Consider the following 144,179-nt stretch of genomic DNA (forward strand, 5'->3'; position numbering starts at 1 on the left):
TGAAAACAAAATGAATATTCAGCCCACTTGAAGATCCAGCCTTCAACCAACATTTCATGAATTGGGCTGGACAGGACTGGACTATCTGTTGGTGATTTAGATTGTAACTTTCTCGGAGAAGGAACTGCTTTGTACAGCACCAAGCACAATACTCAATCAATAGTCATCTGGAAGAGGGCAACTTTTTGACCCGGTACACCAAGAAGTGGTTAAACTAACTTCACCTTTGCAAAATCCTTAAGGAATGTGGTATCTTTGCTGCTTTTCCCTAATGATTTCACCCAACCTTGAACTTTTGTAGTAGCAATGTATATGCTGTGTCTATCTAGCTCTAGTATCAGGGGGTAGCTGTGTTAGTCTGTATCCACAAAAACAACAAGGAGTCCAGTGGCACCTTAAAGACTAACAGATTTATTTGAGCATAAGCTTTCATGGGTAAAAACCTCACTTCTCCATGCATCTGAAGAAGTGAGGTTTTTACCCACAAAAGCTTATGCTCAAATAAATCTGTTAGTCTTTAAGGTGCCATCGGACTCCTTGTTGTTTTTATCTAGCTCTATTTATTTGTCACTCTATTCCTGAGCATTCACCATAACAACATGAAAGGTGTAAGTAACAGTAGACTGAGAGTGTTGTGTAATGTGTCACATGCTAAATATATATACACACCACTGCACTCTCCTGAAGTCTATTTGTGTACAGCAGTACACTTTAATTGAGTGTAATATGTTGTTGCAAGGGTTGGAGATGTGAGAACCCATAATACACAGCTCTAATTCTAATGTCTTCTCTGCATGGACCATTACTTCCTCCAGTCAGAATGGCCTCTCCTTTGTATCGGGATGGAACAATGAATGTTAAGAGCTGTGGGAGTTTGATGCTTTTGCAAATCACTTGGCAATTCAACATGGATATTTCACTAAACATCTCATAACTTCTGGACTGAGCCCTTTGACTATACTTACTGATTCAACAGAATCCGCAGCATGCTGCTGCAAATATTTATCATGTACACTAATCCACACAGCCAGTTATAGTAGCCAAAGCCATGGATGGAAACAAAGGGGAGAAAATTGGAAATACTGTAGTGTCAAAGTTAAAGCAATACAAGGATTAACAGGGTTTTCTCTTCTGAAAAATATAATTAACATTTTTTCTGTGCAATATGATTACTCCCTGTTTGTATCCTTTCTTGAGCACTAATATTGGAATCCTGTATACTTCTAATTAATTGTGTCTTATTAAAATACACGAGGTCTCAGTTTAAGCTTCTTGCTTTACATGCCTCAGAGCAAATCTATGAATGGAGCGATAGAATCGTTAGCTACTCCAGATGGCTAAGTGCTGGTGTCCTGTCCCACTGCACCTGAGGTAGCCCAGGGAGGCAACCTGCCCCTCAGCAGACTGGTCCTTTAGATTCCTGGATGAGTAGGGGGAGCCATTTATGGGGTGCAATTTGTTCTTCCTGGGTAAGACCAGACTGCAGACTTATGTCTCCACTTCCTGTCTGACCTTGTGGGGGTTCCATATGAAGCTGGTTGGAACATTTTCAGCGAAATTAAATTTCATTTAAATATGCTCTTTTGCCAAGACATACATGTTTTGATTAAGTTTTCACTGGAAAAGTGCTTTGTGGTCTCTCATCACTTCTGACCAAAGAGAGAGAGAGAGCAAGAAAAAAAACTCTCCCATGTTCTAATAGCCTAGAGGTCAGGTGATTGGCCTGATTCAGAGTGATCTGGGATGAAAAACTGCCCCTCTTAAGGTAGAGCAGCGCCTTGAACCTTGTTCTCCTCAACTGACACCCTGGCCCCACAAACTACCAGGTTTTGATTTGAAAATAGACATTACGACGCAATTTCATTCTTTTTGTAAAAATGTTCAAAAGGTTTTGTTTTCATTCCAATGCAGAACACAACACTCAAAAACTGCCACAAAACTGAATTGTCTTCCTTCAGCCTGCTTTACTTCTACACACTCTGGGGGTGTAAACATGAAGTCAGTGCCTTCCTCAATTCACGGGGTCTTCAGTTCTGTGTGGCCTTTACAGAGGCTAGGAGGGAAAGCTCCTTGTACCTTCCTTCCCATGGCACACCACAATCCGTAGTTATGGCATTCTCGATGGGCATTATGTATTTGAAGATTTACCAGGGCCTGATCCCGAAGACTGTATTTTTGTGTGTCTAACCTCCATTTAGCTTCATGGGAAAGTAATTACATAGCATGCAGCTCAGGATGGTATGGAAATGTGTAATTGCAAACTAAGGTCTCTGCTTTGGCTTTGAGAATAAGGTCCATGCTGCGGGGGAGGCAAATATGTGCAGATGCAACATCATTCTGCCTCCAGAAAACAAGGCAGCTAGAATGTTCCGGGGGGCTTGAGGGCCTGGGGGGAGCATGCTTAAAAGCAGCAACAATACTTATCTCTTTCAAGTGTAGCTTGTGCCTCCCACAACCAACCCCCAGCTGCCATGGAGTGAGCAGTGGCCAGGCCCTCCCAGGCCCCATTTTCAGTGTGAAGTGGCCCTGACTTCCCTTGGGTTATTTATCTCTGTTTCCAGCCTGAGGCAGGAGTCGCATGAGCGTTATATTCTTGATGAACACATCTGATAGTCTGATTTAAGAGAAGAACAGTTTTTACGGACAATATTTATATTGTAGAAATAATTCTACCCCATCATTTTAAACTTTCTGAGTAGGTAGATATTTTGTATCCCCCCTATTGAGACATTACTCTGCTGATAGGCTTGATTGCCTTTTTGATCTAAGTTGCACTTGAGAGGGGATGTCCTCTGCTATGTTCCTTCAATAGCACAGTTGGTCAAAAAAAGTTGTGAAACATTTCAGAGCATTCAAATTGGACCTATTGTGAGTAGGTTTTAAATTATTTTATAAATTAAAAAATAAACTTTTCAATGATACATTTGATGGTTTCAGCTGTAGGCAAAATAATCAAATTATCCCCTTTTTTAAAACTAAGTGACAGCAATTAAGGGGAAAAGCAAAAGTAAATAAGCTTTTCTTTCTGGGTAATCCATAGATTAAGGTTGTGTTTTTGTTTTAATTGTGACTATAGTTAAGGCATATTTTATAAACAGAATATAAATGACAGCAAGTAGTTTAAAAGGCTAACCACGTGTACTTTGGGAAATTGCAGTTCTTGTGTCTTGCATTTTGAGAGATTTTTAAATTGATTTTTACTTAATGTGTGTTTAGTATGACAGTTTACAGAATTACTTGGATTACACTCACTCTAGGAATTAAACAACCACTTTACTCTTGCTAATCCATTTGATTAGCTGAACAGTAAAGGGATGTGGGATATAACTGAGCAAAGATAAGAATTGTGTGCAATTTCTACCTTTCGCCTGCTATTTTTAACTGGCTACCAGCCTGGAGGATCAGCCGGAGACAATGTTTGATAATAGTGGCTAGTTTGCATATTTTTAGTGTTTCCGTACCCCACTCACATCAAGGCATAGTTTCCACCTGTGTGGAGATCATTTCAGGATTATCCATTCTGAACAATTTGGACATCTTAACTCCGTTCACACTGCATGCAATATTACCATGACTAAATTGTTGATACAGAAGATACTCTTTATTGTTTATGGTCTGTTTTTGTATGTGCATATTTGTCAGATGTTTATTCATTTAAATAATACTTTGTACACAATATTGAAATAATCTATTACATTTATGGTGCACATCTTAAAACAGTTCTTATTTACACTGATCACAGAAGGACAGAAGAATGAGGACAAATACTTTACATTCACCAACTTTATCAACATTTTTAACATAGTTAACCAGCGCACCTATCACACGTACACCCATATTTATAAGAAATGTAGTTGTTTCTGGTTACATACGTATGTAGCTATGTCCTTGTTTTTTTGAAAAATGAAATTGAAATGTTGTTTCTTTCCAGACATCGAAAGGTGTTAATGTATGATTTACAGAAATGAAATGGTTGGAAAAGGTATCTGCAGATCGTACAAACTCATGGAAGTAGATGTGAAAGTTTAGTGGCATTTTTCAAACATTTGAGGCCGCTGGGATACTTTGGAGAAGGTTCAATTACTGGTAAATTGTCAACTCCTATGACATTTTTTTTGGCAATTAAATAGTATTTCTTGACTTGAATATGGATCTATATTAGACACTAGTTTATTTTATTTAAAGTACAGTTCTCCGTAACAAAACAAAATTACAGGCAAAAAATATGCTCTCACTGGTTCTTCAGAATATAGACTACAAATGCATGACTTCCTTTTATGAAATTAAGGCAGTTTTGGAGAATATTGTTCTACAGTGCACGTTAGCTGTAGCAAACAATGCTTTATTCTCCTTTATCACATTTACATTTATAATCAAAAGGCCAACATACTGTAGAACTAGACTGGCTGATTACATAGACCAGGGGTGGCCAGCCTGGGAAGGAGCCAGAATTTACCAATGTACATTGCCAAAAGAGCCACAGTAATACGTCAGCAGCCCCCCATCAGCTTCTCCCCCACTGGCAGCCCTGCCGAGCAGCGCCTCCCCCTCCCTCCTCTCACCTCCCGATCAGTTGTTTCGTGGTGTGCAGGAGGCTCTGGGGGGGGAGGGGGAGGAGCGAGGGCACTGTCAGCTCAGGGGAGGGGGGTGGGAAGGGGTGGAGTGGGGACAGGGCCTGTGGCAGAGCCAGGGATTGAGCAGTGAGCACCCCTTCCCCCGGCACGTTGGAAAGTTGGCGCCTGTAGCTCCAGCCCTGGAGTCGATGCCTGTACAAGGAGCCGCATATTAACTTCTGAAGAGCCCCATGTGGCCCCGGAGCCACAGGTTGGCCACCCCTGACATAGACTTATAAAGGAGAAACAGGTCCTACATGAAAACACAAAAGCTCAATTTCTCGCCTTACAATATACATTTACATTTTGTTAAAAATAAAAAAAAACAGGTAAAAATATTAAAATATTCATATACAGAGGTACCCTTATTTTAGATAAATTCTAATCACTGCTATAAAAAGGCATTACAAATTAAGTAAAACATTTGTGTAAACCAAGTAAATGCTCACTATAAAGCTTTCATTTGTAAGGCAAACCTTGATAAGTTACTTTTAAAATGCAGTATTTGGAAAAACTCCCTTAGTAAATAATATTTCCCCTAAGTGCACAAATGTTAAGCTCTCACAAATAGGCTCATAGAGAGGGTGCAACATAATAAATGATAAATGCAGGTCACCTGCAAATTTAACACTGTCTTGGCAGTGATCAAGAAACAACATGACACATTTAAACAGAGACAACTTAATGCTTAGTGATTTTCTGAGTTCACTGCATTTTTGCATGTTACCCTGTTAAAGAAATCTAGCAATCAAAGAACCATTTAAAGTTGCAGTAAAAGAGGAAAAGTAAGCACCTTTTTACAAAAGAAAACAAATATACAAGTGGCACAGTCTTGCAATCAGTACTTAAGCAAGAAGACAGCTGATCTCAATGTCAAAGCTGATGCTAAGAGAAATTTTACCTATGTGAAGACTGTAGGGTAGGGCTGAAAGACTTTAAAAATGTTTCACATAGTGGCTGATCCAAAACCTACTGAAGTACACAGGAATGCCTCCAATGAATTCATTGGGCTTTGAATCAGTCCTATTAAAATTACCTAGATTAGACACAGCATTTTTCTTCAGTAGATCTCAAAGCACTTTACAAAGGAGGTCAGTATAATTGAAAACATTCATTGTTCTACACTACATTTGGTCATTTAGTTCTCCTGAATTTCTCTGTCTGCTTCTCCCCTCTATATCAATTTCTTCAAATAATGATTGCTATGTGACTAAATAAGTTTGCTTTTGGTACTGGGGGTGGGGGAGTGGGGAACAAACAAACAAAAAAAATCCCCTTATTGTAAGTTGTCACTTAACTAAAACACATGGAAAATTCTTATGCAGGCTGACATTTTATTTACCTGTAGCCTAGTTCTATCCAGTAGCCCAAATGATAAATGTCTGATAGACATAGTTAAAGAATTCCAATGGAGAGCATCCAGAGGTGGTCTTCTGATTCTGATAGCATGCCCACATCCTCAGGGGATGAACAATGCAACTATGCAGAGTATCATCGAACCAAGGACATGGCCCTATGTTTACATGAACTTGCCACTCTTAGAAGTTTCAGTGTGCTTTGGTGAATAATTTGAAAATGACCTGAGTGCATAAAACCTACAGCTTCGGTCCCTAATGATCATACTCCACATGTTTGTACTGAAGATGCCTTTTCCTGCAAAAACTCCTAGGCATCAAAAGATGTACGCTGGGCTGTATAGTTATCCACCTTTGAAATGTTTTCTGGAGTGAATGAAATTTGGGGCAGAGGCTTAAAGATAAGCAGAGGGCATTCACATTTTTGGTCCTGCAAAAGGAACCACATCATCTTGACATGTACATGATCTGCAACAAGCAGTAAGTAGCACTCACGAGAGTGCAGCATGCAAGAACTGTTTTATTGCAGATCATGGTAACATAAGAAGTTACTAAAAAACTGCTACAGATTCTCTGTGTTGCTGCTTATCAACACAGTTAGTTACTGCTACTCCACCTCTTGTTGGTGTCACTACGTGATACTGTGTGATGAGGGGACTAAAGGGCACATTCTAGTCCATCAGATGCTAAGATGAGAAAAATCCATGTCAATATCCAAAAGTTGGATTCCTGGTGTAGAAGAGTGGTCCCATCTTAATGGCACTGAAAAACACCAGAGTGGACAGGATACTTGCAGATACAAGTATCCTGTTAGCTTCTTTGTCTCACCCAAAATTCTACCGATGTCTCCAATACTGCTGCCAAATGGCACTGCCCAGTTTTAAAATAGAGCTACACCACTTCTTTCACATAGTTTAGACAAACTTTTCACATCAGCAGAATTGATAAAGTGCCCTCTCTTTGCTAGTGTGACACAGAATATGTTTCTCTTCTGGAATATTTTGTCAGACAATAGATATTAGAATATTCCTCCTCACCAGTGATGTCCTTGGAAGTGAAAATGAATAATTTCTTTCAATTCTTATTCAATTTTTTCCCTTGTATTTGCCATAGTAATTTTTTCTGTTCAAGAAAATGAGTTTTGCTAGAAAATACTCACACTGAAATTATAGATAATATTCTTATGTCTAGTACACTGAAAAGTTGCTCAGTAATAATCTACCTTTATTAATGTTGACATCCACAAGTTTCCTGAATCACATCAACTTGGTTTAGTGCCAACGTAAAAAGCAAGTTGACAGCTTCTGTTCACAAAAGTTCGGAGGTTTAGATGAAGGAAGTGCCTGTTCTTGCTTCTCCTTTTATCCGGGTATTTTACCTTTTTCCCCGTTCACTTTCAGATCAATATACTGAACCAATTGTGATACAAAGATCAAAAGTCCTAGGTGGTCTACCCCAGTCATGTGACCTTCTTGCATTGTGAGTGGGAGAACCAGGTTCAGAAACATTTTTTGTCTAAATAATAATAATTAAAAAAAAACCAGCTATACATGGGGTTAGGTCCCCCTCAGAATAGGCCTTTCAGGGCATTGCAGAAACATGCTAATTGCATTTTTCATCAAAGCTAAAGAACATGTGCACACATGGTTGGTCTTATTGACTAACATTATCCCTACCTCAGCAAAACCTTGCCTCCCAAGAATATTGGTTAGGAAAAAACAAACCAGAACAACTCCTCATTGTAGTGCAGTGCAAAGCGCTGGGTTCCAACACCTAGATTGGAATTAAAAAATGTGACTGCAAAAATATATTGAGGACTCAATTCTCTAACACAGAAATCCCCGCCCCCCTCACATGGACTTTTTTAGATTCCTTTCAGGTAGAAGCTTTTCATTAGAATATGCTCATTTGCCAAACAAAGAGGAATAAAGTGTTGGGGGGAAGGGTCAAAGGACTAACTGAGGCTATGTCTACACTACCACGGTAAGTCGATCTACGCTACGCAACCCCAGCTACATACCTTAGGTTGAGTTACCGCGGGGTCTACACCACGGGGGGTCGCTGGGAGAAAATCTCCCTTCGATTTACCTTACTCTTCTCATCGGGAGCAGAGTACACAGATCAACTGGAGAACGATCTGCAGTTGATTTGGCAGGTCTTTATTAGACCTGCTAAATCGACCACTGGTGGATCGATCTCAGAGCGTTGATCTCCACTGTAGTGTAGACCTGCTTTGAGTTTAACTCTAGGGGTTTTTTTATTTGCCATAAATTAACTGCCAGGGAACCAGATTCTGCAACCACTTTGCACTGCTCTGCTGTTATAATCTGGTGCAGCCAATGCTTGGATACTCATCAATGCTTTGAGCAGGGGGTTGGATTAGATGACCTCCTGAGGTCTCTTCCAACCCTAATCTTCTAGGATTCTATGATTTCAGTCTAAGGGTGATCCTTTGACACAGAGCACAGGTACGTAGGAGCTTTTATACCATTCCTAGGCACCCTTTTTATTGCCAGTGTGGCAGAGAAAAGAGGGCAATGGCCTGGATGCCCAAGCACTGCACTGATCCTCTGCTTCAGATTCAGCTCCTTGGGGCTGTTAGCCACTGTTATTTAGAACAGCCCTCATGGTGTTGATGAAGCCCTTAATGCAGAGGGGCCAGCCCTGCAGAAGCAGCTCCAGGAGATGTAGGTCATTTTTACCCCCCTTCTTCTGAACAGAGTGTGTTCAAACAGCAATAACTTCATTCTACAGTCCCCAGTAGCTTGACTTCTAACTGAATAGCTGTCATAGGTTATAGTATGAGTAATGCTAATCAATACAGTGTGCAAAGACTTTTTCCTTTGGATGAAAATCTTCAAGGATTTTTATTATAAAATCTGCCTCTTCCTGTGTTGTGGCCAAGAGTCTAAAACAAAATCAATGATTTTGGGGGCCCAGTTTGAGACACTTTATCAGGTCCTAACTTAATTTTAAAATGTCTCGACCCAAATGAGACGGCAAAAAATCACTAGTCATGTCGGAAATTCTTGGTCTATGTTTCTGAGTTGATTCATTAAATCTATTCCCTGTGTTTAAGGAAATGTTTGATAAGACTTCAAGATATACAATAAGCCAACATTCAAAACACCCAGCAAAAACAAATGTAGTTTTTGTGCCTGTCTTATGCATTCCATCTGAACCCAAATTAATGTTAAATGAACAACTTTTTTGGATTATGAAAACTGTTTGAAAAATGAAATTGTTTTCTGCGTGCCATTTTTCTTATTAGGTTGTGGAAAAAATAAATTAAACTCACGTCTAAACAATAATGTAAGAAGGGAAATGTATATACTAGATGTTTGAATGTGGCTGTTTTATCGATGTTTCATCTTACTGCGGAAAAAGGTCAACAACAGGAAGCTTCCTCTGGGAAAATTACATACAACATGCATCACACGGGCAATTGCCGCACACGTACAATAAACGGCCAAGTGTTTCTCCCCCTTTACTTTATATTTATCCTAGATTTCCTGCATAATTGCTCACTATGGTAAAATACCTTTCAAGTGTTGCCAATGTGTATGCCCCAGGACATGACAGAAGGCAAGCTAGAGTGCTGCAGTGGTTCAAACAGAGGCCAAGCATTAAATCACACTGGTACTTTTGGATTACTGACTTTAACGGCTCACTATATTTCCATTAGAAATCTAGGTTTCAACCATGAAGTGGTGGAAAACTGCAGATATTTGGAAACCTCACAGCACTACTGCTGAGCTACAGTAAAAGAACATGAAGGAAAAGCAAGTTCTCTTCTTACCTGCTAGTTGGTTTTCTGTGGCTTGGTGAGACAGTGTGGATCATGGCTAGGTCGTAAATTTCAGTTAGAGCTGGGCAAATAATGGATTTTTTTGGTTGCTGGCAATTCCAAAAAATTGGAAAAAAAGAGTTTAGAGTCAAATGAAATGTTTAATTTCAACAAAGAGAAATGTTTCCTATTGATTTTGATCATTTTCAACCATTTTTTATTGTTTTTAAATAAAATTAAAAGAAATTTTGAAATGCAATGTAGTTTGGAACCAAAAAATTGAAATATTTTGTATCAAACAAGTCAGATTGAATTTCAGAATATTTCAGGGAAACAGTGATGAATTTGCAAAATGTTTGGGGGGTCATCAAATTTCTTACTTTCTCAGAAAAAAAGTTTTGTATGAAAAATTTTGCCCAGCTCTAATTTCAGTGGCAGTCAGGCCGGGAAGGACTACCTAGGCGCAGGAGACATGACACTGAGCCCCTTTCCTTGCTGGCCCCGAAACAAGACTTCCTGAAACAAGCCATAGAGCACACAAAAAAATAGGTGTGATTTTAACTTGGATTAGCTAACACATGTTAGGTAACTTGGGTTAAAATAGCAACAAAGACACAGCAAATTGGCTTGTAACTCATTTTAGCCGCTTGAGTTAAAGATTATATGGGAGGATGGGGTTGAAAAGTTGAGCTGCAGTACCTTCGCTGCTATTATAACCTTTGTTAGCTGATGCAGTCAAGCTAACCTGAGTTAAGAACTCACCTTTTTTGCAGAGTAGACATACAGTGACTTCCAAAGCTGTCAAATAAACCTGCTTAGCCCTACACTATGCTCCCTACAATAGTCACTTCACCCTGTCCCTCAGACCAAGGTGAGTGTCCGCACTGGCTCACCAATCTACAGAACTAGCAAGCACATCACAAGCACATTTTTAGGGAGAGAGAACGCTGTGTCTGGGGGTGCAAATGAGCAGGGCCTTGTCCAACACTTTCCTCTATCAGAAAATGGGTTACCAGGCCATCTCTTACTCTATTAGGGACTTTGTGTGTATGTTGGGGGGGGTATCTTCAGAGTTTGGGATCTGTGGGGGAAGATATGGGGGGGTCGGGGGGCTTCTAAAGAAAGTGAAGTGACAGAGGTTTGAGCTTGGAGCCATATGCCTCTTCTGAGGGAGTCTGTTTCTAGGAGGTATGAGGGGGAGGAATTTTTATTCTTCTGCAGGGGTTGCAAAGAGGTCCCTGGAATTACTGAGCTGTGACAAGGGATAGCGTAAGAGGGGCGTTCACTTTGCTAATCCTGAGATTTATGAGACTCTGCCTCTCCCTAAGTAAGCATGTAGTGGAGTTGGATGGACTCTTTCTCTCCAGTGTCCAGTGCCTCCTTACCAGAAATGGGTCTTAGGGACCGCTCTAAGGCATGGGGAGGGTCTGCTCTCTCAACAGGCATCTGTGTGTGGGGACAGAAATAGTGAGTTACTGCTTGGCTGGAGGTGTCAGACACACTGGTTCTGCTATGATGGGAGCCATTTAGCTGAGCCATCTCACAGAGGTTGTGAGCCTGCTTTGCCTGAGCAATCTTTCATAAAGGCTGTGGTTGAAGCCTAAAGAAGCTGACTCTATGTGAGGCATTTGCTACTTTCCCCAGTGAGACACAGGAACACACTGAGGAGATGGTACCTGAAAGGAGCAGGATATGGCACCAAATCTCTCTAATTCCTGACTGATGCTGCTTTGATGGACATATTGTCCATATTGCCTTACAAAGTACAGAGTGAGTCTTTAGCACATTGTTCACACAATCAGGCATGGCTTCCTTGAAAGTATTTTAATTACTCAGCAGGCCCTGCGGTCGCATCTAATAGCAACATACTTTTCTGTCATCCAGGGGATGTGATAAAGTGACTCATCTTGCTCCCTCATTTAATGGAGAATCAGGGAACAACATTTTACATCTCTGGGGCAGAGGAAGTGCCTTGTAATGATTGTGAGAGACTCCTTCTGGCTGACACTCTGAAATAAGGACCAATCATGCAAGCTTTACTATCCTGAGTTGTCCCATTAACAACAGAATTCCTCTGTCCCTCAGCTCCACCTATTATTTCTTGTCTTATACTTAGGCCTGGTCAATACTAAAAAGTTAGGTCAACCCAGTTATGTCACTCAGAGGTGTGAAAAATCCACCCCCCTGTGCAACATAGTTTAACTGACCTAACCCCCGGTGTAGACAGTGCTAGGACCTAGCTACCGCCTCGGGGAGGTACAGTACCTATGCCGAGGGGAGAACCCTCATGTCAGCATAGGGAATGTCTACACTGATGCAGTTGTGCCACTGTAACATTTCAAGTGTAGACGAGCCCTTAGATTGTAAGCTCTTTGGACAGGGACCATTTTCTTGTTCTGTGTTTGTACAGTGCCGAGCAGTGCTACCACAATACAAATCAATAATAATGTAATGAGTTATCACCCTAGCCTTGGGCATAGCCACCAGTGGAAACTACTCACAGTAGTAAGAACTACTACTAGGACAGTAGTAAGAACCCCGTGAGTATTTGCAGGGCCAGGCCCCTTACATGCTGGTTGGAGCAAGCGCCAACGTCCCTTAGGGCTAGTCTACACTGGCAGCATTTTCACGTGGCTTGTGTAGTCACAGCAGAGCGCTGGGAGTGAGCTCTCCCAGCGCTCTAAAAAAACCACCCAGCGCTGGGGCACTGTTTACACTGGCACTTTACAGCGCTGAAACTCACTGCGCTCAGGGGGGTGTTTTTTCACACACCCCGAGCGAGGAAGTTGCAGCGCTGTAAATTGCCAGTGCAGACAAGCCCTTAGATAGAAGAAGGGAAACCACACAGGCTTCAGAACGGCATGCTGGTGTGAGAGCATTCCATCTGCAGCCATTTCACTCTACACTGACAGATTTTCACAAATAAACTTTGCCTGCAAGTTTACCATTTATGGGCAGATCTAAAGGAATATGACGTGATGACACATGATGATTGGCACATTTAGCAGTCCCCTAGTATTTCTCAATTTGATAGCCATAACCGTTCTGAGAAGCTTTTGGGTGACCTCAGAACAGTGATTGTGCAAGCTATACCATTCTCAAAGTAAGATTTTATGTACAAAATAAGGTCCCCAGCATAATTTTAAGCAGCAACGTTGATTAGAGTGACTATATAATGACCATTTAAAAAAGAATCCTAAACTTCTTTTCCTCTTTATAGAAGATGTTGTTTGGACTCTTAGGTAATTACAGTACTTTAATTTTAACATTTTAAACTCCTTGATTTTTGTATATAAATTACAATAGCTGTCCTACCAGGTTACTGTCCATTAGCCTGGGTAAAAAGCTGACAATGCCCTTTGGGTTTAAAACACTGTGTTTTGAAGAAGAAAAAAACAAGACAATGACAATATTCTGTCACTTAGACACTGAAAATAGAAGAGAAGCTATTTTTAAGAACTGTTAAATATTTCTGGCTTTTCAATCACGCCTTGGGCATAAAGGATAAAGTAAAAAAGAGAAGTAGATATATTTCAATTCTATTAGAAACATTGGGGGTTGGAAGGAAGTCAATGGTTGTTAAATGGAGAAGGACAAAATCAATAGGGAAAACTTTTATTTTCAGACTTCCAGGATGGTATTATAAAAAATTAAGAATTAAAAAAAATATAAATAACCATTAAAATAGGAAACACTACATATATTTAAAAAAACATTAAGAAACTGAATTGAACATATAAAGGCAAAGAAATTCAGCATTAAGGCTCTAACTCCAGACTAGATTCAACTGAGAACCTGCTGTCTCTAAAATTTAGAATAGTTCTTGTAGTAAGTAATTCACAGTTACTGCAACCTAGTGATCACTGGGAAGATATGACTTTAAAACAGTGACCATACAGAACAGCACCCAATCACACTAAGATTGCTCTGTATTTTCTAGCTGGCATAAAGCTGCTTGAAATACACAAGGGAGGGAGTAGGCCTAGATAATTGAATTATGCCTAGAAGACCCCTCCATCCAAGATGTTGTACGCAACTCTTAAAATGCTCTGGCAGTTGAACCTAGAGGACATTTATAATAATAGTGCACTTGCACAAAGCCAACATTTGATATTTTGGTGCCACTGGATAGAGTGGCTTATTCTAAAAATCATTGTCTCTGTTCCTATATATTTATATATACTGTACATTCTTTGTCACACAATATAACAGAATGTAGAAGGAAAATCTGACTACTTGTAAATATTTTTGGTGCTTAACTCAACATCTGTAGAATATGGATCATGTGATAGATAAAGCCATTTTAATAGCTGACAAAAAGGAATATGTTTGCATTGTTAAGTACAGCGTATTGTTAAACTACTTTCTGTACTCAATAGCCACAACAATAGGAATTTAATTCCATCCCTGTGACTTTTCGGTGTGTATAGTTCAACTGCACAGAAAATGGCACAGACATATACAGCAAAGACAACCTTCTTCACCAAGAGAAGAGACTAATAACAAACCACTGAAAATGAAGCACTGAGTCTTCACTTCAGAAGGATGCAAAATTATATCCCAAAGGATAGTATTGAAAGAAAGCAAATGACATGAATGTGCACTTAAAGTCACTCTTGTCTCATAATTGAGATGCATCCATCTCTGTGTATATAGCTGGTCTCTAAACAATGAGGTGGCAGGAATTTTTAAAGGAATTATGTTTTTTATTTATTTCTCCAAGACAAGAGTTTCTTTAATTAATGCTGAATTTTCTGCTCCCTCCTCCACTTCTATCTCTATCAAAGCTCACAAATTTGGTCACTTACGGATTTTATGGCACTGAAAGATATAAGGAAATGGAAAACCAGTCTGTAAGTTCATTTGAAACCAAGTAATAGAAAGGAGGCATTGAAAACAGAGAGCAGAAGCTGTCTTCCCTCAGTAGATGAGCTCTGAGCCAGCCTGGTCCAAGCACAATCAAGAGAGCTTTGAACTTGACTTTTCGTTTATTCCCAGTTTAGTTTAATGTATTGGCTTTTTCCTCAACCTGTCAGTTGTCATATTGATAGCCAGTGTTGAAGCTGAAAGGAAACAGAAGCCATTATTTATTTGATAATATATTATTGATTTAAATGATAGTGATGAGAGTAAGTATGAATTAAAGGAGATGACAAATCTTGAATTACAGAAAAGCAGGAAAAATTTACTACCAGTATTATTTTCAAAAGGAATCCCAGTTTCTATTAACAACCAGTTTATCTGATACAGCGATCATTTAATAATCTGACAGTTTTAAAATGCACAACAATTGGACATTAGGGAAACCCCTAACTAAGATACTAGCTGCATCATAAGATAGGCACACTGCTTAATGTTTTGTTAAGATGCTTAAACGAGATTAACGTCCAACAATCATGATGGTTTTCTGCTACTGATGCTGGCTATTTGGAAACAGTAACTTAAGTCAATACACAGGCTTCAGTGATTGACACAGCATCCAAGAACTCCACTGGCAGAGCCTCGCTCCTGCTTTTTTCAAATTATGCCTTTCTACTTTTTGTATATTTTCCCAACCTCCATAATTTAAATCCAAAACTGCTGAAAAGAGATGTTCTACCGTTATGTATTTGGGTTCACGTGTTCAGAGTGGTGCAGAAATGTGTGCGTATAACCCATGTCTGCATGTTCATGAGCAGTAATTACAGCGAAAAGATGGAAACACACACATTTGAAAACTTGAGCCATAATCACTTACATCTGAGGCATTAAAATAGAAGGGAAGCTATCTATACTATATCCCTCTAAAATATATAGAAAGAATTCTCCTTCATATATAGCGAGGGTTTTGCCTATTCAATGTCTTGCTTTTGTTTCCAACTAAATACAAAGAGCCAAATTTTCACATTATTTTTCATGACCAACGTCTGAATCAGCAATGCAAGTTTTGAGCTATTGTACATAATTCTGAGTTACTTTTAACCATGAAGGCAAAAAACGATACAGTATGAATGTTGATAACAGTGCAGAATGGGCTATTTGTATCCTTTCTCACTTGTAGGAAAGCATTTTTCAACAGTCTCATTTTATTTGCTAAGTCGAAGGCATATTTGACATGGTTGCTTGAAGACCATCCATGCAAAACAAGGAACACATTCAACCTGTAAGCATATGGGGGAAACCTATTACATCTCAATATCGGGTTATCTCAGCATGACCATTTTGTAAGTGAGTTCTTGTCACAGGATATTTGCTTGTCTCTTTGTCATGACTGGTGGCACATATTTGGAGTTAGAGGTAGAAACCATCAATTATTTCAGATCCCTATGAAATAACTTCTGTGAGGGAAGAAGCATCTCATAATACTTTATTTTTAAAAAACTGCACGATAGTCTGGGATCGATCCTTGCCAAGATGTCCTTTGATGAGATCTCACCATGATCACATATGAACAAAAATGCTTGGAACTAGATCTGCTGTGCGATAACCTCATGGACTCTATAGGGTCATATTGTTAAAATGGTAAAAGATAGGTACCAAAAGTCCTACAAGGCCAATGCCCATGGCATTTTCCCACCCATAAAGCAACATACTGGCAAAAAGGCAGAAAGGAAACAAACCCACTTTCATTTGCCAATCAAGCTTGCTAAGGGTGCAAAGGATAAGGGAGCGGGCAGGGAGGTAGGGAAAAGGAATACACACCTTAAACTGCCTCACGTTCCCTTGTGCCACAAGATGGTGTTCGTTCTCAGGTGTGATGCAGTAAGCTAGTCTCTAAACAAGAGTGGAGGCACACAGGAAAGAAAGTTAGCCATGTTAGATCTGCAGATAGGGGATGCTATCCCTGGGTTTACAGGGAGATAGTGTGAGTTTTACACAAATCAGTGACTTAATTTTTCATATCATTGAGCCCAGAGAGGACCTAATCATTGAGAGACCAAAGTGTATTATAAATTTATAAGCTTCTTGATGGTAGTCCTAATCCTACAGCAACAGCAGAATGTTTATGCTAAATTTTAGCTGGTCCCCGCCAGCATGGGAAAAGGGTCCCAGGAGCTACTCGGCATCACAGCCCTTGAACTCCCTGAATGCAAGGATTGCTGGAGGCTAGTAACAATGCAAACAGGTGAAGAAAGGTGCATGGAAGGGTACCCCTCCATATTATCCACAAAGCCTAGGTTGCAGTGTCATTTGGGAGCACTCACAAATGTTGCTCTGGTATGCACTTCTATGGGCATTGTGCATGCCTCCAGGAGCATGCACTATTGTAGGTTCCCTCTATTGCAGCCCTTTTAGTTTTGGGTATTGCTAAGGTTTGTTTGTGAGCAAACCTGAGCTTGTCCTATAGTTTTGTGTCATCAGATTGTGCAAGCACGTGAAACTCAGTGGGCTAGAGTGAGGTTTTGTGTGTCGCTTGAAAGGGATTTGCAAACCCAAGAGAACTGAACAAAATAAAGGGTTTGCACAAACCCCAGTGAAATGAAAGCCAAAGGTTTTGCAGAACACTTATTGCACAGGATTGTAACCCTACAAACCAACAGGAGTAAAAGGCAGTGCAGGAATCAGATTGTAACTCAGAGGGCCTCAGCCAGGTTCCTGGCTCCTTGTTTGCACTGGTTCTGCTAATTAACCTGGTGTGTTGGGGGGTGGAGTCAAATCTTCATCTGCGCCCTGCCCACCCTCATCCATCTGAGCAGGAGAAGGAATAGCCGACCAGCAGTGCTCGCTGTCTTCTCTATGCTTGTACTGTAGGTAGCCTGCACAGTGGTATAAGAAGGATCCTACTCCTTCTTACTCCCCCATGCATGCAAGAAGGCTCACAGTTGAGCCTAGGACATTGTATCTCTTACCTTTCTCTTGTCCTAACATATTAGGAGACTATTTGAATTTGAAGCTCAGAAATAAAAGATTGAACTATATAATAATATGCCTGGCTACCTGACAACTCTATTTGCACAACAATTTAAAAGAGAATTAAATTCTACCTGAACTAAAGGGCCTGATCCAAAACCTTTTGAAGTCAATTGGCACCTTTCCATTGGCATCAGCAGACTTTGCATCAGACCCACAGTGCATTTTCTGCACTTGTTCTACACACAGATCTTCTGCTGAGGTCAATAGACCATCCGCATGCAAAACACGGGAAAAATATGAAGTGTTCATGTCATGTGCTGGGGAGAAAAAAGGAAAAACTGTTGCAATCGTTGGCTATCATCAATTGTTTCTAAGAAACCATAAAATGCTTCTTCGTGGCAGTCTGAATTTTGACAAACCAAGAGGCATCTTTTCAGATTATGGACAGATACTATGATTGGAATCCGACTGTTTGCAATAAACCAGATGGGATTCAAACTGTGCTTGCCTGAGTTTTAAAATACTGGACTATAAGGAAGATAAAACAATCGACATTACATTTCAATGTCTTCGGAGTACGTTTGGTATTTTTAAAGGGCTGAAAACAGATCTAAAGGTGGCTTTACTTTCTAAGCCCTATTTGTGGATTCCTTTGAAGCATGGATAAGAATTTCCAGTGACAGTGATGAGAAAATTAATATGATCAGTGAATCTTAAACTTGTGTCATTTTGAAATGGTAATTTGAGGCAAGTACAGAGCAGTGAAATTGTAACAAAAAATAATTAGATGTATTTTTTCACCATAGAAACCAGGTTCCTCTTAAGCAGAACAATAACACATTAGATTAACATTACACACAATAACAGTATGTTAAAAGAACATTTTTAAGGTAGCAAAGTCAAGCACTCAGAAGTTAGGAAATTAGGTCAGAATTAGGGTTACCTATGGAACCTTTCTTCAGCCCCTTTCTGTGTATGCATTTGATACTCTTTCCTTACATGACCACATACTAGTTTGCCACAGGATGCCTGCCTCAGTCAGTGCACAGGACGGATGGTGCTCAATTCATGAGCAGCTATTCAATATCCTGTTTTCTCCTCATTGTTCAGTGTGTTGCCTCATGCCTTATTTACTGCATGCGAGTCAAACCCTGCTCTGAAGATAGAACTATTAATTTCCACGTGGGCTTTTCTGTGGTGCTCATCATTACGATATTTTTATTCTATATCCAAACAACACAGGGAACTTTCACAAAAACGTGTGTGTGTGTGTGAGAGAGAGAGGGAGAGATCCTCCCCACCCCAGAATAGCCAAGATTTTAAGGGGTCTAGGATACTCACCTGTGATGTGGAAGACCGAGGTCAAGTCCCTACTCCAAATCAGGCAGACCAACAACATGCATGTCCCACATCCCAGCTTTCATCAAAAAATTCCCATTCAGCGCTGTCCCCTACACACCTTTCAACTTCTGTAACAAATGTAACAAGGGCCCTACAGATATCCTCTCCAGAACAGGTCCATCCTGGGAAGTTAATGAGGCAGGGGTCACGTGGAAAAAATATGTGATCATGTGATTTAAGACTGTAATGCATGTGCAAAAGAGGACAGGGCCGGATTAATGCAGTGGCTTTAGGGGCTGCAGCCCAGGGCCTCGGGCTAAGGATGTGGCCCACTGCTTCTTTTCATCCAGCCCATGGCAAATCTCTGTACTGTGGGCTGGACACAGGTCCTCGAGCCCCCTGCAACCCCTAGGCAAAGGGCATTCAGTGAATCTCTGCATGCTGCCCCCGTCCCCAGTGCCGGTTCCACAGCTCCAATTGGCCGGGTACCGCAGCCAATGGGAGCTGCGAGGGTGGCGCCTGTGGGCAGGGGCAGAGTGCCCTGTGTAGAGTGGCCTGGCCCCTCTGTGTAGGGGCTGGATATGTTGGCCACCTAGCGGGGCAGAGCAGAGTAGCACCAGGGCTGGCAGGGATCCTGCCTTAGCCCTGTTGCGCTGCCAACCAGGAGCTGCCCGAGGTAAGCACCTCCCAGCTGGAGCCTGCAACCCACACCCCCTCCTGCACCCCAACCCCCTGTCCTTACCCCAGAGCCCACCCCCCCATCTGGGGCTGCACCCCGTCCTGCACCCCAATCCCCTGCCCCAGCCCTGAGCCCACTCCAAACCCACAGGGGCCCCACAAAATCTAATAGCCCCGGGCCCACAGGAGAGTTAATCCAGCCCTGAAAGAGGGCCAAATTAGGATTTCAAAGGCAATCTTAATTCTGGCATTTTCTAACTTCTGAATGCTTGACTTTGCAACTCTGATATTCTTTTAATGTAGTTTGCCTGTAATTTCCTATAACATAAAACGATATAGGTCCTAAAAATACCTATAAAACAAAAACCAACATCCATCATATGATGTGATATATTTACACCTACAAGGTACATCAACAGGGTTGGAACATTTAGACCCACACACAGACCTCTGCTACTTGAACTAATGGAGTAACTGATAGCAGTAGTAGCTTGTCATCCTCTTTGTTGAACAACACTGGAGGGGGATGAGACAATTTGCCAGTGGGTTTCGCAGACATTTACTGACAGCAAAGGAATGGTGAGACATGGGAATCTTGGGTTCCGTTCAAGGCTGCAGAGGGGAGTTTGTCTAGTGGGCACAGCCTCTTCTGCGCATTTCCCCCAAAGCTTGAATTCCTTTTGTCCCATCCCCTCCAACCTGCCCCTGTCTCCTCATCTCAGTCTCAATCTCATTGCCCAGCAAATCCTAGTCTCACCCCTCTGGACTCTCCATACCAATCCCCTTGCCCAGTAATTCCCAGTGCTACCCCAAACACACACTTGCCAACATTAGGCAATGGCTCCTTGGTCTAGGGTATGATTCTTGCTTTGGGTGTGAAAGGGCCCGGGGTTCAAATCCCAGACAAACCTGCTGCAAAGGGGGGCGTGAGCCTTTCTATTGGGGGAGGTTTTAGGTCGGATATTAGGAAAAACTTTTTCACTAGGAGGGTGGTGAAGCACTGGAATGGGTTACCTAGGTAAGTGGTGGAATCTCCTTCCTGAGAGGTTTTTAAGGTCAGGCTTGACAGAGCCCTCGCTGGGATGATTTAGTTGGGGATTGGTTTTGCTTTGAGCAGGGGGTTGGACTAGATGACCTCCTGAGGTCCCTTCCAATCCTGATAGTCTATGATTCTATGTTTCCAATCCCCACATAATCTATTCCAATCTGCCTCCCAGGCTCCTCATCCAATCTCAGTGTCCCCCAGCCCCCACTCATTGTCCACTCTTTACTCACCTACTGGCTCTGGTATCTCCCCATTTCCCTCCCTAGCCACTCCCAATCTCCATCCCAAGCTAACTCCCATTCCCAGTTTCCCTTCCGTACCCCTCCTCAGTCTTGCACTACCCTCTTGTCCTTTTCCCAATCTACTCCCCTTTCCTCTTTCACAGGTCCTACTCTCGCCCCCCTGCATTCAAATCAGGCAGCTGCCTGGGCCCAGCATGGGGGGGTCATTGAGAGTCCAGGAGAGATGGTCTCCCTGCTTTCAGTTCAGGTGCCTGGCAGAGCCTGCAGGAGCCCAGAACTGCAATTGCAGGGAACAATATGCTCAATCCCAGGTTGGAGCATCCCAATGTGGACTGAATCTTTGGGGAATCTAGCTGCAAAAATCTAACAACTTGTCTACTTGAAAGTTAATTTGGATAAAGATATTAAAGCTTAATTGCTATTCCTGAATAGCTGCCCCTCAATAACTCTGTGTAGACAAGCCTTCAGAAGTCTTTACTAAGCACATGTGAAGGACAATTTTTCAAAGCTTATCACTTGCGCATTTCAGCAGATTTTCATAGCGATAGCCAAAGGCACATTCCTGACACAAAGTCTACCCCCTGCCAAATTCCAAGTCCCTGCTCCAAAGCATGGGGGCTCTTGGGCGATTCAAATTTCCCCCAGAATTTTTTAATAAGGGAAATAGAATGTATTTTTCACAACTTCATTTTTGGTAATGGCTCCTCTATTTTGGCTGAAGTTTTCCAAGATTATTCAGCCTGAGGTAGGCACCCAGCATGAAAACATTATAAGCAACTGAAAACAGGGTCTATTAATGGGAAGTGTCAAGCAACCTTCAAAACAGATGATGTCACCAGCTCCATCTATAAGACCCACCCTCCAACTTTTTTGTAATATCAACTATATCAACAATAAACATTTGGAACCATATTTTCAGATGAAAGGCCTAATCTCTTTTAATCACCTCATGAAGTGCCCAGATTTTCAGAGATGCACAGCACTCCTGTTGAGAATCATGGGCCAAATTGATGGCTAGGGAAAGCTACTGGAATGGGTCCACTCTTTATTCTGGATGCTGTATTTGAAGGCATGCATTTATATATGTTGCTACAGTTGAGAAAAATCTATTAATTCAACTTCAAAATGTGCATAAATCAAAAAAAATATGCTTTTATGAACTATAATGGGGCATTCTGGCAGACTAATTTCTGTCTAGAAACTGGAATAGGGTGTATTAAATCCAGCTTGTAATTCCAACCAGTTAGAAAGCTGGATCTGAAAGGTCACATAACGAGGAATGTGTCTAGGGAGCTAGAGAAGCAAACTGTTAGCTCAAATCCAGTACATTCATTTCATCATAACATTTCATGACATTTTATTAGCACTCCACTTACTTCTTTAAAGGTCCCACGCACGTTCAGAAATTTATAGATAATGTAGGCAGGCACAAGGATCATTGAAGACAATGCTATTCCCCAGCCAATGCGATTTGCCCAGAAAGGGAAGGTATAGTCATCATAGGTCAGAGGTTTGAAGTTTATAATACTGACTATCACCACAAACTAAGGAAGGAAAAATAGAAAGCACCACAATTTTAGTCCTTTGGAAAAACTCCAAGTGGAAAACAAGCCTCATCTGTTAGATCAGGCAGGATGCCCAGTGCAAAGGGGATACTTAGACCCGTGCAATAGGCCCTACCTTCAGCCTATTTACAATGTGTCCCTTTTAGATGACAGTGTGGAACCATTTAGGGCACTCACGAATGATATTAATGGTCAGAAAAATCCCAGAATTCCAGCCAGCCTATTTGTAGCTGCCCTGTGTACTAGTGAATATCACCGGCAGATGACATACTGCTGTGGAAGGGGGATTTCCTCCCCTACTTCTGAAGCAGATGGGGAGGCTGACTTGTTATTCTGTAGTTTAAACTAGAGTTAGAGATGGGGAAGTTCTTAAGGCTGAAGTCCTGGGTCCAGGACAGGACTACAGGCCGAGATTTTCAAAGGGTCCCTGAGGACTCCTCAAGATCCCTCTTTGTCCTTTTCCCCAGGGGTTCTAGTAATGCTTCATAAGGATGGAACTGTCCCAATATACCTTTCTCTGCTAGACTGAAGAGCCTGTTATTAAATATTTGTTCCCCTCATAGATACTTACAGACTGTAATCAAGTCACCCCTTAAGCTTCTCTTTGTTAAGATAAATAGATTAAGCTCTTTTAGTCTATCAGTATAAGGCAAGTTTCCTCATCATTCCTGTGGCTCTTCTCCGAACCCTCTCTAATTTATCAACATCTTTCTTAAAATTGTGGGCATCAGAACTGGGCATGCTATTCCAGCAGTAGTTGCACCACTGTCAAATATAGAGGTAAATAACCTTTCTGCTCCTACTTGAGATTCCTCTGTTTGTTCATCCAAGGATTGCATTAGCTCTTTTGGTCACAGTGTTGCATTGGGAGCTCTCGTACACCATGAGCCACAAATCTTTTTTGGATAGAATCCTCTATGCTATAAGTATGACCTACGTTCTTTATTTCTAGATGTATACCTTTACTCATATTAAAATGCATATTGTTTGTTTTCACCCAGTTTACCAAGTAATCCAGATCCCTCTGACTCAGTGACCTGTCCTCTTCATTATTTACCACTTCCCCCATTTTTTGTGTCATCTGCAAACTTTATCTGTGATGATTTTATATTTTCTGACCGGACATTGATAAAAATGTTAATCAACGCTGGGCCAAGAGCTAATCCCTGTGGGAACCCACTGGAAACACAACCACTCAGTAGTTCCCCATTTACAATTACATTGTGAGACCTATCAGTTAGCCAGTTTTTAATCCATTTACTGTGTGCCATGTTCAGTTCATATCATTAGAAAGGTTTCTCAAGTGTGTGTGTGTCCACCTGTCCCCAGAATAGCCATTAGCCCAGTGGTTACAGCATGGATGTGGGACCCCAGATTCAAGTCTCTGCTCCAAACCAGGCAGAGCAGGAACTTGAGCCTCCCACATCATGTGTGTGAGTGCTCTCACCACCAGGCTATTTGGTATTATTGACTAGACTCAGATTGGACTCTGTGTGTGTTGGTTTTATTTTGTGACAAAAATGGAAAGGTTTCTAGTTTCATCCTGATGCGGATATGGAGTGGGACAGTTTTTGAAAATATTTGTGGGTCAGGAAAACCATTGCTTGCATGCTCAAGGAAAAAAGCCTTGGTGGGTAAAAAAGCTCTTCTGACTAAAGATTTTTGGGACAGCTCAGCCAGATGTCCCACTCTCTCAATGTACAGCAGCACCTTCTATCCCACTTAAACAAATAAGATACTTGAGGGTATTTTTTTTCTTCTAGGTGCTGCTCCATGTTGAACATGAGCTACTGAAAATTGGAAAACTCAGCCACTCTTATGCCCATCAAAATGTATCTTCCTTGGATTGTGTGTCCTATTGAAAGAAGTTAGATTTGTAGTACAATGCAGGCTAGAAACATTTTGAATCACTTATTGATTCAGTATAATATGTTTAAGTTTTGTTAGAGATATTGTAGTACAATACTAATAGAATCAGTCACCAGAAATATCTTTAAATGTTGTATTTGTCAGAAGATAGATTGGATGACTATCAGTATGTGTATATCATATCAATGTGCAAAGTACATTGTTAATTTCTTTTTGTCCCCTGGGCTATTCCACCTTGGGCCGGGCAACCACTTCAGATTAAAATGTCCAGAGACTGGGGGCTTCTCTACACTTGAAGGGCTACAGAAGCACTTCAGTGTAGACACTACCTATGCTGACGGGAGGGGTTCTCCCATCAGCATAGGAAATCCAACTCCCCAAGAGTTGGTAGCTAGGTCAACAGAAGAATTCTTCCGTCACCTTAATGCTGTCTACATGGGGACTTAGGTCGGTTTAACTATGCCATTCAGGGTTGTGGATTTTTCACACCCCTACACAACGTAGTTAAGCCAAAGTAATTTTCTAGTGTAGACCAGGTCTCGAACGTCAAAAGCTACTGAGATAGCTTTTTCAAATCAGCAAGAATGCCAGCAATGCTATCTACTCACAAATGTTGGTTCATCTCGTGATTTTTTTTTTTTTTTTTTTTGGCTGGCATTCAATAGCTGTGAGAAATGTGGGCATAATGCTTCAACAAGACACTTCCTAATGCGAAGATAGATATGTGGATATCTAAAACTCCTAAGATAAATGTTTGGTCTAGTATCCTATGGAAATACCCGTTTATATTTAGGAACATAGGAATTGCTATACTAAATTAGAACAGGGAGCTTTCTAATCCATTATCCTGGACAGTGGTCAATACCAGATGCTTTTGAGGAAAGTGAATAACCTCTACACTAGGCAATTATGGGATAACCTTCCCCCAGGTAAAATTTTCTCTTAAAAACCATTTGTTAGAGGCCGGTTTATGTTGTGAAGCATGCAGGTTTAATCCCTTCCAAAATTATTTTCAAATTAAACATGTAACTATTCTAACTCATTATTTTTGGTATCCTTTTTTGACCAATTGTTTTTTGAATCCTGCAAAGTTCTTAGCCTTGTTGATCTCATGTGGCAATGAGTTCCACAGGGTAAGTTGTGTTAAAAACTATTTCCTTAATCAGCTTTGTATTTGTCATCTTATTCTTTCATTATAAGAGATGGCTAACAGAAGTCCTTGATCAACCTTCTCTGTGCCATTCATTATACTGTATAATTTATGCCTCCTCTTATTAATATCCTGTAAATTAAACAATCCCACTCTTTTCTCATTGTCTCTGAGCCCCCTCTAATTCTGCTACATCTTTTCAATTCAGATTTTCCCTCTGGTTTAAAACAAAAAAAAAGAAAGAAAAAAGCATTTCCATTGCTTTATTTTCACAATTTATAATGGATACAAAATATAGATTAAAAAATTGTATGGACTATGTTTTTCCCCTAATAAATCATGTTTACAGTGTCCATATAACCTTTTAAGACACCTGAAAAAAACCAGACTATTAGAATCAAGCTACTCAATGTTCTCTAAAATGGTGTAACCTCCCCACAGGTATTAGAAAGTATCTATATATAGTAGTTACACTCAGTCAATGATTGACAATATTGGACCTTAATTCTGGAAGTCTTCTAGGACTGTATGCATGGCTAGAGGATGCAGCATCCACTGATCCAGAAAGGTGCATATTTTCATGTTTACAGTAGACATTAAAACATATACTTTAGAGAGATTAGCAATTCTTTTTTAATTCGCTTTCCAATTATCTCCTGCCTCCACTGAAGTGGGTAGTTATCTAACCCTCACCATGCAGTTCATCACCAAGTAATTGAGAGAACAATTGGTAACATATTTATATCAGAATGAGCTTATTTGGAGAGACAGTGTCCATTATGATGCATCCCACATCCTACACACAGACATCTGTGAGCAATTGTGTGATTGAAAATAGAGCTGAGGTTATATCCCAAATACCCAAATTGACATGAAGCCTGGTAGCCAGGAAAACATCATAAGAACATCTTTCATTTACTTCCCTAGAGCTAGGTTCATGCTGTAAAATTGAATCCAGAACTTGGCTTTCCATTCTCAAAAGTTGGGTTGGAGGGAGTGTGGTACACAAGAAAGCCAGATCCAGCATTTTCATTCAAACTATTGTAGATTGGGATCTGAATCCAAACATTTGTGTGGATTTGGTTGCAGGATCTATCCCTGAGGGTCACAACTGATACTAAGTTTATATTTATAACTAGCATTTAGAGGGCTGCTAAAGGGTTTATTAAATGGTTAATCAATTGTTAGAGTTTAACAGGTCAACAGGTTGTTTATATAATAATGATTTATAACCATCTCTATATACCTTCTACTGATGTGGTTATAATTATCTTCAACACACAGTCTTCATGTCTGTAACATATTTATAACATCTTTTGATAATTTATTAACCTTCTATAGAACACCTACAAATGGAACATTAATATAAAGTACGACTGACTGACTTCAGTGTATGCTTCGTTGGCTCATTACTAATTGGATGCTATCAGATGCTAGGTATGCTATTAAAATGTTTTCCTTTTTAAAAATGTATCTGTGTATCCCATCATAAATAAGTCTTGATAAGAATGTCTTGTGTCATTAACTGTTTGATAGCTAATTTTGAACTTTGAGACAGTATCGGATCCAGATTTGATGTAGCTATTTGGCAGATCACTACTGCTTTAAATTTGAAATTGAAAGCATAAACTTTAATGCAACGGAAAATATCCTAGGTCACAGTGATGTCAAAATCTCCATATATTCACCATGACCTTTTGATCTACAAATAAACTGGAGTGAATGTATAAATACCCAATATAAAACTGCAGTCTTTAGTTTCGACTCTAACCTTTACATAAAACTACCAAATGCTACCTTCACATTTCAGGGAGAAAAAATCCTCAAATGTAATGAAACATCTGTTTATTTTCCTTAATACACGTCGGAAGGCTTACAAGCTATATTTAATGTGTCTCTTTCCTCTCTATGTCACACAGCTAACCATTTGGAGTAATTGCACCCTCCATATTCTAATACATTAGTCCACATTTGTGATCTTCATACCCTCCAAATAAAAAATACACTAATAACTGAATTATGTTCTATAGTACATATATAACAAATAGTTGTAAAAATTTTATATGTAGTCACAGTCTTGTGCATATTGTTGTGATTTTACTATTCAAAAACAAAGCACATACATAAATGGTAACGCCTCAAGAAGTTATGTGCTTAGTTGACACACATTTGTTTACTGATGGCTGAGTGAAATTTAGAACTGAATAACCCCTTCCTTCCCCCAAATATTTTGATTTGCCTAAAACGTTAGGTATAAACATCACCACTCCATGTTGAGTTATTTATTTTACATTTTGGGGCTGGCCCTGAATTGGCAGCATGTTATTTGTGTTGAGATTAAGTCGATTGGAAGACAGCATTTGTACATTTTGCTCTGAATGTTACAAACATGACAGTTTCAGTGGTATAATCATTAAATAGTTTCCCTTTGCACTGTGTGTATTACACTTTTGAACTTCATCAATGAAGTATCAATAGGAAACATATTGGATACTGCTTTTACCAGTTATGTTTCACATTTTGCACCAAGCATTTGCCTATCAAAAGCTAAACTCAGTTATAATCAGGGGTGTTACTCATCAAAAGATAAACACCGAAGCCCCAATAGCTATGAGAAAAACATTTCTCCCCTTGGACAAGTTATTGCAAAATTGTATTTCAGGGATTTTACATCTTCCATTGAGGCATCTGATATTGACTGTGGTTAGAAAGAGAATATTGGACTAGATGCTAGATGGACCCTGGTTTGATCCGGTATGGCAATTCCTATGTTTGGTTCCTTATGGAGGGCAATCTGCAATTCTGTATAACTGGCAACATCTGGAATCATGTACCTGATTACCCTATAGATTTCTTTGTGGGGAGGAAAAGGTTGTTCTTTTGGTTATTTTTTAAACCAATATGTTTGACATCTGCTGGGCATCAGTGAAGTCATAATGAGACATATTTATCCTTGAAGTGGAAGCACAGAACCACAGCCAGTGATGGGCAGAGGATTCAGAATACACAAAGTAGATTGGATTCAGTTTCCATCTGTAATCATATAATTCCTTCCAGACAGTACATGCAGGATTTTCTTTAATATCCAGTAACTGGGTATAGTTAGCGTTAGCTTTTTTTTGTTTTGTTTTGGTAACATCTCTGACCTCTTTGGTAACGTTAGTTTCAATCAGACTGATTAAGAGTAGCAATTTCACCTTTAAATGAAAGATATTGTGGTTAAAAATCAGGGAATGGGAGTCAGGAGATTTTGGTTCTCTTCCCGGCTTTATCACAGACATTCTCTGAGATCCAGGGGATGTGATATAAACACTCTCTGCCTCCATGTCTCTATCCGGATAACAAAGATAATATGTACTTGTGTCAAGGGTGTTGTGGGAGCCTTATATAGTTATGTGTAAAGAATATTGAGATCTTTGGATGGAAAGTGATGCATAATATGTACAAAGTATTATCTCAGCTAATGGTTTTATCAAAATTGGACAAAACTGGTGACATTTCTTCTATGAAGTTTCTCTCTCTGGTTTTCACTAATCATTTTGTGTAGTTTTTAGGTCCTCAGAATTGAACTTCTCTGAAACTGCAAATGCCCAAAACATAATACAGATCGGTTTGCATTTAACACTTACAAATTTGAAGCTGTCATTTTACATATTCAAAATTTTGTACAAAAGTATTAGGACAACTACCATCTTGGGCTTACAGAGAGGAGACAGGAAGGGGGAAAAGCCCCCATGGATACTCTTACCCTCATATCAAACAGGCTTCCAGAGGCACAACTGGTCAAAAGGAGGAGGAAATGTACCATGGTGTGATGAAGGCAGACCAAGTGCAGCACATGCCAAGGCCCCAGACCTCACTGAACACTAACAAATGCATAGTTGGAAACCAGCCTTGCTTACCTGTGTGTTAGCATCATCAGAATAGATATTAGATGTTAAGTTGATAAGAATGTGTTTAGTGTTAGACTTTATATAATGCTTGTAGGACGCTGCATTACTGATCCTCACTTATAACCTCTATAGCCCGTGGTATAAAGTTATATTGAGTGTTTGCATTGTAAACCTCTGTAATTGTGTAACTCACCGAACAGGAAAAGAAGCTTTAATTAAGGGAAAGTGCTCATCCTGAATACAATCAGATGGCCCACTGAAGGCAAATGAGGCATTGTGTAGCATCAAAGGACAGAGGCTGTGTTGACTGCATTCCTAACTCCCTCCAGGAAGGAGAGACCTATGCATGAACTCCACCCACCAGTTTTGGACTCTGGAGTAGAGGGGATAAAAACCCCTGACAAGGGGAAACTGAGGCTATGTCTACACCACATCATTGGCAGCAGCACAGCTGCACCAATGCAGCTGCGCAGGTCTAGCACTTCCGGTGAAGACGCTCTAAGCCGATCGGTGAAGAGCTTTCCCACGGCTTAATAACTCCTGCCTCCATGAGAGGTGGTAGCTCTCCTGCTGACATAGTGCTGTCTACGCAGGCACTTAGGTTGGTATAACTTATGTCGCTCAGGGGTGTGGATTATTCACACCCCTGAGTGACAAAGTATACCACAGTAATTTGTAGTTTACACACAGCCTGAATCTCTTTTATGCTGTCTGGATTCTGAGGGACAAGGATTCTTAAATATAAGTATTGAGATCCCCATGCTTGGTGTGGGGTAGCCTTGAAAGACACTGGTCAAAAGTGATTTGGCAGGTTACTACAGCTTGGTCACTTTTTGAATCACAAACTGAAACTCATTTATGTATACATGCTTGCTTGCATTAACCTGTAAATAAGTGGGAACAGGTAGGAGCCCATATCCTGTTGCAGTAGAATTTCTGACTCTAGAGGACCAAGGAGTTGAGGACTTGAACAACCAGGAACTTTAGTTGTACTGTACAAGAGGATGATCTGCCTGCAATACAGCCATGGGCTGATATTCTGTGTCAGATAATGCAGGTAGCTGGGTAGTCTATGCCTTTACTTCATCTCCAGTGGAGTTCTCTTTAGAAGGACAGGTCCTGACACTTTAGATTTCTCTTCCTTCCCTCCCCCTTCCATTCATGTTCCCAAGAAGGAAGTCAGTCCAAGAGGGGTGTGCCTTTAAAATGGAATTCATGGCAACTGAAATGAGGGAAGTGAATTTGAAGCTGGGGGCATAACGACTGTTTTTGGTAAGACAGAACATAAACTTGACCTATAACCCAACAAGACACCAAGCATTCATCAGCCTTATAGTCTGTACAGTGATCAGAGGAGAATAAAATGAGAAATGTGTAAACCTCAGCATTAATATAAACACTTACCACCACACACACACACTAGTTCTCCAAGCCAACTTCAATAGAGCCAATAGATATACACACAGATCTGATGATGGAGAAACCTCAAAAGATTAAAATGTTTAGTTGAACCTGTTGAGGACCCTTCTAGGCCAAATGGCCTTTAAATCCCATACAGTTAACCTCTACCTCCTACCTGGTGTTCACTTTCTGCACAAAAGAATTTGAGGACTGTACTGCTCCTTCTTTCAACACACACACACACACACACACACACACACACACACACACTGTCTTGGGATAGGGAGAGCATTCCCACCATCAGAGGGTTTGGTGGGTTACCAAGCAGAGCCACTATCTCCAGTTTGGAGAACTGCATTAGGTGGTCTTGACCACTACCCATTTTTTCCCCTGTCTGACAAATTTCACCCAAAATGTAGCCTCTCCAAATGTGAAAACGAGTCAAAATGGCTTCTGCTATTCTGGCTGACAACACTGGGGATAACAGCGAGTAACAGAGCCAGCCTTAGGGTCCAGTAATCAGGGCAGTTGCTCTGGACACCTGGTTCTGAGGGTGCCAAATTAACATCCAGGATGTGTGTCTGCATCCAAATTGGGTGGGCAGAGTATTTGTTTTGTTCTGCTCAGCTGTTTGGAGAGCACTGGAAATCAAAACTGCCCTGGGCAACAAAACATGTAGCGTAGGCCCTGATGAGTAATGTTATGAATTTGCTTAATATCTTGCTTTTAGTATGAATAAGCTGGTAGGAAGCATCCTCATAGTGTTCTTTCCAGGACAAAATAAATAAATAAATCACCCCTTACCAATAAAAAAGCAGGGCTAACAAATTTCCAACACAGTCGCCAGTAGAGGCCCGGTTTGAAGCCCATCATTTGTTGGATGTCTTCACTGAATCTGTCCACACCTGCAAGTTAAGCACAAACAGAAGACACACAGACTTCAAGTTGGCAAAAATGATTAGACGGTGGCAAAAAACCAAACAAATTTGTTATTTGTAGTCTCAGAAAAATATACATGAGTTACTTCCGAACCAGAAATTGCGTAAGGATGAAGGACCCCATTTTAGCTAACAGGAATTTTGCAATGGAGTTCAAAGGGACCAGGGTTTCTCCCTAATTGCCCATTCACATGATATTCTAACTGTAAATCACATGACTGCTGAGAAAGACATGTTGAGCTTCATTTTCAGTTAAGCCACAATGCATTTCAAACATTAAAGTGGCAAAATGAATACAGATGCTTTTTTTATTATGCCTGTGGGCTATTGTACTTGTAGTCAAATTACACAACTCACTCATAGTCATGTAAAAAAACCCACAAACAAAGAAGGCACTGACTGTAAAGTAAATCCACATATTTGTAAGTCTTCAGAGGAGCTACCAGTTTTTCAGCGCAGTGTGAAGAAATACACATTCCCTTTGTAATGCATGCCATTTCATCTTTCAGTAACCTTCTCTAGAATCTGCCTAGCTGCTTATCTTTCAGTTTAGAATAAGAATATGACCCACCATACTGGGTCACACCGTGGTCCATCTTGCCCAATATCCTGTCTCCATGCTAGAGCTTCCGGAGGATTGTACAGACCATGGCAATTATGGAGTGATCCACTCCTGTCTTCCACTTCCAGCTTCTGATAGAGGTTTAGGGTAGAGATCTACACGGGACAAGTGTAGAGACCTGCAGTTGCACAGGACCCACTGCCATAATAGCAAGTGTGAGTGGGAGCAGGATTAAGGACTAGCCCCATGCAGGGCTCTAGTTTAGGGTTTCCCCAAGCCTGGTGGTGTTTCCTTCATAACTCGGCTAATAGCCATTGCTGGACCTATCACCTATGAATTTGTCCAGTTCTTTTTTTAAACCAGTTATACTTTTGGCCATCACAACATTCCATGGCAATGAGTTCCACAGCTTAGTTGTGCATTATATGAAAAAGTACTTCCTCTTGTTTGTATGAAACCTGCTGCCTATTAATTTTATCAGGTGACCCCTGGTTGTTGTATTGTGAGAAAGGGTAAATAACACTTCTCTATTCACACCACTCATGATTTTAGACCTCTATCATATCCCTCCTTGGTCATCTCTTTTCTAAGCTGCCCAGCCCTAAACTCATAGATAGACTCATAGATACTAAGGTCAGAAGGGACCATTATGATCATCTAGTCTGACCTCCTGCACAACGCAGGCCGCAGAATCTCACCCAGCCACTCCTGCAATAAACCTCTCACCTATGTCTGAGCTATTGAAGTCCTCAAATCGTGGTTTAAAGACTTCAAGGTGCAGAGAATCCTCCAGCAAGTGACCCGTGTCCCATGCTACAGAGGAAGGCGAAAAACCGAAGCCTTTCCATACCCTTGATAATCTTTGTTGCCCTTCTCTGAACCTTTTCCAATTCCACTGTACATTTTTTGAGATGGGGCAACCAGAACTGTCCATAATATTCAAAGTGGGGACACATCATAGAGTTATATAGTGGCATTATGATATTTTCTGACTTATTTTCTATTTCCTACTAGCTCCTAATATACCGTTAGCCTTTTTGACTGCTGCTGCCCATTGAGCTGACATTTTCCTATAATTATCCACAGTGATCCCAAGATCTCTTTCCTGGGTGATAGCAGCTAATTTAGAGCCCATCATTGCATATGTATAGTTGGGATTATTTTCTCCACTGTGCATTATTTTGCACATATCAATGTTGAATTTCATCTTCCCTTTTGTTACCCAGTCACCCAGTTTTGTGAGATCCTTGTGTAATGCTTCGCTGTCTGCTTTGAACTTAAATAGCTTGAATAATTTTGTAGCATCTGCAAACTTCACTGTTCACCCCTTTTCCAGGTTATTAATGAGTATAATGACATAACAACAAGGCTACAATGCCCTGGTTTAGATTTCCCAAAGCATTGCAGGAAACTACTCAATAATACCAAATATTTTTTCTAAAACTATTATCTCGGTACACGTTGTCAATATCTCCTAATTTAACACTGCTGACAGAGAAGATACCTTAGAAAATAAATGACGTGTTCACATGTGTAAAAAAGTCAAAAGCAGCAATTATAGGAAAAGGTTGGGAGTTTTGATTGTTGAAATCATTGGGCAGCCGGGGACAGAGGGTTTGCTTGATGAGACTGCAACATCAGACTCTAAATAATTGTAATCAAACTTGCTGTGTTAAATGAATGACATAGAACATGTGTTTATAAACATGGCAGACTCACCTGGATCGCTTGATCAGCATTTATAAATTCGTATTAGCAGTTGCAATTACATGAGCCTATTACTTTCGTTGTGAGCCAAACCTTATATAACCAAACACTACTTAAAAACTGTAGCTGAAAGTTAGCTACATCCAATGGTTGTTACTATGCTCTGTGGAAAGAGACATGCATGCAAATGAGAAGCAGAACAGACTTATATGCAACTGACATTGGCTAGAGAGGAGAGAAGAGTAGCAGACAGTCTCTCTCAAATTAACCAAACTATCATTTAAGCACTTAGGTGTTCCTCTAAACCATCAGATAGCTAAGGTTCTCAATACCTTATTTGTTGTTTCTTCTTCTTCTTCTTCTTCTTCTGTGTGTGTGTGTAGTACGTGTGAGAGGTGTCATGTTTACAGCTCTAAAAGCTAGAACCCTCTGTGTGACCAGACACAGTATACGCAGTGGCAGTACAAGTTTCTTCCTACTGTCCTATCAGTGAACTGGAGGAAGCTCCTGGGCCTGTCCACTTAAGGTCTTTCTAAGGCACCCATCAAAAAGTGTTATTTGGGCTAGGATTTCAAGATCAGAATATAGTTCAGCTTCCATTGTGACTCAGTCTTTGGAATCTCTGTTGAAATAGCATCATGGTTGCCAATTAGTGCCAGCATGAAACTGGTGTGAGAGGAGAATCAGGCCCATATCTCACCAGGAACAAAAAGCCAATGATGAAATGTGATTATTTTCATGTATTTCCTTTTAGATGATACACCTAAATTCTCATGTATATATATTTGATATATAGACATAAGCAGCAGTGGAAGACATAAAAATAAAAACTTCTGGAGCCACCCAACCTACCTGGGCAAGCACCCATCCTTTACCTCACTGACACCATCCTTTACTTGTCCCTTTCTCAGAAGCCTGAGAAAATAAACATTTTTGTAGCATTTTCTTTAAATGAAGGGTGTCAGGCTCCATGGGACCAAAGATGGACATTTGTTCCAGAGATGAGAACCTCTCGTAGGAAACATCCTATCTCCAGCCACAGCTCATTTAACTCGAGGTCTGTTAGCGTGAGTACCTCCGCACATATCATATTCTGTGGCAATGCATGAGGAAAAGGATGTGGTTTTTTTCAAGTAGGCAGGACTTAAACCCTATAGAGCTCCATAGGGCTTCTAAACCATATTTCACCCCTGAACAAGTTGGGAGCCAGTGGGTAGGCACGAGGTCCTTCCTGTGAAAGTCTCCAGTAGGCTACCGTAGTCTGCAGTAGCTGAAGGTTCTGAGAGTCTACAGGGGTAGTCCCATGTAAAATGTATTGCAACTAGTCTCAAACTGATAAAGACATGTCTAATTGTAGAAAGCTCAGTATACGGAAGAAAAAATTATAAAAATCATGCTAACTCATATTCATTGGATCTTTCTTGAACTTCATTCCTGACTGGAAATACTTACATTCCACCCATAGTATTTTATTAGAACAGAAATTTATGTATTAACTGGCAGTTTTAATTTGTTATGCAAAATAATTGTAAAATGTCCACCTTCCATAAGGTTAGAATGCAAATTTCTCCCCCCTCCCACAACCTCCAGCTTTGTATCTGTTGCTGAAATCCTTGAATTGAATTTCTCCTGGTAGCATTTCCCAATAGGACATATCGCTTTGCAAAAGTTTAATCTGTGCCAAGACTATTTTCCCACATCAGTTTATAATTACATGACCACTACTGCTGTGATAGCTTGGAAAAAATTTCCTGGTCAGAACCACCATAAAATAAACACATAAATAAAAAAAGATTCCTTGCTTGTAAGCCTAGAGACAACACAAATAAAGTAATTAGAGAAATCTCCAAGAGAAAAAATGGCTCTTGGCTTCAGTGCTCAACACTTCTCTTTGACCGGTGTCACACGCTCATGTAGATGTACTGAACTTCCAAGTATTAATACACTGGAGAAGGATGTTGCAGCTTGCAGGTTTGTTTTTCATCCCAAAACTAATGGCCAAAGAGCCACAAGTTTGAAGGCTTTTTCTCATAGGAACTTGTTTACGAGAGATGAAAGGTGTCACCACAGTACTAATGCCTATTCTTAGGGAACAATTCAAATGGAACCAGTTGACTTGCATAACTTCGCTTCAGTAACCACATTTAACTAATTCTTTCCCTCCAGCATAGCATTTTGTAACTAAAGTCTTTTCGATCATGGGATATATGACTTGCAACTCTGCAAATAAAGGCACCCTGTTCCCCACATCCCCCACTTTGCAGTTTCATTATAGCAGTACAGCTCTGCTCCATCACTGTCAATATGAAGAACATACCAAATCCTTGATATTCTTAACCTACAATTCTTAACTTATAGAAGGATTTTTTTCCTATGATCTGTTTCTGTGTAGCTACAGGATTCAGCCCACCTGCTTGCACTGTTTCTCATATTTTATTAAACTTGTTTAACTCTGATATGCTGGCTTTAAAATTTTGTAGGAGCTGATTCTCATTTACATCAGTGTCTCTTTACATTGTCAGAACAGCAATTGAGAATCAGGCTTATAGTCCATCAGACAATACTGCTGTTTAGTGCTTTAGAAATGTGCAATTTAAAGGCCTCAATTCAGCAACATACTTGAGCATCTGCTTAACTTTAAGCTCAGGAGTAATCCATTCCTTTTCAGCAAAACACTCTAGCCACTTTACTGTAGTTACAATGCATACTTCTTTATTCTTTTATTTCTATTCACACTCTGACAATCTCAAACTAACTCTGCAAACCTGTGCTGACTATCATCTCTGTAAAGTTTACTTTTATTTTTAACATTTTAAATGGTCATATATAAAATCTTCTCCCCCATTTTAATCATGTGACGTTAACATTTGACTTTTCTAATTCTGCCCAGTTCAGATAGATAAAGTATTCTTCCCAACTTCCTATCCTAAATTCTTTGAATCTTGATTTGTACTGTTGATCAGTGGCTGCATGCCACCAAAGCAGCTGTCTGTTACTATGGGTGATCTATACACGCTCAACAACCTTTGTCAACCCTGAAAACAAAGCATGTAGGTTCTATAAATATAAATTAGTAACCTTTATTAAGTGCTTCTGAAATCTTTTAAAGTAAAAAGAGCCCTATACTTTAAATGTAAGAGGTGATGATACATACTGCAGTTAGTTGACTTGTCTTTTAAGATCAAACCCTGCTCTCTCATCATTTGAGTCCTCTAAAAGTAGCTTTCAAACTACATGCTTCGTTTTTGTTTTCAAATAACAGCTCTGAAAAGGGGCCTCCATAGCAGATGTGTATATATATCTATATATATTGCTCACTTTCTTCACATTTCTTGAAAGCCACTTTCCCAGTTTCATTTGTGCTTCTATAACGTCGCACATGGGGAAAAAAAAACCCCTACATATTGGTGGCTGTTGCAATCATGAGAAGGATTTGGTATCATAAACCCAACATTTGATTGAATTTGATTGAATTGAGAGAATCTATATCACTTTTAATACATGACTGCCAGGGTGATCTCTGTTTCTCATTGGGAAAGTAGTTATGATGCGCTTAAGTTTTATGACCAAATACCCTAAATAAATACATTAGTGCTAAAGAGAATTTCACTGCAATCTCTGAAATACATAAACAGCAAAGCTGTTTTATCAATGTGTCCACACTAATGTTTTGTTTCAGAGTAGCAGCCGTGTTAGTCTGTATCCGCAAAAAGAAAAGGAGGACTTGTGGCACCTTAGAGACGAACAAATTTATTTGAGCATAAGCTTTCGTGAGCTACAGCTCACTTCAAATAAATTTGTTCATCTCTAAGGTGCCACAAGTCCTCCTTTTCTTTTTACTAATGTTTTGTTACTTCACTTATGACAGTTGGCATGGTTCTTGCATAAATAATTGTTCTGGACATGGCCATCAAATTTATAGGTGTAAAAGAACAGCTTAATAAAAATATGGCAAATAGATCCCAGTTGTAACTGAAAATTATCCTTTAACACAGCAATATTCTTTCATCTCAACTGCATAAAGACCACTGTATTTAGTCAGGGTGAAATTTCATACACTGCAGATGCCCCTGCACAATTGTCTGCTGTGTGATTTGCTTATGGCGTCATTATGGATTTAGGGAGTAAATCATCCCTGTGCTGAGGGCCAGCATGAGGCCCAGAGACCACTCAAATCCTACATAAACCACGGTGGAGCCCACTGGCCCTGGAGAGAAACTGTTTTCTCTTATCTGAAAGAAGTAGGTGTCCAAAAAGTAACATGATGATCAGTTCTCAGTATCTGGAATCCTAAAGTTTTATATATATAAAGAAGTAACATGATGATCAGTTCTCAGTATCTGGAATCCTAAAGTTTTATATATATAAAGTTATATTACTTCAACATCTTCTATTTCATTTTGCTATGTTGAATATGTTATGTTCCATAATCTTTTAACCCTATGTTTTATATAAATTAAAGTTATTTTTGAATTGCAAAGAGGATATACATCAATCACATTTTAAATGGCATATTTGATCAAATGATGGTAGGCAAACTTAATCTTTAAAATTGGATCTTGATTTAATCCATGTTTACCCTCTTTGTGTATTTTCCCATGAATGTGTATTCATAGCTTTTGTTTGGAAAAATATTAGGTGAGGTTTTATTTGTGTAGATATGGACAGCATTGGGAGGACATTTGTATTTGCATGTGAAAAATCTGGGTCATGTTGGAAGCACTTGAATGACCCTGTCGCAGGGACAGGCCTTTGGGAGCAAGGTGTTAGGAAGCAGGAAGAGAACAGAAGAATGAGAGATGCAGCGATTTTTCAATCAGACAGTTGAGCCACCACTTGACATGAGCAGCAGCGAGGGAAGGAGGATGGAGGGGGATGCTACAGTAGCGCCTGTTTAAAATTGCCCTGTGGAATCAGCTCTGCACAGCACTGGGTGCTGCAGCCATGTGGTCACCCAACAGCACAACACGGAAGAACTGCTGTCGTTAGGAGGTACCCTCATGATGTGTGCAAGGAGTAGTAGAGAGCATGCATGGCCAGTGCCATTCAGAGAGGTTTGGAGGCCACTGCAATTGACACTTCTGTTAGAGCTGGGAGAAGAGTGGGGAACATTTTCCCCAATGTATTCATGAATTCCAAATTTCTATTCATTCCAACCACATTTGCACCATTTGTGTTTGCTTTTTCATGACTATTTCTGTGACTGTTTTTGTTCGCATGAATGTTTGTAGCGGTATTACATTCATGCTTGTACTGGTATCTATGCATGGGTGCCAGAGGTGGGGAAGGAGAGTCACTGTCCCCCACCACTTTTTAAACAAGGGGGGCATGCCCTCCCCCCCACTTTTGAGAATCTGAACTCAGCAGGGGCCCAGTTGAGGTTCCCACCCTCCTAATCTCTGACTGGAGCTGGGTGGTGTAATGGCAGATTCCATTCACTGCTGGCATGATGGAGGGGTGGCTGGGCCAAATTTGAGTGAGTGACAGTGTGACCTGGCACACAGGATTACAATGCCACTCAAGTTTGGCCCGTTTTGATTGCTTCTCCTCCCTCTTTTGCAATCTGTTCAGCGGCACTCCTGTATCGACGTGTGAATGGATGTGTGCATGAACAAAAGTATAATGTCGAAAGTCAGTTCCTGGCTAATATTTGTCTCCCCATCATCCAAATGGATCCACCCATTTAACTCAAACATTCCGAACAAACCCACCCGTGGGTTGAGCCCAAGTATTGAAAGTTTCAGCCCAAATGGATTTTTTTTTTTAGAAGATTCTGAGTAACTGAAAATGCGAGGCAGGAATGGAAACAGGAATTCATTTTTCACAAATGTTAAGCTTATTCCTTCATAGAAACATGCCCTGACAGGGATTGTGACTTGTAAAGCCTACATGGAACTTTTCCTGGCAGTGGTGCTAATTAACAGATTTTAATTTGGGGTGGGAGGGGTTTTTCTGAGAATGTGTATCAAGCAAAGCATGCCTTATGTAAACACAAGGAAAACTGAATGCCAACTAAAGTATTGTTACTTGCTAAAACAAACCAATTCCCCCTCCCCCGTAAAAAATCTTTGGAACAAAAGCTTCACAGTTAATGGACATAGGTATTACGTGAACTAAATATTTCCACATTTTTGGTCTGTGCCAAAATGTCAAGTTTGCCTTCGGGCTAAGCTAATGTTCCTGCTGGGTCGCTAAGGGAACTGGGGTCTATCAGAAAACAAAAGGTGGTCAAGACCATGCCAAATTAAATCAGTCAACGATTTAAATAGCACCTGGGGCTGCAATAAATTGTTCTTTATAGAGCAGCAGCTTTTATTGTGTCAGTAAAAACATTTATCAGCTGCTTGAGACAAAGTAATAGCTATTTTCCCAATTATAGGGGGTAGGGGGGCAGGGAAAGAGATGATGAGCAAAGAGAGAAGTTCTACCAAGTAAGTGAATTCTGGCTGAGCTCAGATCATAGAATCATAGAGTATCCGGGTTGGAAGGGACCTCAGGAGATGATTTACTTTGTGGACTTCATCCAAGCCTAGCTATTGTGAAGCACAATAAATCCCATTTTAATAATGGAAGATAACTCTTCATCACTAAAGAAACAATGCTATTTTTATGCCTCAGCTGCCAAACTAGAGTAGGAGCATCCCTCTCTTTGACACATTTACCCCTCTTAAAAAGCAGTTTCCTCTAAAATCTAGTGCCTTTAATTGTTTTATAAAAAAGCAACATTAAAACCTGTGAGATTTACGCTACCTCTGATGGACAGAATTACCATTGCAAAGATTGTGTGTTTGACATTCTTTGCTTTCCTTAGATGCAGCAATTGTGGACGTCACCCCTTCAGATCACTTGCTTGCCAAAAGTTTCCATTTGGGAGTTTAACTAGAAAAATAAAGTGATGTGTGCAGGTAGGATGAGATGACGGCCGAGGGAGGTAAATGGGAGTAGAGCAAGGGTACCTGAGAACTTTATAAAGCACACAATGACAGCTATAAAGCACTATCTCTAAAAAGAAAATAAGATGACTGTCAGGAAAAGAAGAATAATTTCACCAGTAATCAGGACAGCTAGCTGAGTATATACTTGGATGAGTCACAAAGTCTCTAGGGGAAAATACATGCTTGAATGCTGGCCGGCTGTGTCCTTGAACTCTGATTATGGTGAGGAGAGAAGAGGTGGCTGGATAGAGAAGAAAGAGTGAGAGGTTGATTAATGTTGTTGACTTTTTAATGGCAACTATCTTAAGGTACGATGGATGGTTTGAATTGATGCTGTCAAAACAGGACTATTTGCCATGAGTAAGAACTATTTACCCAAGTACAACTTTATATTTCGGGACCCTTAGGACATTCAATATATTCCTAAAGTGTGTGGTGGAGCAAAGAGATAGGCTTACTATTAATATTGCATTGCTCAGATGATTATCTACTGAATTGCCAAAATATTTAGAATGCCTTTGACAGAACTGGGGGAAAAAAAAGTCTTCCTGGATGGTGTCCTCAATAACTGGGACACAACTGGCTTGAAAGCAGAACAGAAATTAAAAATAAGCAAAGTAACCCCAAAGTCACCAAAGGAGGAGCCTGGATGGTGCATTGTATTTTGAAAGAGGAAAAGTGGAATTGTTGCATGTACCTTGTATCTGAACTCAATACTGAGCTGCATTTGTTTACAGAATAGTAATTTGGAAGCATGTTTTCAACATTTATGCTGTCTGAAAAGTCAGCCAGAAACATGACAGATGGGGTTACAAAAAACATGGCAAATTGTAGTTGTATTCAGAGTTGGGGCATTAGTTATTTGCAGGAGAATTTTGAAAAACCCACACCACCACCACCACACCAGGTGATTTGGGAATAGGTGATTGGGAATAAAAACAGGCCATAACACTGTATTATGATTTACACTGCCTGATGTATATTTGTGAAAATGTACATTAGCAGATCATTTAAGGACAAAAATATGCCAGAGGTTTATAATATAATATAGTTTCCCACACTCATTTCAAGTTACATTATGGAATCCCCAGGGAGAATCCAGAATTTCCTTGAACATTTGGCTATTCAGAGAAGGAAGTTATTATAATTTCATCAGCTTTGACAGGGACAAGTTCAAGAAATGCTATAGTCCCTCCCAAGAGAAGTAGAGTATCATTTCCATTACATATGTAGAGTACAATATGGCTAATACAGACCAAATTCTGCCCAAAGTGTTCAGCATGATTCAGTGACCAATGGAGCGTTAAAGTTCCCTCCATTTCTCAGCTGGTGTTCTTCCTTGCATTGGACAAACATTGAGTTTCAGTTTTGTTTTTTTTTAAAAAACGAAACAACTTCTTACAGAACAGGTGGAATTTTAAGGCTCCAGATCTTTAACAGCCCCCAACATTTAGTCCTTTGCGTTGAAAAGACATGAGAAGCTTCAGGGACAATGGCTAGTGCGAGTTAAAAAACCCATTGAGCATCACATGCTGAACCGAAGAAATATAGGCCTGATTCTTCCAGCTTCACTCACGTTTATTATCTTACTATCCCATTGCTATCCAATAATTGGCAGAACTGAGCCCTGTGTACATAGGATCCTATTAGTCCAAGTAACAAACAGTTTCACTTCCATTCTTCAGGAATAAAAAAAGTCTACTCTGTCATTGCTGAATTGTACAGGATCATTATGTTGCATATATAAACACAATCATGTTAATATACAGTAATAAGTGACATTTATTGTTGATACACAGTGGAGCTATCTAGCTGCCTCACAAACAAGAGGCAATCAAAACTCTTAATTTTAGCAATAGAAAAGCCTGCCAACAATATAAAAAGAAGTTCAGACCCTTTTTAAGACAGATAATTCCTTGTGTCTTCTCAAATCAGAACGAAACACAGTGTAAAGGTCTAAGGCAAAAATACTGGCACTCTGCACCTGAAACCAAAACGTGGCAAGCACCACCTGAGAAGTTTAAGCTGGAAGAAGCTTTTATCCATCTGAAACCCAGTCCGCTATAGGCAGGAATACATTTTCCAAAGCAAAATATATAAGAAAAAGAAATCAGTTTACGTAATGTAAATTCTCTACATAAGCATGATTTGATACAACTGATCACAGGTATACAGCAAAGCAGTGAACGAGGTGGAAGGGTTGTACATTTAGAAATAGTAGATGCTACAATTCAGTTAGCAGTCAGGGTTATCTTAGATTTCAAGTGGCTTTCTAACAGTTTCATCGATAACACTCCTGTTTCTTGGCAGACATACACGACACAGGACATTTTCTACAAGATTACACCAGTTTTAAAATTCCTGTCATTTAAGTACTGGGTCTATCCCGATTTAGTGTCCCATTATATTAGTAAACTAAATACACTTGCTGTTCTTCTCGCTAAGGTCACCTAAATGCATTTATATTAGTTTGGAGGAGAATGAGCAGTGGCTGGCTGCCAATGTTGGGTTATTTTTGCACTGGGAAAGCAAAAATAAATTTCACTGTTTCTTCTTCCTTATGTAACTGTCCTGTATTTTTAATGCTCCATTCTGTGTTTATAGTACTTGAGGGAACAGAAAATACAAATGGCCAAATTCTGCTTTCAGATATTGTTTGTGCAACTGCCAAGGAGATAAATGGAAGCCATGTGCATGCATTTGAGAGCAGAATTGGACCCATACTTTGTGTAAGCATTATTCTCCTTTAGGGTTCACTGGCACACCATTGCACTGGGGTTGGTGCAAAGCCACTCCAGCATGAAGGGAGTTCCAGTGGCCATCAGAATATCTCCTGAAGCCTGGCCTGCAAGGGAGTGTGCTGTGTACCCCCGGGATAATAGGAACAGAGTTGTCCCTAAACTCTCACTGTGCCTTGCCCTTATGGAAGTCTCCTTATACCCCTCCAAACCCCCCAGTATGCATCCCTTTTGGGGGACATGCAATCAGGTGTTAGGTGCCCCGTTATCATTGACTTTTAATAGGAGTTGGGCACCTAACTTCCTTTTGCACCTTTGAAAATCTCCTCAGAATTACCAAAGTGTGTCAATTGGGAAAGATTGCTGTTTGGATTTACGGAACAGTCTCACACAGACCTTAGTGTCTATGGAGAGCTCCCAAGCCTGGCTCATCATATCCTTGTTAATATACGTAATTATGGTGACACCATCCTTTGGGCTGATGCATACAGAGGGAGATTTTTAAAGGCGCAAAGGACAGTTAGGTGCCTAACTGCCATTAACCTCATGTTAATATATATGTCCTATTTCTAGTGTTCACCAGTTCATTGATGGATATGCTCATACACTAGGCATCATACGTTGACGGATATAACAAAACAAAATTCAGTGCTACAGGAGTATTTTACTAAATCAGACAAGAACTGAAGTAAGAAATGAAATACAAGCCTATAGGGTCAAGCCACCATGTGTCCATTGTGTAGGTCATGGAGAGACCACAAAGATTCCACGGTCCCTGTGGGTAGCAGACAGGTTCTGTGGGAGGTAGGGACAGTGTCCATGGCTCCGCAACTGAGCTAATCCACTAGCCTGAAATTTTGCATGGTTTAGAGGCATGATTGCAATCCAAAGGGTGTATTAACAGCTGCAACACCTTGGGAAGAGTGAGAGGATTCTCCCTCTCCAGTGATCCTCTGCCCAAGACAGTTTATTTTGGCTTTGTGCAAGGCTCCAAAATTTGGCCCATAGAACATATATATTCGTGTCACTATTTGTAAATCAGATGAAGATCACTGCATTGAAACTACTGCTCTTCTGATTTCTGCTATACAACATACTTCCATTATTACTTACAGCTGTGGGCCACTGTATCATGGGGACAGCAAACATTTTACAAGACTTTTTGTCGTCACAAAAAAAAAAAAAAAAAGAAAAGCACTTACCATAAAACCAGGAAACTCCAATTGCCTCCATTAAAACAGCAAACAGGATTGAAGTCCCAGCTGCAAATGTGTCCAGTAGTGTGAGGACATAAATTCCTCCCTGTGGCATAAAAAAATCCAACAAGTATCATAGATTCATAGATTCCAAGGCCAGAAGGGACCACTGTGCTCATGTAGTCTGAGCTCCTACATAACGTGGGCCAGAGAATGTCCCCAAAATTATTCCTGGAGCAGATCTTTTATAAAAACATCCAATCCTGATTTAAAAATGGTCAGTGAGGGAGAATGCACCATGAGCCTTGGTAAACTGTTCCAATGGGTAATTATTCTCAACATTAAAAATGTATGCCTTATTTCCGGTCTGAATTTGTTTATCTTGAATTTCCAGCCATTGGATTATGGTATACCTTTCTCTGCTAGATTGAAGAACCCATTATTAAATATTTGTTCCCCATGTAGAGATTTATAGACTAATCAAGTCACCCCTTAAGCTTCTCTTTGTTAAACTGAATAGATTAAGGTCATTGAGTCTATCACTAGAAGGCAGGTTTTCTAATCCTTTAATCATTCTTGTGGCTCTTCTCTGAAGCCTCTCAATTTATCAACATCCTTCATGAATTCCCCTGTTGATGCATTGTAGGGCTCCATTAGCCCTTTTGGCCACAGCATCACACTGGCAGCTCATGTTCCCCCAAATATCCACCACGACCCTCAATTCTTTTTCAGAGTCACTGCTTCCCAAGATGGAGTTTCTCCATCCTGTAAGTATGGCCTACATTCTTTGTTTCTAGCTGTACACATTTAGATGTAGCTGTATTAAAACTGTATAAGTGACCTGCCCTTTTCATTATTTACCACGCCCCCAATTTTTATGTCATCTGCAAACTTGATCAGGGATGATTTTGTGTTTTCTTCCAGGTAATTGAAAAAATGTTAACTAGTGTAGGGCCAAGAACACATCCCTGTGGGACCCCATTTGAAACACACTCAACGATGAGTCCTCATTTATAAGGCCTATTATTATCTGGGACATCCCTATTAGCCTTTTAAATATTGGCACATATTCTTTCTTCCAGTCTTCTGGAACTTTCCCCGTGATCCAAGACATTGAAAATCAACATTAACTGTCCAGTGAGTTCCTCAGCCAGCTCTTTTAAAACTCTTGGATGCATGTCATCTGGACTTGCTGATTTAAAAATGTTTAACTATAATAGTTGCTGTTTAACATCCTCCTGAGATACTACTGGAATGGAAAGAGTGTTATCATCCGCTTCCCCCCCCAAAATACAGAATAGATATAGATATTGAACACTTCTGCCTTTCTGCATTATTACTGATAATTCTACCATTTCCATATAGTAATGGGCCAATACAATTGTCAGGATTGTTCTTCCTAGTATCCTTGTCGTTAACTCTGATGGTCATATATTTCTCTTTGTGTTCCTTTTCTTCCTTTATCAGTTTCTGTAGTTCCTAGCTTCTGATTTATATTCATAACTATCAGCTTCCCCTTTCTTCCATTATTATATATTTTTATTTTTTATATTTACCGTCACTTCCCCTCTAAACCAGGTCAATTTTTTAAAGCAATACGGCCTTCCTTGATTATGAGATTGTGACTTTTTGGGCATCTAGTTAAGTGTTCTTAAACAATCCCCAATTATGATTCAGATTTTTCTGATTAAATTCTTCCTCCCAGTTGATCTGGCTCATAATTGTTTTCCGCTTTGTGAAACTGGCCCTCTTAAAGCACCAAGTATATATATTACTGGTCTGGACTTTATTCTGCTTCATATTGTAAATATGATCAAGTCATGATCACTTGTTCCTAAGCTACAATTAAATTTTAATTCTTTGATCAGTTCCTCTTTATCTGTCAAGATTCGATCTAATATAGAATTCCCCCATGTTGGATGCAACAGCTTTTCATTTAGCAAATGGTCGTCTATAATATTTAGAAATTCCAAGGATATTTTAATACTGGCAGCATGAGACCTCGAGAATGTGTCACTCAGATTGAAATACCCCACGGTCACGCAGTTTTTCCCACCTACACATTATGGTTAGAGCGTAGGGAGCTGGTCATCCCATTCCCTAGTGTGATTTGCTGGTGTGTAGCAAATGCCAACTAATACTCCATCTTGTGCTTTATACATTAGGACACTGATTCATAAGCATTCAAGATCATTTTCTTTGGAGTTATGAGTGACTCAGAAACTGATAATGCCATTTTTGACGTAGAGCGCCACTTCCCTTTTGCCCACTCAATTCTTCCTAAATAGGTTATAACCACTGATTTTAATATTCCAGTCTTACACATCATCCCACCAGGTTTCAGTTATACCAACTAGATTGCTTATTTATGAGCATAAATTCAATTTAAATTCAATCTTGTTTGTTATCCTGGTTCCGAGCACTGGTGTATAGGCAATTAAAGAATTTTTTCTCTTCATATCCTCTGCTTCCTTCATTAATTTTGTTTTCAACATCTTGATTCTGTGCTAAATGAGCGCTCATATTTTCCCTGTTTTTACTCTCCCCTTTCTTTATTAGTTTAATGACCTCCTGTCTACTCTAGCCAGACTACCCCTGAGGAGATTGGTTCCCCTTCTACTGGTGGAGGCTGTCCAAACTATACTGCCCCCTCTCCCTGTAGAAGGTCAACCAATGTACCACAAAACCAAAATCTCCCACCCTCCACCACTTAGCTCACTAGTGGTTCACTTCCAGAATCTTCTGCCTTCTGTCTTCCTTGTTTGTGGGACAGGAAGGATCTCAGAGAAGATTGTTTCAAGTTTATTCTTCTTCAGGACACTTGCAAGTTCCCTGAAGTCATCTATTATCTGGGAGATGTCCAATGATGCCATGTCATTAGTGCCGAAGTGAATCATCATGAATGGATCCTTGCCCATTGACTTCAGAAGCCTATCCAATCTTAGAGTGAGATCTTCTGTCTTGGCTCCAGGAAGACAGCACACTGTCCTGTTATCCATCTGTCCCTTGCAGAATGATCTTTTGGTTCTTTTGAGTACAAAATGTCCAACAAGGATCATCAGTCTTTCTTGGACAGTTGGAGAACTCTTTGTGGATATGCTTGATTTTCATACTGGTTGTCCTGTACATCTTTCCATTCCCTAGGACCAGCTGAATCTTGAGAGGAATCTTCTATAGTTTCCATACTGGAGGACCTGGTATTGATTGGAAACTTCTAACTGTGTGGAATTCCTCCTGGTCGTCATCTCTCTGGTGGCCTCAGCCTATTCATCCTCATCTGTCTCCAGCTGTGAGAATGCTGATGTGATCTCTTGCCTCTGGTGGTTATGAACTGCCAGCCCTCCTCTCTGATTTCCTGTTTCCCTGACTTTTTGGTGGTCAGCTCCTTTCCTCCTTGAACCTGGGGGTACGGATGCTTCCCAGACCTGTCTAGGAACTCCTCTGCTTCTCAGTAGCATCTCTATTTACCCCTCCAATTCAAGAATGTTTTCCTCCAGCACAGCCACCAACTTGCACTTCATGCACAGGGAAGGCGCTTCTTGTTTCGGCAGGAAAGAAAACATGGCAAATCTGCTGCGGGTCACCACCACTGTTCCATCACTGGTCATCTTAAAATCAGACATAGAGCTGAACCTGGAAGGAAGGCCTCTCACATGCCCTCTCTCAACTCTGTCCAAAACACTCCTGTTAGCTGCCTCTGTTTGTGGCCTTTGAATTTGCCAAGCAAGTGACTTTTTATACCAGATCTCCCTGTTTAGCTCAGTTCAGCTTTGCCCCCACCACCAGGGCATGATTAACTCCTCAGGTTTCAGAGTAACAGCCGTGTTAGTCTGTATTTGCAAAAAGAAAAGGAGTACTTGTGGCACCTTATGCATCTGATGAAGTGAGCTGTAGCTCACGAAAGCTTATGCTCAAATAAATTGGTTAGTCTCTAAGGTGCCACAAGTACTCCTTTTCTATTAACTCCTCAGAGACTTCAAATAGCAGGGCTCATCAGAGCTCTTAAAGAAACAGTTACAATTCTTTTACTTTCAAAGTTTATCCTCCAGGTACCAGAGGTCTGATATGTAGAAATATAATAGTCTCAGTATGTTTAACCAAGGAGTGGAAAGCTTGGGTATCCCTTGGTCTGCATGGGAAATGGTGGGTTTGAATGAACAACCCTTGTAAATGGGCTTAGCCTTCACCCACAAAATGGGACCTGAAAAATGGATGGAATTCTTACTCAGCTCCTCTGGAGTGGGAGTTGAGGTCTCTCAGTACATTGCAGAACTTCTCAGCAACCTGCAGGATTGAGCCCAAACTACAGCTAGCATAGAGTTACTTCTCAAAGGCATTGGTGTGTCACAGTCATGGCTGCTACCACTCCACTTCTTCCCATAGCCAGGTTTGAGGTCCAGTGGATCTGCAGTCTTGGATCCAATGTTCTATTCCTGTGCTCCTGTAGAGTGGCCCACTGCATACAAATGGCTGTGAAGTCTCCATTGCCTGCTCCCCTGTACAGTAGGAGAGCCCTGGCTATGCTGTGGTTTGAGTCTTTTTCTGTGGCTGAAGTGTGGTGACAGGATTTCACCCTACATAAATATCCCCTCTCCTCTGAAATATACATCCCCTGAAATGCATTGATTTGGAACTGTAAGTTGCATTTACGAGATTCTTGCAAAATTGTTTTTCAGACACTCTGAGCTGGATTTGACTTTGTTTTATTTGATTGGTGTTTGAGTAAACTATTAAATGTCTAATTTTATTTAGTGTAGAGTGAAGAGAATGGGGGGAGGGGTTTGTTGGCAGATGGAGCTCCCTATCATTTTGAAATGAAGCAAAGCAAAATATTTTAAGACATTGTTACCATTTCATCCTACGCAAACAGTGGAGAGAACTTCCAGCCAGGGTAGATTCTAACAATCTTATTTATAAACAAACCCACTATGAATATGCCTGCTTCTTGTGTAGATTTTGTCTTTAGTATCTTTAACAATTTTAAAAAGGGGATAAATACCATTCGTTTTGTAGATTTGATGATGATTTTACTCTGTTTAATCAACAAAGACATAGTTTAGCTTTTCTCTTGTTATAGCATACAGAGACTTTGTACCAGAGGTGTCACTATTTACAGTAACCAATGGAGACAGCTGTCGAGACTTTTCTGAGTTATAAACTCTGGAGATCTGGCCAAAGTTTGGATTAACATGGGGCACCTAACAAACTGAATGGCAAATATTTTAGCAAGAAGCAAAAGACTGTTTATTGAATGGTGTTTTAGGTGAGAAAATCTGCTTCACACCTGTTCATTATTTGAATGCCTTTATTTTAGAAATCCAGCAAGGTGGCTGACGAAAGGTGTGTGTATGAAAAACAGACTGCTTCAAAAATAGATCCCAAAGATTTTCAAGGGGAAATTCAACTGATTATTTTATCTCTATGGTCTCACAGGGTTTTTAATTTCTACTTTGTACACATGTGACATCAACTTTTTCTGTTACATGAACTTATGTCTTGGTACCTGTCAAGGCAATTCAGTGCAGTCTAGCTTGTTTGAGAATTTAATCCCACAGAGGTGCCATAATTTGAAAGACACTGAACTAGATTCTCATGTGGTCTGAACTGGCATCGTGCTGTTGAAGTAAATGGAATTACACCAATTTAGACCAGCTAAAGATCTGACCCATTGTGTTTCTTCAAACCCATTGGTCCAAGCCTATTGTTAACCCAGATGAAACCTTGAACAAGGAAGTAGTATGTCCAGCTGCATTAGATGACAGAGAAAGCTGAAAAATGAAAAAAGGGTCAATATGCACTATTAGTATAAATTATCTGTATTATTAATGTAAGACTTACTTTTGGTCTTTGAAAACCCTTTCTAGCTAATGAAACACTGTAATGAAAAAAACTACCAGGAAAATGCATTTTGTTAAACTTTAAAACTTCTGTATTATTCACTAATTGGTATCATTTTAATAACTTTCTGCTAACTTGTTGATCTGTGAGTCAGTGGAATGCTGATAGACAGGGATGTGGTCATAGGATCCCAGCACTGGTGCGTTCATTATGGCTACCTAAGGTATAATGCATATGGTAGCATTATGGGGTGCATGATCAGCAGTGGCCCTCACCTTCCTGGTACTAGTTGGCATACAGAGAAGAGCAAGGCCAGCCCAGAACAGACATATCCTCTCTGGTGTGTTGTGCTGCCAGGACTTGCAGTGCCTCGCTCCTTTGCCCGTAGACAGCAAAAACAGCCACGGTATGACTGCCACCTGTGCGGAGGGTTCCCTGCACCCTTTCCCCACCTCCAGCGCGTCTATGCAGCCATTATTTTTCTGCTTTCTATTTGTAATGTAGGGAGCAGGTTGCATTATACCCCCGATATTCAAAAACAGGAAGGTTCCTTCACTGAAAAGCATCCAAAGCAATAGTAACTATGATCTGCTACGCTGCCAAGCTATTATCGTGTTCATGGAAAGGGTGATAGGATTATTGTACTGAAGTGTAGTTTTACAAGAAGTAAATGCTTCTTATTGATTAATTATCTTGTTCTGTTGTGAAGAGAGAGTTTTCAGATGCTTACGGGTGTGATCCCCAAAACGCCTTCCCCTACACACAAGAGTAAGCAGTGACCACAGTCCCATTTCAGATGATCAAGCTGGGGTAGAAGTAAGCATGATGCATGAGAATAAAGGTTTGTGAGATCACTTGATAGATAATAGCCTTGTAAAAAACAGGAGGGGAAAGGCATCGTTTATAGAAGAATTAATATAATATTCAGACAATAATGTTGGTTATAATTAAACTTCCCAGGTACACAAAGAGATAAATCCCAGCCTAAAGTAATTCTGTCTCTTTTATAGGAATAGTTGCATTGTTAAGTTAACTTGCTAATGGAAACCCTTGCAGTACTTACATTGGTAATACAAAAAAGAGCCACCAGGAAAGTGCCAAAGGAGACGCCAAATGTGAAAAGCTTTCTGTGCCGCTTCAGTATTTGGAAATCATCTGCTAACCCAGTGATGACGGCTTCCATTCCACCCATCTAAGGAAAAGGATTACAGCAATCTAAGTTAGGCAATAATGACAGAGACATTTTACCCACAAACAAACAGAAGGGTATAAATAAGTTTGAGAGTCATCTCTATTTCCTTTTGTGATTTCTAGCATTGATTGAGTTTCTTCTCTTTAGTTAAAAGGTGTTATGCCTTCTGTAAAATGTGCATATGATTTCGCTCTGGACTATTCTTCCTTGTTCTTGTTCATACTTGCATATAGTTGAAGTGTTAGAAATCAGAATAAATAGGTCTCAATTTCCCTCACCTGGTGGCCTCTGTTTTTATTGATAAGGAACGGTAAAATGGAGATTGGAGCTAAACAATGTGGCAAATCAAACAACATTGTTACCTCTGTATATTGGGGATAGAGAGACAACCCTTAATGCTGAAAATTTTATAGTAACAAAAATTCTTGATGATACCATGGAAGAATATTAGTTTGCCCTCTGGACGTAACCACTATATGCTAGCCATTTTTTGCTGTTGGGAGAAATTGACTGTGGTAGCTGAAATGTTTTCCAAGCTTTCATTGATCCTCCTGTAGAATACAGGTTCCTGATCATGAGCTTTATGTCCTGTGCTGTAACGCAAGCATTTTGGGGGTTTTTTTCGTAGGGTTAGATCAGAATGAATCCAAGTCTCCTTCTCAGAGCCAGCCGTCAGTATTTTGCTGCCCAGGTCAGAAAGGATTTTTGGCACTCCACACAGCTGAGCAATAACTAACTAACTAACTAAGCAGTGGTTCCCCCCTCCCTCCCATGCCTGTCCTGCTGTTGCTTTGGTGATCCTGGAAGCTCATGCCCAGGGCAACCACCTGATTGCCAACCCCTAAGGCCAACCCTGCTCCTGCTAGGGATGAACAAGCCATCTTAATTTGTTTAAGAATCAGTTAAGTAGTTGGGAAGACTCAATATAGGATATTTCCTGCAAATGGAAGAAAAATGTGGCAAATACTTGGGGATTGGGGGAGAGGGGGCAGCAGATTGGAGACAACAACATCTCTGTTTCAAATCAATTGCTGAGAATAATCTCTGTAGTATCTGAATGATTCACTTCTGAAACCAGAGGACTGCAGAGGGAAGGGCAAACATTCTTTTAGCAAATCTGACACTCGAGTAAAATGTCAAAGCAGAGTGTGGGGTTTTATCCATGTGACTTCTGTAAGCATCAACAGGAATCAGACAGTTAAATCTCAGTGCACTGCTTAAATATGGGTTCATATTTTTTGTGGTCACAAAGATTTACTACACTGCTACTTTGAGAGACTCAGAGAAGTTAGAAGTGGAAAAGTAGCCTTCAGATTCTCTACTCCATTTTATCAGTTCAGGACTGCTTCCTAATCTAGTGCTTTGTTCATCCCCATTGTTAATATCCTATGTAGAGACGGTTGCATGCTGAAAAAAACATTACAGACATTCACTCTAATTCCTAATCCCTTTAATTTGCTGTCCACTAACACATTCATAAGGAAGTTTCTCTTTCCATAAACATTTGGGGGCGTTCCAGAAAACTGTCTCCATATGTCAATAAGGGGTTTTGTGCACGAACAAGTGTGTTGATGCATTATTCCTCTATTTTTTTTCTAGTTTGTTTTCTAATCAGGGATAAGCAACAGTATCACGTGTCCTAGGTGACCGAGCTCACAGCACGTAGAGTGGGTAATCAAGGGAAACAGTCTGCAAACAACCCCACAGTTGCTTGCATAAAACCAGTAAATAATTATGAGCAGCAGCTGCTTGATATGGCATTGATGTAGCTGTGGTGGTGCACAGAATGGAATTCATCTTGAACGGTCCCCTGGAAGACTTCTCTTTCAGCAAGAGTCAGTATGGGCATGGGGGTGGGGTGCCTATCCCACACAAGGCCTGACTAGAGAGAAAGGGACAATTAGCCCTGTGACAGGCTGCGCCTGGAGGAGAGTCAGGGCTGATAAGCTTTTAACTGATGATGAAGCCCAGCTGGGCAAGGAGAAGGCTAAGCTGCTATAAAACCAGGAAGTAGAGAGCAAGATGGAGGCTGCAATACAGAAGGCCTGCAGTCACTCTTTGGGCTTACAGAGGGAAAGGAGCAAACCAGGGGGAGAATAGAAGCCCTGAGACCCTGGCCCTGGGGGAAGGGCGTGCACAGAGAAGGGTGGAGAAGGAGCCTGATAGAGGCGAAACAGGAGGCAGCCCAGGGAAACAGCAGCAAGGTTTAGGATATTGAAGACCTTAGCTGGGGAAGTGGCACAGGCTGGACAACGGAGCAGAAGACTGCCTGGGAAAGTCATCCAATGGGACTTTGATACCCTGGAAGGACAAAATGATAGTGACCTGGCTGGAGGGCTCAGCCATGAAGGGGGAGCACCCTGAGTGATGAAGAGGAAGTGACTCCAGAAAAAGAGTGTGAGATCATGGGGCAAGAAACTGAAGGAGGGGGCATCAGAATGGGTGTGAGCTCATCCCCAGATGGGCCACAAGGACACTACACAGCAGTGAGCAGAGCACCTCATGACAGGGAGGATTTAGGATTCTTAAATCCCTCAAAATTGCATCTTCCAACCTCCTTCATTCACGGTCGGCCTTGTGTTCTGCTTCCTTCAGCCTCAACTCTACAAAACTTCTGTAAAACCATACCTTCTTCTGTATATGACCCCACAATTGCAGTGTCATCTTGTTCTCAACTTGTGCGAGACTGCAACTGGCCAGGATCATCTAAGTATCTCCTTGTTTGTGACAAAAATCAAACCAATGGATGTTAAGAATCCACTGTAACTTCTGACTCTGAAAACTGTTTAGATTCCTCTCCTCAGCTGTTTTTAATGGCCATGTTTGTCCTCCATATAGCAGGGTAATGAAAGCAAAGCTCTGCATGTCTCTATAAAATGAATGACTTGCAGATGGTGCATGTAGATGGCAATGACATTGAATGGGGGTAAATACTTTTCTATGTCTGGCTAGTTGATTGATTGACACAGGCGGTTCTATAACCGGAGGAGTCGCACTGGATTGGTCTTCCCCCCGTGGCATGTCAGTGTCTTCAAAGGCCTTTGACTGGGTGATGGGATGTCACTAAGATAGAAGTGTTCAATGTAGTCGTGTTGACAACTCTCCCTCTCTTCCCCTGCGAGAAAATAATTCTGAACAGCAAATAAATAGGCAAACATCAAAGCCTGACCAAGAACAGAAAATGCTAGACTTTCCACAGTTTATCCACTTTGAGTAATTTGACCCCCTTCCACTGAAAAATTATTATTCTGCAATTTAAGGTGCCGACCCTTCAAACATTTACACATGTGCTTTACCATGGTAGAGTTAAACAAATCCCTAAATGTTTGCATGATTGGGCCTAGTAGCGCTCAACCTATAATATACAACCTAGATTTTACTTTTCTTAATTTTGACTCATTACTACTGGTCATTCTTGCCACCCTAATCTACTCTTCTCCTTTCTTCATGTTTGTTTATGGTACAAATAGGTCCAGACTGGAACCCCAGATCTGACTTTGCCTCAAGTTTTTAGAATAAGGTTCCAGAGTCTCAATTTTACAACTTGATCTAATCACTAGCAAGCCTGAAGTGAAATCCAGAATTCAAAGAGCTGGGAAGAGTTCACAGCTGGAGCTGAACTTCACAGCTCCGACCCCTTCTAGAATATGTCCTTCAAATACTTGCAGATGACTATCAAAGCTCCTTTGTGTGATCTCTTCTCCCCCACCCCCCAGCTTTGTTCCCTCTCTTGTCTCTGTTTTTCCTTCCCTTTCTATTTCTGAAAATGAGTGAACTTTCTTCTTGGCAATTCTTATTTTGGAATAGTAAAAATTTCCTCATGAACATGACTAGACTGTTCACAGTTCTGTTCTTTAAAGATGCTATTTACTTTTCCCAGAAGAAAATTAACTTTTATGTTAAGTAGAAAAGGAAGTCTTGATTCCTCTTTGGCAAGAATACGGTGGTAGAAGTGCTGTTAGGGTACTTAGAATATTTCATCTAGGGTTGAAGTTTCTGTTATCTTTTTTTATCCCAGGACAATATACTTTCACTTTGTAGAAAGCACAAATACTCCCCCTTCATGTTGAATGAAGTTCAGTCCTAAATCTAAAACTGAATTTAACTGTAAAATGAGGCAGCCCATCTTAGTGCTCATTTTTTACCATTCCTAAATATCTATTATCTGTCAACGTACAGATGACATTGTTGCCTTTTGCCAAGACACCTAACAAACACAAAATAATAGTGTAAATGAAATTGATTTTTAAAAAATGATCACAATGAGACTATTGTTATAAGGAAACTATCTTACATACAGTTCCATATTATAGGAAATCAAAGATATAATTAGATGCTATCCTCAGCCTTTGTGTCATGAGTATCACTTAGGATGTCGTGGGAAATAACAAATACAAATCTCTAATACAAAATAGTACAGAACCATAGGCAGGCAATTTAGCATCTTGTTCCCGTGCTTTTTCCAAGTTCATTTTTAGGCTCTGAGTACTCTGCTGTAGAAATGAATGGTAAAATTCTCATTCGAGTCAGTGATGCAGTGTGCTTAAAGTGTAATAACTTTGAGCCCAACCCAGAATCATGGAAACCAGCAAACTGTGTTTGCTGGTTCATAAACTAGATGGCCCTTCACAAGCCTTTTGCACACTGTGAATCTGTGATTAAATAAACTGCTGAGTGCAATGCTACTTGGTGTATTGGCCTTAACTATGAAAACAGATACATTGAGAGCACAGCATGTGGCTTCTGAAACCTAGTGAAATCAGACTGGTGCCTCCGTACTTATTACCAGAGAATGTTATTAAAGGAAAAATGATAGGCATGGAAGATACGCACAGAACTGTCAATGCCCAGTGTGAGAAGCATTATGAAGAACACCACTGCCCAAAATGTTGATCCTGAAAGGGTTGAAATGGCTTCTGGATAAAGGATGAAAACTAATCCAGCTCCTGAAAAGCAAGAGGAAAGAAAAACTCATTTCTGCATGGAGGCTTTTGTTAAATTTTTAAAGCTATAAAAAGGTTCATGAAAATAAGATTTGACCTACCTAGATTCTTATATTGGTGTCCCTCACCATAGTATCTGAACAACTTAGACTCTGGCTGAGTCACTGAAGTCCTCACATCATGGTTTAAAGATTTCAAGTTACAGAGAATCCACCATTTATACTAGTTTAAACCTGCAAGTGACCCGTACCCCATCCTGCAGAGGAAGGTGAAAACCCCCCAGAGTCTCTGCCAATCTGTTCCAGGAGAAAATTTCTTCTCGATCTCAAATATGGTGATCAGTTAGATCTTGAGCATGTGTCCAGGACCTACCAGCCAGACACCTGGGAAAGAATTCTCTAATAACTCAGAGCCCTCTCCATCTATTGTCCTATCACTAGCTGTTGGAGATTTTTGCTGCTAGCAGTCGCAGATAGACTACATGCCATTGTAGGCAGGCTCATCATACCATCTCCTCCATAAATTTATCAAGCTCAGTCTTGAAGCCAGTTAGATTTTTGAAGCCATTCTCAGGCCCAGATGCACAAAGGTACTTAGGTGTTGCAACTACAGAGTCAGTCTCACAATCTATCTGGCCCAATTAATTTTTTTAATGCAAAGTGGAATCTTTTCAACAAGAGAGACTGAAAGAGAGACACATCGGAGTATCCCAGAGTGCAGTGACTACAGCACTCACCTGAGAGGTCAAGAACCTCTCAAACTCCTTCAAATCCCTTGCCCTGACCCAGAACAGGGAGGAATTGAATCAGGGTCTCCCATATCCCAGGTGAATACCTTAACCCTTGGCTAAATGTTATAAGGAAGGCCACCACTTCCCACTTACTCCACAACATTTTATGTGGAGTTGGGTGTCCCTAGCCTCTGTTTGCTAGAAGCTGGGAATGAGTGACAGGGGGATGGATCACTGGATGATTACCTGCTCTGTTCATTCCCTCTGAGGCGCCTGGCACTGGCCACTGTCAGAAAACAGGATACAGGACTAGATGGACCCTTCGTCTGACCCAGTACAGCCGTTCTTATGTTCTAGATCGGGCCCTGCAGGTGAGCTGGCAGGGAAATGCCTATCTTTATCTGGTTTGAGGGTTGCACTGAGGCTTAGGTATCAGGAGGGTACCTGGACACCTGACTGGGTCAGCAGTGCTCATACCCAGAGGCAGAAACTTAGGCACCAAGGGAACTTTTACAGTCAAAGTTCAGGCACGGAGCGAATTTAGGGGTTGGTTATACAGATCACAGGAGTGTCTACACCTGGAATTTAGAAGCCTAAGTCTCTTTGTGGATCTAGGCCTCAGATCGTAACCATGAACCTGATATTCTTACCTATTTATTTCCATTCCTTGGCTCTGTGTAGGAGGGGGCCATATTTGAACGTTGTTGAGGCAGGAACCTATGGAACTAGCCAGTAGTCTCAGTAGATTATGTACGTGTTCAGTACAGACCTGCCCCTTTAACGTGTTGCGTGCTTCCAGCCAGGAGCCAAGCACCTTCAACTACCTGGAGCTTGGACCACTCAACGCCTTGCAGTGACTACAATTCAACAACGTGCTTACCCCTGTGCCTGCCTTGGAGTGCTTGAGTGGCCCCATTCAGGTCACAGCTCAGGTACCCAGAGTTGGCATGTGCCATGGCATGAGCAGGCAGACACATGAGAGCTCTGTCTCAGCTACTGCATCAAAACCAGCGGTATAGCCGGGGATAGCACAGGCAGGAGCTCAGGCTACCGGCCTGAGTACAAACCCGCCCAGCCCCCAGAGTACGGTCTTGGGCAGCTAGCCCAAACCACCACCTGTGCTCGATCCAGCTACACGGCTATTTTGGGAGTGTTAGCTCAAGCAAAGCTAGGGTGTCTGCCAATTCACAGTGGGAAGCATGCTCCCAATTGCAGTGTAGACGTACCCCAAGTGGCTTGCTGAATCAGGGCCACAGCTGAGTCCCTTGTAGGTGGGCTTCTTTGCCTTGTTTAATTTGAAATGAACATAAACAAATTTGCAGGGCAGCACTGGAGCAGGTGGTTAATTTTTCAGTAAATCTGGAGTAAAATGAACTTCCTACCTTCAGTGGCTACATCTTCAATTTTTACTTTGTGCTCATGAGCCATGTAGCCCAGTATGGAGAAAATTGCAAATCCTGAGATGAAGCTTGTGACACAGTTGATTGTGCTAGTCAGCAAAGCATCCCTAATATGAGAGAGAGAGAGAGAGAGAGAAGAACGATCTAGTGAAAAGCACTTTAGGAAGGAGGTAGGAATTGTGTTATTATAGTAATAAAATTCTGGTGGAAAAGAGAAACATGCCAATTAAGTAATCATCCTGATGATCAAAGGCTCATACGAGCACATTGTGCTGCGAAAGACTCACTGTTATTTCCTAAATTGTTTTGAAATTAATCTGTGTTCAAAAAATTAAGAGACTATAATAAATTGTAAGATGGTCTTAGCTGGCAACAATAATGGAACAGGGAAGTAACCAGAAGTGAACAAAAGGCTACACGGTGAAATGAATACTAGCAAATACCAATCGATACCTATAAACAATTGTGAATGTTTTCAGACAACATCAGGTATGCATTTTAGTGAACTTTGATGCCATTTTCAAGGTATTGCATAGAATCTGTTCATCAATCCTTCCGGTTAAGCAGGCATTTCAGATAAAGTGCATGGAAAGACCTCATCCAGCTCCCATTGAAATCAATGGCAAAACTCCCATGAACATCAATGAGATTGGAATCTGACCCAACCATCATCATTGTATAATATAAAGAGGTAACCATCAGTTTAGTCATGAACCTGACAAAAATGCTGATAACTTTATTATTAATCTGCTATTGTTTTAGATCAATGACAGGACCCACAAAGGAAAATCCAGATTCATCCCTGGGAGTTATCATAGAATCATAGAATATCAGGGTTGGAAGGGACCTCAGGAGGTCATCTAGTCCAACCCCCTGCTCAAAGCAGGACCAACACCAACTAAATCATCCCAGCCAGGGCTTTGTCAAGCCCAACCTTAAAAACTTCTAAGGAAGGAGATTTCACCACCTCCCTAGGTAACGCATTCCAGTGTTATGTACATTTATGTCAAAATTAAATCTGGCCACAGCTGTCAACATTAATTTGGAATGTCAGCCCCATCCTAATACACGTATTACAACTGGTCACCTGGTTCTGAACTTCAACTTTTAATTGAACATTTTTTGTTGAAATTCCAAACGTTTACAAAAAGAGGAGATTGCTCCTCCCCACCCTCCATTTTGCACTAGCTCTAGCATTTATTTGTGGTGCGTACATTAATGCAAAGAAAGTGATCATAATTTGTTAGGTATTTAATGAGTCAGAGGCTGAGAATGTTTCCCCCTTTCCTCCCCATTGTTAAAGATCAGTAACAGCAAGATTTTATAAACCTCATTGTCTTTTGCAAGGCTGTCATCTTCATAATGACACCTGCAAATATACCTCACGGGCTGTTCGCTGTAAACTGCTCTGTTCAAATTTTCTCTAGCAAATCTGTCCTTCATACATTTTTTTTTTTTAAGTTTAGCCAGCTCTTCCATGTAAACTTATGGTAACACACTCCCCTAGAGCACAGGAGAAAGTTCCACCTCAGCGTGATAATTCCCCAGAACTATGAATGTTTGATGTTTAGTGGCATCGGGGAGCCAGCTGCAGCAGGATCAGTCTCCTAGCAACACACTGGGCATAGCTGACCCTAGCAGGAGCTGCTCTGCCTCATTGACTGTACTTCCTGACAGGTGGGGATGGCGGAGCTAAGCTACACCTTGACCCAGTAGTGGCCAGAGCTTGCCGGCTGCTCACCACATTGCACACTGCAGCTGTGCTGAACCCTGCTTCCTGTGCCTTTTCTTTCTCCCATCCAGCCTATGCCTGCCCATGCCCAGCCTCCTCTTGTGCCCACTTCAGTTCCTAGCCTTCCCCATCCTTGACGCCTTTGGCTCTGACCCCCAGCTCAGCTCCCCGATGCCACTCAGCGTCTCCAGCTAGCCCATTGGCTCTGGCATTTGTCTTCTGATCCCTGTGTGTGACCCTCAGCTTTGCTCCCATCTACACCCGTGGTTGTCCTTTGGCATTGATCCTTGACTCCGTGCTAAGCCCCAGACCAGGCAACCCCTATGACTCCGACTGTTAGGCCCAACCACCCACATCCTGTTCATGATCCTGACAAGTGGCATAAAGACAAGCCTTATGCAAAATGTAAGTAATATGATTAATTGGCTTTAGTCATGTCATGAACTTCATTCCACAGAGGATTGTTCAGTACTTTCAGCCTTAAGTATGCAATACCCAGGCTTCATGGGCCCCTAGTTAAAATCAAATGAACCACAACAGGGTTGTCAAAATCGATCTGTTTTACAAGTAGATATAATGAGTTCCATACAGTCTGCTGTTGGAGAAGACCTTTAAAATTGAGGTCCTGTCTCCAGTGTGTGGACACCAGTCATACACCATAGTGCTTTTGTTAATGATAGAGTTTGCCTTAGCCAGAGTTTCCACATCTGTCACATTTAAATTACCTCACTGCACCCAGACTTGACTGTATTTCTGTAGAGCAGTGTGTACCTAAGAGGAAGGACTAACTCAGGCCTATATACTTGTAAAATTTTCTTTGGACTCCTTCAGGAGAAAATTTGCCAAGTATCTGCAGGGGTGAAAGTAACTTAAGAGACTTACCGGTACACAGGACCGGGGTCCTGAGCAAGGTGTGTGTGTGTGTGCAGGGGGTCACTCGGGCGGAAGGGGCAGGGCCTTGGGTGGAAGGGGTGGGGCCTTTAAATCCCCGGGCCCTTTAAATCACCGCTGGAGCCCGAGGGTTCCTGGCCACTACCACTATCCCGGGGCTCTGGTGGTGATTTAAAGGGCCCGGGACTCTGGCTGTGGTAGCGGCGGCCGGAAGCCCCGGGCCCTTTTAATTTTCGGCCTGGGGAACCTGCCCCCTGCCAGTATGGTCGGCTGTGTATCGGCTCTTGCCAGTATGCCGGACCGGACCGGCTTACCTTCACCTCTGAATATCTGTGAAATATTATGGCCAAGGTCATCATTACCATTTCCCTCAATTCCAGAACATTCACATGTAAGTAGCTTTTTCCATTTGCATCATCAACCACACACTTCACCCCATTTTTAAGCTGACAGATTTACGTGCAAAATATAGAAGTTGACAAAATGCTGTGTTGCAATGCTTCAGCACTTCAGACTCTCTGGCTCTGATTTGCCACTGTGTTGCCCCAGTTTTACACCTGCGTAACTACTGATTTCAATGGAGTTCCACTGCCATAAAACAACTGGAGTAATATAGTGGTGAATCATGCCCTTTATTTGGAAATACAATGCTAATTTAAATGTGTTTTGTTCCACTTCAGTAAAGCGTTGCCAATGTAATAAAGATGTCACTGACATACTCCACAGTATTTTACCAAAGAATGGATTCATTTAAGTGTCAATTGTCTTTGAATGGAAGCTGGTTTATAGGATTAAAGATAAAACATAATATTTTAGAAACACTGCAGATCGCTCTACAATACAGCCAGAGTGATTCTGGTAAACTACATAAGACAAGTGTAATAAGCTCAGCACAGTTTAATGTAATTTGAGGTATTGCCTCAAGGCATTTATTTTAAGTTCCAGAGTGTATTTCATGGCAAATTTACTCAGGGTACAGAATAAAACAATTATGTAGGAAACATCTTAAAGCCAGGCTTCCTAGAAATCTGTAAGATTAATGTTAACCTAATTGTAGAATGCAATGATTGCCACTTTGGAGAATAGCTATTATTAGAGGTGTCATTTTTACTACAGCATTACCCACATTAATGTCACCTAACATGAAAACCCACTTGTGAATCTAAAGTTACAGTGGGCTTGGTCCAAAGCCCACTGAAATCAATTGGAATCTCTCCGTGGACTTCAAAGGACTTTGGATCAAGCCCTGTGTTCAGAGAATTGAACAAATTTAACAGACCATTCCAGCAAACTAAAATCTCTATAGTCTTTTGTGCTTTTTATGGACTGCTATAGGCGTGTTTGTTAAAGGCATGGTAGGTGCCCATTTTCCTCTTTATGGTAATATATACAGTACTACTATATTCCAGCAAATTTTAGCAAAACGATATATTTCTAAACTAGGCTTACCATTCAAGTGTCACAGTGTTTTCTGTGCAAGTCCTTTTGGTGAGACCCGTGACTAGGCTACTGGCCCAGGCAGGGAATAAGGACTCCCTTATACCCCTTCATGGGCTTCATGCTACTACACGCCTAGAGCAGGGGGAAGCGGTGTGGCACTGTGATTGAGAGGTCTGTCTCAAACACACTGCCTCCTGCAACTACTTCTGGGATGGTGCAGCTTATGCACCACTCAGGGCTGTTTCTACAGTCACCACCAAGCCCTTTGCTTCCTAGCTTTTACTCACAGATGTTTTCAAAAGAAGCTACTGTAGGTAACTGTTAGCACCCAGCCCAGGACTATCTAACATGCAGTGATGTTCTCTGATGCTTTCTATTATGGGTATTTTCAGGCACTCCAGTTTATTCCTCTGGTGAGGCTATATTACAGGAACTCCATTTTTGTTGTCTTTTTGCATTACAAATATTCTGGATTAAAATCCATATTTTTGAATAAAATCCTAAACTGGATTTACAAGCAATGCATTATTAAACCCGAAAGACATTTTAGAGTTTACTTGTCATTCTTTGTGCTTTTTGCACTTCTCTTAGGTTGGGCATTTCAAAGAGACTAGTCAGTCTGGCCCACAAATGCTGACACACACACACACACAAACACTAGGCAAATGAAATGCCTCAGAATGTGAGTCCTTTAAAGCCAAACTAGCCACAATAATGGAGCCCTTGGGGATACACTTTAATTAAAATTTGTACAAAAAAAGTATCCCTTTGATCGGTAAAAAAACCCTTCAAAATTCAAAGTTTTTCAGCTAGTTCCATTCTTTAGGTCTTTTTGATAAAGCAGCATAGTAGACACACACAGAACAATTAAAACACACATTCAAATGACTGACATTAAAATGTAAAGTAACAGTGTCTGTCTCTTACTATTTCTCTGTACAGTGCCTCCCACAGTGGGACCTCCAGCCCTGGTTGGGACCTCTACGCACAATGGCCCTGATTCAGCAAAGCACGTATGTACATGTTGAACTTGAACTATGTGTTTTGCTGAATCAAGGCCTACTGAAAAAAAAATCACAAATAGGTAATCCGGAAACATAAAATCCCTTTAGGATTTGACTCTAAACCCCTCGTTTCTGTTAAACTTGAACAAAGGAGGAAACATCCTCCTGCTTCTCTGGGGTTGTGGACCAATCAGATTTCATTGAATATTCTCTCTTGTCTCTAGTGCTACTTGTGAAAGACACATGTAATTGCAGTTTACACAGCTTTCTAAAATTAATCCTATACTGTTGCACAGGAGAGCCAATAACTTTGCAGGTTCTTACTGCTGAACTTTCAGCAAAGAAGTACTTTGGGTGTGTTTGGGTCACGTTTTGGGTTGGTTCTCATGTCCAAATCAGAATGCCCGTCAATAATAAAATCACAATTAAGTGAATGAAGTACGCTAGTGCATATTAGGTTGTAATTATCAGTTCCACTGGCTAAATAAATAATAATAAATAATAGAACATACCTGTTACCTGTATAACATACTATTATATAAAACAGATATATTTTATTATATTATAGGTATATTATATAGGATAGCATTATATATATAATCAGAAGTAAAAAAAATCCAAAGCTAACATGAAAATAGAGTTCTTGAATTGTGAAATACGTATCAAGAAATAAATACATAAAAAAATTAGATTACATTCCAAATTTCTCAGACATTTTATTGGAACGTTGGTATCAGAGTGCAAGTAAAGTGAATCTGAAATCAGAGCTTTTTAAAGTCAATTGTCATTATCAAGTAGTAATGAGAAATAGACTGTCTTACCTATAACAGTTGTTGTCAAACTTATTATAACTAGCAAATGCAATTAAAACTCCAAACCCAGCTCCTAAAGAGTAAAATATCTGAGTGGCTGCGTCAATCCATACCTGCATAAAGAGATGAAAATTATTAGATGTGTTAGCTTAGTTTAAAAGAGAAAAGTTGAGTGACATGACAGAACTGTATGGTTAGAACTAGCTTTGGATATCTATTGAAATAATATCTCATCATACTCCATGACTACAGAACCATAAATATTTCCCAGCCCGTCAAGAACCAAGGCATGGGATACAGTCAAGGACTGGACTATTTCAACAAAGAGGCAAACTCTAAAGCAATAGCACAACCTAAGTGTGTGTAGAGTGGTATTATAGGAGTGCTGGTAGCTTATTGAACTTCCACAGGGTACAGAAACGATTAATTGATTTTTTTGCTGCGTTGTGGCAATACACTTCCCACTAGCGCTGGGTTAATTTGGATTGCACAGTCAGAAATAAAAATAGTCAACAGGTTAGGAGTTATGGAATGTTTTCCTTTCCCACAGGAGAGTTTATTGCATGGGACCATAATTACAGTTTATATGATGCTTTCTTCCATCAGAGGTCAAAGTCTGATTGACATGCTTTGAATAGAACGTCTAAGAGATATTCCTTCTCAATTCTCACTCATTGAAAGGGCCAAGAATTATTTCTATGATAGTCATTAAGTCCCACCACTTCATCTGCTCAGACTGTATAGAGCCCATTCCAGAGCCAATGCCTGGATTTTAAACTAGGATCCTGAAAATACAGGCAGAGGAGGTCAGATGAACTGTTTTATGAAGGTTTTCAGATGTCTCTTCCCTCAAGTATCATATTGAGAAGTCAAAAGCTCACGGCTTGATCCCAAGAGGTTTTGAAGCTAAGGGGAGCTGAGAGTCCTCAGCACCTCACAGACTCAGAATGTTTGGATTTAGCCGAATCTGCCAAATATAGCCCGAGGCTAAAACACCCGCGGGTGTGTGTTGAGCAAAAGAACTGTAGGATGTATTGCTATCAGCTGCTGGTGCTGCTAACACTCCACATCCCACTTGTTGGAAAAGTTGCACAAAATCTCAACACAAGGAATTTTTTAAAATAAACTATACTTGGGAATGCCATACTGACACCACAAGGTACTTGTATTGCTTTTTGATAGGTCACTGGCTCTTTGCCACTTTGTGTCCTGCCACTGGATTTGTAGCTGCTTGTGCTAGTTCTGTATTTTTGGCCCAATTCAAAAGCACTTAAGTCTCACTGGCTTTAAGATGACTTTAGCACATGCTGTATAGGGATGGATTTAAGCATGGGCTTAGAGTTAAGCATGTGCTTCTGTGCCTTGCTAAATCTGAACCTTGGACTGAAATAATCCTCTGTGTTAACCCGATTAGCTGCTGTGCAGATCGAGATAAGGAGTAAGCAGCAGAAGACAGAAGTCACTAAAAAGTCAAGGTTCCATGCAAAATATTCCTTGTAATAACAAACAGGATGCAACACAGAGACAATGGGGCTGGGTTCTTCTACAATTTACGCTGATGTTAGTCTACTAATTTCAATAGAGTTACTTCTGACTCACGCCGTGATCCAGTTTAACTGTATCCTATAGTATTTGAATTTTTATGTACCATTACAAAAAATTCTGGGAGGTTGTAGCCAGTCTTTCACTCCAAGTTTCCTTCCTGTTTATATTACTATAACTTTTGTTCCTACACTTCCTCTTCCATGTATGGACTTGCAATATTACTGCACAATACAGAGAGGAAGGGGAAATACTAAGTGAATCCCCAGACATGATGTAATTTTCAGGAAACTTCTTATGACGTCCAAAGGAGCAAATACCTCCTTCCTGGCCTAAAATTCCTGATGACTCTGGTTTTATTAATCACTCACTGCTGTTCCTTTTGTGGAACAGAAGTTTACTGCTGCCATTTACAAAGATTTTTAAATTAATCACTTGCTTTTTGTGCCGTGGAGCCAACAGTATCAAGCTTTGTGCTGCTGGACTTGTCAGCAAGGAATGTATGTAGGCCCTGTTCCCTTCAGATCTCTTCAAAACAACATTTCTATCTGTATTCTTAATGGGTCTGATCTGGCACAGTGCTTGTTTTACTGGCAATGGAAGCCTCTCATGAGTTGCTGAACACCTTGCAGCAGTGAGCCCTATAAACTCTTGGCATGAGGGGACCTTATGCCTTTTACATTAGGACTTTTGATCCTAGAGCAGAGCAGATTGTAGAACAATGAAATTTATCTGTGACTTTTATTTGCTGCTGTTCTTCACTGGGGAAAAAATATTCATAAATCAAAGGCTCTTGCTGAAACACACTGAACTGGTACTCAGGCAGCTGTCAAATCTCCCAAAGGCCCAATAACAAGGATTAAGCACACAAACACGTCAGTAGAGCCAGCAGGGGCCCCAGCCTCGACAGGGGGTTGCAGAAAGAATAACTCAACAGGCAACTTGGCTTTCCTCTTTCTTGTAAGTGATCTTCCATCTTTCATCATCCTGCAGGTATTCTCTGTCGGTCTCTCTCTCTTTTATATAAGTAATCTGGAAAACTTGGTGTCAAACAAATATCTTTGTGGCTAGCCAGGTAGCAGCTGTGTAAACTTAAAGCCCAAAAGAGCAATACACAAATATATTCTACAAATGCAGAACACAATTTGAGGACCAGATTCTGAGCTGGTGTGAAGTCAGCATAGCCCCATTTACTTCCAGCTGAGGATCTGGCCCTGAATATTTATTGTTTTCCAAACATCACTTAAAATACTAAGGAAAATGAAATAACTCATGTCCCTTCCCCTGTATTGAGCTACACAGACACACCCCCGTTACTGTATATTACACATTTCTGGTATGATGGGAGTGACATTGCTTTGGTGACAGACATGAGTCAAGCTGTAATATTTGATCTGGATTTGAAGCACCCCAAAGTGAGTGGGTTCAGATTGGAAGATGTGCTGTGCTATACTGCAACCTACTGTCAATGAGGAGACCTGAACATTGGCTGTTGCATACAGCGGATAAAATTAACATTGCCAAAAAAAAAAGGGGGGGGGGAGGGGAGGGGCTGTTTTGATTACAACACATGAAGTAGTCCTGGATTTTGGTACTCAAGCTTCGTATTAAACTTTGTCTAGTTTTTCAAACTCTGATGGGCCTCTCTTTAGGTGTTTTCATGCCAGTTTTCAGAGTAACAGCCGTGTTAGTCTGTATTCGTAAAAAGAAAAAAGAAAAGGAGTACTTGTGGCACCTTAGAGACTAACCAGTTTATTTGAGCATGAGCTTTCGTGAACTACAGCTCACTTCATCGGATGCATAGCATATCGTGGAAACTGCAGAAGACATTATATACACACAGAGACCATGAAACAAAACTTCCTCCCACCCCACTGTCCTGCTGGTAACAGCTTATCTAAAGTGATCATCAAGGAGGGCCATTTCCAGCACAAATCCAGGTTTTCTCACCCTTCCCCCCCCCCCCACAGACACACATACAAACTCACTGGCACAGAGCTGATGCAGCCTGCCTTTGCAGTACCCCATGGCCACACAGGAAGCACGTCATCATAGGTAAGGTTTGTGGGCAAAACATGTACAGTTTCTTAGGGACTGGAAGGAGGAATAAGATGAAGCAGCCCCAGGCTATTCTACCTGTACCAGTGCCCAGAACTGTGCAGATCCATCCTGATACGGCTCCCTGATGCTTTCCTCACTATCAGAGAGCCAGAAACTCCGCATAGTAGAGAAACTAGAGTAATGTTCATGTGCCAACAAACATAAATACATCATTTTAGAAACTAACACTAACAATTTAATAACAGCTTCCATTTCTATTAACTCGGACAATAGATAGGAAGGTCTGCGAGGGCTATTATTTCATTATAGGAAGCGAAGATGGAAGAGAGAACTTACCGTAGCTTCTTTTAACCTTCTGAAATCTATGTGAAGGTAAGCATTTATTCCATTGTATGCACCAGGCAATGTGATTCCATGGATTAACAATACAAATAATACAACGTAAGGCAAAGTGGCTGTTATCCACACAACCTGCAGGGGACAAACAGACACCAAATGTTAAATAACCTACTGTTACACAAACTGGAAGTTTTATAAACATGTTGGAGAATCCAGTTGTCCCTTTGTTGCATCTGTTCTCTGGAGGATGTCTTGATTGTTTTCATAAGGGGCATTGTCCTAGCAAAAAAGAACTGTTAGTTACCAGTCACACAGACTAGGAAAATTGCCACAAGTAAAGATAGGTAGTATGTTAAAGTATGAGATGGGTTAGGCAAGTGAGATTATATGTCAGCAGTGGAATGACTATATTATTAATGGTTGTATTAAACTTCTGAGCAAGTTCAGTATGAATTATATCCAGAAGCGTAAGTAGACATGAGCAGATGTTTGCTGTAAATACCATAGAAATATACAAAGCAACTCAGACAGCAAGAATTCTCAGATGTCTTCCACGGCTAGGACTTCTGATTGAGATTGATTCATTCACCGTACATTGCCAAGAAATGTTCCATTTTTTCTAATCAACTAAGTAAAATATCAACATGAAAATGAGGAAATGCTGACATTTACGGAAAATATATGGCATAAATGGTGGGTTATAATTGAACGGTTTGTACAATTATACTGTTGTAATTGAAAAGCCAAATAAAGAAAGGCTGTGCATTGAAAGACTAACGAAAGGGTGGGCATTCGACCACATGATTGAAATTAAACCACGGTATGTGAACATTAACTGATGAAAACTGTTGAGGTGGTAGCTAATTTATCAAAATCAAAAATATTCTGAGGTTTGGAAGCTAAAAACTCCTTTTCAGCAAGTTAATAAAGTTGCATCAAGGTCTAATGTCTTAATTCTAAAATATCCAAATGATGGTGTCAGTAAATATCCAGGTGGTTTTATTTCAGCTCTTGAGGTACTTCAAAGAATAGTTGCCGAAACCTTTGGAAGTGATAAAGTGTTTAAGTTAGAACGCATGTTTATTTAATAAAAGCAAGGGCCCTTAAACAATACAATGAAAGCTTTAAGTAAGTTTTGCAGAGAACAAGAGACAATCTTTAACCTTTATCCAACTCCAACAGAAGTCAAAGGGAAGACTCACCCATTGACTTTAATGGGCTTTATATCAAGCCTCTAATAGTGAACTTAAAGTTAAAAAGCTAACAGAATTTTGCAATGCTGGACACCACTGGAGCAAAGATGATGTAATTGTTGACTCAGATAAAACAGGAGCTGTATTTGAAATGTCCACTCCACTTTGTAGAACAGATAGACAAAGATCTAAAGCTTTGGTCCTAGTGACACCCTTGGGTACAATGATTTACAGGCCCTATTCCCCTCCTCCCCCACCAAAAGTCACTTTCTAAAAAGGACAAAGAACAATATTGAGATACAAGAGCAATATTAGCTCTACCTTTCCTGAAGTCTTCACTCCTTTCCACAGACTAAAGAAAAGAATTATTACTACCACCAAGAGGCATAGAGAGAGCTGCCATCGGGGCGAGCCAAGGTCATGGATTCCACTGCTTTCATGCAGATGCAGTACACCTCGTCTAGACATAAGAGGGGAAGAGAGACAAAAACAAAACAAAAAAACCATCAGGTCACTTCTCATCCTGTGGGCTGCAAGTAGACATGAAAGCTTAATGACAATATCAGTGGCTTCTCTGCTTAGATTCATAGATACTAAGGTCAGAAGGGACCATTATGATCATCTAGTCTGACCTGCACAACGCAGGCCACAGATTCTCACCCACCCACTCCTGAAAAACCTCACCTATGTCTGAGCTATCGAAGTCCTCAAATTGTGGTTTACAGACTTCAAGGTGCAGAGAATCCTCCAGCAAGTGACCCGTGCCCCATGCTACAGAGGAAGGCGAAAATCCACCAGGGCCTCTTCCAATCTGCCCTGGAGGAAAATTCCTTCACGACCCCAGATATGGCAATCAGTTAAACCCTGAGCATATGGGCATATGCTTGATATAGTTTTTACTAGAGCTGGTCAACATTTTGCATATTTCAATGGACAAAAAAGTTAATATTTTTTCTATTTTGATTAAACCACAGAAAATAAAATGAATGTGTGGACACCCCCTTATTCTCCAGCAGTACAGCTGGTTGAAATATTTCAGATTTTGAAACTGATGAAAAAATGTCAATTTTCATACTTATGTGTATATGGTATATTCACCAATACTCTTCCCTCATTTTTGACCAGTTCTAGATTTTACTTAGGCCAATGTCAACTAGAAATCTGGGTCACCACAGCATCAGGAAATGGGAGGTTAAATAATATAACAGTTTTGCTTTGCTAGCTCATCACATCTAATAAAGATGAGTTGCCATAATCTTTTGGCTGGATCTTCAATTTCAGTCTTAATTGGATGAAAAATGCGTTTAAAAGTATCATGCCACAGTAAGTAGCTGCTCTGTTTTTAGTACATTGTAGGGCCAATAACAAGTAAGGAATGAAAGCACATGGATCGGTGTATATGTGATGCCCATTCAAGAGTCTTCTCTTTTTTAGAAATTAAAAGGTGAGCTTTAGTTTATATTTTAAGAACGAGTGCTAAGACCTGCAAAAACATTAACAAAAATATAAAGATAGACTCCTTATGATGCTTAACAAAAAAAAAATTCTTCAACCAAATTTAGGGACATAAATAGGTTGGGCTTCTTTAGAATAAACCCACAAAGTCTCATTTAAACCTTTTCTCAAAATGTGAATGGAACCCACCTCAAATCTTTGATATTCAGAAAAGTTAAACCTGATTCTGCATGCCTTGTTCTCACTGAACATTCATTTCCCCCAAATATTCTTTTGAATTTTTAAATGAGTATGCTTCAGTGGTGATCGTTTTCCATGAAAGATCTCACAAATGATCTCACTGTTAGGAACATTTGCCAAAAGATCAATTTCAAATGTGGGTTTGTAAGTAGTTGCACTGGAAGCTTGATTCCAAGAGATCTGTTCCTTTCATCTGGAAAAAGAATCATAACATGGGGGAAGTTTTTGTTTGTTTGTTTCTTAAACCTCAGCAATTTAATGTTAAGGCAGCTGGGGACCAGCTGGACTAAGGGAGTCCCCCTAACCATTATCCCTGTACCAGCTGCAGGGATGAGGAAGGTAGCTTCACAGCAGCTGTAGGCCATTTGAGGATTCCCTAACACATGAGGTTCTCCAGGGTCGAAGCATCTGGGTGGAGGGCCACTTGGCATGGGCAGAGTAATGCAAAATGACCAGAGTCCCTTCCTAGACTGGGACCACCTTCTCCACCAACTGAAGAACAATTCCATATCTCCTCCAACATTGTGAAGATGTGCTTTTAAGCCTGTCATTTAATGTGTTCTGAGGTAACATAAGCCCTACAGACCTATTTAAAATATCACCAGCTTGAGTGGACATAAACTGGAATATTTATTTTCAAGTCAGACCTGTCGTCACCTGTCTCTCTTCTCAAATCCTTAGTTGATTCACAACTAGTCCAGAAACCTGTCAAAACACAGTATTAATGGAATCAACCTATTTATTTGTTTTTGTTTTTTTGCCACCAACCTCTTTAAGCAGATCTAAATCTAAAACTACCCAATGGAGGATGGAGAGTGAAACTTGCTAACAGAGGTACTACTTCTGTTTTATAATAAAGTTCTCTAACTCCATTAACAAAACAAGGAAATTGTCAGGTTAGTGACAGCCACAGAGAAAGACAGCAAAGGAAGGCGAAAGTCAGAAGATGTAGTAAAATAATCAGTGATCGTGATGAAAATCGGCAAACAAAATATTAAGAAAAAGTGATGAAAGATGAAAAACGGAAGTGCGGAAAAACATTACTATATTATTTGTACCTGTGGGGTGGGGTTGGGGGGAGAGAAGAACAATTAGAGAGTAGATAAGGGACTCATTACATTAGGCTGAGCAAGACACAAGAAGTGTTGATAAATCGTTTAGTACGACTTTTAGGCTTTGTAATATTGCAGCCTGACCCCAGAACACAGGGCCGGTGGCATTCAGCTGGAACAGCATTGACACAATGCTGAGGAACCTCCAGATAGATAGGAAAACAAGAATTGCTGCAGTGGTGCGTCTAGTCCAGTTTCTTGTCAAGGGTGGGTGTAAATGCAAAAGGCCTAATTCTTGTAATTTACATGAAGGCTACTTTACATCACTCTGGCAATGTAAAGGGGACTTAAAGTGGCCATGAATTACAACTGCACCACCTTTGAGGCCCTTTGCATTGTCAGGGCTGTAAACTACCATATAACCAGGCCCGAAGAGTCTTCCTGCCTATCTGTGGAGGTGGGAGAGGCAGGGCTGTGTGGGGTTTCAGACTAGAGGATATTACTGTCAGGGACTTTGCTGTCTCTCTCAGGGAGATTTTATGTTTGCCCTTTTATTGTTATTTTGGAAGCAGTACGTGTTTGGCTCTTTGTGTCTGGAAAGCAGTTCTCCCCATGGGCAGACTCCTCCTACCTGCCCTGCTCCCTTCAGCCTGCTCTTCCTGGACAGATTTCACTCCCCTATTTCCTCCTGCATGGACTACTGTTTCCCCTCCCTCACCTGAATCCTTGAATTTCCACCCATGTGAGGCAGCTCATCTCAACTGAAACCAGAAGACAACTGGCCATCAGCATTGAGCTATTTATTACACCCTTGCCTTCTGTTCTGCCTCCATAATACATCAAGGTCCGCTCTGATTGCAGATTCTGGATACCAAGGAGCCAAGATAAGGTCCTGCATTTACAATCAGAGCTTTCATTAAACTGAAGAGGCAGGGTAGCCTTAGAGATAGAACACTGGACTGGGCCTCAAGAGATGTGTGTTCTATTCCTAGCTCTGCTATGGGGTGACCCTGAACAAGTTGCTGCTCTCTGTGTGTCACTTTCCCCATCTGTAAAGGGATAGTGATATTATCCCTGTTGTGAAGTGCTTTGAGATCGATGGATGAAAAGTGCAATTTAATAGTTGGGTATTTTTATTAGGTCATCTCTGACCTGAGCCCATCATATCCCCTTTGTGAGCTATTTTGAAACGTGTTCTTTTTGGAACCATTGAAGTATTAAAGCATAACAAGGAAACCTAACTCAATAGAAAGAACACTATATTGTCCATTTAAATATTTTTAAGCCATAGCCTGAGAAAAAAACAAAAACAATAGCTTTCAGAGTGGTACTGCCCTTTGTACAACGAAATCCTATGGAGGGATTCCTCAGTAGCTTATTTGTGTGACTAATTCTTACTGAGAGATTCACAGCACTGTACTTTGCAAGTATCAGAGATTATTGCACAAGCAGATGGACTTGAGTATATTAAAATGGAGGCTGTGGTTCCAGTCCATGTCCAATGATAATTCCAAGTTCAATTAAAAGGCTTGTTTTGCCATTGTGATGCAGTTTACAGACCCCACACAGAGACTAAGGGAGTGAAGGAGCTGTACTGGGCCAAAAGGGCCCCGCCCTTCAACAGCTGTGGAACATGTTCCAAATAGATGAGCTGGTCAGAAGGGGCCTCTCAAGCAGGGGGAGAGAATGGCTGAAGGGAGGAAGCCAGTTTGCAGCCCTGGGAACAGAACAATCTACAGGAGAAGGGTCTGGACTGTGGGTAAGACCCCAATTGGGAGGGTAAAGGCCTGAGCCTTTTCCCTCCCCCAGTCCCTGCTGAGAGAGACTAAGTGAACATGGGGAAGAGATCTGGGGAATGCTTATTTGACCAGCTGAGCTGCTGACACTGATTGGGAACTCCCTCCTGGAGCAGGAGAGGGCAGTAGCCACACGCCAAACTGCAGACAGAGTGGGGGAAGTAGGGAACAGCGCAGGGGATGCTGATAAGGTGCACCAGGAAGAGGTGACTGAGACATTCCATACCTCTCCCCTTTGGGCCCTGGTCTGTAACAGGATGGAGAGGTAGGGCCCAGGTCCCCCTAACTTCACACCCCCCTCTTCCATCCGACCAGGAGCACTGGGCAATGAAGATCACACACAGCTTGACCACTAGACCCGCTGACCACCAGGCAAATTCATCTCAGGACTTTGGGGGTGGAAGGACTGTTGAGCCATGGCCTGCCACTCTCTGAGTGAAACCAGCTACAGCCATCCTCAATTTTTTAGTTGAAAGAGGTATTGGTTTACATTTGTGTTGGACCAGTAGAAGGAATTTCACATACACAATATACAGAAAGGCAGGTTTCAATGGCAAAGTATATCTGTCCTCAGAGGGATTTGTTGATGAACTGATATTTTGGCAAATACATCATACAATCTGACAGTCATTCATTTTGACACGCTTGTATTAAAAACAGAAGTATGTTTCTTGCCTTTATGTTAGAACATATAAACTTCTGGATATTAAGTGATGTAATGATGTTTTTGACAAATGCATTTGTTGTCAAAAGCCTCAATGTTGGTTTTTTGTTTTGTTTTTTTTTTTTATCTTAAATCTTACAGGAGAAAACTTTTGACATCTAAATCTTCTGAGGACAAGTAATTTTAGGGTATGTGGGTTATGGTATAGGCACCTATAGAGATGTCTCTTGGAGTTGCAAGTGCCCAGTTCCTCCAAAATTCAGGCATTAAAGATTTATCAAGTTAGCCTCCCAAAATTTGTGGCACTTAAAATTAGAGGCCGCTTTTGAAAATTTGGGCTTAATTTACTTTCCCAGGATCACAGAGCAATAGAAACGCCTATAGAGAGACAGAGATGGGACTAAACCAAGGGTTCTGAGATCTAGTCCCTACTCTGATCTAGACTAATTATCACTTTAATTTTTAAGTTTAGACAGCCATCCTGGTTAGAAGATGCTAGAGGGACTTACACTATATACTGTATGTCAGTGTTCTCAACCTATTTACCATTGTGGGCCACATATGAAGCTCTGTGTGTGTTATGTGGGCCGCGTCCACGCAATAGATGTACTACTTGTATGGCCCTCAGGATGTCACATGGGCTGCACATGTGTGCTGATTGGGCTGAGGTGGCCCAAGGCTGCAGCTTGAGAATGACTGCTATGTGTAAACTACAGAAACTAAAATTACTGCTCTCTGCTAATTACATTTCTAATGCAATTTGAAATGTGTTCATTGTGCTCATTCCTGCAATTGGAAGAATCACATATGTGTATCCATCAAGTTGTGGTCATAATTTTAAATAATTATTGGTGCTGGTTTCCTTAAATGTGTAATGTACAGTGTATACTACGAAGTACGTACAAAGAGACAGGCAATTTATCAATGGCCCTGGCTGGTATATTATGAACTGCTGGTTGATCTAAAAGAAATGGTATTAGATTTTGATGAATGTTAATCCTGAGCTGATAAATGGCCGCTTTGGGATTTAACTCTTCACAGAGGGAGAATATTAATCCCAACCCACTGAAGTCTTTGCTCTACTTAATGTTGCCATTTAATTATTAATACTGGCCTCCCTTGTTATGTGTACAAGGCTTAGGCACATTAAAGTTTACACTGCACTTTGAAGCAGCTGCTTGTTAAAGCTGATTTTTGCACCAACTCTCTTGAGGTCTGCAAATAAAAATAGAACACTTTGCTTTAACCCCTTGGCTGCTCTAATGAATAGCAGAAACACAAAGTGAGGCATGTTAGCCTAAGTAAGAAGCAAAGCAACAAGGGCATTTCAAGAAAATTCATGTCTTCTGAAGTATGTATCATTTGTGGTTGCCAATGGAGTATTCCTTGACTAAGAGTTTTGTAAACTCTTACCATGCAGGTCTGTTAACCAAAGTCCCAATCCTGCAATGAGCTCACTAAATACTTGCACCTATGCTTGCATGAAGACACTCTGATTTCAATGGGGCAGCATGCAAGTACAAGGGTTTGCCAGTATGGAGCTCATTGCAGGAGCAGGGTCCAAGTGCCCTTGACTGCTGCATGATAAGGACATGAACACACAAATCCTCCTTTCATGGCTAAAATTTGCTATAATACTAAGCTGGGGAAAGTCCACATAGAGAGGCTCTGCCTCAGGTTGTCAAGATTTCAAATCTAGGGAACCTCAACAGGAGCTGACTTCAGCTCTTGTAATCCTTTATAGGGCAAGAGGCAGTTGCTCAGATAGCTAGATACTCTCACCAAACCACACAGGACTTTATTCATGAAAAGTAACACTTTGAATTGCTCCTAGAAGTTAATGGAAAATGAGTGTATTGCATGCAGGACAGGTGTAATCTATTGATGTTGACTCTGCAATATACCATTGCTTGGAGCCCCTCTGGAAACTTAAACTAGCATAGATGTTACTAAGTCCCCTAGTTTCAGGTTTTGCTATAAAATCTAAATTCAGATCAGGTTTGCTAAGGTTTATGAACCCCTCAAATAGAGCTGGCCAAGTATGACAATTTCCTAAGAATATGCAAGCACATTTAAATGACCTCGTTTGCTTTGTACTCACATTTCATTTGTGTTCCCCTTTCTATGGAGTAGGCATCAAACAAATTTTACTGATGTGAATTCTTGTGGGAAACAAATATCCCAGCTGTACATGAGAGTATTTGTGGGAACATGATTTTAAATTTGCACACAAGTATTTGTACCAGAAAGGCTTTCACACTCATCCAATCAGAGAAAAGAATCAGTAGCATGGGACTTTGACTTATTTGACTGTCTCAAAATGTCTAACATGTTAAAATATAAAATATACAATACTCTCAGAGAGCTGTTAACCGTCAGTTCATGGGGTTATAAACAATTTGCTAAAATATTTCTTGAATGCTTCTGAATAGCTAATAAACCTGAGGTAATTTGCTTATGGCTCTTCCAGTGGCAGAAGACAGCAAGATTCACTGGATAAATTATTCAATATGCGGCCTGATCCAAAACCCACTGAAGTCAACGGGAGTCTTTTCATTGCCTTCAGTGGATTTGGAACAGGTCTATGGGACAGACACACAAAGCTAGAACCAAGCTCAGTGTTTGCATGAGTCCTTCTGAAGAGAAACTCCCCAGTTTTACCCAGCCCTAACCTTTGTCAGAAACATCTGGAAATCCCTCCTTTTCAATGACCATTCCAAAGAGGTGATTAAGTTAGGGATCCAGAAAAATTATTATGGACGTCTTGCTTTCCTAATCAAACCCTCAGATTTGTATTTTGGATCTGGCTGCAGCGTGAGCTCAGGGGAAAACTCTGAGAGGCTCAAAGCTGAACAATGCTGTATACACTTATGAACTAGATCTTGTTGCCTGCTAAACTCGAATATAATTGAAAGTTGCTGACAACTCCTGACCCTTTTCAGCCTAGCATGAGCTAGGATTTTTCTTCTTATGGAACATAACCAACAGAATATCAGACTGTCCCTTTTCATTCATTTTTGGCAATGCTTAAAGAGGTGCTAGGACTCAAGCCATTTTTTAATTTCATAAATGATGCGGCAAGCCCAGAGGCGCCGGGGCTCTGACCTGCCCGGCCCAGAGGCGCCGGGAATCAGCCATGGCACAAATTAAGCCCTGGATTTTGGCCTCTGATTTGTGACCAGAATTGCTGACACTTGCTCCTGAAACAATTTTAAACAGATACTTAAGTCTGTTCTGTTATACTGAATGGAAGGCTATTAACAGGATTGTGTTAGTCAGCATTCAACAAAGCAAGCCAACACACTTTTAAACAATGTATGCTCAAGAAGTGGAACTCACTGGCAAGAAATTGAGGGCAAGAATTCAGCAGGATTAAAAAAAAGGGTTAGACATCATAAAAGTGTGTGTGTGTGTGTGTACACACACACACACACACACACACACACACACACACAAAACCCCTGCAGTTACTTAAGAGGATACAAAAATTAAGGGATAAACCCTCATACTTAAGGGGATTACATAAATTACTGATTTATGGTGGGTAGGAAAAAATTCTCTCCTATAGAGAGTTTATTCCATAACTGTCTACACTGGGGTTTGCTACAGCTTCCTCTGAAGCACCTTCCTCTGGCCTCTGGCAAGAGACAAGATACTGGACTGTGTGGCCCACTGGTCTGATCTCTTATGGTATTTCCTATTAGGAATTACTGTCCAATCCAGTAACCGCGCAGTTGGCCAAATAAAGTTAAGTCACTTCAATTTTGATTTTGTGATTACATTCTCACATGCAGAGTTAATGTGCTGTAGAAAACTGTTACTTCACGCATCATAAATTTACGTTCGTAAGTATAATAAATGTGGACTCTGTTGATTCAGGCTTGTTTGAACTTCCATGTGGTTGCTTGCATAGCCTTTTTACAATTCATTACTCATATCTGGCCAGCCTTGCATACATTTAGTAGCAAAACTTCTGTGAATTTCCTCCACTGAATGGGGCATGAAAATTTGCTTGTAAAACATGTGTTATTATTACAGTTCGGAGAAAATAGCTGTAACTCATTGCATTGCTGACAGTTTGGTAACAAAACCTTCCAAGGAGCAAGAAGGGAGAGAACAAAGATACAGTATGTCTATATTCAGATAAAATGTTTGAATAAGTAAGATAGGTTTGGGAACAGTTTTTTTTTTTTTTCAAGGGAGGCATTTTCTTAAAGTTGCTACTTATGACTTATTTTAACAAAGTTAAAGCAGATGGAAAGCAGTTTGCATTCTCCAGGGTGAATTCTAAACCAGAGGATAAGGAAATAATTAGAGTAATACATGTCTCCAAAGTAATGTGGAGCTGATGTTTTATTTCTAGCTGGATTTTTCTTGACTTATTATTCCCAGCAAAAGAGCATAAGCTGTGAGCCCTAGCACTCCACTATTGGCATGTCATAGGAAGAATAAAAGAAGCAGATTACATAATATTTATCTTGCCTGATTTTAAATGTATAAATAAATTTATGATTTATTTCAACCATTTCTAATGAGGTACTACAGAAGACCCATTCCCATGGTCCGTGTTCAGGCAAAGTTCCCATTGACGTCAATGGGAATTTTGCCCATTTGGAGGCTGGAGGATTGGAACCAGAATTTATCTAATGAAACATGGTATTAAGCAGACATAAATGGAGAGTTCAACCAAAATTATCTACTAACTTGTATTGCTGGGAAATGACAGCTTATGTTTCTGTGCAAACCAATTAACTGTGTGAGCTTCCCCCCACTAAACTAGATTCTCAGGAGATGCAGATCAGCTCCAGTTAAGTCAATGGTGCCTCACGGCTCTGAAACTTGCCCCAGTTAAAATAGCACCGCCCCTCTTCCCCCTGAGCCATTCTACCATCTCAGGGATGCTGGAGTACAGCTTTCTGACCTCAGCTCCTGGAATGCCCCTATGCTGGGAGGAGCCAAGAGCAGAAGAGCTCTGCCAGTCGTATGACTGCAGGGATTCCCCTACTCCAGATCTCCAGCTAGTTGTTTAAGCCAGTTTTGTTGCTAAGCATACATGCAACACAAGCATGTAGGGGCAAAATTAGAAAGGCCAAGGAAAGATTAAACTAACTAGAGGCAGAAAAGGTAACAAGAAAACATTTTACAAATACATTAGAAGCAAGAGGAAGACCAAGCCCAGGGTCAGCCCATTACTCAATGAAGGGGGAAAGACAATAACAGAAAATGTTGAAATGGTGGAACTGCTAAATGCACTTTTTTGTTATACCAAAAAATTTAGTAGCAATCGGTGTCTGACACAGTGAAAATGAGGTAGGATCTGAGGCTAAAATAGGGAAAGAACAAATTAAAGATTTGACAAGTTAGATATCTTTGTCACCAGGGCCTGATAAAATGCATCCTAGAATACTCAACAAGCTGACTGGGGAGATATTTGAGACATTAGTCATTATCTTAAAACACTCCTGGAAGACAGGAGAGATTCCAGAGGACAGGAAGAGGGCAAATATAGTGCCAATCTATAAAAAGGGGGATAAGGACAACCTGGGGAATTACATACTACTCAGTTTAACTTTGTTACCCCGAAAGATAATGGAGCTAATAATCAAGCAATCAATTTGCAAACACCTAGAAAATGATAAGTAGTGGTCAACATGGATTTGTCAAGAACAAATCATGTCAAACCAACCTAATAGCTTTCTTTGTCAAGGTAACAAGCCTTGTGGATGGGGGAAAGGGTAGATGTGGTATATCTTGACTTTAATAAGGCTTTTGATACTGTCTTGCATGACCTCCTCATCAACAAACTAGGGAAATGTAACCTAGATGGAGCTACCATAAGATGAATGCATATCTGCTTGGAAAACCGTTCCCAGAGAGTAGTTATCAATGGTTCAGAGTCAAGCTGGAAGGGCATATCTAGTGGGGTCATGCAGAGATCGGTCCTGGGTCTGGTTCTGTTCAATATCATCATCAATCATTTAGATAATGGCATAGAGAGTATACTTATAAAGCTGAGAAGGGTTGCAAGTGCTTTGGAGGGTAGGATTAAAATTCAAAATGATCTGGAGAAATGGCCTGAAGTAAATAGAATGAAATTCAGTAAGGACAAATGCGAAGTATTCTACTTAGGAAGAAACAATCTACTGCACACATACAAAATGGGAAATGACTGCCTAGGAAGACATACTGCGGAAAGGGATTTGGGGTCATAGTGGATCACAAGCTAAATATGAGTCAACAGTGTAACACTGCTGCAAAAAAAAAAAAAAAAAAAAAAGCGAACATCATTCTGGGATGTATTAGCAGGAGTGTTGTAAGCAAGACATAAGAAGTAATTCTTCCACTCTACTCTGCGCTGATAAGGCCTCAACTGGAATATTGTGTCCATTTCTGGGTGCCACTTTTCAGGAAAGATGTGGAAAAATTGGAGAAAGTCCAGAGAAGAACAACAAACTTTATTAAATGTCTGGAAAATAGGACCTATGAGGAAAGATTGAAAGAATTGAGTTTGTTTAGTCTGGAGAAGAGAAGACTGAGGGGGGCACATGATAGTTTTCAAGTACATAAAAGGTTTTTACAAGGAGGAGGGTGAAAAATTGTTGTTCTTAACCTCCGAGGATAGGACTAGAAGCAATGGGCTTAAATTGCAGCAAGGGAGGTTTAGGTTGGACCTTAGGAAAAAAATTCCTAACTGTCAGGATAGATAAGCACTGGAACAAGTTGCTTAGGGAGTTTGTGGAATCTCCATCACTGGAGGAGTTCAAGAGCAGGTTAGCCAAAACACCTGTCAGGCATGGTTTAGTTACTACGTAGTCCTGCCATGAGTGTAGGGGACTGGACTGGACGACCTACTGAGGTCCCTTCCAGTCCTACACTTCTATGATTCTAAGGAGCAGTGGCACAAAGGAGGGTAGAGCTTACACCCAGATTTGTCCCTATGTATGTGCCACCACAGCAGCCTCATTAGAGCCCACTTCAAAAATATGGAGGCTGGATAGAAGCTGTAGCTTTGTTCACTTATGCTCTGATCACAGAGTGGATTTTTTCCTTCTTTTCTATTTTCCCCAGTGAGAGCTCAGTGTTTCTCCAGATGACAAACCAAAACACAAAAGAGAGATTGAAACCTCCCACAGCAAAACTATTGCCCTAAATAACTGTTCTTACCATTATCCATATCATACAGTGGCCAACACAACAAACCTTAAACCAATAAAAGTGGTTAGAAACCTTTGCAATTCCACAGATTAAACAGACATGCTCTACCCTGACTCCACCCATCAGAAACCAGTTAGCCAACCCAAGAAAATAATATTTCTAATGCGAAGCAATAGAGTAATTGTGTGAAAAGAGCTATGCATTGCAACAATCTATCTCATTAGGAAGTGCAGTTGTCCTGCAGCAAAGATTTGTTTAGGAAAAAGTAATGAAGACAATCCTCCAGGAATAAGTGGGTGAAATTCCTATACAAATCTCAAATTCAGTAGTGATTCAAGCAGTGGGGCAAGATGGTTAAAAAATTAATATAAATTCACTAATCAGCCATGCAATACATGTGCAAGATTAGTGTAAGTGACATACTAAGGGGCAGAAGAGGTTTATGTCAGGAAAAGAAAACAGGTCTTATTTTAACCAGAACCCCCTTCTTAATGTGATTTCCTGCTACACCCTTACTTTCAGGTCCCTCAGTGTCAGTTACACACATTTTTTTTGAAAACCCACCAAAAGCCATAGCAGTGTCAATTAACATTACTTTATCACTTACACCCATTTGCTGACCATGTCACATGCAACATGGAACTGACACACTATGGATTTGGTTCTCCATTCTGTAAACACTTCATGGGTGTGAGTTAGAACCACTGAAAGAGACACCTTTATTAAAAGGTTGAACCCAATTCTGGAGCTTGGATCTGAACACCTCTAAACTTTGAGTAACCTCAGATCCCAAACTGAGCTTTATAAGCTAACCAAAACCCTGGATCTGAGCACATCATACACTTTGTGATTCTTCTCCCACATTTTACAGATGGGCAATCAGAAGTCATAGACAGGTTAAGTTATTAGCCTTGTTACTCTTCCCATTTTTGCCATATAGTCTATTTCTTAGTAAATACAGGTGTTGGGATTTCAAAAATGCCCTAGTTTTAGGACTACGAATCCCAGGGCAAGCCAAATGCCATGTATGTTCCTAATTCACTTAGGCTTTTTTAAAATCCCACCAGAGATGTATGTTACTTGGCAGAGCTGAGAACACAGATCTCTTGACTTTTAGTCTTGTGTTTTAGCAGAGTCACAAGTTGAGTTGTGTTTCATAGAGCAGTAAAAGTTTACTCAGGCTTAAAGGTGTCAGATATCACACCACCTAGAAGAATGGTGAGTGTCTTATTCAGAGAGAACCACAACAATTCCTAACTCTAAGTAAGATGTGATGGCAAAATGGATATAACCCAAAGGTTACTAGACAATTAGTGAGCAATATAGAAGTAGACAGAACAAGTAAGATGACTATGATGATTGTTGTAACAAGTCTGAGGGCCAGATTTTTAAAGCTAATTAAATGCCCAGCTCCCATGGAAATCAGTTAGGCACCTAAATACCTTTTAAAAATCTGACTCCAAGAATACACACAAGTTTTAAAAGAAAACTTTTCTAAAATGACATTAACATTAAAATTTGAAGTTGTGTAATTACCACTTGGAAGTGTTCCCAGATTGTTCAGATCTCTTCTTCTTTCACCCCAATAGCATAGTCTCCAGTGTAGAATATTTACTGCATCTTTTTGCTGTAATTAACCACGATACTAAGAGAAGTGTTTTTTTTCTGTCGGGAAGAGGCCAATTTCCTGGCTGACATTACTCAGCATTGTATCAAGTTCCTATACCATCACAGCCACTCAGTAGACCCTTGCAAAGCACAGAGTTTAGCAAACCTGTATCTTCTCCCAATGGTTGTACTGTATGCCACGCCCAACTTTTCAAATTTACTAACATTAAAGAGGAAAAACGAGTCATTAATGTGTCAGTGCAGTAACCATGGACCCACAAGATCCCAACCGTAGCCCAGCCATATATGCCACACTGAACAGGTTAGGCTGCTTGTGGGGGGAATGATGACTGTTCCCAGTGTTGAGAACATGGTCAGTGCTCACTAGATAAATATACATTGCCATGGTTACAATTACAAACCAGAAATACTAATTAATAATCTGAATCAATTTAGTAGTGGATGAGATTAGTCTGGTGTCCAGCCAGTGCTCCCCTTTCACTAACCCAATCACATCTTTCCCTGGAAGAGGAGAAGGGTCCAGAACCCAATCATTCATAGTAAGACTTACAAAACAAGAATGTCTGAGACAATAGAGTGTATCTTCATCATTCAATTGTATTCCCAGTTGCAATGGGTGCTGTTACCACTATGCACCCAAAGAGGACTTTTAGTTTGAAGTGTCTCAAAGCCTATGTGACTGATTCTGCTCCTGTTACCATCAACAGCAGAACTCAGTCTCACTTAAATGGGAATAGGATCAAGCCCTGTGTTTTGCAACTGCTACCTTCTCCTCCCTGCACTGTGCTACATCCCATTTCACCGAGCTGCTGAAGCAGAAAAGGAAAAGGAGATCTGCTCAGAGATATTTGGCAAAAAGAGAAGCTAAATTTGTTGGGTAAATGATTAGTTTCAAACTATTCAGATAGCTTTATTCTGCATGTATTATTCCTTTGCCTAACACAAGTGTCATCTTGGTGTAGAATGAAAAAAAGCTGCATGTGGGTGGGGGGGCAGGGCGGAGATTTTGTGCTTTGTCTCTGACTCCACAGCACTTAGTGGCATCACTTAGCTGAACTGGGGAAACTGAGGCACAGAAGGAAAGTGTGACTTGCTTAAAGTCACACAGCAGGTCAGTGGTACTACCAGGTGTATAACTCAGGTCTCCTGACTCCTAGTCTAAGGTCCTGTCCCCTAGGCCACCGGAGAGAGGCTTTTAGAGACATATGAACAAACACCTCAACTAAACTGGAAATTTGAAGCAACAGCAAAGGCGACTCGACACTTACTCATAAAATTCAGCAGCAGGAGTGAGTTTGTACTTGGAGTACTTGGTGCCATTGCCAAGCACCGAGGCGTTGAAGAGTTTGGGATCTGTACAGTTTAGGCTATTCCAGCTGTTGCCGCAGTTTGTCCAGGGAAGCTCAAATGTGAATGATGAAAACAGATAATACAGAGACCAAGCTATGATAACGTTGTAGTAGAAACCCACGTAAAGAGCTATGAGTATCACGGCATAGCCTACACCTAAAGACAAAGGAAAACTAGATTATACATTGCATTTCACATACAACAATATACTCCAACCGTATTGTCTGAAAGCAGAACCATGCTTTCTTTTTTTTTTTAATTAGATAAGGGCAGTTCCTAAACACAAGCTTGTTTTTGCCTAGTATTTTGTAAGAACTTAGCAAAGGGTTATAAATATAGTGGCTGGTCACAAAAACTGACCATTTAAAATAATAATTCCATGAAACGGACCTGGTGTTTAATAAAGCTTGTTGTGTTTGCTGGAAACTAGAAATTTTGCTATTAAAGGACACGACTCTGCTCTGATCCAGCGCTGCTAGAGTCCGTGTTCTGTATTCATAGGGGAAAACTCACCCAGTGCAGAGGGCCGTACGCCCTGTGTTAATAGGGCCATTCACTTCACCTGAGTAAAGTTCAGGTTCAGGGTAATCCACCTTCCTCCCCGTAAAGTTAAGGCCAGAGCATGGAGCTGCAGTGAAGTACCCCTACCGCTGCTGTTCCCATCTGTGGGCTTCAATAGTGGCTGCTGCCCATCCCAACCTGCAAACAGCCTTGTGACTACAGACTGATTTCCTCTCCTGGCGTATCCCCATTGCCATTCTCTGCACTGGTTTACATGACTCTAACATGAAAACTCATTCCGGATTATGCAAGGTGTGTGGAGACTGTGGAACCCCCAATGCGGGATTTAAGTGGGTCCCGGGCATTTGGCTGACCCTTCAAACCACGGTGAATTTCAACCTTTGGGCCAAATTTTACCCTGACTTTCACCCCATACTGTATTACCTCAATGGATCTGCAGAGTGTAACTAAGGGCAGACCTTAACCCTAAATCCTTAAATAGTATGCAGGGCCTTGTACGGACCCTGCAGCCTGGGGTGAACTCAACCCTGCACATTCCCTATTGGCCCTTCTAGATCTGAGTTTCGTTGGAATATCGTGAGGTGTGTCTGGAGTTTCAGCGTAGGCTTTCTTCAGTGAGCATTTGTTCTCACCATGAAAACAGACCCTTGTAAGCAATTAGTCACTGTCACATATTCTGAGGGGGTACTCTGGTACTAACAACAGGTCAGAGTGGAGGTTCGTTCTCAGAATCGTGACAAGAAGCTTGCTTTGCTTCAGCCAGTGCCATCAGTTTCTTTCTTCTATGGGCAGCAGTGTTTGCTGAATGCTACATTTAAGCCATTTGGATTATCTCTAAAGAGACGAAGACTATCCAGTCTTCTACAGGCAGCATCACTGTGGTCTCTCAATACCTAAGTGTAAGCCTTCATTTATAGTTTTAATCAGTCCAGAAACAGGATACTAATAATGGCATGAGAGTCTTGCTGATAATCACATGCCACCAGGTTTTTATGCACCTTGACAAATCAAGGAAGACACAGATTGCTGTAGATAGAGTACCAGGGACTTGGAGAGATGGTCTGTGAAACTGCTACAATAATATTGTTCCATTACGTAATCGAAAGAGGTTTTCAGTTCATGTAAGGAGTAGCTGCCAAATCCTTAGGAGCCAACAGTCTAAAGAGTAAATTGTGTCAAGCATGGTCTGTGTTTGTCAGGAGAAAGTTAACTAATGTTTTACATAGGAATCAGTTTGTTTATCTCTGACTTCTAGCAAAAGGTGGTGAAAACAAACTTGAAACGGTCTTAAAAATCATGGGGTTTGGATGGCGTCTGCATGTTGGCAGTGAAACTGTATTGATAAATGATAGTAAAGAAAGCAGTGGAAACCTCCCTAGATGATGTATGTTAGAATGTACATACCCACCTCAAAGACTGTGTACTGCACAGAAATGGGGGGGATTTTGTTTTTAAAACCACCTCACACATATATGCTGTTTCCACAATTCTAGAGAGAAAATGGTTGCAATTTAATGTGAAAATTCAAAGGAACTAGACCAAACCTATCCCCGGGGTCACTCCACTGACAACAATAGGATAACTCCAGGCATGAATTTGCTCCATTGTTTCTGGATCTAGCCTTTTATTTATTTAACTTTGTCCCACCCACGCTGCTCATATAAACCCTATAAAGTCTTGTGATGCAAATGGGCTGTGCTGTAAAGGTTACAAGATACATTTTTGATCCCTTGCCTTATGGGAGTGCTTCATTAAGATTAGAGTCTTAGGTTTCATAGCTAAAATTAGCACTATAGTGCTTTTTCATTTAGAGAAACTATTATAAATTTGAGGGTAGACCATGCACATTTCATTTCAGTGACGGATTTGAGTTAACCCAGAGATATATCCAAAGAACTCTGGTGTATTTAACAAAGTACTGAAATATATTTATGCATCTTATTAGAAGCTGTGATTGAAACTTTACTAACAGTATCCCTTTGCTGGGATTTAAAATATAACAATATTTCTTGTTCTTTTAGAATCCAATATTCTACGTGCCTTGTATTATACTATTCAGAAATACAAACATTTAGCAATGGACTCTAATGCACACTTAGGCAGATTTGACAGTCTCAGCTTAAAAAACAGCCGGATTGCTAACAAGCCTCTACATGAAATCCTAAACATGAAATAAACCTTGAGTTTCCTTTCTCATCTTCTTGTCATGCCTGAAGTCAATGGAAAGACTCTCATTGACTTGAATGGTTTATGGATCAGACTTTGTGAGATCCTCCAAGCCAAATGTTACAGTCCTGACAAGTAAAATTCCCATTGCCATTAAAAAAAATTAGCTAACATCAGTCAGAATAAAAGAACAGGAGTACTTGTAGCACCTTAGAGACTAACAAATTTATTAGAGCATAAGCTTTCGTGGGCTACAGCCCACTTCATCGGATGCACAGAACGGAACATATAGTAAGAAGAAATATATATACATACAGATAAGTTGGAAGTTGTCATACAAACTGGGAGAGGCTAATTAGTTAAGATGAGCTATTATCAGCAGGAGAAAAAAAAAACTTTTGTAGTGATAATCAAGATGGCCCATTTAGACAGTTGACAAGAAGGTGTGAGGATACTTAAGGAAATAGATTCAATATGTGTAATGACCCAGCCACTCCCAGTCTCTATTCAAACCCAAGTTAATGGTATCTAGTTTGCATATTAATTCAAGCTCAGCAATTTCTCGTTGGAGTCTGTTTTTGAAGCTTTTCTGTTGCAAAATTGCCACCCTTAAATCTGTTACTGAGTGGCCAGAGAGGTTGAAGTGTTCTCCTACTGGTTTTTGAATGTTATGATTCCTGAGGTTATATTTGGGTCCATTTATTCTTTTGTGTAGAGACTGTCCAGTTTGGCCAATGTACATGATAATAGCTCATCTTAACTAATTAGCTTCTCACAGTTTGTATGGTAACTTCCAACTTATCTGTGTGTGTATATATATATATATATATATCTTACTATATGTTCCATTCTATGCATCCGATGAAGTGGGCTGTAGCCCACGAAAGTTTATGCTCAAATAAATTTGTTAGTCTCTAAGGTGCCACAAGTCCTCCTGTTCTTTTTGCGGATACAGACTAACACGGCAGCTACTCTGAAACCTATTAGTCAGAATATTTTTTGACTAGGGATGTCATGATTCTGGGGGTGGGAGGAGTATCACTCATGGGTTTAGTAACAGGATAACAACAGAAATGGGCAAAACTAAGCAGTTATATTTTGAAAGGTTTCATGCCTACTTTTAATTAGGTGTCCATCTATGCTTATCTATTCATCTCGAACTTCACTATGAGTTTTGGGTGCGTTTGAAAGCATGATCTCAAAGCAGAATGCAGTAAAACTGCACTTTTCTCTTGGTTTTGAGTTCTAACCCCCACAAAAAGGAAAACGCTACAAGAGTTCAACACAACAATAAAAGCCTAAAATTATCTCAAGATAACCCATGGTCAAGCTCCAGTTCAGCCAAGAGGAGATTGCCACTGTGAAGCTCATTACCGTTCACCAATAGTTTTACATTGTCTGGACTTCATGCTTCTAAGAAAACCAAGAAGCCTAGTGAGCACACATGTTGTGGGTTTGGGTTAGTTTTCAGTCATTTCACACAATTCTGAATTGCAGAATCTTTCACCTAGGAGGCTACATGGATCCAATCGGGTACAGGATGGTAGCAATCCAAAATCATTGCTAGTTGGCACTTTCTTGATGGGGCCTTATAAAGTATTAATATTTTACACAAAGCATATCATATCTTACATCCTGAAGGATATCACAAGCACTGAGCTCTATATCTCAACACCCACACAAATATCTACACACCTACACAAGATACCACTGGGAACGCAGCCACCTGTTCGATGGAGAAAATGTAAGCACCTAGTACTCAGCGTGCAATGCAACAGTAGGGGGATTAGAGACCTTTAGGCCCAGACCCTCAAAGCTATTTAGGCACCTAACACCAATGGGAGTTAGGGACCTAGATACCTTTGAGGATCTGGGCCATAGTCAGTGCCCTTGGAGTTTTAATCCCCCAGCAAAACCAGTAACATTTTGGCTTTCAATGCCTCAAAAAGAAAACCCTAGAGAATAAACTGAATGGAAAACCTAATTTATCTATGTAAGAATTGTGACAGGCTCACTGGACCCTTCTGGGATTTGAATCTGTGATTCCAAAGAGTTTAACATGTGAGGTTTACATCACAAGAAACAACAGCCACAACAAATGGCTTTAATTGGCACCTTTGATGGAGTTTCGACAAAGAGACCAAAAACTGCAATGAACAAGGAGTCTGAACTAGACTCTCTTCCCCCACCCCTTGAAAGATTCCCCTGCTTTTTCCCATGTTGGGCTTGTTCTGTGATCACAAGAGGACCTTAGATTACAGGCTTATCAAATAGAACATCAACTTTCGTGCTATCTAAGAAAGAAAGTAGACCCTTTCTATTTTTTTATCAGACTTGTTTAAAACCCTCACATTCTCCTCAAACCAAGTGGAGAACTGGCACATACCTTTGAAAACTGGACAGATTTTCCACACCGTAGCAGCCCCTTCCCGGTTGTACTGTCCCAGTGCTAACTCCATGTAGAACAAGGGCATTCCAGCAATGATTAGGAAGAGGATGTAGGGGATAAGAAAGGCACCTGGAAAAACAGAATTACAAGCAGCCATTGAAATCTAGGCTTTTGTGATGATGTATTATTACTATATTACTTTTATTCTGGGTATTTCCATAGAGCCTAGGAGCCCTAGTCATGGCCCAGGACCCCTTGTGCTAGGGGCTGTACAAACACAGAACAGAAAGACAATCCCTGCCCCAAAGAGTTTATAATCTAAATATAAAAGCATCTATATCAGCAAAACAAACACAGGGTGGGAGAAGGGGCAGGCCACACAAGCAGAGTGAAAAATGTGATGGCAGCAAGTGTCATGTTCAGGAATGTCTGTACAGCGCAAAAGAAAAAAAAAAACCAAACAAACCACCCAACAGCATCTTTCAGAGCCCAGGTCAACTGACTTGGGCTTGTGAGGCTCATGCTGCAGAGCTGAAAATAGCAGTATAACCATTCAGGCTCAGACGGGAGCTTGGACTCAGAGACTCGGCAAGGGGGGAAAAGACACAGAGCCTGGGCTCCAGCCTGAGTGGGAATGTCTACGCTGCTCTGTAATTTTAGCTCTGTAGCATGAGCCCAAGTCAGCAGAGTCTCAGACTCGCTGCTGTAGGTTTTTTTGCTGTGTAGCTATACCCTTAGTTCCACAATTAGTTTGTCTGTCTGTCTTTGGGGTAGATTTAGTTAGGAGGGGATCCGCTAAATGGAATGAAAAGGGAAGTGAAGGGAATGGGTGGAGGGGGAGGAGAAGATGATCAGGTGAAGAGTGAAGTTGAACTGAGGTGATTTATTATGAGGAGGGAGGGTTGGCATAAACAGCCCGTCAGCACAGACCATTCGACAGTTTTGATTGAAGGTCCTGTGGTCCCTGCATTTTGCTTTCCTCTCTACCATTAAAGTGTTTCTAGTTCTTTTACCTTTGTAGTGACAGAGCAAACTGTCTCTGGGAATCAGGAAGGACAAGATCATGCTTTCTAACAAGTTGCTTGCTCACTTCATTTGTTTGTTTGGGTCCCAAAGACCAGACCCCTGAGAAAAGCATTTAACTAGAGGAATATATATTCCATGCATTACAAAACTCCAGTAGTCTGGTTTCAGAGGTTAAAAAGCCAGTGAGCAGGCCCTGCAAAATTTATCCTTAATGGGACAACAAACTCAGGCATGGTGCAAAGCCAACTTTCACCACTAAAAGAAAAGGGAAGCCTTTCTGTCAGGCTCTCTTTACCTGAGCATGCTGGCAAAGGGCAGAGTTTGGTTCCCTTTATAATGTAGGTTTTTGCACCTCTTGGTAGGTGTGTTATAGGTCAGCAATAGGTTACTAGGTACTATATAAAGGATCCTATAAGAATAGCCCTGGGAGGTCATACAGGTAGGGGACTAGAGAGGCTGTCTTGCTTGAAAAAAGTAACAGTATAAGGAGTGTGTGAATTATTGTGGCTGCTGGCATAATAAACATCCTCCTTTAAGAAATGGCTCCTCTGCGGTGGTGGTCAGGGTCTCCTAACTGCTTGTCGATGCTTTGTCACTATGCAGGATGTCTGTAGGCCACAGTTGTCTCACTTTAATTTGTAAGCAGACTATCACTCCATTACATCGCAACATGACAAACCGTAGGGCACGCCCCATGTTGCATCTTCATGAGGTGCCTAACTGGACTTGATTTTGGACAGTGGTCCACAACTTTTCAGCACAGACAGATCCTTAAGAAATGGCAAATCCTGCTGCGTCAGTGCTACTCTCATAAAAATGGTCTTAAGCCACTTGAATGTTAAAAGATGGGGGTTTTTTGCCAAGAAAAAAGTAAATAATTTAATATAGAATTGATCTGAACATTTCTTAGCTAGATCACACCATGATATCTAAACCACAGAAACTAAAGACTCCCAGAGGAATGGACATCCTCACGTGAAGCCATAAAGCACTTATAGCATGTGTCATGTTTAATAATGCATTCCGTCATGGTGTTCCACAGACCATGGACTTGCCAGGTTATCAAAATGTGGTTTTCATTTTTATTGCATAACTAGGTCCAGAAAACTTTAATTCTTTTATAATTTGTGAAAATAAAATATAGCAGGATTGTTGTACTAACTAGGTTGCAGACAGAGTAAATACATTTCCAGAATGACTTCTCTCCCTAAGAAAACAAATGTATTCTCCAATCAGTATGAGGCTAATTTATACACCTAAGTTTAATTAGGGTTACAATTGTAATTAGGGAGATTCCTGTTTAAATGACCCATATAATCCAAAGAATAAATAAACTGTCCAAATTACATTTGTGGCGGTTTAGGCAATACGGGGGAAAAAATATTGGGAATAAAAGGAAGGTGTAAACCTGGTTCTGTGCATCATGCTCTGCTGTACTGGTTTGTGCATTTGAAAACGCTGTTCCCTTGAAGGCAAAATGTTAAATCTCCACTTTGTTTCTAAAAATAAAAACCTAGACTCAAGTGTGTTTAATCTATCTCTATAATGTAGCTTAAAGTGTTGGAGCAACTGTCCAAAACATGAAAATAAGTAGAACTGATTGAATACTTAAAAAAAAACAAAAACAAAACAAAACAAACCCTGCAAATACTCCATCATAGAGAAAAAGCCTGCATGGCTGTGTTCTAACCCTACCTTTGGTGTTTGTTTTTCCACAAATATTTTAACAAAATAACTAGCAGGAGTGTTCAGAAAATGAATTTCAAGTGAACACCGAAGAACATGAATGGAAAAGCAAACAAATTGTTTAGTCACAGCAGACATCGAATTCAAAAGATTATGCAGCTCATCCAATCAAGGAAAGGAAATCTGCTATGCAATCAAGAGTACAGTGTTTGGAAACTGAAATCTTGCAATGAAACACCTAGAGACCAAGAAATATTCACAGAATAAATAAATTTAAACATACTTTGCAGACAAATCATGAATAGGGAAGAGCAGATATACATTACATCTCTCATCATGTTTTTGTTCTGTGTTTGTACAGTGCCTAGCACAATGGGGTCCTGTTCAATGACTGAGGTCCTACATGTCACCGTAAGAAAGATAATATAATAATTCAGTACTGATCATATGTACTTTTTTAGTAGTGATGCTATTGTGAGCTGTTACATTTTAATAAGAATTTGGGGAGGCATTCTGAAATATATTTAAGCGCCCAACTCCCACTGATTTCTAATAACTCTGAACTGCAATAGGTGCTGAAACACAGTCAAGTATAGGATACATTGTTCTCATGATGGCCAATATCTAACTAATTACATTAGGTGTTATACTTTCAGAGATCTTGTGAGAGACAGACAATGCTTGTCTGTCTTGGGCAGTATTACAATGAGTAAAACTGACTCACAAACCTAGCATGCTGCAGAGAGGCACTTCTCGTAGGAGTTTGCACAAAGAGCTATTTGATTAACTTTAATGTCAAGAGACAGTAGAAAACACAACACTACATATTGAGCAGGGATGTTTTTGTTTGAAGCAATTAATAAAAAGGCTGTGTAATGCACATAAATATTAAAATCATAGTTAAAAATGTGTGTTTTCCAAGTGTGACTAATATGTTGATTGAACTCTGAAGTGTTTCGTACTTAAATGATACTTAAACAAACAAGCACATTAGGCTGCAAGTGAACCCAAGTTTAATGAGGTTCTTCTGGAGAGATTTACTATTTGTTATGTTTCAGAGTAACAGCCGTGTTAGTCTGTATTCGCAAAAAGAAAAGGAGTACTTGTGGCACCTTAGAGACTAACCAATTTATTTGAGCATAAGCTTTCGTGAGCTACAGCTCACTTCATCGGATGCATACTGCGGAAAATACAGAAGATGTTTGTTTTTATACACACAAATCATGAAAAAATGGGTGTTTATCACTACAAAAGGTTCTCTCTCCCCACACCTCACTCTCCTGCTGGTAATAGCTTATGTAAAGTGATCACTCTCCTTACAATGTGTATGATAATCAAGGTGGGCCATTTGTGTCATTTTCAACAAGAGGCTGTTACGTGATATAGAAGTATCTCACACCAGAGAGTTCCCTTTCATGTAAATATATTTATAATGGTGGTGGGTGAAATTTTCAAAGTCTGGATCAACAACCAAATGCTGATCCTTATTTGAAAGGTATCTGTCTCCAAAAATGATCTGGAAATCTCAGGAGACTTCTGGTGCAGCCAGCTTCAGAAAACAGCAAAAGTTTGGCCTTTCTGGCATTGTTCTGACATTTCTTCTTCCACTCCTAGCCAAAGCCCAGAAGCACGCAGGTGCACAAATAATGAAAAATAACAGGGGAAAAAGAACAGGAGTATTCGAGGCACCTTAGAGACTAACAAATTTATTTGAGCATAAGCTTTCGTGAGCTACAGCTCACTTCATCGGATGCATTCAGAGCTGTAGCTCACAAAAGCTTATGCTCAAATAAATTTGTTAGTCTCTAAGGTGCCACAAGGACTCCATTTCTTTTTGCAGATACAGACTAACACGGCTGCTACTTTGAAACCTGTCATTATGCAAGGGGAAAAGAAATTAACCACGCTCTGTTTGATCTCCAAAAAGCTTGCTTCAGGTATGGTTTGAGTTTATGGAGAAGGTTTTGTATGTCATCCCTAATATATTCAATGGGACTGCTTCCTAGTTTTAAACTGGACCCTATATTCATTTCATGGACTCTTCAGAAGAGAATATGATTATATCCATGCTGCGTCAGCCTGACTGTGGCAAAAGCCAGTCTCACTGAGCATAAATTTTATTGCCCTTGCCCTCTACCCCCTTGACTAGGAGCTACTGATGGGAGAAGGCAGTGGACAAAATTGCTTGTGAAAGGTGTGTATGTTGTGGCTCCGTGACACAGGCCAGGAAAAGCTCCACCACAGGACAGTGTTACATGGGTAGGGAGAGTAGAGCTGAGATTCCCCCTCTTCAGATTTTATCACCATATTGGAAGGGAGTTGGGTGGCTAACTGCAAAAACTTTATGAGTGCATGGTTCCTGGGGACACAGAGACTAGTGCAGAAGACCTGGACCACTGCATAAATGCCTCATCTCATCTCCATATGACATTTCCCTTTAGATCTCAGAGTATCTGAGGATGAAAGAAAACCATGCTGCCACAACTCGCTCTACATGAGATCAAACCTTGCACCTCTTTCCACCCACACCAGAACCATCTGAAGGAACCTACAAGCTGAAACCTCACATAAATGGTTTCCTAACCAGTTGTAGGTTTCCTGTAGGCTGGTCAGGATATGGCCCAGAGTTTACAATCACAGTTAGAATCCCTGAGCCCAGTGACAAAAACATCTTGTTACAACAACGTTTATAGTAGTGAAATCTACCAAAAGAGTTTTCAACAATATTCATTTTGCTTCAATATTCAAAATATTTTTGAAATGGCCTTTTTTGGAGCGTAGAGAAGAGAATTGCGACAAATATCTTTCAATCAGGCCTAAAAGAAAGATTTATCTCCATTTTAAAGATCAGAGAAGGAAAATTCTAAGTTGATGAGGATCAAAACAAGGTGCCACCTATTTTGAATGAATTTATTAATAGATATAACAGACAGGCTGGGCAAACTTACCTAAAAACAATTTGCCTTGGTGCATTCCATGAATTTGCTTTCCATGAATAGTCCAGTGAACAAGTTTACTGGCAGCAAACTGTGAACAAACATTGTCGGGCATTTGCAGTGAAGAGTGTTTCAAGTATTCAGGCTAGAAACTTGATTCTAAAAATGATGGTGTTTCAGGAAGGAAACTGAAAAACAAACTCATCTCTGTGCCCAATCAAAATTGCTTGTTTTTTTTCAAACTGTTAAAGAATACCGAAAGTAGTATCAATAGGTCATAAGCAATAAGAGAATGAAATATATATGCTTGGACAATTAAGAAAATGTGTGGCCATGTAATCTGTTCAGACAGTTGTGAATTGAAGAGGGTCAGATGCAATTAGCAAATAGCTTTTTATTGTGTTATCTTTCTTAAGCTGTTGTACAAGAGCCTGACTTAGCTCCTGGGGCCCTGTTGTACCAGGCACTGTACAAACACATTTTTCAAAGGCAATCCTAAGGAGCTTGATATCTAGGTTAGAAAAAGACAAACCACAGACACAGAAAACAGGGTCAACAGTAATACAAGAATGTCCTAGCACAGCAAACAAGTTCTGGCTCACCACCTGACTAACTACGATCAGCTGGTGTGCATAGCCCTAGAGAGAGAATCTGAAAGTGGATAAGCTTGTGCCTAGCTGGATTTTGTCAGAGTTTTCGTGACCACGGGACATCATGGGAGACAGCACAAAGGTGTTGGAAGGAGTAACTGACTCGTAGGTGGGGAAGATTGGGAATATTGATAGAGCAAAGGCAGCATTTGATGTGTGGAGCAGGTGGAGCTACATCGTGAAGGTGCTTGTGCCTGGAAAAGGGAGTGCTCCAATCTGGCTAGTCCTTGAGAGGGAGGTGGGTCTCAGCCCCACCTGTAACAGCCAGCTCTCCAGGTGCAGAAAATGAAGAGTCATGTGACCTCAGCAGGAGTCTGGAATAGATAAGGGAGAGGCCTGGATAGATAGTGTGGGGAAATTTCTGTAAAGAGTTAGAAAGGGCCCTACAGGAGCTTATGAGATACTAGGGAAGAAAGAGGTACAAGGATTTATTGGCCTTTCTAGGAGCCTGTGAGATAATTGGGGAGAGAAAACTGTAGGAAGTTAGTAGGCCCTGGGGGCAGATCCTGAGGCACCAGGGGGAGTAAATATTGTACCTACATAGGCCTGGGAGTGACCTGCTAAGCCAAGGAAGGCCCCAGTCAGGAAGGCCTGGAAGTGTCTTAAGGAAGAGTGGGGAAGGATGATATGTAAACCTTAAAGAACATGAACTTCTGATTTGTACCCTCAGGACCTGATTTTGGAACTGTTTGATAATAAGCCAGAGCAAGTAAGGGTGTTATTGGCTATGAGAGAGCCTTTGTGAAGTCAATGAGGAGCGCTGTAGAGAGGAAGACTGAGGCAGGGGTGTTGCAAGGACACCCCATGCCCTGAAGGGGTGTTCTGGAGGTAGTGACCCTATTACAGGGAGACAAATATAAAGAGGAGGAGCCTTAATCTAAGTCACAAGCCAAGAAGATGCTTTAACAGCTTTTTGAATGGTGGTGATGATGTGAAGCACAGATAAAGTAGGTTACAGTAGTCAAGACTAACACTGTAAATAGTTTGTCCACATCTAACAAAAAATCAGTGTTATACCTTGCAAATTTCAGCAACTCCTTTGTAATACTTCATACCATAACACCTTCCAAGAACGCTAGTAGGTTTTTCTCAGAAGCTTATTCTTTTACTCTACGAAGAATGAAATTATATGGTAATGAGTAATGTATAGCATCTCTTACGAAGCCCTCTTACTACAACCCCCTCTAATTCTGCTTGATTTTATCAGTGAGTCAATTTATGCCCTCATTTTCAGTTTTGGGTCAACACTTCTGATATCGTTGGGCTCCTTTCACCCAAATGAAAGGGGGGGAATAAACAGGCTGAAGTGTTTTAGAGCAATTCACTGGCTGACCTCCTTCAAAGTCTAAATACACTGTTGCTAATCTTCCACTGTCATATTACTTATGGCTGTGTATTTTTAAACACTGATCACTGGGTAGTAACAGAAAGGGTTACCACATCTCCGCCAGACAAACTCCGTTATCTCCTCTGCTTTCTGTTGTAAGAGTAATGCGCTAAAGAGACCCATTAGAAGCTATTTTGAACATATTAAAGAGAGTTAAATATATCCAGCCACTCAGAGCAGCATGATTCATTCATAAGTAATAGCTAAGTCATTGAGTAAGGTCCTATTTACATAAATTAATGAAAAGATCACCTTTTACAATGGTGTATAATTTAAAGATAATCACAGGAACAGCCAAAAGGGCAGCAAAGGCCCATTTGGTTCAGCAAGAATTTTAAAGAGCAATCAAAGCAGAAAGCATGAGTTTGAGAAAACATAGGCAATCCAGGAAGAGGATCAAGAGCCAGTGGAGATGACAGTGTGGTAATGGGAGCAGTGCTGGTAGCTGAAGCTTCAGCGGGAACTTCAAGTATAACTGCATGTATGTTATACACCAGTGATCTCAGTTGGGGAGGGAGGGGTGTCATAAAAGCACAAATAACATCAGTGTCAGAAGAAAGGCAGCAATATCTTGGTCAAATCCAGTTACCTCCTCTGTCTTTCCATTGGAGGAAAATGGAGAGCTGTCCAGAAATGGGAAATTCTCTCAGGTAGAGGAGGGCTCAATGTAGTAATTAGATCACTATGGAGATGGTTTGTGGAAAGATGGAAGAGCCTTAAAATGAGGAACTAGCTCCAGATAAAATATATAGATGAGTCTAGGCGGGAAAGAGGGGAGAGGCTTCACTGGTATCTAACTTATATTTATGGAAGATCTTGGAGGACAGCTTAGACTTCATAATGCTAGGAAGTGAAAGTAACTCAAAACTATTCTCTTTAAATGACTGAGCATAGTTGTTGACTAATAGCATTGTACAAATTCTGTTTTCCATAGCATGCCAACATGAAAAATAGTGCCTGGTACAGCCACCTTCCTCACAACGTACAGCAATTCCCATACTTGAACAGACCAATTGTCTAGCTTGTCTGGTATTCTATTCTGTGCAGATTCTTATACTATACTCATGACCATATAGTATATTAGCACCTTCCAGTAGGGCATTGTTTCATACGATGACACATCTGTCACATCCTGCTAGTGCCCTACCCACCTTCCTCTTAAACATCAGGTGTAGGCCACTACCAGCTCCATGGCACTTGCCCCAGTGGAGCATTGCTCTGTTTCAGTATGGTGATTTCTCTAATTTGTAAGGCACACACTAGAAGAAAACCTCAGTTGCAGCACTTCTGTATAGAAAGATTCCTGTTCGACTCTCTGAACCTGCTAATTGTTTAGGGGCATGGCCAGGTGTTTAAGGCCTTTCCCCTCCTCGGATCTACACTTGATTGTACACGGCCCAAATATTGTTTGTCAGGGCTGCAGAGATCATATTATACCAGCTCATAGCTGCATCACTGTCACAATAACATAACCCCCTTAGTTATAGTCACCTAGATTGTGGGTTGATGTCAATTCTAACAATTACATTCAAGAATGAAATTAGCCCATAGTCTTTTGTCAAGGTTCCTCCCCCACTCTGAACTCTAGGGTACAGATGTGGGGACCTGCATGAAAAACCTCCTAAGCTTATCTTTACCAGCTTAGGTCAAAACTTCCACAAGGTACAAAATATTCCACCTTTTGTCCTTGGATTGGCCGCTACCACCACCAAACAAATATTGGTTACTGGGGAAGAGCTGTTTGGACACATCTTTCCCCCCAAAATACTTCCCAAAACCTTGCACCCCACTTTCTGGACAGGGTTTGGTAAAAAGCCTCACCAATTTGCCTAGGTGACTACAGACCCAGACCCTTGGATCCTAAGAACAATGAACAATCCTCCCAACACTTGCACCCCCCCTTTCCTGGGAAATGTTGGATAAAAAGCCTCACCAATTTGCATAGGTGACCACAGACCCAAACCCTTGGATCTGAGAACAATGAAAAAGCATTCAGTTTTCTTACAAGAAGACTTTTAATAAAAATAGAAGTAATTAGAAATAAGAAATCCCCCCTGTAAAATCAGGATGGTAGATACCTTACAGGGTAATTAGATTCCCAACATAGAGAACCCCTCTAGGCAAAACCTTAAGTTACAAAAAAGATACACAGACAGAAATAGTTATTCTATTCAGCACAATTCTTTTCTCAGCCATTTAAAGAAATCATAACCTAACACGTACCTAGCTAGATTACTTACTAAAAGTTCTAAGACTCCATTCCTGGTCTATCCCCGGCAAAGACAGAATATAGACAGACACACAGACCCTTTGTTTCTCTCCCTCCTCCCAGCTTTTGAAAGTATCTTGTCTCCTCATTGGTCATTTTGGTCAGGTGCCAGCGAGGTTACCTTTAGCTTCTTAACCCTTTACAGGTGAGAGGAGATTTCCTCTGGCCAGGAGGGATTTTAAAGGGGTTTACCCTTCCCTTTATATTTATGACATCTTTAATGACTTGAAAGTCGAGCTGCCACCATTCGTGCCCACATTTTTCCATTGGCACTGTGACTCTTTGCAAGTGACCTGGCCAGTTTAGCCAGGTCACAAATATCAAAAAGGTCAAGTGTAGCAAAGGCTGCCTGCAGAACATTTAGCTCTGTCCCTTAGGGAAATCTCTCTTCCATCACTCATGTTCAATTAGCACTCGAGGTGGGGAGGCTGAAGGAAGTTCACAGCACTAAAAACTCAGCTCAGAGTGAGACTGCTAGGCTTCTGAAAACATCTAGTTACCAATGAACATGCTTAGAGGCTTAAGAGAGTTATTAGTACAGTTTTCCCCATTCTGTCACCTTACTGCATTAGCATAGGTGCCCCTATAAAGGGAACATGATGCATATCCTTGCAATCACCTGTGGTACAGCGACGTGTCTAAGAGAGAAGTTCATCTGTAAATGAATGAAGCCAATGAAGCCCCAGACACAAGCTGCAGGATCATCTTGGAAAGTCGGCAGGCAAACACTTGTCAACCTGTACATTAGCAAATCTGCGTCAAGGACAACAAATTCAAGGCTTCCCCCCGCCCCGAGTGGATAAGAAACATTTGTGGGTGATTAGAACAGAAAAGAGCTGTTTTTTCAGTCCATGGACCCATGTAACCGGGTGCAAAAATTAGAAGTCAAAATCTTATATATTAGTATACTAGGTTTCCGTTGAAAGATGATGGACTGAGCAGTCGTTTTTTGTGGTGTTCCGTAGGAAGCTATGTACATGACGGGAGATGCAGAGGAGTCCCTGCTTGCTGCAAGGGGGAGCTAAGGAAACTGCCATTTTGTTTCCATTCAGATGCAGAATACTAGTCACAGTTCTCTCATTTGCTCTCAGAGGGACTGCATTTGTTCGTCTCAGTCCAGAGTAATCAAGACAATGTTTTCACCATTCATAGATTCATAGGCTCGAAGGGACCATTAGATCATGTAGTATGGTTTCCTATATATCATAGACCATAGAATTTCACCCAGTTACACATGTACTGAGGCCAATAACTTGTGTTTGGCTAAAGAATATCTTACAGAAAGGCATCTAGAAGACATCAAGCAATGGCAAATCCACAAAGTCCCTTGATAGTTTGTTCCAATGGTTACTCACCCTCACTGTCAGAAGTGTGTGCCTTATTTCTATTTTGAATTTGTCTGGCTATAACTTCTAGCATTTGGTTCTTGTTTTTATGCCTTTTTCTGCTAAATGTAAGAGCCTTTTAGTACCTGCTATTCTTTCCTTATGAATGTACTTTTACACTAATCAAGTCACCTCTCAATATTCTTTTTCATAAGCTATAGAAGATTGAGCAAACTAAGCTACTGTACTGTAGACTGTCAGCTTTCCTCTTCTCTACTGAAATGCTCTGTTCACTCAGTGGGCTTTGTGTACTAATTTCAAAGAGGGCATAATGAGGAAGGATGTGGCTGTGACTCGTGGGCCATTTTAAGAGCTGCACAGTTGCCATGGGGAAGACTCTGCAAGCATCTGAAAATTTGGTAGGAGGTGCCCGAAGTGCAGTAGTCAATGCTGCTTGACTGCTCTAAGTAGTGTTTTAACTTTTTTAAGAAGTGTGACTTTTGGTCAGAATATTACACAAATATTTCCGGAAAACCGAAGCATCATGCTATACACACACCAGAGAGAGCACGATGGTTTTAGTGTTTAGAACGATGTTGTACAGAGAATACATTTGCCATTAGGTCAAGGATGAGCGTTTTTGAAAAAACTATCTGCTCTCGTTGGGGTAGCTAGGAGCTTAACCCTTGACGTCAATGGGAGTCAAGTTAGACCAGCATTGGATACCTTTGCAAATCCTTTGGTTCCCTATGAAAAATGGACGTGACAGATAAATTACAAGTAGTACAAATGGAATGAGCTTCTGCCCTCTATTGTCTCTCTCTTGCGGGGAAAGATTAAACTGATGCTTCAAATGTCACTTGTTTGGCCAGAATGGAGTGTCAACGTTGCATTTCTGGGATGGCTTCTGCTGGAACATGCAAACTTAAACATGGTTCCTAGATGCATAGGGCAAGATACTGCAAACCCGAGGGTGCTATGAGAGTGGGGAAGAGCCACAATGCAGCTGGATGCCTGCGGGGTGAATTCTGCCAGAGTTAGCGAGAGCTGGTCCTGAGGGGGCTCCTGTGTAGTTCAGCTTGCATCTAGCCAGCTCTGGGAGCTGCTTTGGGGGTTTCCACCCCTTCTCAGCCCTTTAGAACATGGTTAGCATCCATGAGGGCACTAGGATGGAGCAGGGATTGACAGCCTATGTACCACAGACCATTAAATTTCAGTTACCTCTGTATTGAGCCCCCTTAACTTGTGTTTGGCTAAAGCTTCCCATTCAGTAAGGCATCCAGTCTTGATTTGAAGACATCAAGAGATGGAGAATCTGCTTCTTCCCTTGATAGTTTATTCCATGGTTAATCACCCTTGCTGTTAAAAACGTGTCTTATTTCTAATTTGAATTTGTCTGGCTTCAGCTTCCAGCCACTGGTTCTTATGCCTTTCTCTGCAAGATCAAGAGCCCTTCAGTACCTGGTATTTTCTCCCCATGATACACTGTAATCAAGTCACCTCTGCCTCCTTTTGATAAGCTAAACAAATTGAGCTATTTAAGTCTGTCACTATAAGACTTTTCCCTTTTTTTTTAAGCCCATAAATCATTTTTGTGGTTATTTTGCTGCACACTCTTCAGTTTTAAAACATCCTTTAAAAAATGTGATCAGAACTGAACACAAAACTGTACACAGAGGAAAAATCACCTCCCTGCTTCTTCTCACTACTCCTCTGTTTATACAACAAAGGACATTAGCCCTTTTTGCCACAGCATCGCACCGGGAGCGCATGTTGTTGCTTGTCCACTACAATCCCTAAATCTTTTTCAGAGTCACTGTGTTCCAAATGGTCTGCATTCCTTGTTCCTAGGTGTGAAATTCTGGATTTTAAAAGGCATTTTGTTGGAATGGGCCTAGCTTCCCAAGTGATCCAGATTGCTCTGTACTCCTGCTCTCTCTGAATCATTATTTACTACTCCGCCAATCGGTGTGTCAGCCACAAAATATATCAGCAGTGAGTTTTGATATATTTCCACATGATTGATAAAAATCTTGGGCCCTTGTTTGCACATGAGCTTGATGCTCCTGTGCCGGGCACTCAGATTCTGTCTGTATTCTGAGAGACTGTATTTTTAATTCTGTGCCATTCTGCAAGCTTAAAGGAGTAATGTAGTTTCTTTTTCTCAGGGCAACTTCACATGGAGGCAGCCACATTTAAAGACTACTTCCCCCCCCCCCCCCCCCCCCGCCAGGTTTTCTTTAGTTATTTGACAAAACAAAAAACTACCCCATATGCAAGCACTCTCTGGGGAGCATGCAGTACCCATTTTTAGGCAGCATGAGATTCATAACTGTACCAAAGTGAAGCAAAGTGCTCAAGACATCTTAAATCAGCTCTAGACAAGTGTCAGGCAGCTTTCAAGATGATTAATGTACAAACCAATGGGAGGTAAATGATTCTTCTCTAGCAGAGTTTTAGAGCAAGTATAAACATCATGAGGTACACTTAAAACTTGTCCTACTGTTCAGTGATTAATCCTATCTGAAGTTCAATTTTTGGACTGAATGACCAAACCAAAACACCCCCTGTCCTTCCAGGTTTTACTCGAGGTCTATTTGTAATATCTTAGTACAGAAAATATTATCTTGCACTCCTTGCACTGCAGAATCCTGCAAATTTCTGCTATCAGCCAATATATAACAGAATATATTCTGTCTCAGTAGTGAATGATAGTTATAATTTCCTACCTGTAAGAATCCCAGTAAATCAAAGTGCTGTTTTGCTCTGTCATTTTAAGTAGAGTCTTCAGTACCAACGGTTTTGCGGATACCAGTATGGGCAACTGATGAAACACACTCTTGAACAAATATTGTGCATATTTTTTTGCCAATATTAAAAACATCTGCCGTTTAATTATAATTTTTTGTTATAGAGCTAAGAACGCATAAAAGGTACAGTTATGTACCTCGTACAACTGGATTTAAGTAAAAAGTATGCTCGCTAACTGTAATCAATACCTTACTAAAGTGAGGCTAACTAGGACAGGGTACAATATTTTAATTAATTTGTTTGTAAACTCTCTCTGGCTGCAGTGATTTAAATAAGGGATTATTCTGGCACCCAATTTACCATTGCAGTAACAGCTGCTGTTGCCCAAACTGCCTTGGAAAATACAAAAATGTTCTCTCATTTATTTTAAAAGATTTCAGGCACTATCAGCTCAGATCACTATATGATTTTAAAATCACTGAATCAGAGTAGCTTCCAGCTGTGGATTCTTTATCCGACTACCCTTCAAGTAGAGCTGTTTGGGAAACTAGAGAATTCCACAAGAATATTGCTAATTTTTATTGAAAGCACTCACAATTGGAAAGCTTCAAGGAGCCCCATTTATTATGTATGATAGGGTAGCACTGGCAACATGCTAGATGCAAAGCATGTATAAAATGATGCCCCTGCCTTGAAGAGCTATCCCAAAGATTCTTAAATTACACCTTATGGCATGGTTCTCAGCAAAAAGTCTTGTGTAAATCGTACCACCCCAATAGTTGCCACAGGAAGACTAGATCACTGAAACCCTATTGCCCAGTTCTCTTGCCACTGTCCCATCCCCACATCCAAAGGGATTAATGGTAGTAATTTGGTTCTGGCCTAAACCACAGCAAGCTACAATAATCCCTGCATTGGCTGAACCATTCTGGCTGTTGCAATAGAATAGCTAGGCACTAAACTTCATCTTTTCTCTGCCCACTTGTTTTCTGAGGGGAGAAAGCAGGCACACCAGCTTTTATCTAGGCTCGAAGCAAAGGGTGTTTTTTTTTTCCAGTTTTATTTAATAGATTTTCTTTTTAGTCCATGAGCAACAAACAAAGAAGCCTAGTTCCCCCTCCGTCCAAATTCGCCAGTACTCACTCTGTCACTGCCACTGTGTCCACGGCCTCTCAGCTAGAAATTCCATCTAAGAATGTGAAAATGACTTCAGGGTCCATAATAACTCACTGCTAAGATGAAATGAAGATCCAATAATATTTGAAAGCAAGGTATTTCCAAACTAAGATTTTACATAGAAAACAGAAGGCAAGTTTTATGCTATGACTGCATAGTACTCTACAGTAAATCCATGTTGCCTGGGTAGTTTTTGGACTGTGTTGTGCAGCAGAAAAAGGAAACCTCTCATTGATCGTTATTACTGCTAGTCTCTTTATACCTCATTATTGTAGGGCAAAAAAAAAACAAAAAAAACCACACACACACAAAAAACCCAACACAATTAAGTGAACTCTAAGATGTCCAGATCTGTTAATTTAGGGTTAGAGATTCTTTGTCACCAACCCTTTGTAAGAGGCAATGCATAACTGTGACTCCACAACTAAATCAGGAGGGACCAAATTGCGAATCAGAGAGTCTGATCCCGGACTTCCCCTACTTGCTTCAGGGGAGAAGTAATCTGCACCAGCCACATACCCAGTGTTACCAACATTCAAAAAGGTATGAATCGGGTCCTGGAAAAATCAAGAGTTTTGCTTAACACCGCAAGATTTTTTTAAAAAAAAATGGGTTATTTTTATTTGACTTCTGAGCCTTTCGGGTGCACTTGGTTCACATTTTCAGACTTTCCTCTACAATCATGAGTTTGTAGTTCGGAATGAAAGCTGAGAGTCTCCCCTAGTCACTTGTCTCAGTGAGCTGGGACTCTAGGTAAAATCCCTAATGCATCATAATTCTCATGATAAAATGGTGATCATTTAGAGCCCTGAATACTTTGCACAAGTTACTTCACCCTGCACTGGCTCTGCTGTGCTGGCTGGCATGTGGGAGACCAGGGGGAGAGTCAAAACTCCATCCACTCCCCACCCATCTGCCTGGGTCGGTGAATAGTAACCCCATGGAGGCTGCTCTCCCTGGGGTGCTGTGATCTGTGATAAGGAAGCCCTGTGCAGTGCAGGAAAGGAGTGTCTTATGCTCCTGCAGGGGTGCATAGACCATAACATGACCTTTATAGAGTCCGTTTAAATCGTGCCTATAATGAGAACCACAATTAATACAAATCTAACATTATTTATAGGGCATAGTATTGAGTGAAGACTTGCTCTTACAAAGTGAAAATCTTCTACACCAGCTTAGTACTGAGACTTTTTTCTATTGTCTTCCTCAGTTTCTCCTCTGGAAGTCTGCCTACTCAAAAGTCCTTCAGATATCCAAGTCAGCTACCTGGGGTGAAATCCTGGCCCTGATGAAAAGCTTGCATTGAATTCCTTGGGGATAAGATTTCTCCTTTGTGTTTTACAAATAAGAACAAGAACATGGATCTATGGATTTTAAACTAATAATATGAAGCTACGTATGTACAAGTAACAAATTACAGAGAAGCTACAAACTATCAAATTATTCCCAAAAATAAAATCCTGAAGGGTCGCGTTCTCCTCAACAACCTCCCTAGTGATCTCATGTACTGGAGCCTTTCACTTCTCTTTAGATAAGAGACAAATGCATCCCTTAGCACATGAAATTCCTTGATTTTGTCATTAATCTTAAAATAAAATATGCCTATGAAGCAATTTCATCCATGGTATCATTACTAATCTCTTAACAGCAGGGCACAAAAGCTTTTCAGCCTCCTAAGGGATCAATCTCTTTGAACATCCATGGAGAGTTGCAGTCCCGTGTCCTGATGAAAGTCAGGTAACAAATGTAGTTCTGATTCAGCTAGTGACTTATGATCCTTGTGTTTCTATAACACTTGTGTGAAAATTTCTAATATTGTAATTACTCCAACTTATTTAACGGTTCTCTCTCATCAAAGCAAACATTTAACTTGTATCCCCAGCTGTTTGAAAGATTGTCATGCACAAGTAGGATCAGACTTTGAGACCTGGTGAGAGGGGGATGCAAGTTTTAATGTTGTAAAAAATACAGGCTATGGTTCTGTGTTCTAGGATTGCAGTAGTGAATGTAATATGGAAATGTGGATTGTTCACTGTCCATATTTAAAACAGTTCTGTAAGGCTGCACAGGTAGGCCCTCGAAGATTTAAACCCTTCTGAGAAATAATCCCTGTCCTTTTCCTTCCTTCCAATAAAGGGACATGCCTCCACTTTTATGTTAGCCTTGTTTCAAATGGACCAATGGCAGGTTAATTTGAGCGACACACTGTTCATTTTTGCAAAGTGTTCCCATCACCATTACTGCAAAAGCCAGCTCATTGGTGCAATTAGGCAGCATTGAAAGGTGCCATTCCTAGAATATCCTAATATATTAAGTGAGTCAGAAGATCCAAGAAAAAGAGCCAGTTGTGAAAGACCATTTTCATTATTATACAGTTGTCTGAGCTCCTAATCATCTGGCTATTTAAATACAGTACATTGACTTTACATTAATTATCCGTTTGTAAGGTTTTATTGCTCCACCTTGTGGTCTGAAAAAGTTTTGGTCTGTTACACTGCTCTATAGAATACGAGACTATCAGAGAAAAATGCCAGTCCTTCCTTTTCCCCTGCATTTAAAATGACATTTTCCCCTTCAGTAGTACCACACTGGGCCCATTCTAAAAAATGTCCTAAGCAAATCTCTGATTATTGTTTTCTTTAGGTGTGATCAACTCAGGATAAAAGCTTATTTCATTGGTTCATTGACAACTTAAATAGCATACATTTTTCCATGCCCTTGATGGGCCAGAAGGCCAGCTGTTGGGTTCAAACAATTCTGCAGGCTTACATGAAGAAGAATCCTATGCAGTTTTCTCCCAGCACATCAATGACACACAAAACTGTTAGTCAACCTAAGGATGCTGTAGTAAGATGTGGTTCTTTAATCACTCTGCTCCTAATTTCAATGTGTGGAAATCCAGAGCTATTCCTGCCACCACCACCCCAAAAGCGCTGATTAAAAAAAAATTATAAAGGGAGTGAGACCTCGATCCTTCTAGCACTGAAATCTGTATTCCCCTTGACTTCAGTGGGGCAGAATCAAACCAATAGGCAGCTCTTGTGCTCCAAGGTTTCTTTGTTATGCTGATGTGACAAGCTTGTTCTAAGGAAAGACTTTATAACAGAGTGGGCTGCGAGGCTTATATACATATATAATTCTAATAATAGTCTGATAGTGATGGATTCCTATTTTACACATGCTTAAAGGGTAGAATATGAACTCAAACAGTAGTAATAACTAAACAATAGCAAACCAGTTAATACATGTCAAGAGAACAGCATCAGCAATTGTCCATATTTTTGCAAGCAAATGATTGTGTTCATGACTATTTAGACAAAGATTGGGAGCACTGGAAATTAGCATCCTCTTGTGAAAGGCATGTCGACAATGGAGGCAGCTTTCTGCACCGCTTCCCGAACAATCAGAGAGCTTTGATCATAAAGAACTGCTTAAGGAGTGGCAAAAGATAATTAACTGTCCATTTCTACCTGACTTCTGAATTTTATGTCACTTTGTTTCATGGAATTTCATCATCTGGAAACTTTGAAATGTCTTTTTGGATGAAAATGAGTAAGACAGAAGTATTTAATCAGTCCTCTGGCAGACAGGTTCAGCCTTAGAACTGTAGTCCCTAAATCTCAGAGTATTGTGCTGTCACCTCTGTCATACTTCAGGAAAGACACTGCAAAGCATATTTAATTACAAAATAGGGGGAAAAAGATAAGTACAAAATAAAATAGTGAATAGTGCTGATAAGGTACATTAGTTGAGAAGTTCTCATCTATGACCTTCCCAACATAAGATATAAATAAATAACAAAAGAACAACATATCCAAATGCAGGCAATGCTCCCTTCTGTGGTTCTGGTCCTACTGCTTAAGGAATAAGGCCATTGCTTTCAAAAGGCTAAAGCTAGGCAAACGGATCCTATATCCAGGCACATAAGTGGCCTGAAGGTGCTGAGCAATTGAAGCTCAGTCATCATAGTCTCTCCAATGATTTCAGTGGGAGCAGTGAATGTTCAACACCTCTACTAGGGTGACTAGACAGCAAGTGTGAAACATCAAGACCGGGGGGGGGGGGAAGGGGGTGATATGAGTCTATATAAGAAAAAGGCCCCAAAATCGGGACTGTACCTATAAAATTGGGACATCTGGTCACCCTAACCTCTACAAATAAGATTTTGTGCCTAAAATAAGGATTCAGGTGCCTGATTTTTTTAAGCAGCCAAGCTTGGGAAATGTTGGCCTGATGCCTTTAATATGGAACATCTATTCTAACTTAGGGAACAGTGCAGAAGCACTAGGCAGTGGAAGGATGAAGACATGCTTCTTAAAACTATTTGCAATGCTCTGAAACATTTGCCTGCATTAAAATTTGCAGCAAGTGGACCAGTGTATGACAGACTGATTCTAATCATAGTTTCTATCAGGGCTTATCTAAACACAAGTTAAAATAGTACAACCCTCTCAAGCCTCACTCCCCCACCCCTTTGTGTGTAAACAATTTATTAGAGCCCTGCAGATCCAGATATTCACTTTATATCCGCATCCGTGGACCATTTTTTCAGATCGTAGATGGATGCAGATCCAAATTGTATACCTAAAACCCTGCAAATCTGTGGATATCCATGGATCATTTTTGCAGATCAGATGCGGACACAAATTTTGTATTCGTGCAGAGTTCCAACAATTATATAAGTACAACGGTGCTTTATATCGATATACTGTATGGAGAGCAGAATAGTCTATAATGCTATAACCATCTTTATATGGATATAGTTTCATCCACACTACACATTGTATTGATATAACTATTTCTGTTAGGGGTGTGACTTATTTTTTACTGAAATAATTAAACTGGTCAAAAACTGTGTGTAGACCAGCATGAATTCCCTCCCTCAGCTGTCTCTTACAAATGTTTCAGCAGGTGCAGTGAAAAGGGTCTGTTGATTATTCTCATTAAGGGTCTTTTCTGCTTTCCATTGCCTCTATAGTTCCCACTGAGTTCAATAAGAGTTTAAACAGAGATCAGTGAGAGAATGGGTCTGGCATTTCAGCTTGGATAAGTATCCAAAAATTAGGATTCTTAACCAAACTACACTGAACTCCTGGGTCTGCTTCATTAGGCTGCTATACTTACAAGAGAAGGCTTTCTAATGTCACTTTTAGAACTTCCCTCTTCAGATAAACTAGAAATATGGTGAGAACAGGCTTTCTGGTGATACTTCAGCACTTCCGTTTCCACATAGAACAAGCAGAAGCACAAGAGGATGAAAATGAAAACATGAATCAAACCTTTCAAAAGGACACCCACCTTTAATTGTGATGTGGTACTGTTTTGCCCATCTTTGCAGTAGATGCTACTGAAATTGTATCAATGGATTTCTAATCCTTAATTGTGCACGATCTGTTCCTTCAGTCCCATTCAGCACTGTTAAAAAGGGACATCTGCATTCTGTCAGCAGAACTGATTAATCTGCCAACAGTAACACTAACCTTGTTTATTATATGGCAAGCACTGCATTAAGGAAGGGTGTTAAGCACCTTCTGTAGTTCCTAGAAAACCATTTTCTTTTTCTGTGGGAGTGTGGATTGGGGCTTCTATCCAAACAGATCACAAAAAAGGATTTATTAGTGGCAAATCTGGTCTGCCTTACTCACTCTCACTGACCTCAGGATAATCCTGAATAGGATATAGCCCTAAGACATTTCACTACCATTAACCTGCTGTTGAACATCAAACTGCAGCCTGCTGGAAGCTGTTCAGAAAGATGCACGTTTTCAATTCAGAGGCGATTTAGCTGGAAGTTTGTATTACCAGTGTTGCTAACTCTCATGAATTTGTCACGAGTCTCATGATTGTTTTTCCTTAAGGCCCCAGCTCCTGGAGTCAAGTGGATATGTGATAATTTCATTCTTAAAGGAAAAGTAAACTTCTAGCCCTCATGACTGTGGAGAAAGCTTCAAAATGTGGAACCCCCCCCCCCCCCCGTGCACCTTAAAGACTCAAAAAAGCAGAAGGCATATCTATTACTTTTACATAATCTCATGATTTTAAAGCCAATCTCACGATTTTTTTTGTGAGCCTGACTCAAGATTTTTGAACATTTGGGGTCAGTAAGACTGTATTACTAGTATCTTGTCATTTATGAGATTTCATAGTACCCTGAACGCAAAAGTCAGAAACTCAATTTAGAATAAGTAGGGATTTGATCTCTTGAGACAGGAAGAATTAGTTATTCCTTCTCATATACTGGTAACATTTATTAAGTATCTGATGTAAATCAAGTAAGCAGGGCCACACGGACCTATAACCCCACGAGACCTGGGCCTGGCACACGGCAATTCTGGGGCACCATTCTGGTGAGGTAGCAAGACTGATGGTCAAGTGGAAGAGAAGCAGCAGGGAGTTTGTGAGAAGCATGTGACCAGTATTCTATTAGGTGCAAAGCTGGTTAGCTCAGGGGCTGAGGAATGAAGAAGTGGTCCTGTGGCCCTGACAAGAAGGGGATGTTGTCATGTGGTGGGGACACTGCAATCCCTTAATCTGATCTTTTTCAAATCTGCCATTTCCACGATACATTGGGACCAAAGGCTTATGAACACATTGCAGAGAGGGCTAGGCATAACGTTTTGAAGGATCCATGGGAGTTCACTGGCTTGACACAGCTTTGCTAATAAAACTTGGATACTCTGTATTAGGAAACCAAACTTAACCACTACATTTGAATCCAAACTTTTTATTGCTCAATGAGGCCCACTCCAGGGTAGAGCTTTCAGTGAAATTGACTGAAATTACTTGAGATGTTGATTATATAATTTCAAGGGAACACAAAAAGACAATACTCCACAGGTTACTGTCATGTGACACAGAAAGTAGGATAATCAGGTTTTTAATGGTGTGCTGCATTTCTCTGCTAAAATGTAGTGATTGTTGGTGAATTGTGCTTTGAACCAAACATAGACAGGTACAGTCCTGGAAATCTGTTAGTCTAAAACACTGAGGAGGAAAAGTGTCTCTGAGGAGATTAAAATATATCTATTATGATATCCAAGGAACTGTTAAAATATGTTTCTGTGGCTTTTTTGTGAATGTATGAAAAGCTTAATTTGAGTCTTATGGTATAATAAGGATCTGGTGACTAATCTGACAATTACATGCTTCCTAATAGAAAGTTTGAACATGGTCAGTCTTACCAAGTAGTTCGGATCACAAAGAAAAGTGCATGATAGTGTAACAAGTCTTTTCTTTTATAAATCTGAATTCAAAATATTCTAGATGGTGGGTCACATTTCATTTTGTTTACAAACTGCAAGAAAACTTTAAAAATGAATGAATATTAAAATAATATGTTATTGCTCTTTTAATTAATGCAAAGTATCACCTTACACCCACAAGGAGTACACCAATTAATCATACCAGGCATTACTCAGCATGTAGTTGCTCAACTTCATTTGGCATCAGTGTGGGATATTAGATACATTCTAAACTACCAATATAAATCCTATTCCAAGTTTCTGAGAATCTAATTCTAAAGCTACTAGCTGTACTGGAAAACTCTTCAGGGCTCTATTTGGCAATCCTCACTCAGGGAAAACCGCCCATTGAATGCAAGCTCACGAGAAATGTAGAAGAGGTCAGGCATCAGACTTGACTTAAGTACGGTGATATTGCCTGATCAAGGAAGGGGTGATCAGACCCCTAGATACACAAATAAAGCCAGGAACTGCTTTAAAAAAAACCTCTTGCCAGAGGTTTATATGAGAAGTTAGTTCTAATAAGGCTTAAGAATTTATGAGAGTATGAAAATCAGTGAAAACTGGCATACTTGATAGCAAGGCATTTCACACTTTACCTACTGGAAGCTGTAGTTTTCTTTTGTGTTGTGAAGACTAGCGAAGTACAAATAATTCACAATAACAGCTGATAGCCCAAACTATTGTGGAAACATTCAAGGACCTCCCAGCTCTAGAGTATCATTTTGTCTGTCTGCCAGAAGCTGCAGTATCTGTATGTAATTTTTGCTGTCACAGAGTAAATTAGTTTAGAATATACAGTGGCCTTATTGATTTCACTGAGTGCAGGACTGAGAGCAGGATCAGGACCTGTGTATTTGAACTAAAAGTTTCCTCTTAAATAAATCTTTGACCTGTTTCAAACTGAAACTCTGGCAGACATTGAATGCTGTCTTTACCTGCAAGATAAGCAAAATAAAAATGAACACTCAAACTTTTTAAATCTCGCTAAAGTTTTTTTTGTTTTGCTTTGCTTTTTAATGAGTTGAAGGATATTTTTGAGAGCTACAGTTGCTCAGGCAGGGTTACATTCTATCCTCTATGTGCAGAAATCCCATTGGAGTAATTCCACAAGATATGCCAAAAACAGATATTTCTAGCTGTTCATTTGACAGTCTAATGCTACTGTGTCCTTCTTACTCTTTGTTGTTGTTATTTTATTGGGAGCTGGTAAAAACAGAAACAGATTTTTTAATTTATTTTTAACACCGGTGATGCAGTTTATGAACTTGCACATTGTGACAAACTAGCAACCAATGATATGACCCCGCACTCCTTGCATGTGCACTACTCCCATTCAAGCTAATGGAAATTGCCTGTGTGTGGAACTTTAGGTTCTATCCCCAAAGGGCCATATCTCCAGTTCTTACACAGGAAAGCCCCTGAAGTTTGCCTGATAAAGGAACTCAAGGATTTGCTAATAAGAGCTGGGTATGTATATACATACACATCCTTGTAACGTTCTGCTTTGAATGAGGTGAGTCCAGTGTGTATTCAGACTTCCCTCCTGTAAAAAGCATGTTGCTTCCTACAAGTGCTCTCACTTTGACATCATGAACAACTTAATCTTTACAAGCCTGGAAAGGCTCTAGTGCGCTGTGTTTTCATTGACAATGTCTAACCTATTCAGAGTAACACAGGAACCCAGACAGCACTCACACAGCATCCCCCCTTCCTATTGTAATAGGGGGATTTTCTTCCACATAACGCTTTCAGGAAGGATCTTTCGTGTGCTTGGATGTTCCTGTTTGCAGTGAGCCCCTAATATTGCCTTATTGATTATAGATTTTGGAATGGGAATATAATTCTGTTCACCAATATATCACATGGTACTCTGAATTCAAAAATCACAGATAGCCGTAAGAAGAAAAACAGAGCGGTTAGTTCTGTCTTGGCATTTGAGAGAACTTGTTGCAGGCCACTCCCTCGCAGCAATCGACTATAGGAACATCAGCCTTAGTCACAATTGTCTACAAGTGCTAGAATGTGCTCTAGCTCTTCGCTTGTTTGCTTTGTAGATCTCAGCACACTCTGTGGATTGAAAGTTTCCCTTTTTCTCCTGTGCAGTCAGATCCTTTAAGAAGACCCTTATAAACACCAAAAGGAGAACAGAAACCGTTAATGGGTTTTTTTTTAATTCCTTTTTTAAGTTTCTGGACATTTATTCAATGGGTGCGTTCGCCAACACCAGGAATCCAAGTGGATACTGCACCTCTGGCTAACTGAGCAGCCAAACCAAAAGCTACTTTGATAGCTGTATCACTTCCTATTTTTGTTGCTTTTCAAATCACATTTTTTGTGTCTCTGCCTGTGACATCTCCTGAATGGATGTGTAAGCCAGCAGTTATATGCTCCTTGCTCAAACTCTTTACTAAATTTGAGTCAGCAAAACTCACTAAATGCTAGTGGCATTCTCCTCTGCAGCAGTGAGAGAAAAGCAGTGTTGCCATTGTTTTGCTCCTACAATAGCAACTTTCACAGGCGCTGCTGTATTTGCAAATCGAGCCTTTGAGAACACCTGTGGTTCTCTGGGATGGCGAGAAAGGAGTGAAACCCAGAAGGCATTCCTCTTCTCTGCATTGAGTTGCACTCTGCTACTGCAGGGAAAACACCTGTAGAACAAGAACCCTTCTATGTCCAAATGTGTAGCCAAAGTTCACCCCGGCAAAGTATTGAGCTGGCTTGAAACTACCTAAAGCAGGTTCACCCACCCTTAGTCTCCTCTGCCCAGCTCACTGAGGCAGAGACTTCTACTTCCTAACCAAGCAAGCCCAATGCCTATATCAAACATGGTGGTGGTGGATGGAAAAGCATTCAGATACCAGAAAGATAACTGTAATTGAGTGAGACTCGATAGAAGGTAGTAGCCAAGACCACTCTGTTGTTCTGTTTCCCACTCCTCAGGCCTGAGCTGTACTAGGAAACAGTGCCATGTCTGAACACAATTAGCTGACACACTGCTGACCCTGGGCAAAGATCCGGACAAGCCACGTTCAATATCTAGTTGTGATTATGCCCTGCAGTTTAACCAAGGCTCTGAGGCAGCCCTTCCCTGGTTATCTTCCATGCTGAGAACAGCTCTTAAAGAAAAGCCCTGGCTAAGTGACTGCCCTCCTCTCAGAAGCTGACACTCCTGAGCATTAATGACAACCCATCCTTTCCTCCTCAACAAAAACAAACCTGCTCCAGGGCCAGAAGGAGCTGTCCTGCTTAGAATGTGTTAAGGAGAAAGGGAAGGCTGACTGTGAGGGAGGAAGGTGGAGGAGCAGAGACAGCAAAATAGTGTTTACAGTCTCCAGACCAATGAACAGCACTGCTCTGAGTTTCTGAAGAATCTGTTAGCACTGGGGGGCCTCTCAGCAATAACCCTGATTTCACTTTCCTGCTGGTGGGAAGAGTGAAAGCTTCCGAGTGGCTGATCGCAGGGTGCTCTACGGGAGATTACGCTAGCTCTATCTGTCATCCATGCATATTTCCAGAGAGTTCAACAGTGAGGTTGACTTCTTAACATTATATAATCCAAAGACTAAATCAGAGGGTCATGTGAGAGTTTTTGGTCCAAGAGACAGAATCCACTAAAAAGCCAGGCAAATACCAGCTGCCATCTCCCACTTTTTTCCAGAAAATCGTGCTAGCGGTATCTAAATTGCCCTGGCTGAAGTTAGAATGAACACACAGGAAGATGCAGAATCCTGCCCCCCCATCTCACCCCCCCCAAATGCCTGAACTAGTAGCAGGCTACTCAGGGAACGGGGAAGAATCTGACTGGAAGCGACTCAGAATCATGGGGTAAATGCAGTGAGTTTGACCATTGTAGACTTTACTTCTTTCTGTTACTCTATAGCAAAATAGAGGGACTATGCCTCCCTCTCCCGGAAAATAAACTACAATCTGGTCACTGAATGTCAAGTAAACAGAAGCTCTCCGAAGGGTGCATACAGGTAGAATGGCATGGATAGTGATGTTGATACACCTGCAATAGACCTCAAGGGTCACCTGCCTGTTTCCTTACAAAGGGGCGGTGCGTGGCACCACAGTATCGTGGAGTGTCTGAGCTATCTTGGATTGAATCAAAGTATATTTGGGGGCTATTTTTTTCAGTTCCTGTACAGCTGGCACACATCTGTATGGGTAGCAGGAGTATGGTTTACCTGATCCCCCTCCAAATATTTGGTAGTATTAAAGCAGGCTAAGTTTTTAAGTACCAGCCTTTACTGGTATCAGCTTAAGTTTTAAGGAAGAGACAGTGAAGGTGCAATAACCCACCGTACAACTCAGTTTCAGCTATCTACACTGAGTGGGATTTTCCCCGCACCATGTATTTTCTCATAGGAAAGAAAGACTTTTTATGCTACGAATGTGAAACCGTTAGTCTTTATCACCAAGCAACCACATCACCAAGACATAAATAGCTGTGTGTCACAGTACATGCTTTCCATCCAGCCATCCTTCTACCCAGAGCATTGAACGTTCAGGCAAACAGTCTTCCATCTGGTAGATGGGGTCTGTTCTAGGTGTGATTTGTAGGCACCCACAGATGGTGTTACTCCATTGCATAGTGTGTGTGGGGAGGGGGAGCGGGGGCATCACCACCACCAGCACCTTAAATGTCACAGGGATGAAAGAGGCCTCATTGTGTTTAAGGTCTTGCTATAGATGTGCTAGACTGTTTGAATTGAATATAATTAAGGTGGGGTTTTTTGGTTTGTTTTTGCCAGTGATGTGCAGAAGGGGTTTTCCATTTTTTGACAAGTCTTCTGCCCACTGGAGACAAAACAAAACAAAAACCCGCTCAAACTGCATACTGGATCGTGGAAATCAAATCCAAAACAAAACCGGTGTCTCCCTCAGAAACTTTCTCACTGGCCAAGCTACCACTTTTCCAGATGCTCTTTTACTGTTCGTAGGTATCCCCCCACCCCGTTACACTCCACTCACATCTTTTGCAAAAACAAGCAGCCTGACGTAAAACCAGCTCTAAAAGACTAAAGTGGCAGCCGAAAGTCGTAGCATCAGTTCAAAACTTTTACTCTGCGGGAGGTGGGGGGATGTAATTCCGATCTGATCGATTTCAGCGGAATACACAGCAAGGGAGCTCTGAACCTTGTGGGCTGATGCTATGCAGGCCAGGAGGAAGGGAACAGAGCTTCTAGGGGGATGAGGGTGTGCTCCCTGCCCTCGTGCCCTGTCGCTATTAACCAGTGACAGTGACTGCAGATCATTAAGGAGAGACTAGAGAGCCACAGCGCAGCTATGATTTCAGTCAGTCTGCAGTACAAAAAAAAAAAAAAAAAAAAAGAAGCAAAGCTTTGGAAACTCTCGGAAGTGAATATAGCACTGCGGTCTGCAACAGCTCTAGCCCTGGGGATGGGAAAGACCCAGTAAAATTGTGCTCTTACCCCCTCCATTTTTGTAGCAGAGGTAGGGAAATCTCCAGACATTGGCCAGGTCCACAGCGAATCCAATGACCGAGAGAAGGAAATCGATCTTCTTGCCCCAGGTCTCCCGCTCCGGCTGCCCCTCGGCGCTGTACTGGAGGCTGGAGGCGGCCGGCAGGAGGCTGCTGCTGGTGTATTGCACCCCGTTCTGCTCCTTCACCAGCAGCAGCTCCACGTCCTTCTTGGGCGGCGGCGGCGGCTGGCCGGAGCCGTCCTGCACGGGGGCCACCGCCGACACTCTGCGCTCGGGCTGGATCGGTTTGTTCATCCTCGCCTTGGGCACCCAGAAGGAGAGCTGGGCGGGGGGGGGAGAAGGGGAGAACGGAAGTGCCCTTTCCACGGGAGGCGACTCTGGGCGCACCCGCCCGGCGGTGCTGGGGGAGCCGTAATAAGGCAGGCACATGGGCCGGGAGAGGGGGGGATCCCGAGCGGCTGCACGGGACGGAGCCGCGGCTCCGGGGTGCTGGGGGAGCCCAAGTCACAAACTCGGGGCCCAGGAGCGGCACCTGCGGCCAGGCTGGCGGCGAGCCCCTAGGTGAGGCGCGGGACCGGCGCCCAGGCCACCCACCTCCGCCGAGGGGTCCCTGGCGTGGGGCGCTGCCAGCTCCTTGCCCCGCTCCCCACGTCCCGCTGGCTAAATAGGGAACAGCCCCAGCCACTCCCCTTGCACCTGAAAATGTCAAACCTCCCTACGCCCGCGCCGCCCCGCGCCCGGTCCTACCGCCCGGGCAGAGCCCGGCCCCGCACCAGGGGCAGGCAGGCAGCGCCGCGTCTCCGCCCCCGGCCGCCCCCCACCGCCGCCTCGGGCCGCTGCCCGGCTGGAGCCCGCCAACTTTCGGCTGCCGGAGCCCGCTGCAGAGGCAGGTTCCGCTGCTCTGGCGGCGCGGGGTTGAGCAGGGCAATGGGGGGCCGCGGGGGGAGCCGGCGCTGGAGGGGGGCGGTAGCGCTGTGGCGCCAGGGTGCCTGGGCGGCCCGGTCCCCCGCCCCGGAGCAGGGGTCGGCAGACTTGGTCCCCGTTTGGCCCGCAGAATGTGCGGGCCCCGGCGCTGGCTGGGTCGGGTCGGGGCACAGGTGCTGGGGCGAGGGGTGCTGGCTTGGTACACCAGGGTTGCAGTTTGGTTCAATGGCTCGCAGCACCCCCGGATCAGGGTATTTCCAGCCCTGCTGCTTTGGTGTAAGAAGAGTAGAATTAGGGGACAGAACTAGGAGCCTAAAATTGTCTGAATCGAGGGGGTTCTCCAGAGCTGATCTGTTGTCATCAGGATCTGGGGGTGTGTATGATTCCTCCCCCCCAGAGCAGTGGCTAGACTTGGTCTCCCTTTAGGCAGTGGAATTTGGGGGTAGCGGCCAAACACTGGCAGGGTCCAACTTTTTTGCCTTTTCCCCAGTGATCCTACTAAGCAGCCACCGCCCCGGCCTAACTTCAGGTCACGTCACAGGCCTGCTTGCTTTCATGCATGCTGCCCCCAGTACTATTCTAGCCTTTGTGAGGGGGGGCCTGCGCCTGCATTTGGAATTGATTTATAATCCACCAGTGCCATCCGCCAGCATGACCTGACAAGGCATTTCAGGTGCCTCCTTGAGCTCAGAAGGTGAGAAAGGAACCCAGTTAGGAGAGGGGTAATGTTCGGGAATGGAAATCCCTCATCCCAGATCACACAGCTGGCAGCCTTCCTGAGCCTTAGCTGTGCCTTGGCTCCGACCCCCGATCTAGGTAAAGCAACTCTATGCTTGTGGAAACTCTCTAGAGTTAGAGCACACTGTGGACACATGGCACCCAGATATTCATATTTCCTGCCTTCAGCCTGGCTGAATAAATCACACACACAACTCCTTCCCCCCTCCTGACACAACCCCCCAGACATATTGCTCATGCTTCCGATATACACGCTGCCCCATGCAGTACTTTACTGCACAGGCTTCCTCTGTAAAGACTCCATCATATGCGCGCGCGCGCGCGCACACACACACACACACAACTAGCCTTTATAGAGCCTACATACGCTAACACTGCCCTCTACGCACACACACTAGCTATACAGATGGGGCACACTGACTCCATGCCAGTACAGCCTAGCCCCACACACCTCCCCATGGCCCACACCCTGTGAACGCTCCATCCCGTGTGCACACACCAGACACAAATTCCTGGGAACCACCACCCTGCCCTTCATACACACACTTCACACCACAGCTAGAACCTATCAACACCTGCTGCCTTAGAAACAATCACCTCCTCTAGACACACACACATTCTCCAAAAACTGTCAGCACGTGCACAACCCCCTCCCCCCTCAATTAGGAGCATCTGCACCTTGGGATAAACACAAATCTAGACATAAAGAAACGGCACTCCCAACCCCACCTTGCAGTGCCCTGAGGCAAACATGCAGGCAAACTCACCAGATGGCCCTGAGAAGGTCTCTGTCCTATGTCCTGGCAGCCGGGGGGTTGGGGGCAGTAATGAAGGAGGGATCGCTCTCCCTGAGGTCTACCACACTAGTCCTTCTTTTCTGTGGGACTGGAAATGTCTCCTGGAGCAGAAGCTGCGGGTGATCCACCAAGGAGCTTTTAAACCCCGGCTCCCCTCTCTCCACGTGATTGAATTACTGTCCCTCTGGCTGGTCCCTTCCGGACAAACAAGATAAAATCTTGCTAGGAGCAGATGGGAACACCTTTTTTCCCACAAAGGGGAATTGGAAGGGTGGGGGGTGATCTTGGTTCTAATGAGATTGTGGGGGGTGGGAGGGGAATCCAGAAAGCCCCCACTTATTTTCAATGTATGTGATAATTGCTCTTACATGGAAAGTGTGGGCAATCTGGCTAATGTAATATCTGCTGCACCCTCAAGGTAAGAAAGTCTCAATTGGATTTTTAAAAACTTGCTTAATCTTGAATCTGTCTGGATCCTGTTATGCCTAATGGGGCCTGACAGCTGTTTGAGTTACAGGCAGGAAAAGGGAATACTAAGTGTGGTAAGAAACCTCAGTGGGGCAGAGCAAGATGGCAGGCGGTTAGTTGCATGTTACTCTGAGCTAGGGCATATCTTGGGATGGGTTTTGTTTGCGTCAGATGGTTGAATGCCATTGGTTGCTTTCAAGTTGGCCTTAATTGTTCAAAGTTAGAGATGCCCTGAGATCTCTAATGTTTGGAGAAAACCCTCTTGTGTTGGCATCAGAGTAGTCTAGATTTAGCATTATGCTTCCAGATTTCCACAGAGGCAGCTGGGCTATCTGCTTGTGTGAAGCCCCACAATGTGGGTTGTCGGCAGGGTCTGAATCCCTGGCCTATCAACATAGCACAGACGTCTCCCACTGGAGTTAAAGAACTAACTACATTAGCTAGAGGCAGTACTAGGCTGTTATCCCTCATGTGGCCCAGCTGCTCAAAAAGAACATGACAAACACTGTGTAAATGCAACATACTTGCCACCTAACATTTTAGGTAACTAAACTGGATACATCCCAAATGATCATGACTTTGCAAGTAGTCAACGGGTAATATCACAAAGCTAACTGCAACTAAAATTGTAATGGAGATGAAGCTTGTCTCCTGCACTCTAGAACCAAAACTTTTATAGATAAAAAGCAGTTAATGTGAAGGAACAAGAGAAATAAGAATACCTTATGTATACATTGCCTTTCATCCCCAAAGATATTAAATTCCTTTACAAGTTTGATCTTATACAGACGATAAATGGAGACACCTCTGGGATGGAAGGCGGCAGCTGTTTAAGTTGCACATAGCAACCCTAGCCACCAAATTTAGGACAGGAAGGAAGAAGAATATTGCAAAAGTTGAAACTTAATTACTAATACAGAATAGTGTTTAGTGTTCCAGAACAGAACGAATTGCTGAGGAAAGATCAGTACAGATAGCAAGCTGGGATGAGATTGAACAGGGGTGGGTGTGAGGAGGTTGAAGTCTTGAAGGGCAAAACCAATGTTTTCCTTGAGGGTTCTGCTCATGGAAGACAGTTTTAACTTAGGACCTAATGGAGGGTCCCCAAGAGATGCTGCATCAGTAGATGTCCTGACCAATCTAAGCCCTTCCTAGCTAGCACTAATTGCCTGTGGGAGCTGTACTTCAGCCCTTCCTCACCTCAGAAATGAAGCAGGGGCTTTGGGATGTTTTGTGTCACTCTAATTCCCTGACCAAAGAGACATTTAGATGTTGGGGTCCAATGTATCCCAGGGCTGAATCATTCATTGTCTGGCCATGCTGCAAGAAAGTCAGGGGCAATAGCTGTAGTTTCATTAGGCCAACTTTATACACTTAAAATATCTGGTAATACTTGGCAATAAATTGTACCATGCAGGCCATCATCATTTTCCTAATCATTTCCACAGAATCTCCAAACTGGTGCCAGTCATCCTGCTGGTGAGACCCCATCGCCCTCCCCTTTTAAGAGGTTTAAGGAGTTAAAAAAGCAGGCAGAGGATTGGCTCCCTGCTGCATGAGACATAGGAATTGTAGTCCCTTTCTTACTCAGATCCCTTATGGGATGCTTTCTTTTTACTTCCATTTCCAATCCATTTTATTCGATAACCGTATCCCTTCCATACCAAGTTCCTGCACTGGACATCCACCACAATTTTTGCATCTTAACTTGTGACATTATAATCTAAGCCTACTCCATCCTACCAGGTCCTGGAACTGCTGTGGGAAAGGCAAAAAAAAAAAACAAAACAACCCCCCACCCCACCTCTGCCAGTGTGGTGGGGAGGGAACAATTCCTTCCTGCCCCCTCCCCCCAAGGAAGAAGGCAACTAGCATAATGCTCATAGTGGGTCAAGGCAGTCCAGCCCTTTTACCCAGTTCATGGGTGGCTGCTGTCTGGTCCCAATGAAAGGGGGCCTCTCCAGGGCTGCATGAGTTATAAATACCACCCATTCTCTTCTGGTCACCAAGAAGGGCAGTGCAGTGATCTCCTGACTGGGCCCCAACTGCTCCCTCCTTCCCATCTGTTGTAGGGGACCCCATTATAGGAGCAAAATCCCTCTCTTTCTCACTAGCCAGACAAAAATCCATTGCTTGGGAGGTTGAGCACAATCTCAATGGTTTTCTGCTGTGGAGAGCTCATGCAACTGGGAAACAAGGGAGACGAGTAACACAGACTAGGATGAAGCCTTGTCTTCTGCTCGACCTAGGCTTCATTGTATGGGTTGACCATCAGTCTGTCTTGGAGGGCTGTTGTAGTATTTCTCAGTAAGGAGATGATGAGCAAGAATAATTGTTTTATAGAACTGTGACGGTGGGGACTAGGGTTGGCCCTACATACATTGAATCACTAGCCAAAAAAAGACATCTTGCACTGACTCTCTAAAGAAAGGATACTATGACACAGTTTAGAAACCATACAACACTACAAACCATGAAGAGATTACTTTTACCTATGGTTTTGTAAATGGGCTACTAAGCAAACCCACTCCTGAACTGGCCAAGACACTGGGATTAACATTACTTGTAGCAAATACCACCTTTTAATGAACAGCAGGAATCAAGTTGTCCATTACATGCTTCACTAGAAAGCTGATATCCCTAGCATTACAGTGTCCCTGTCACTGGGTTGCAGTGTCACTTCGGACTCAGTATGAAGACTAATGCCTACTTTATCATCAGTTCCTACAAGAATTGAGTGTTCTCTGATTTTTCTCTTCTCGAAGGATAACCAAGCCTACCCTCATTTTGGTCTATTGAAATCTGGTTGAAAATATTTAGTCTTAGTTCTCATTTCGGGATGTCTACACAGCAGTTAGACACCCAGGGCTGGCCCATGCCAGCTGACTTGGGCTCACGGGGTTCAGGCTGCAGGGCTGTTTCTTTGCTGTGTAGACTTCTGGGCTCGGGTTTGGGCTGGAGCCCAGGCTGTAGGACCCTGCGAGGCAGGAGGTTCCCAAAGGTCAAGTTCCTGTACGAGCCCAAATGTCTACACAGCAATGGAACAGCCCCACAACCTGAGCCCCCGGAGCCTGAGTCAGCTGGCCACAGGTTTTTCTTTGTTGTGTAAACATACCCTTCATTGCATTGAGGTAGTTGGTAAGGCCAAGGGACAGAAGGTGCTCAGAATTGCTGTGGACATACCTAAGCCAGGAGTTACAGAGTAGCTGTATGCCCCTTCTTTTTCGTCCCTCTCCCCTTTTGTTATAGTGGCACTGCTCTCTTGTGATGTGCCTGTTGGAGGAATTCTCAAAGAGCGTTTTAACTTGTTATTTCATGTAAGAATTGTGGGAAAACGTTGGTCTCATGGAATTATGTGCGTCTCCAAATCAAGGTAGTCACAAGATACTTCATTAGTAGTAATAGTTTACAGTAGTGGCTGTACGCCCCAACCACGATTGTACGGTGTCAAGCAAAATGGGACCCTAAACACACAGCGCCCCACAGATCTCACAGTCTAATAAATATGAAGACACTTTGAAATTTGGATGAGCTTGAGATTTAGAGGAAGCTTTTCATCATTAGACTGCCTTTAGAGGGCGTTGGCTGGTAAATGTGACTCTAAAATATTAGGAATTTAGTGGCTGTTCCAGCTCCAATTGAAGAGACTTTAAGCAACAATATAAGGCAAGTCTCTCTTTGATACTTATGATAAGATGGCAGGTGGAGGAAGTGTAAAGTGTGGTTCCTTTGATTTTGTGTGTAAAGAGTGAGAAAATAATGAGGCCCTAAGTGTATTGTGTACAACACTGAATATTAAACATACTCGAGGTCAGCTTTACCTGTAGAGACACAACTCCCATTGACTTTAACGAGACTCATGCTTAACATCCAAAGGCACAAATGGACCACAAACATACTCTCTTCTCAACTGGAAAACAGCAACTGACTCATTAATTTAACTAAATCCAAAGCAAACAATGAAAACATCTGAATTATTCACAGGGGGAGATTGCTATTTGTACTACTATTAATCTTCGGGGTCAGATTATGTCCTCTGATGCAAATACAAAGCTCCCTTTATGGCCAGTGGGAATTACATGCCCATATTTGAAGAGAGGGAATGAACAGAAACTCCACTTGTCTAAATCCTACTTGTTGTCATCTTTGGCTTTGCAAAGGAAACCCAGGAATAAGTAATTTGTATTAAATAAACAAGCTACCTCTCCAGTGAAGAATGCACAAAATCTATGGTTCATGCTATTACCTAATATTTCTATTGTGGTACACTTAACAGCTATCCAGGTCAGGGACTTAAGTGTTAGGTGCTGTACATACACAGGCACCGTACAAACAGTTGTAAAAATTAGGTTCATTTTGGACATCTACAGATGATGATCTTTCAGTTTCTGTATGGCACATTCAGATCAGTTCAGTAGGGGGAAAAAAGGTGTCTTCAGTGGATATATATATATATATATTTTTTAAATCTGTAGGCCAATATATGCTACAAGGGCCTGATTGACCTCATTGACCTTTGAATTAGGCTTTGTTTCCGGAAGAGGAAAGAGGAAGAAAAGCCAGTTAATATTTGAAGATTTTCCCAAGATGTTAACCCACTGAGTAAGACGCCTTTTTAAACTAAGGTGAAAATGCAGGTAATCTTTGTATTTATTTTAACGGACATTAATATATATAATTTGCAGTATTAGCAGAGAGCTGGGGTAGAGCATCCTACCAGAAAATACTTCACTTCTCAGCATATGAAGGTTGCTTTGCCTTTTTTTTTTTTTTAATATACATGTTTACTTCATGTGTGTATTGACTCAGTTCCTTGGGCCCAAATTCTCTCTGATCCTACAGCAATTGGTCTATAAAGGTACTTAGATTTATAAAATTACTTGGTACTAGGAAATCTCCAGTTGCTCTGAGTGCAGCATTTACCCAACCACAGCACCAAGTAGCGAATTAGTGAATTAGCTTCCGAGCTAACATTGAGTAGTTTGGACAGTTGTAAGTAAATTGTTTTTGTTGAGCTGATTGTTTTAAAATTAAGCCTGCAAGCACTGGAAGCATCAGCAGCACCCAAGGAGACTCAGAGCCTATCTTCAAAGTTATGACAAGTCAGCCACTTGGCAGCTCTCGCAGTGACCTATATTTTAATGTGGGCTATTGGATTATTTCTAAAGAGGCTTCTTAGGCATAAAAGAATTATGCTCATTGGCTGGTCTGTGGCAAAAATACAATTGAATTAAGGGTTGAAATAATTTAGGATCCAGCTGGACAAGTTGTCCCTGCGGCTGAGCAGTAACAGATATATTAAGCTTTGGAAATTACACAGGAAAAGGTATAATTGATCCAAGGTAAACTCACTACTTTATATTAAATAAAGTAATGCTGATAAGCTGAAAGGTTGGAAACAAGGAGCTGAATTGAAAAAAGAAAATGGAAAGTCTGGGTAAAACGAGTTTACTTGTAGATCCTAAATGCGTTGGGTGCTGTACACTTTCACATCCAAAAAGCAACAAGAGGTGCTGGGTACCTTATTTTTTGGGTGCCCAACTTGATACCCCTCCAGAGGGGCCAGATTTTCAGAGAGTAGGTGGCTCTGCACTTTGTGAAAGTCAGTCCCCCTGAAGGTGTGTCAAGTTGGGCAGTTAGAATCATTAGTCACACATCTTGTCCACTCTGACAGTCCATTTCCTATATACTCCTTTGTTAATTATTGTTGTTATTATTCAAGGCAAGTGAACCCAAATATTAATGTCTAAAACAATTGCTGGCAAATAGTACTAGAATATATTAAACTCCATCCTTCAGACACACACAAATAGAATAGATAATGAATACTGACATATAGAACAGCGTCAGAGTGGGAACCTAAAGAACTGGGTCAAGGCAAGAAATATTTTTTTAATGATTTCTGTTCGTTTAAAAATAAACAGGACCAAAACTTTACTCAGAAATACCAACTTCAGATAATGCATGCAGACATATTTGACCTCCCTAGAATTATACAGGTGTAGATGAGGGTGGTGTCTGACCATTAGTTCTCACTTTAAACAGTAATTCTTGATTCACTTTTCCAAAGGTGGCACAAATATTTTTGTGGGCTGTTTCCTTATTTCACTAGGAACCAAAAATGCATCAAGACCATGGTGGTGGTGGTGTTATAGAGACAGTGATGGGTGTAGATCTATCAACTTGAGGGTTATATGTGCTTAACTTCAGACTGTATCAAAGTCTGGGGGGCGTGGGGGAAGAAGGGGGACAACACAACAAATCCCTAGAGGCACAGTGTCCCTTTGTTCAGAATTCTCCTGACAAACATAGTCCCCTAGCTGTGTATCTAATGGGGAAGATGAAATGGGCTGCCAGAAAGTGTGGCATTTATCTAGATCGTGTGTATCAATTAAGTGTCTGGAGATGTAATAATTGCAGTACTTCAGCTGCAGTTTTCTGAATTGGCCTGCTTTTTCTGGCAGAAGCATTGTCTTGAATGCCTGGAAGCGGATACACAGTAAATGTAACTTTCAGGTTGATGCTGTGCAAGGATTTGCAAAACTCTTTTTGGGTTGCCCTAAAGCTCCACCTGCTGGTTACAGTTCAGTTCAGTTTGAGGGATGAAGAGGGAAGGTTGTAGTGTGAAGCTAACAATATGAAGAAGAACTGATGCTACTGACCAAGGGCCCTGCTTGATGGTCCCGAAGGGGAACCTGCTACCTGTGTGTCTGTTCCTGTGTCCTGCTCTCTTATAAAATTTTCTGGTCTGCAGTCATCCAAGAGGCTTGGTGATTTTCTACAGAACTTGAAACCACCTGCTTTGAGGCCCTATAGGCACAATCAGCCATAACAATACTAAAAAAGTTAATTATTTAAACCATAGAGTTAAATAATTTAGAAATTGTTTTAAAAGAATATTAAGGTTGAAAAGTCAAGCATTCAAACGTTAGAAAATACCATATTTAAGGCTGTCCATGCACCCTTCGTTCTGCCCCATTGGGTGTTCTAATCGTCTTGCCCAGCATCATGTTAGAACTCTGTGTCAGAGCCTGGAAATAGAATCTGACTCTCCTGGATCCCTGCCTTAAATATAAGAGAACGTCCTTTTTTCTTGTTGGAACCTTCTGCCTCATTCACAGTCTGACCCATCCACTGAATGTGGCAGTGACCCTGTAAAACAAATAGAATGTGATCATGGAATTAAAGACATCAAAATGCACCAGGGGTGTGACTAAAGATAGGGTTATGAGGGCTTGTCCAATTGAAAAGAACTGTGAATCGCACCGACTGATTGACACACATCAGTATAAGAGCTGAGGCTAGAACTCCTCTCATTCAGAGCTCTAGTTCTGTGCATGCTCAGTACTGCTGGCCATCTCCCATTATGTGATCATTCAGAATGAGTCACCTTCAGGAGATTTTCTGATCCCTTTATGCCATTGATAGAGCATGCCCGATACCCCCGACACGTGGGCATTCCTTGCCTGGCTCATGGCAATGATTCTACACCACTTCTCCTTTATCTCCTACCATAGGGGCATCTCAAAGTCAGAGGGAAGGAGTGTGGACTTAGTGCACTGTGCTCTAGCTGTTCTCTGATGCCAGTGGCCCATGCAGAACCCAACCTGCATTGCTGTTCTCCAGCTCACAGGACTTCTTCGGAGACTTCTATGACCTAGTAGTATGAGAGAGGAACCCACTCCCTCACCCATTTGACCTCCCTTTCCATTGTGGTGACACTACTAAAATGGAACCCAACCCAAATCACTTCTAGTTTCATTTAAAAATAAAAAAGGAAAATGACAAGGTTGACTTTGCAAATTCAGAACCAAAAACTGGCCTCCTTGGTCCAACCCTAATTGGTGACATCTTTTAGGGCCATTCCTAATGTGAAGTAGATCCAAACTGCGGATCTATAAGGCTTCATAGCCCAGAAATGCTTGTACTTTAAGTTCACCTGTTCAGTGCCCATTTCCTAGAAGTACGCTTAAGGAACCCATTTTGAGACAGAACTGACCTCTCAGCCTTCAAATGGAATAATTGGTTTATTGACTGCTGGGGAAAATAAAACACACGATTTTCTAAAACTAGCACCAAACTCTGTCTGACCCCGCTCTGCCATGAGCAAACAAACAGCATGTGATATCAAGGAAATGGGAGTGAAAAAAACCCCAGTAGGTTTTAAACACAATTTGGATTTTAAAAAAATTGACTATGCCTTTGTTCATTTCAAATGAATCAGTTAAGACTCAGCCAGTAGAGAAACATTGTCCCCACTCCCTTCCTGCTCTGACTGTTAACTTTTCATAGATAATTCTATTCAGGGTGTAGTGATTGCATCCCAGTAAAATATAAACATGTAAACACTGCCAGTAAGCCATGAAAAATCACCCTCTTGTTGCTTAACTAGGGGAGAGATTTTTTGATTGCTGCATCATTTAGAACGTAGTAACTGTAATAGCCTATAGGTTTTAAATACCAAATTACTTAATAGAACAGGGAGACTGATGACACTGTATCATCAAAACATAAACTGATTCTGTTTTATTTATTTATGGAATAATGATAATGGCAGAGGGTTAGTCGAGGCAACAAATTCCTTTTGAAGGATTAAACTCTGAAGTGAAGCCAGGGCATTTAATAACAGAAACCATACATAATTTGGATACTTTATGAATGTATATGACAAAGCAAGGCAGAATCAAGCATCCCCAACATTAAACATAATTTTTTCTAGCTCCATGAAGGTTTGCAAGTTGCACGATGGGCCCCTCGGATTATCCATTGATCTCACTCGTTTGGTGATCCTTAGGTGTATTGTTCTTCAAGGCAGGGGTCAAAAATGAACTGCTGTTGTGAGTGTTCCATGAGGAAATAGACTGTAGTGATGACATGTACCATCGCTAAGGATTTCAGTATCGTTTGGGAGGGGATATCATTGTTTGTATTACAGGAGCTCCTACTATGAGCAGGGTTCCATTGGGCTAGGCACCGTACACACATGGAGGGCCAGCCTGGAAGACTTTACAATGTAAGCAGATAGGTCAGACAAAAGTAGGAGGGGAAACAAAGGTGCAGTGATTTGCTTAAACTCACGCAGCAGCTCAGTGGCAGAGCCGGCACTAGGACCCCGGTCCTTTGAGTCCCAGGCCAGCACCCTATCCACCAGACTACACTGTCTCTCCAGGGTACCAGTCTGTCGTTTTTTTCCTGCGCTGTCATTAGCTAAACTCCTTGCCTTAGAATTACTTAGAACTGATGGGATTGTTTTTGAATATTTTTGAGGATGAGCAAACCCTCACCAACCACAAAATGTTCAGAAAGAAATGCCATAAGGGGGCCCTTTTAGAGACACTTTTCTTCCTGTAGGTTTCAGCATTGTGAGGGGGGTGGAAGTGGAGTAAGGGGTGTGATCAAGCACTTGTTACAGAAGCTAAAAAGCCCTCCTTGGTCATGCAGCCAAACAAACTTACAACAAAAAACGGTCTCACACAGGATTGTATGGACGCCCCCTACCAAAAAAGCAGAGTGGGGGGGAGAAAAACAGGTGGGGGGTGTCAGGCCAAGGCAAAGCACTATGTGCCACGTGCTATCATGGAAAATTACAGTGTGTTAGTGCAGGAAACGTAAGCGAATGCTACTCTGGGTGACTTTTCTATTGGCAAGAACCTGCACCTCAGTTAGACATACTGTAAGTGTTTATATGGATATCTAAGCCTTAAGTAGACATCTGCAAATAGGGAAGGTAGGTGGGTTTCATCTCCAACTGCAAGAAGCTGGGAATAATTGGCTGTACGTTTTCATATGCCCCTTCCTACAGAACCTGCCAGAGCACAGCACACATGTCTCTCCCAGCAGTAATTCAGATTCCGAGCTCTTCAACAATGACCACACCTACTGCAGTTACTGGGAGCAAGTTTCTCTCCGAGTGAGGTGCCAGGGTGTGGTGAGTTAGGCTCCACCCCTTAAGAGGGGCTGGACTGCCCTTTCATGAGAGGGTGAGGGAGAGAGGGATTTTCTGATAGGTTGCCAGCACTCCTAGTCCTGGCTTCCAAAGAACTGGCATGTTTTTTCTGTTTGGGGCTGATGCTATTTGTTTGGAGTTTACACTGGTAAGTTGCTTGAGCCAATGTGGGTAGAGACTTTGCTGGTTTCTGTCCTTTTGCTTTAACAAGAGCCCTATAATTAAACTTGAAATTATAGTGAAGCTTTTTTGTAGAGGAAGCAGATATGTTTGCTTAAGTTGGACCTCCTGCGAGCCGACTTTCTGCAGCTCCTCGTTCCCTGGCTCTGACACATTCATGCCAAAACTATTTCTGAATGGCAAATCACCCAAAAGGAATGTTGCATCCACATCAACATACGTGAACTTCATTTAACAAGTCTAGAAGAGTAAAATATGAGGAGAACCAGATCAGTGCCATTTACAACTTATAAAGGAGAGGGAGCTATTACATGAAAACTCTCTACATTTTGCTGTGAAAATCTCAAGTCTAGGCAAAATTAATGCTTGACCTGTAACTTCCAGCTGTAAAATTGCTGTATTCTCATTCAGCCTCTGAACATGTAGATAGTAGGCCTTGCAGCATCCACTGCTGCTAGTCAGTGCCTTCATAGGCATTGATAAAAATGATATAAGAATTTGATTTTTATTTTTTGTAATATCAGCTGATGATATCAGTGTTTGTTTTTAAGCATTTGTATCTGTTTACATTTTCACCGGTGCAAAATTATGAGTTTTAGGCTTTTTTTCCCCAATATTTGTCAACTTAAAATTTCACAATTGTGAGAAATTATACAGGAGGGGTCTGACAATTATTTAATGACCATTGACACTGAGATTCAAAAAGTTAGAGCTTTATAACCATAAAACACTTATTGTCAACGTCACATTAAAATATACAAAGTAATCAGCCTTAAATCAAACTCTAATAAGTTCTCGCAAAGCATTCTTCTTTCTTTGTCTGTCTGTAAATTTTGATTATCATCGATGGAAATATTTTTTCATTGATTGGTGTGTGTACGGTGAAATCGATGTTTACTGACATTTACAATAAAAATATCATGCTTCCAGACTTACATAAAAGGCACTTAATAATGTAACAGCAAAGCACTATTCCTCTATCTTGTGAACTGTTTAATACATATTACATACACACAAATACTGATTAATACATAATACATACATACAAATATCACCCCTCTTCCCCCTTTTTTGCTTCTTTCCCTCTTCTTTTCCTTTCCTTCCAAATCTTTTACTTTTTCAAATGTGTCTCAGTCAACGTCTAGTTGCTCCAGTTCCTTCTAATCAGTGCTGCAGACACACACACAAAGAAGTTTGGGGTAAGTGCCTACGGTACATAGGGTCAGTATTCACAGTGAAAGGATTTATTGTACTGCATATGAAGACAGCAGTAGAGCTGTGGTTGGTATGGAAACCCAATTCTGTGTTCCTCTGGTGTTATAAAAACTCAACCTTAACATCACAGGAATGCAGATTTCTAACCATTAGGCACCATTCTCCCCCATGTTAAAGCTTCCTCAGTTGATTTCCATACAATGTAATTGTCATCTGTTTCCAACCAGAGCACATTCTCTCTTATTTCTCAGCAAATATACTTGATAACTTAATTTCAAGAGGCTGGGAATTAAAGGATAAAATTTCTATCCATGGTAGATTATTTATTTATTTGTATTGCAGTGGAGACTAGAGGTCCAAATCAGGGATTGAGGTCCTATTGTGATAGGCATGTAAGAGGAAAAGAGGCTATGCCCCAAAGAGGTTACAATCTAAGTAACGAGAGATAACAAGTGATGGGGATTGAACCAAAATCCAAATCTTTAGAGGACTTTGGATCCAGATCTGAACTTGGCAGCTCTGGACTGTTTTAAAAATGCCAAATAAAAGCCTAGAAGGAGAGGCTTATAATGTCAGTGCTGATATTAACTTTAAGATACCTTGCTGCAACTGATGGAGGATTTCTTCTCTCTTGTTTAATCCTAGAGCTCCTGTTGGAGGAAAACTATCAGGGAGTAAAACTCGGCAAAAGCCAACAATGTGACTCAAACAAATCAACTTCCTTCTTAAAACATTGTTGCACTGAATACATTCAAAGTTCCTCTGGAACTGGTTACTTAATCAATTTAGTTTGCAGACCCAGGAAGATATTCTCTCCTGGCTTCCAGTGAAGAGCTGAGCTCACCCCCATGTTTGTTATATTGTTAAATTTGGGGCCCTGTCTTTTCAAATATTGGTTATTTGTTTTCAGAGCAAGGACCATATTTGCCCAGAATGCTCAGAAAACTGCCATTAACCCCGTACTAGTGATTCATCACTTCGTTAATCAAAGTATTGATGTTTGGGATATTTGGCATTTACATCCAACAATTCCTAAGTGTCATGCAATCAGAAGTCACTTTCGCTTAAATCTATATAGGTCTTCTGGAGACCATGTGTGGTGATACTAGGCAACACAGGCGGTGTTTAGTATGTTTGGGAACTGGAGGTCAAAAAAAAAACTATAGATTATTGTTTGTGTCAGAGTCTCAGTAAAGAATGTATTCATTGCAATTGAGTCTGTTCTATTCTATATAGTTTCTTATCCTACCCCATTGTGGAAGAAAATGAACTCCATTCTCAGGTTGGAAGCAACAAAATCAGAGACAGCTTTATTTGAGCAATTGCAAAGGAAGAATACAGCTGACAGAGAACATCTCTGCCTCAGTTTCTCCAAAGTACAAGCAAAATCACCCAAGCATTTATACCTCTTTGTGATGTGCCTTAATTAAAAACATCTGTATTTTATTTAGGCTATTTACTATCTATTCCAGTATTTTCTCAATTTCTCTTCCTGTTATCTCAAGGCTAGGTCACACTGACTATTCTGCTGTTTCCCACTCACTTCTGACGTGAGCCCCGCTTCTATAGGTCTCGCGATATTAGGCTAAGACTTAGCTCAACGGTTGTTCTGTCTCTGACACTTAAATGGCTGCACTTCAACCCTCTCTTTCTTTCCCTGCTTCCACACCATCTCTGTAATATCTGAGTGCCTTCCAGTAGTGCATTAAGTGACATGACTACCATCTATGTCTTTCATATTCTACCCAAGGGGAGAATTGTGTGTGCAGTGTAGTGTTTTTGTTTTGGTAAGACTTTTTTTTTTTTTTTAATGTGCACCCTACTATGTATGTGTTAGAGGCGGCAGGTCAAAGAACTATGCCTTGCAGTTGGGTGGTACTATACCCAGCATGTGCCATGCTAATGTCCGTCACTTAAAGCCTTTCCAGACATTGAAACCAACAAAAATGCTTCACTTCTGAAACATTAGCATAGGCACATGTTCCGTATTGCATAACTGGAAGAAAAGTTAATGTTTTCTTTCTCCAACAAAGATTGGACTGAGTCGAGTGCCAAGTGTTTATTTGAGTTTTAATAATTGATCATTAAGGAAAAGCTGAACAAAACAAACAGAGGCACTGAGCAGATATCTTCAGACTTGGAAATGGCCTGAGGCCCAGAAACGGGATCTCCAAAGCTGCGGCGAGTTCATCTTCAGCATTTTGGGTCAGACACATCTTCAGTTCGTATATATTGCGAGTTAATGTAATAATTCTACAACTCCATTCCAAAAGTAAACAGAAAATTAAATAGCACCAAGCAACCAACATAAAAATCCTTAAAATAACATATGGGTAGGATGAGACACGGCAGAATGAACCAACTGTCTTCAGGTGGACACACACCACCGAATCTTGTACTGAACTCCACACACCTTCTCCTAATTCACTTACCAGTGTACGTAACAGATTACTATAGCTGAGTCATAGAATATCAGGGCTGGAAGGGACCTCAGGAGGTCATCTAGTCTAACCCCCTGCTCAAAGCAGAACCAATCCCCAATTTTTGCCCCAGATCCCTAAATGGCCCCCTCAAGGATTGAACTCACAACCCAGGCCAATGCTCAAACCACTGAGCTATCCCTCCCCCCCTTGGGGACCTGATCCTGCATGCTTCCAGATTGACTTTAATGAGAATTTTGTGTATGCTAGCAATGAAAGCGCATGCTCTTAAAATAAGACTAAGCAATTATAAACAGTATGTGTAACATTGGAGCTAATAAGGCTGCACCGAGTCTTTTATGTTTTATTTTGGCAAGGTTTAGCTTATGACCACATTTCTTTTTCAAGCCCTATTCTCCATCTCAGTTTGTCACTGGGACCAGCTGTCTCCTGCAGTGCAAGACAGATATGCAGGAGAAAAACAGAGATTAGAATTGAAGGATGCAACTTATCCTTTACCGTTAGGTGATGCTACTCTCAATATAGTATTTGCATAACCAGCAAAGAGCTGTGACAAATGATGCATGACATGGCCTTCAAACAGTGATGGAAGAACCCTACAAACATAGTCACTGACAGATCATGGGGGCAATAAAAGCAGCAGCTGAATTGTTCCCTGCCAACCAGCCGCAGGTGGGTTCCTCGGAAATGTATCTGTTCCACTACTTGTAATTTATAACAATTAACATGTCAGTACTGCCGCAAACCAAATCTGTGTGTTCCCCTTCACACTCTACTCTGTGACAGGGCTAGCTGTGATTGGGTTCCAGGCAGAGCTGTCATAGAGTCCTTGTAAACAAGCATGCCTTGTTTTCCCAGAATGTGTTTCATTAGGGCCTGGGATTAGAGCTCTCGGAGAGGAGTAAGATCCCCTTTTTCCTACTGTAAGGAGGATGAATGGTTCCCACATCTAAAGGCAATAGACTAGGGCAGGTTCCAATATAGGTGTGCTCTCTTATGAAAAAAAATAAATGGGGAGAAGGGAGTGTCTGGCTCATGGAGCTAGTAAAGTAGCTATTCAGAAGAGTGTTTGGAGGGGTAAGCCATTTAGCTACTCTGATATCAGAGTGGGGGCAGGGAAAGGCCTGCAAGAGGGTCTTAACCTGCATCAAACTACTGAATGTGCTGGGGATGTCTGTGGTATGCGGCTGATGTGTGGGCTCAGCTGCGTGGTTATTGGGACATCGGCTTTGCTCCTCCACCAATGGTGTGAACACTGCTTGACTGTCCTTCCTGCTCTGTTGGCTTGGCAAGTCTTGAGAGCAACTTGAAAGGAATTGTGGATTTCTTGAAAGGAATTGTGAATACTTGGATTTCTAATGAGCAACACATAATAAAGTAATTGTAGCCTCATTCAATAATTGGGGCTGTTTCCCCCTCCTGCATAGCAAAATTAAACATTTCCAGGAAAACGGCATATAACTAGTAAGTGGCAGGCCACTGGGCCAGGTGATTCTCAGACCTGCAATATATGATCACATCCAAAATCTCCTCCTTTGTGAAAGGGTGGTCAAGCTTTGCAGATTATTCCCTGGTCAAGTTATATAAAGGACATTGGCTGCAAAAATATTTTTTCCCTGAATTATTCGTGGCGCACGGGGGAAGTCCCAGATGACTGGAAAAAAGCTAATGTAGTGCCAATCTTTAAAAAAGGGAAGAAGGAGGATCCTGGGAACTACAGGCCAGTCAGCCTCACCTCAGTCCCCGGAAAAATCATGGAGCAGGTCCTCAAGGAATCAATCCTGAAGCACTTACACGAGAGGAAAGTGATCAGGAACAGTCAGCATGGATTCACCAAGGGAAGGTCATGCCCGACTAATCTAATCGCCTTCTATGATGAGATTACTGGTTCTGTGGATGAAGGGAAAGCAGTGGATGTATTGTTTCTTGACTTTAGCAAAGCTTTTGACACGGTCTCCCACAGTATTCTTCTCAGCAAGTTAAAGAAGTATGGGCTGGATGAATGTACTATAAGGTGGGTAGAAAGCTGGCTAGATTGTTGGGCTCAGCAGGTGGTGATCAATGGCTCCATGTCTAGTTGGCAGCCGGTGTCAAGTGGAGTGCCCCAGGGGTCGGTCCTGGGGCCGGTTTTGTTCAATATCTTCATAAATGATCTGGAGGATGGTGTGGATTGCACTCTCAGCAAATTTGCGTATGATACTAAACTGGGAGGAGTGGTAGATACGCTGGAGGGCAGAGATAGGATACAGAGGGACCTAGACAAATTGGAGGATTGGGCCAAAAGAAACCTGATGAGATTCAATAAGGATAAGTGCAGGGTCCTGCACTTAGGACGGAAGAACCCAATGCACAGCTACAGACTTGGGACCGAATGGCTAGGCAGCAGTTCTGCGGAAAAGGACCTAGGGGTTACAGTGGACGAGAAGCTGGATATGAGTCAGCAGTGTGCCCTTGTTGCCAAGAAGGCCAATGGCATTTTGGGATGTATAAGTAGGGGCATAGCGAGCAGATCGAGGGACGTGATTGTTCCCCTCTATTCGACATTGGTGAGGCCTCATCTGGAGTACTGTGTCCAGTTTTGGGCCCCACACTACAAGAAGGATGAGGATAAATTGGAGAGAGTCCAGCGAAGGGCAACAAAAATGATTAGGGGTCTGGAACACATGACTTATGAGGAGAGGCTGGGGGAACTGGGATTGTTTAGTCTGCGGAAGAGAAGAATGAGGGGGGATTTGATAGCTGCTTTCAACTACCTGAGAGGTGGTTCCAGAGAGGATGGTTCTAGACTATTCTCAGTGGTAGAAGAGGACAGGACAAGGAGTAATGGTCTCAAGTTGCAGTGGGGGAGGTTTAGGTTGGATATTAGGAAAAACTTTTTCACTAGGAGGGTGGTGAAACACTGGAATGCGTTACCTAGGGAGGTGGTAGAATCTCCTTCCTTGGAAGTTTTTAAGGTCAGGCTTGACAAAGCCTTGGCTGGGATGATTTGATTGGGGATTGGTCCTGCTTTGAGCAGGGGGTTGGACTAGATGACCTCCTGAGGTCCCTTCCAACCCTGATATTCTATGATTCTATGATTTATAGTTCTTGACCTATATAAGGAGGTACAGAATTTTTCAAAGGTGCGGCTAATGATTTAAGACTCAAGAGTAACTACTCCCTATTCTGTTTCTGTATTCTGGATACCTACTAGGTCCTAGTCTTGTCTGATGACTCAGACACTCTTTGTACAGCCTCAAGTATTACATTATGTATGTATTTCTAAGGTGTTCATTGTTGTAACATGATATCTGGGCACCAAAAATACCTGCTGCTCAGTACTACAAGGAGCTGAGCCTTCTGGGGGCAATTCAGGAAAGCACTTAAGCATGTGCTTATCTTTGAGCACATGACTCAATTTAAGTCAACGGGCCTAGTCCTATGCTTACAATTAAACACATGCTTAACCACAATTAAACACACGCTTAAGTGTTTTACTTGATCTATGCCATAGTGTTCAGCACCTTGGAGGATCGAACCGTTACCATCTGTTAAACTGGATTTGTTGTTATGATCTTACGTTTGTAGGCAGTTTCTGTTTCATATATGGCCTGGAACGTGCTATGCTGCTTTTCTAAATTGATAATGTCATTCACTAGGTTTTAAATTTTCTAACCAATATCTTTATCTGTAGGTAGTTCCATAGCAAATAACATGCTTCTTCATGGTAAAGTTAAATGCTTCCCTTTTGATGTTGTGTGAAGTCTCCTCTTAGGTATCACATAACAATAATTGATTCTGGAGGATAAAAGAGTTGGCAGTTTCTCTGACACAGGACGGGGAGGGAGTGAGTACATCTCGATCATCCCATGGTCAGAAGTGCATTGGCAGGAAAATGCCTCAGCTAGCGAGGAGCAGTTCAAGGAAATAGTTTCAGAGACATGGAGGAGAACACTGCCTGGAATGGAACCAGAACTGGTTCTGGAATGGGAGGTGTATCTCAGACCTTTATGGAATGGAGAAGGGGCATGTGGGCAGTGATTTTTGAGGTTGGTAGGGTATTTGTTGCTTTTTAAAATGTCCCAGTTTGTTAAATTTAATTTGGGCCAGGCAGTGAGGAAAGGCTCGTGTTAGGTATGGATAAGATTTTTGTGATTTTTAAAGTCATGTTAAAGGTGTGTCTAGAATTTGGGATGGGCACCTTTACACACAGGTATAAAATAAGATTAAAGCTGCTATCCAACCTCTGCCTAGGCAAGCAGATCTGAGGCCTCCTCTGGGGCTTACATGAAATGTCAACTTATAGGGCCCTTCAGAGAATGGATGGCTTTATTTTTTCTCCCCTAGGTTGCCACTTTCTGTACCAGCTGCAGTTTCCAGGTAGATTTAAGTTGTAGGCCCATGTAGAGTACATTGTACAGTCTAGTTTGAGGAGACAAAGACATAGATTATAGTAGCAAAGTCTGCTTCTGAAAGAAATGTCCACACTCCCCTGGAGAGATGGAGCTGTGCGGGGGGAAGCGTTCCTAGAAACTGCTGCCATATGATCAATCAACAGCAGCTGGGAATCCCATACCATCCCCAGATAGTGAACTCTAGCAACAAATGGCAGGAGCATACACTCAACAGAAAGGAAAGACATCCTCCTCAGTGTGTCTTCCATTTACAACTGCCAGCCAACCAGCATCACCTCAGACTCATCTGCATGGAGCTTCGGCCAGCTAACTCTAGCCTCTATTCTTGTCCACGTCTTGGTCTCACCTGTACTTTGGGTATGACATTCAACAATCTGTATCTAATGAGGTACGTGTCATCAGCATAGTAAAAGCATCTCACCCATTGCTTCCTTATCTCACGCATTGTTTCCTTGTGCTCCCTGTCCGTCTGTCTGAAGCCACCATCCACCTGTTGTCTTATACTTAGATTGTAAGCTGTGTGGGGCAGGGGCTATCTGCCTGTTACGTGTTTGGTCACTGTCTTGCACAATGGGGTCCTGGCATGTGACTGGGGCTCTGAGGTGCTACTGCAATACAAATAATAAAGATAATAAATAATGATCCCAATGGCCTGATACAGTGGTTCTCAACTAGGGGTACATTTACCCCTGGGGGTACATCAGTTCATCTAGATATTTGCCTAGTCTTACAACAGGCTACATAAAAAGCACTAGCAAAGTCAGTACAAATTAAAATTTCATACAGACTGTGACTTTATACTATATACTGAAATGTAAGTATAATATTGATATTCCAATAGATGTATTTTGTAATTATATGGTAAAAATGAGAGATTAAGCAATTTTCCAGTAATAGGGTGCTGTGACACTTTTTGTAAGTAAGTAGTTTTTAAGTGAAGTGAAACTTGGGAGTATGCAAGACAAAATAGACTCCTGCACGGGTACAGTAGTCGGGAACGGTTTCAGAGCCACTGGCCTGATACATGCAAGAGAGGAGAAAAGATGGAGACTAGTAGGACTCCGTCTGTGTGCTGACCTTTTACTGGCCGGTTTTGGAGATAGGATACACGAATAGATGGCCCACTTATCTCATATGATACAGTCATGTTTGTGCGCCCACTGTGCTACTCTGAAAGAGTGCATTTTGGCTGGCTTAATTTCTTAAATATATTTTAACAATACTATACAAACCAGTAGCTTTTCCCAAGAAGCTGACACGCTTTGTAAGGAGAGAATGTGTTGTGCAGTTTACAGCAACAGCCCTTTCCCAGGTACCGTGGCATACACTTCCACGGGACGTGCTTGTCACCATGCTGTGGGAGAGATGTGTGCGTAAGAAATGAACCCACTAGGAATAAACACAGTTTTCCCCCCTCATCAATATTTGATCTGCTGTTTGTTTATCCACCCAAACTGGGACTAATGCATGCCAAGTTCTGCCTGTTGTTTGTTTTCCGGTTGATATATTTCTCTTGGCAGGCTCTTCTGTGATATGGGCAGGACACTATTAACAAACTTAGAAAACAATGACTTAGAGGCTGAGTCTTTGATGAAAGGTTGATGGATTCTGTATGGGAAAATAGTGAGGAGACCTGGGGAGGAAAGTCAGAAGGGTTTGACTGACATGAAATTATCTGAGTTCTCAAACCCCACCCCAGGTTGAGAAATGAACTAACATAAGACTGATTTCATTCTGACTCCCCATTAGAAAGTCCACCACTGACTTCAATGAAAATCAGATTGGACTCTATGTGCATGTGATACATTCCTTAGACACTTGCCTGCCAGAGTACAGAGCCTACATGAACTGTGCAGAGACTCTAAGATCCGTTGCTTTTGGGGTGCAATATCTCACAGTGAACAGGATCAGTCTCTGATGAACTGTAAATGCCTACGAGTGGCAAGCAAAGCTGAGACAGTTGCAGGTGGGAAGGGCAGGCATTTAAAAAGAGAAACATCGATACTCAAAGTAGTGTATAAGGCAAAACCATGCACCCTCTTGGCATAAACAATCTAATCTATGTGATCTGCTCTCTCCTTGCACATTGTGGTTTTGATCTCATGCCAAACTTACCCACATTTAGAGGGATCAAAGTTTGATTATTTCATCGAGTTTCAGAGAGACAGTATGGTCTAGCGGGTAGGACACTGAACCAGGAGTTAGGAGACCTGGATTTTAATTCCAGCTCTTCCAATAACCTGGAGTGTGACCTCAGGCAAATACTTTGCCTCTCTATGCCTCTGTTTCACTTCTCTCCCTTTGCCTTCTTTGTAAACTCTTCAGGGCAGGGAGAGTCTCTCACTGTGTGTTTGTACAATGCCAGGCCAATGGCTTTTCAGTCTCAGGTGGGGTTTCTAGGTCCTGCTGTAATACAATTAACAGCATTAATTAAAACAGTATCATGTTAATAGTTTGATTTCACTTCAGCCCCGTGCCCTGATCATTCCCTTCACAGGTTCATGACTGGAAGGTCCTTTTAGGTCCAAAAGTTAATCTTTCTATTTAGAAATGGTCCACATCGTGGGAAAGTTTAAGGATCCCCTTCCTACTTTCAAAGTGGAAAAGGCACAGATGGAAAAAACTAAGACTGACACTTACTTCAAAGGAGATTCTAGGATTGGGTTGGGTTTGAGTTAGAACTAGTCCAAACCTATGTTCAGGTTGTATGGATGTAAGTCCTAAGCATCGCTCTACCCATTGCTATTTATATGTATTAAATATATTCATTTTCCTTTCTCATATATTTTCTGTTACAAAGGATTTAGCGACTAGGTTGTCAAAGAAATTTAATTCAAGAAACTCTTTCAAGACTGGCATGTTTTCGTTCAAAGAGAAATGTGCATATCCTCACCACTTAGGCTATTTCTCCTTTGAATAGCTGCTCTATTTCATGGCTAGTTATCTCCAGTTTCAAAAAGGCTTCCTGCATTGAAGAAAACAGCTGCCCTAAAAGCTGTCAGCAGTGCTGAGTGATTCCTTTTAGTCTCCTACACTTTTTCCTGTTCACTTTCTTTTTTACACTTTAAGCAAACATTCTGAATGTTCCTAAAAATCTTTGATATCGGGAAGTATGAGCAGAAACGCAGTCTTACGCCACTTGGCCTTATCTTTGTCTGCAAGGCTGTTTACCTTTGGAAAGGAAATTGTTCTTCTTGAACAATTATAGTCTCAAAGCCCTTGCTGTAATCAGGTCTTTCTAATTTATATCACTTTGCTTGTAGCATATTGTCCGATGCTTAGGAAACATTCGGAGCAGTAATGTCCAGACACAACAGGGAAAGTTGTGGGGATTTTGTTTTTTAAAGAAAGCACATTTAAAAACAAAACAAAACTGAACTGATGTAGTGTTAAATATTTTGGGCTCTTTTGTGCCACTAGAATAGAGCTAATAGTAGTAATCTCCATGGCTTAAACCAAGATCTAATTAAGGGTATGTCTACATTGCACAGTTACCCTGGGCTTTTACCCGAGTTTTAGGCTTAACCTCGCTCCAGTCCACTCACAAAAACCTCTGACCCTAGGTTTGGAGATGCTTTAAGCCTAGGATAGCTGATCCAAGTGCTGTAGGTTAAATCAGAGCTTGAGTTTTGGCTGAAACCTGGTGACTTCGCAGTGAGGATATAGGCCAAATTACCTGAATGCTGATAGTCCTCCAATGCCTTCCCACAGTTCCCCGCAAAGGACAGACACAATTGATACAATTGACTAGGAAAGAATCATAGAATATCAGGGTTGGAAGGGACCCCAGGAGGTCATCTAGTCCAACCCCATGCTCAAAGCAGGACCAATCCCCAATTAAATCATCCCAGCCAGGGCTTTGTCAAGCCTGACCTTAAAAACTTCCAAGGAAGGAGATTCCACCACCTCCCTAGGTAACACATTCCAGTGTTTCACCACCCTCCTAGTGAAAAAGTGTTTCCTAATATCCAACCTAAACCGCCCCCACTGCAACTTGAGACCATTACTCCTTGTCCTGTCCTCTTCTACCACTGAGAATAGTCTAGAACCATCCTCTCTGGAACCACCTCTCAGGTAGTTGAAAGTAGCTATCAAATCCCCCCTCATTCTTCTCTTCTGCAGACTAAACAATCCCAGTACCCCCAGCCTCTCCTCATAAGTCATGTGTTCCAGACCCCTAATCATTTTTGTTGCCCTTCGCTGGACTCTCTCCAATTTATCCACATCCTTCTTGTAGTGTGGGGCCCAAAACTGGACACAGTACTCCAGATGAGGCCTCAGCAATGTCGAATAGAGGGGAACGATCACGTCCCTCGATCTGCTCGCTATGCCCCTACTTATACATCCCAAAATGCCATTGGCCTTCTTGGCAACAAGGGCACACTGCTGACTCATATCCAGCTTCTCATCCACTGTCACCCCTGGGTCCTTTTCCGCAGAACTGCTGCCTAGCCATTCGGTCCCTAGTCTGTAGCGGTGCATTGGGTTCTTTCGTCCTAAGTGCAGGACCCTGCACTTATCCTTATTGAACCTCATCAGATTTCTTTTGGCCCAATCCTCCAATTTGTCTAGGTCCCTCTGTATCCTATCCCTGCCCTCCAGCGTATCTACCACTCCTCCTAGTTTGGTATCATCCGCAAATTTGCTGAGGGTGCAATCCACACCATCCTCCAGATCATTTATGAAGATATTGAACAAAACCGGCCCCAGGACCGACCCCTGGGGCACTCCACTTGACACTGGCTGCCAACTAGACATGGAGCCATTGATCACTACCCGTTGAGCCCGACAATCT

At 41.4% G+C, this 144,179-nt stretch overlaps 1 protein-coding gene across 1 annotated transcript; it reads right to left on the reverse strand.

Annotated features, from left to right (window-relative positions):
• Positions 1-13,292: 13,292 nt before the first annotated feature.
• SLC6A2 (solute carrier family 6 member 2) lies at positions 13,293-119,047 on the reverse strand. Its single transcript, XM_074968594.1, has 15 exons — positions 119,029-119,047; positions 118,269-118,602; positions 90,381-90,512; positions 85,225-85,462; positions 70,287-70,425; positions 68,770-68,904; positions 64,840-64,943; positions 58,934-59,058; positions 56,712-56,824; positions 51,750-51,878; positions 44,855-44,954; positions 31,577-31,677; positions 22,271-22,438; positions 16,437-16,508; positions 13,293-14,818 (listed from the first exon to the last, which is right to left on the reverse strand). The coding sequence occupies exons 2-15, from the start codon at positions 118,573-118,575 to the stop codon at positions 14,795-14,797; spliced, it is 1,887 nt and encodes a 628-aa protein (XP_074824695.1). The 5' UTR covers positions 118,576-118,602; positions 119,029-119,047; the 3' UTR covers positions 13,293-14,794.
• Positions 119,048-144,179: the final 25,132 nt, after the last annotated feature.

The sequence above is a fragment of the Natator depressus genome, chromosome 12, assembly GCF_965152275.1.
Source record: "Natator depressus isolate rNatDep1 chromosome 12, rNatDep2.hap1, whole genome shotgun sequence".
Lineage (NCBI taxonomy): Eukaryota > Metazoa > Chordata > Testudines > Cheloniidae > Natator > Natator depressus.

Coding starts and splice junctions, on each gene's coding strand:
- SLC6A2 (XM_074968594.1), bottom strand. CDS start 118,575: ATGAACAAACCGATCCAGCCCGAGCGCAGAGTGTCGGCGGTGGCCCCC. Junction 59,059..64,839: donor TTTGACAACAACTGTTATAG/GTAAGACAGTCT, acceptor CTCTCATATTAG/GGATGCTTTGCTGACTAGCA. Junction 14,819..16,436: donor GGAACGTGAGGCAGTTTAAG/GTGTGTATTCCT, acceptor GTTTCCTTTCAG/CTTCAACACTGGCTATCAAT.